The 144,179-nt window shown below is 42.1% G+C and overlaps 2 protein-coding genes across 2 annotated transcripts; one reads left to right on the plus strand and one right to left on the minus strand.

The window, feature by feature from the left end:
* Positions 1-30,969: 30,969 nt before the first annotated feature.
* PTCHD1 (patched domain containing 1) lies at positions 30,970-83,095 on the minus strand. The gene is made up of 3 exons (XM_057718358.1): positions 82,745-83,095; positions 45,097-45,757; positions 30,970-32,868 (listed from the first exon to the last, which is right to left on the minus strand). The coding sequence occupies exons 1-3, from the start codon at positions 83,093-83,095 to the stop codon at positions 31,214-31,216; spliced, it is 2,667 nt and encodes an 888-aa protein (XP_057574341.1). The 3' UTR covers positions 30,970-31,213.
* LOC130841818 (60S ribosomal protein L37a-like) lies at positions 65,420-65,789 on the plus strand. The gene has a single exon (XM_057718359.1). The coding sequence runs from the start codon at positions 65,447-65,449 to the stop codon at positions 65,726-65,728; it is 282 nt and encodes a 93-aa protein (XP_057574342.1). The 5' UTR covers positions 65,420-65,446; the 3' UTR covers positions 65,729-65,789.
* Positions 83,096-144,179: the final 61,084 nt, after the last annotated feature.

The raw sequence follows: 144,179 nt of genomic DNA on the forward strand, positions 1-144,179 counted from the left end.
TGATATCCCACACCTGGTTTTGGTTCACTGGTGGGTGGGGCTGCAACCTAGGGTGGTTGGTTGAGGGTCCCAAGGTGTCCTAGAGCTGGTGTAGGTACACTGATGGGTGGGGCCAGGTCCCTGGGGGTTCCAAGGCTGGTGCTGGGCTGCTGGTCAGTGGGCTGGGTACTGACATAGCAGGCTGTGGGCTACAGTGGTCTTGGAGCTGGTGTCCACACACTGTTGGGTGAAACCAGGTCCTGGGGCTAGTATTGGTCCACTGGTAGGCGGAGCCAGGTCCTGGGATCTCTGGCTGCAGGGCCTTGGTATTCTGGAGCTGATATCAGCCCAATGGTTGTCACAGCCTGGGCCTAGGGGATCCTGGGTCTAGTGCCAGCCTCTGGTGGGTGGAACCAGGTCTTGGGGTCTCTGGTTATAGGGCCATGTGCATCCTGGAGTTGGTGTTGGTCTGCTTTTCAGTGAGGCCAGGTCCTTGGGGAAGCTGGGGGCTCAGGAAGTCCTAAGACAGCTGCTCTTCTAGTGGGTGGGACAGTGTCTCTGCCTGGCTAGCTGCTTGGCATGAGGCATCCTGGTGTTGGTGCCAACAGGCTGGTGGATGTGGCCGGGTCTGCTGGTAATAAGCTAGAGGGAGGATTCCAAAATGAATTCCAGCACCAGTATTCTCCCCAAAATGGCTGCTGCCAGCATCTATATCCACAAGGTGAGCTCCAGTTGCCTTCTGCCTCTGCAAGATCAGTAGGTAGGTCTGACCCAGGATCTTTTCAGATTACTGCTTCTGCCCTGGGTCTTGGAGCATGTGAGATTTTGTGTGTGCCCTTTAAGAGTGAAGTCTCTATTTCCCAGAACCCACTGGGTCTCCCCAAAATAAGCCCCTCTAGCCTTCAAAGCCAAATATTCTGGGTGCACATCTTTCCAGTGCAAGTGCCCCAGGCTGGGAAGCCTGATGTTGGGCTTGGACCACTCACTTCTTAGGGAGAAACCCTGCAATTGTAATTATCCTCCCATTTGTGGGTTGCCCACCTGGGGTTATGGGTCTTGACCACTCCCCATCTCTGCCCCTCCTACCCATTTCTTTATGGTTGCTTATTTATATCTTTAGTTGTAGAAGACCTTTTCTGCTAGACTTCAGGTCTTTCTCATCAGTAGTTGCTCTGTGAATTAATTTTGGTGTGCCTGTGGGAGGAGGTAAGCTCAGAGTTTTCCTACTCTGTCATCTTGGCCACAGCCTATGAAATTTACTATAAAAATGATTCTACATGTAAGTGATACCAAACAGTATTTTCCTTTCTCTGCCTGACCTATTTCAATTAGCATAATGTCCTCCAGATGCATCCTTGTCATGACAAATGGCAAGGTTTTCTTCTTTTGTATGGCTGAATAATATTCCATTGTACTGTTATATGCCACTTTTTCTTAATCCATTCATCTATTGAAGGGCATTTTTGGTTGTTTCCATATCTTGGCTATTGTGAATAATGCTACAATGAACATGGGAGTGCAGATATCTCTTTGAAGTACTGATTTCATTTCTTTTGTATATATACTCAGGAGTGAGATTGCTAAGTCATACAGTAGTTCTATTTTTAATTTTTTAAATTAATTAATTAATTAATTAATTTATTGGCTGTGTTGGGTCTTCATTCCTGCACGCTAGCTTTCTTTAGTTGTGGTGAGCGGGGGGCTACTCTTCATTGTGGTGCACAGGCTTCTCATTTTGGTGGCTTCTCTTGTTACAGAGTACAGGCTCTAGGCATGTGGGCTTTAGTAGTTGTGGCACACAGGCTCAATAGTTGTGGCTCAGAGGCTCTAGAGAGCAGGCTTAGTAGTTGTGGTGCACAGGCTTAGTTACTCTGTGGCATGTGGGATCTTCCTGGACCAGGGCTCAAACCTGTGTCCCCTGCATTGGCAGGTGGATTCTTAACCACTGCACCACCTGGAAAGTTATATTTTAAATTTTTTGAAGACCCTCTGTACTGTTTTCCATAATTACCGTGCCTATTTGCATTCCTACAACAGGGTATAATGGGTCTCCTTTCTCCACATGTTTGCCAACATCAGTTATCTCTTGTCTTTTTGGTAATAACCATTCTAATAGGTGTGAGATAATATTTCATTGTGGTTTTGATATGCATTTCCCAGATGATTAGTGATGTGAGCACATTTTCATGTGCCTTTTAGCCATTTGTATGTCTTCTTTGAAAAAAAATCTATTTGGGTCCTTCACCCATTTAAAAATTGGATTATTTGCTATTTTGCTATTGAGCTGTATGATTTCTTTATGTATTTTAGATGTTAGCCTTTTATCAGATATATGGTTTGCAAATATTTTCTTCCATTTGATAAGTTGCCTTTTCAGTTTATGGATTGTTTCCTTTTCTGTGCAGAAGTTCTTTAGTTTGATGTATTCCCATTTGTTTATTTTAGCTTTTGTTGCTTGTGGTTTTGGTTTCTTATCCAAGAAATCATTGTCAAGACCAACATCAGGGACCTTTTCCCCTAAGTTTTCTTCTAGGAGTTTTATGGTCTCATGTTTTAGACTGCTAAATTTTGGGATAATTTGTTATACAGCAATAGATAACCAAAATAGTGGATTGAAATAGCATGTCCTAGACTTACAAAGGGTGAAACTCATTTTCAAGTGAAATTTATTAACTATTTTAACGTTAAAAAATCTTAATCTGTTAATTAAAAAAACCTTAATCCCCAAAGCTGCTACAGTTTCACAGTTGCTTTAAAATGAATATGTGTTTTATTAACCAAACAGTATCTACACATATCTGAAAAATATCTATGTGTGAGACGAGTGAAAGTGTTCAGATTTTAAAGCTTCATATCTATTCCTCAGAACCTGAGAGATCTACGACCCATTAGTCTTAGAGACCAAACTAATTCTACTTGTCTTAATAGATGTAAAAAAATTGGATATGATTCAGGAGCTAGTGGAAGCAGCCTTTTGAATCCTGCTGATGATTTATCGTTGAAAGAATATATAAATATATATATATATACACATATATATTTATAGCTCACATATACTTATATTTCATGATGTTCAGAAATGAGCACTGTGATTATTTTAATCTTTATATATTTCTAGGAATTATTTTCTGAATACTCTAGTTTACCACTGAATATGCTATATGTAGGTACTGACAAATTCTTGTAATATCATTTTACCTTTGACACTTGTTTTGTTCAAATCTTGCTTTAAAATGTCTCATGCTTGAGAATGGGAAGCCTTATCTAGATAAGGATGTTAAGGAAAATATTAGGTTTTTTCCTTAGAGTGTCTGATTTTAAGCTAATTCAGTGTTGCAGTTGCATCTAGTATCAATGTAATTTCTTTTACATTACTCAGTATTATGTGTCTGGTATATTTTCAGAGCAGTTTGAAAAGCAATTGAGTAGACTATGTAAGTGTTCTTTCTACTGAGCATTACCTGGTACAAATGGGTTATATAATAAGACCATTTACTTTCGTGGAATTCAGTGTGTGATACATAGATCTACTAAATTTACTCCTGGCCTCCCATAACCCAAAGGATGTAAGCTTAAAACTAGAGAAAAAAAAACAATATCTGACACTAAATCTACTGACGTTGAATCCTTACCTGCAAGATGAATGTAGCTAAACATATGAACCTATCTGAAAATGAAAAGAGGATAGCTCATAAAATAGTGTTAGGACGTTTAACTATCCATTGGAAAGAAAAAGTTGATTTCTTCCTGAAACCACGAACAATAGTTAGTTCCAGAAGGATTAAATATTTAAATGTGAAAAATAACATCATATAATTATTAGAGGAAAAATCAAGAAATCATTTTCAATTTTTGGAGGAGGTGAAGGATTTTCTTAGTTTGACCCCAAGCTTTTACCATATTAAAGAAAAATTGGATCACTTTCACCATATAGTAGTAACCATAGTAATAGTAGTAGTAGTAGTAGTAGTAGTAGTAGTAAAAATCATTGACATGACAACACTAAAACAAATTTTAAAAACCTATAACAAACAAAAATATCAGAGGGTTAAGAACATATTCTTATTGTACAAAGATATTTTAGAAATTAATAAAACAAACAGAAAAATGGGCAAAAGATTTAAATAGGCAATTTTCAAAAGAAGAAATTCATATAGAGGCCAATAAACAAGAGAAGATGCTTCTCCAACTTCAGTTTAAGGCAGTTGTGATGACTGCAAGTCTCACCTAAAATATTGATGAGCTGAGGCCTTAAGCAGGTTAGCCTTTGCTGCAGGGAACATCTGTGAATAGCTGCCATTAGAGGAAGGAGGTCACCAAAAGCTTGGCCTTGCCAAGTTCCTCTGTTTCCCTTCACTTCTCCTGTCAGTAAATAATCAGAATGCTGCTTTTTGCTTTGAGGTGTAAGGTCTATGCAGTGGTTCTAAATCAGCAATGCATATCAGAATTTGGGGAAGATTTTTAGAAATAAAATGCCTGGGAAGTACCTCTAAGAGATTTGGCTGAATTGCTGGAATCTGTTTCATTTTAAACATTCCTTAGGTGATTCTCATGGTCAGCCAGCACTGGCAAACATTGGAAACCATAGCTTATTGCATAAATCTGCAAAGCTTTGAAGACCTAGAGGCTCAGTAGGCCCTTAGAGATGTTTTTCAGCACTCAACTTCTTTATAAATCATATAAAAGTTTGCTTTTGGTCTTCTCTCCAATTAGCAGTGAGCTCTCCCTTCTTTGAATGTTTATAATAATTCTTGTATGTACTACAGTACTCAAATGGTACCCTAATCTGACATTATGTCGCTAATTCATATATTTAACATACTTATTTAGCACCTACTAATTCCAGGCTCTATTATAGGGCTCATTTCATATTTACTGTTCCTGATTATGTGTTGCATCCATCCCCGTAGGTACTGTGTTCATCTCAAACCACTGTAATAAGGAATTTACATGTCTGTCTGCCCATCCCGTATTGCTGAGTTCAGGCACTGTGTCTTTTTTATAATTGTGTTTCTAGTGTTTCACGCCTCCCCTGGCATTTAGTGAATGTTCAATGAATATTAGCTTATGTTATTATCCTTGAGGGAGTGGGGAGAACAGATGGTTTGTTCTAGGACTAGCAGGTCAGTGATGACTATTCAGTCATGGCTAGTACATAGCAGGCATGGGAAAAAGTGGTGGGAGTAGGGGTTGAATAGGCAGGTGAGACAAGAGCATGAAGAGTCTTATATGCTTTGTTAAGAAGGTTTGATTTTATATACAGTGGTGAATACTGTGATCTGAATGTTTGTCCCTGCAAAATTCATATGTTGAAAACCTGATACCCAAGGTGGTGGTATTAGGAGGTGGACTGCGGGCGTCAGTTAGGTCATGAGGGCAGAGCCCTCATGAATGAAATTAGTTTCTTTATGAAAGAGATCCCATAGAGATCCCTTGCCCCTTTCCACCACTTGGGGACATGGCGAGAAGTCAGCAGTTTGCTAACTGGAACAGGGCCTTCACCAGAACCTGGCATGCTGGCACTCTGATTTCAGACTCCTAGCTTCCAGGACTGTAAGAAATGAATTTCTATTGTTTATAAGCCACTCAGTCTCTGGTATTCTGTCACAGCAGGTTAAACAGACTAAGACAGCAAGTCACTCAAAGTTTTATGCATAGAAGAGGCATGATGAGAGTGCAGCTGGGAGGAGGTTAGGAGGAGAGCCAGGAGTCAGCTGTGGTTGGTCAGCTAGGGTTTATTGCAGTAATCTAGATGAGGTATGATACAGGCCTAAACACAGGCCATGGTGGAGGGATAAAGGAAGAGAGGATAAAATAATTCATGAGGCATTTCCAGTGGTTTGCTGGAGCTGGCTTGTACTAGTTTGTGATAGCTGATTCTGTACCTCTGTTCCCAACTCCATGATTCGTGACTTCACATTAGTAGCTTAAAATTGGCCATGGTGGGAGTATTTACACTATGGAAATTGGCAAACACTACAAATCAGGGCTTTTGCTTTTTTTCCTGGAAAACCTTTTTACCAAGACATCACTGCATTTACCTTGGTTTAAAGGTCATTTCACCTAGAAAGCCTTACCTTATTGCTGTGCCTGGATAAGGTGCATCCTCTGTGTGCTCTCATAACATCCTACTCCATGTGCATTAGAATACTCAACACTCTGTAGTTTAATAACCTGTTTCCTTATTTGAATATCATGCTGGGGCTTAAGCTTTGTGATGGCAGTAACGTGGGTCATGTTCACAGCTGTACCGCATGCTTGTCATATAAATAAGTGTTCAAAGGTAGTACTGTGTGAATAAATAATGTTTTATCCCAGTAGTTAGTGTGGCAGATATGGTTCTACAGCAATTCCAGAACTGGTGTATGTATGCAGTTCATACTTTTACTTCTTTAGGATAAGTTGAATGAGTCAAAATTACAATGTAATTATCAAAAAAAGCCGTATATGTCCTCGGCTCTTGAAAGAGAATGGAAAGAATAGATCATTTCTCTGATCATAACATAAAAGAAATATTTTAAGAGAGAAATTATTTCTCATTTTGTTTTAATTTTTTCCTCCTTGCAGATATGAAGACTACAGTTTTCTTTGCATTTTTAAGTGTAGCATGGGAAGAAAGAGACTTTTGAAGATCTAAGCCAGCATTTTATAATAGCTAGGAAAGTACTCTTTTAGTATTTTGATTCAGAGAAGAAACAAAAGGTATTAGGAAAAAACCGAGACTTTCTTTTGCTTTTTCATGTTGTTGACATTACACCTGTCAAAATAATAACTTTCTGTCAAAATAGATATGTAGACTTACACGTGCATATAAACAGATATAAACCATAGTTATTAAAATAATGTTTGGAAAAATTTATAACGTAGCTGTGTTCATTATCTACTGTTGCATCACACGTGGCCCTAAAACTTAGTGGCTTAAAACAGTGCACATTATTGGACTCAGTTTCTGTGGGTCAGAAATCTGGCAACAGCATAGCTGTGTGGTTCTTATTTAGGGTCCCTCTCGAGGTTGAAGTCAAGATGTTGATCTGAGCTACAGTCATTTGAAGCCTTGAAGGGAGCTAGATGGAGGATGAACTTCCACTGTAACTCTCATGCATGGCAGGTTAGTACTGGTTTCATCAGGAGACTTCTCCATTGGCTGCTTGAGTGTCCTCATGACATAGCAGCTGACTTCCTCCAGAAAGAGCGAAGTGAAAGAATGATCAGAGGGGAAGCCACAGTGCTTTTTATTGAGCTAGTCTACACCTTTCATTGCCATATTCTATTCCTTGGAAGCAAGTCACTAAATACAGCCTACACTCGAGAGAGATGGGGTGGTTAGGCTCTACTCTTTGAGTGGAAGAGTACGAAAGAATTTGTGGACATATTTTAAAACTACCATGATGGAAAAATGCTTGTGTTGTAATTCTGAGTGAAAAAAGTCAAATTCACAATTACTCATGTAATATGATCAAAACTGGGTTAGAAAAATAGCAGAAAAAGTTAAAGAGATGATAATTATTAATAGACTGATAATCACATGAGGTGTTTGAAAAGAGAATAAAAAATTTATGACTAAGAAGGCAAAATAATTGAAACACAGGACTTTATAAAGGGTTCTTACAAAAAAGTAAATAAAAATTTTTAAACGACTTAGGATAGCAGTCAGGGCATGGGGAATGGATAAGATGCAGAGATGGAGGCAAGATGTGAAGACAGCAGCTCAGACTATGGTAAGGAGATCCTGGAACCAAGACAAATTTTGCCCCAGCCAAAAATCTACCTGTGCTTTCTTAAGGCCTAGGCTTGTTTCTGAGCAAGGCAAATTAGCTTCTCAGGAGAAAACAAGGTGAGTTAATTAACATGGGGGAAGAACTGTAAGTGAGGCTGGAGGTGGGCCTAATTCTGGTTTTAATGGTTTGTCATGAAACAAGCTATTTCCCCTGGGTGTTTGACCTGCCATATGCATCCTTTCTTTATTCCATGTGTATGTGCTGCATAATGTTTTCACGCTTTCTTCTGCCATATTGAGTATTCATTTTCTGTTCCAACCACCTGGAACGATGGTAATGAAGTCTCTGACTTCCCAAAGCTGGACAGTTCAGGTAAGGGGATGTAAATATTGCAGGTGAAGGAAAAAGATAATTGTCCCGTGAGGACTCAAATGAAATTAAAGGCTGCATTCCTGAGGTATAAACTGGGAACTGATGGCAAACAATGGAATAAAATGACTTAGAGAAATTAGAAATCAGTGCTCTCAACAGTCAAAGCACAGGTCCCAAAGATAGACAATGACACTTAATGCTCTTTCTGGCAAATTGCTTTGCAGCTTTGAACATTTAGTGTGAGTCTGCTCTTTTGGAATCATGGCACAGAGCATAGCATATTCTTAACATATGCAGACTCATCTAAGTGGCCTAAGAAGGAAAACTCTAGAAACACAGGTTGAGTGGTGTCTTTCCCAATAAGCTATTGTGTGTATTGAAAAGTAGCTTTGCAGTGTAGAAACTGGCTATGCCTCAGTGGAATGGATGCAGATTGCTTTGTTTCTCAGAAGAGTTGGTAGTCTTAAAATATTTCCTTCTCAGATGCTGCAATGATGTATTCTAGTTCACTTCATACCCTTCTGATGAAGCCAAGATGTTTCCCAGAATTCTCTTCCCTCTATAACCATGGTTCTTATCTTCTCAGTATTCCTCCAAATGTGAATCACTCTTCTCCTCTAACCTTGGGCCTTGCCCCAACCCACTATGTCCTTCAGTTCTCTCAAAATCTGGCCAAAAGCTTACCCCTTCAGAAAGTCTTCTAAGATTAACTCCCTCTCTCTTCCATCACTGCCAAACTTAGAGTGTTAACTCTCAAGTCTTTAGCTGATGGTGTATTATTGATAACTGGTTGTTTTTAGTCATTTTCAAGCTGTGCCTTTTCTATTTATTGTCCACTGTAGTAATATAGTAGTAGCTGATACCACGTGCCTAGATCCTAAACCCCAGGTCTACCACTCGTTACCCGTGTGACTTTGGGCAAGTTACTTAACTTCTCAGCATCTCAATTTTCTCATGTGTAAAATGAGAATAATATTAGTGCCCACCTTACAGGGTTGTTGTGAGTATTGGAAGATAATACATTCAAATGCTCAGAAAGCAGTCAGTAAATATCAGTTATTAATAGTAAGAGAAGCTGCATCAGCAGGACTAGTATGTGTAGAGGAAAAGGCGTGATTTTGTTGAAACCCAGATCTTCAATTTAGTAGCACAATGATGTTGGGCACGTTACTTAAGCCTTCTGAGCCTTAATTTCCTTGTAGTAAATGGGGAAAATAATAAATATACCAACTTCTGGGCTGAACTGCTTATGGAATGAATACAAGGCTGGTACTTAGAGGTGCTAACAAATGTTTGTTTACTTCCTCCCTAACAACAACAACAACAACAACAACAACAACACAACTATTGCTTATTTTAATGAAGCTAAAATCTTATTTCCTCATCACCTTCCCACCCCTGCTAATCAGGTAATTTAGTGGAGCTTTAGTAAAGAAAAAAATAATCAACCTGTGTATTCAGCATCTCAGAGAGTGAACACACAGCTGCTTGAATTTTTCACTCTGCAACCAGCTGGATTCACATTGCTTGCATTATTGTCTTGGTTTGTTTACTTCTTCCTAGGGAACATTCACATTTCCAGGTAATATTCTTGTGTCCACAGAATTTCCTGCTCTAAATGAAAGAATAGGAATTTGTGAATTGGAGGCAGGAAAGTAGGTAGTCAAAACTGACCTGCACCAAATGGTCAATTGTTCCTTGGGGCTATGGTATTAACCTAAATGGCTGATTCTGGAACCTGATTTTAGTTTTGCCATTGTTTCCATATCCTCCGTGGATATGGTCATTGTCTCCAGAAGCATCCCTTATAGCTCTCATGACAGTGACAATGAGAACAAATATTGCAGTTGCTTTTTTTTTGTCCTTATTATACCCCATGAAAAAAGGTAAGGAGTTTGGGGGGGGTTCATCTTAACATATAATGTAGACCTCAGTTTTGTGGAGAATCCTTTAGAGGCTGTGATCCATGGGCTGGCAGCACCGGCATCAACTGGGAGTTTTTAGATATGCAAATTCTTGTGCTACATCCAGACCTACTGAAGAGTCTCTGGAGGTGAGGCACTCCCAACTGTGTTTTGACAAACCCTCCAGGTGATTCTTGTGTCAAAGTTTTAGAAGGCCGATAATCCAGAATCTTGCCACATTTGGGTGACTTGTGACAAAATGCTTTAAAAAAGAGTCAAACTATTTTTAGCCATGAAAACCTAAAGAATGTTGGCCTAGTTTAAACTTGTATTGTTTAATTCTTGAAACTCCAAATCACTGACTCTTCACTTTAGATTTTATTACAATCCTGCAGCATTCAGTGACCTTGAAGGTTGTCATGAATTCTAAAAAACATTAAACCTGAAAACAAAATTAATCTTAGTATAGTTAAATAATCCACTCTGGGGCAGAATATAGAGCCATTGGAAACTAAACAAACAAAAGGATGGCATAACTTTGTAAGTTGGAGAATCACTGTCCTCAGCATTGGCCAGGAATATTTTATGATTCTATCACTAATTGTACATGTAAACATGACGTACTGTTTTTTTCACTTTAAACTCATGCTCAGTTGTAATCTGTAGAATTATAGTTCTTAATGTAAAAATGTTTCCTCACAAACCAGATATGATAAATAAGTCTGAGTGGGACCCCATAAATACACAGCATGCTGGACTTCCGTGGTGCAGATCCCTCTTGAATTAGCTTTCACTTGTTTGGTGCAATACGTAATATCAGCGCAGCCTGCTGTAATGCAGCCAAAACGAAAGCAACCCATCAGCTGCCAAGCACACCTCTGTTGCAGAGGTGAATGATTCAGGCCGACTTCAGCATTTAATGAAGCCTGTTGTTTCCTATACATTGAGTGCTATTAAGTTTTGCTGCTAGAAAACAACTGTTCTGACCATGAGCCCCTCCATTTATCAAGCTTGAAAGACAAACAAGGATCTGGAGTGACACAGACAGGAGAACATAGAGAAAACCCCCCTAAAGGAAGTGATCTTTTATGGCCTTGTAACATGTTGGCCTCCATATAGAGAGAGAGATACTGTCGGTGATCTTGCCACTGCCTTAGGGTAGGTCATTTGAGTAGTTTTTCCAGTGCAAGGGCATAGAGTTACAGGCATAAGTTATGGCTTGGACATTCACTACCAGCTGGCTTAACTCCTTTCAGGGGGGAGTATTTTGGAAGCAAGGCCTCATATGCCCTGTGGGCACTGGAGAAATGTCAGTCTGGAGCAGAAACCACGAGAGAGGCTGGCTTCCCCCTTCTTGCCACTGAAATATTCCTGTGACTGGTTGTATAGCTTCTTGCTCCTCAGTAACTTAATCTGTTGATGAAATGGGACACCTGTAGGTCCTCCAGTTTTTGCTTGAAAAATAAGTATGAGGATTAAAATATCTAAAGTGAGGCCATGCCTGATGAGAGAGCAAAAGAGCAGTGAGGTGATGCCCCCTCTATTGAGGTGGGTGCTCTTGTCCTCCTCGCTGCTGAGAGGTGAAGCCTTCAGAGCAGGAAGGGGTGAGGATGGCAGGGAAGTGGAGAATAGATGATGGCCACAGATGAAAGTGGCAGGTCCCCGGACAAGCAGTGCTCTTTGGGAATTACTCTTCAGGGGTGCCCACCTCCATCCTTTGCTATAGTATAGAACTCTCCTATGTTCTTGAGTCCTTTGACAGCTGTTCTACTGGGAAGCTCCTTTCTGTGTGCTCATGGTCCCCAAATCATTGGTGTATAGTATTGCCTGGTGTTGTGGATGTGTCCATCACAGTCCTGTAGTGGCCATAGCCCCTGCCGACACTCTCCAGCCTGTGACCCACTATTGACTAAAATCATCCAGCTTAAAAAAGTGGCTCATTTTGTTAAACAGGAAAGGAATATTTCTGAACTCAGGCCTGTACGAGGCATGCCCTCACCTGTTTCTTATCTTTCAAAACACAAAACACCCAATTTGGGCTCTCTTGATGCTTATGGTATGAGGAGAGCAATGAAGAAGGATGGAGCGTGGATGGTGGCTTCTCCTCGTAGGGAAAGAGTGCTCCTCTGCAGGCTTCCTTCTTCAGCCTAGTATCCACAAGTGTATTTCTGCGTAGCTTTACCTCAATCATGAGAGTTTTGGTTCCATTCTCCCAACTGCTTTTGGGGAAACTGACCCTACCCTTGGCACTAGGGATAAGATCTGTCACTTAGGCCTGAGCTCCTCAGAGTAATCCCATTCCTTGGTCATAGATATTGATTCACAGATGGAATTGTGACACAGTACTAGGTATTCCTGGGTAAGAAGCTTCCAGGCCCTTTAGAGCTAGATTGACTCTCTCCATATCTTGACGGGGATGTAGCTCTGGGAGTCACTAGAGTTATCTTGAGACTAGAAGGGGAAACAGCCTGAGCGTAAAGTTGACACATGGAAGAAAGAACCTAGGACTTCAATTTCACTGTTGAACTGTTGAACCAAACCTGCCCTGAAACCTGCAAGCCCTAACACTGGATTTTCAAATTACACAAGCCTTGTATTGTTTAACCTATTTTGAGTTGGCTTTTTGGTTATTTGCAACCTAATTCATCCTAATATTACAGTGGGTGGAAATGGGATTTGAGGGATATGATTAAATTAAGACAGATTTCCACCATGCTTCCAAATTAGCAGAGGAGATGTCTTGGGAGTGGAAGAATTCAAGGGGGTGGGGGTGGGGGGGCTGGTAGAAGGCATTGCAGACATGAGTGAGGCTCTTGGATGCTATCACTGACATGCATATCCTCTTTTTCTGTCTAGGTATAGGTTCCCCTATAGGCTGAATTTCTCCCATAGCTACCTATTATTGAGCAGATACTCAGTGACTATCATATACAATTACATGAAACCAAAGCTATGCTACTGAGAAAGCATGTACACCTCCTCCATTCACTTCTTGGTTTATTTAGTAGTGTCACAAAGAGGTCATATTTCCACAGTCCATCAGATTCTGAGTCATTTGAGCTTTTTAGTGAAGAGTAGATCTTTGGGATTATGGGTGATGTCCCTTTGCAGGACACTGAAAACAGATACTGCCACAGAGCAGAGGAAGGGCAGGCAGCACAAATTAAGCCTTCATTCTTGCTGTAGTTGCCTCCAAGATGTTTTGTCACTCCCTTGCCCTCTTTAATTCTTTTCTGAGCTGTATTGACCCCTGCATCTTTCAGTGTCACTTGTACTATATACTCATTATTCCTGAATGAGTGTGTATCAAGGAACTTCCACTTTCTGTAAAACCAGTCAAGAACAAATAACACAGCGTTCACTCTTGTAAGATACTGATAGAACATACTTGCCAGTAAGATGACTGAGATGTGTTTCTCTTGGGTAAGTGGATCCCATGTTACCCTTCATACCCTGTGTACTCACCATGGGTCACATCACAGTTCATGCCCACCACAACATAGGGCCAACGGTTGATCCAAGTAGACTTGCCTTTAAAAATAACCTACTTAGTATCTGTTTCCGACACAAGTGGTACAGTAGGCCTCCAAGTTAATGCTGCAATGAAAGTAATCTATCTTATGGAATCACCAGGTTAGAGGCAAGCAACACTTTTAATATTTTTAATATATAAAGTATCCAAAAATCCATGTTTGGTTTGAATTTTTCATAAATTTACTTTTATATAAAATAAACAATTTACAAAATATAACAGAGAAAGCTTTTACACAAGATTTAAATAAAATTGTTAATGATTCATTTGTTGTAACATTTATTTTGACTTATATTCATAGCTATATACATATGTATCAAAGTGATAGCAGACATGAAAGTTAACATTACTGCTATTAAATGAGCTAAATTTGGAGTTTCCCAGCAGTAGCAAAAATTTATAAATGTCCTTTTCCATGAGATATGAACATTTCTTTGATTTCAGAGAATCGTTTCTCACTTTTCATCATCTGAAGCAACTTATTATATTAATAGTAAATTAGAAGCTAGTGTGGGCAAGAGAAATATTTAAATCCCACTTAATTTCCCACTGCATTTCCCCTCAAGACTCATAGATTCTGAGTATCCTCTGTGTTTTCTTTGGTGGGTGATTTGAGGAAAATTTAGGTGACTTTTGTATAGGAGATTGGAATGTTTCTTGGGTGAGTGGATGCAAGGAGTTTAAGAGGAATTGTTAATTAATAGTAGCAGAAAATTATGATTTGTGTGCAACAGCTAATAATCAAGTTCATTCCTTACAGAGGACTACTTTGCCAGAGGTGCTATTTTTTCCATGGACCAATTAAGATATAAAGCTTGAAATCAGATCAACACAGTGTTTTTTTTTAATCTTCCTGTCAGTTGGGGGAAATAACCTTGCTCCATAGAACCTCTCTTTTATAGTGATAAATGTTGTGATTCCATTTAACCAAAGGGTTCTTTGAAATAGCAGGCTCCCTAGTTCATTAAGGAAATTTGTTTGGCAATCATTAGTCAAAAGACTGATGGGCAGAACAATTTAAACCCAAGAGGAACTTAATTGAAAATTAATTTGAAATTAAGAAAACCTTCTGGAATGATAACATAAATCATTAGGGTTTCAACAGAAAAAAATCCATTAGGTATCTTTTTTTATTGATGTATAGTTGACTTACAGTATTATATTAATTCCAGGTGTAGAACATAGTATTCAGTATTTTTATAGATTATATTCCACACAAAGTTACTGTAAAATATTGACTATATTCCCTGTGCTGTACATTATATCCTTGTAACTTATTTTATACTTAGTAGTTTGTGCCTCTTAATCCCCTTCACCTAAAAAATTAGGTATCTTTTAATAATAATATGTATTTTTTAAAAGGTATTCTTCCACCATTGACAAGTTCTAGGATAGCTAGAAATGATAGCTCCAAACAACCAAACACCTGATGAGAAAATATACCGTAAAAAAATACCGTGTTAAGGAAATAAGGAAGTTTATTTAAATACAGATTAGGCACGCTCTTCCTGTTCCCACCCCAACCCCCCGTCTCATCTCCTTCTTGCCTATGCAGATACTCTAATCCTGTGGTGATTCCTAAGTGACAGCCTGCTGTTTTGAATTCTATCACTGTCCCTCGAGTTTAGTTCAGTTTTGAGGTGAAGCTGAGGGTTTAGAAATGTTGCCTTGGGACTTAAGATGCTGGGAACTGTTAAAGCTGACACATTCTTGCTACCTGGAACCAAGAGTGAGTACTAGGAAAAGATATATCAGGCAGTATTTCTCATTGTTCAAAGGCCAGTTTGTTCTTGTCTGATTGTTTCTTCGACTAATAAGAAGTACTGTCGGGCTGCTGTGGACAGATGGATGGGAAAGACAGATGTAGTAGAAAATGAAATACTTGTAGGTCACAATTTCTCCAAAGGAAAATCTGCCAGGGAATAGTAAAGAAATACTTCTCTTTGAATACATCTTGAGGAAATGTTGGAACTTAACTGAAAATTTCTTGTGATTGACATTGCTATTTCCTGCTACTAGGCTTCTGGTAAGAGCAGAAAATTATACAAAGGAGTTTAAAATCATAGCCTTTATCAGAGCCAAGGGGCAGCTGCTATGAAGGGAAGCCCTAGAAAGATAAAGAATTGTGAACTGCATGGTTCTTTCCTTTCCAGGCCTTCCCTGAGATGCCTTCTGAACGCTAGAAATTGCAAAGCAGCAGTATACAAATCATTGTAACTTGGTACTCTTTTATCATATAATACTCCAGCAGACATAATTTAAAAGTTCTTTGTCATAAAACATGGGAACACAAGAATTCAACTCCAGTTTGCCACCTTAGCAGGGGAGAGGTGTGAGGAGAATTTACTGAGGTGCAAAGAAATCTGAAGAGTATGTGAGAGGTGTCTTAGTAACTTTAAACTTATGTAAGACCAGAGAAAGACAGAGAAAGGGGAATATTTTACTTTGAAAATAGATGTATCTTGCTTTCTGAATAGAGGAGAAACAACCGAGAAATTGAAACACAATTCAGTATGAATCTGGAGCAGAACTGGTGTGGCTCTCAGGGAGTTTATAAAAATGTAGAACTTAATAGTTAAAGAAACACAGGCTTTTAGTGATATAAATCACTTGGAAGGCAATAATTATTTTAAAATATGAAAGCTATGGTGAATGCCAGTTAGTGGCATATAGCTTGTTCAAGCCATTGCTTGAAAAATGGTTGATTTTTTCAAAACCATTTTTAAAATTGGAGTATAGTTAATTTACAATATTGTATTAGCTTCAGGTGTACAGCAAAGTGATTCATATATATATTCTTTTCCAGATTCTTTTTCATTATAGGTTATTATAAGATATTGAATGTTGTTTGCTGTCCTCTACAGTAGGTCCTTGTTGTTTATTTTATATATAGTAGTGTGTATCTGTTAATCTCAAACTCCTAATTTATCTCCACCAACCCCCTCTATCAGCTTTGTTAACCATAAATTTGTTTTCTATATCTGTGAGTCTGTTTCTGTTTTGTAAATAAGTTCATTTGTGTCATTTTTTAGATTCCACTTATAAGTGATATCATATGATACTTGTCTTTGACTTATTTCACTTTAATATGATCATCTCTAGGCCCATCCATGTTGCTGCAAATGGCATTATTTCATTCTTTTTTATGGCTTGGTAATATTCCTTTATTTATATACACACACACACATATATATATATATACACATACACACACACGTGCGTGTGTGCACACACATACACATACATACCACATCTTCTTTATCCATTCATCTGTTGATGGGCATTAAGGTCGCTTCCATGTCTTGGCTATTGTGAATAGTGATGCTGTGAACACTGGGATGCATGTATCTTTTCAAATTAGAGTTTTATCTGGATACATGCCCAGGAGTGGGATTGCTGGATCATATGATAACTCTATTTTTAGTTTTTTAAGGAACCTCCATACTGTTCTCCATAGTGGCTGTATCAATTTACATTCCCACCAACAGTGTAGGAGGGTTCCCTTTTCTCCACACCCTCTCTAGCATTTGTTGTTTGTAGACTTTTTAATGATAGCCATTCTAACCAGTGTGAGGTGGTACCTCATTGTAGTTTTGATTTACATTTCTCTAATAATTAGTGATATTGAGCATCTTTTCATGTACCTGTTGGCCATCTATATGTCTTCTTTGGAGAAATGTCTATTTAGGTCTTCTGCCCATTTTTTGATTGGGTTGTTTGTTTCTTTGACATTAAGCTGTATGAGCTGTTTGTATAGTTTGGAAATTAATCCCTTGTCAGTACCATCATTTGCAAATATTTTCTTCTGGTCCGTAGGTTGTCTTTTCATCTTGTTTATGGTTTCCTTTGCTGTGCAAAAGCTTTTAAGTTGACAGTGACTCTGATGGGGAAGAGACAGGAATCCCTGTCCTCTCGGTGAGGTAGAAGCTAGATGTGTGAACTGAACATGCCTCTCTGTTGAACTGTATGTGCAACATTTTGTTCATGGGTTGTGGCAGACAAAATCTGAATTAACTACAATATCCAGAAGAGGGCTGTGCACAGGGGTGTGGCAGTAAGAGCTCATTAACTTAAGTACTCAGGCCAGTCCCAGGTTCTTCTCCTTTTGGATATGAGTATAGTTTGATTTTCTTATAAATACATGGTACAAATGTTAGGGAATAAGCTATTGGAGTAGACATGGAGTGAAATAGATGCCCATGTGCAGGTGGGAGTAAAGGACTGCTACAGTCTGACCCAGAGGCACTTCTGCCAGCATCTTAATTCCAGACACAAAGGGCTTCAAAGGCTCTAAGGAAGAGAACAATGAGGGGAATCAGAGAGTACCAAGAGTAACCCCAACACCCAAATCAATAATGTCTCCTACCCACAAAGGTACTGAGGTAGTTACAGGATAACCTCCAACATTAGGATCTGGATATGTTCTGGTGGTTAGCCCTTAGCCCTTCAAACCCCAAATAGTGGCTGGATGTTGGGTGGAGAGCAATAGGCAGTGGTGTGCTGGAGCCGGCTCATGCCAGCTTGTGAGACAATTATTAAATTTTTAGGAATTTTTGAGCTAGTTACTAAACTGTGAATAGCTTGAAATTGGCTATGCCTGCCCCCACCCCCCTTCCCCAGAAAGCCAGTTGTTAAAGTTTCTCAGCACACCACTGGATATGAAACTTCTTGTGTATACGAAGATAAAGCTAGAATTGGAGCTCTTCTTGTTCCGAACAGGAAGAGAAGACCTGGTTTTTCTGGAGTCATCCAGTTTCTTAATTTTGTTCATACTTCAGGATGACCTGGCCTCCATGGCACCTGATGGGCCATGATCCTTATCTGCGTTGACCATGCCTTTAGCCTTAGTTCTTCCATATCCTTAACCCTTGGTGGTGTTACTCTGCTGGAGACCTTACCGAGGCCTCAGTTTGCCTGCCTTGAGTCCTGGCTTATGGCCCTAAAGCCTCAACACTCATGATATCTCAGAGAATTAAACAAGATTCTGTTCGTTATCTGTATATATCTTGAAGAATATTCCTCATTGTAGCAGACTTTGCTGGCGCTCTGTCCGTTGACACTATTTTTGCGTATGCCAACAGCCTCTACAGAACACCTGCAGTCTGATGTCTGTTGGCAGTTGTAAGTTAAATACCTCATATACCTCATTCCTCAGGAACAATTCTGATACATTTTCCACAACCATCTCCCAGAAGTCTCCAGTGGGATTGAGCCCTAGTTTCCCAGAGAGGTATAACCAGTTCGTTTACATATCCCCTCTTATCTTCCTTCCCTATATCACTTTCCCTTGCCCTTGCTGGTGCTCCTGGGGTCACCTCCTAAGTAAATGACTTGTACCTGCATCCTTGTCTCTGGGTCTGATTCTGGGGAAGAACCAGCCTAAGACACTCATCCGCCTCATTTTTATGCCAACAGCAGAATGAAAGGCACTTATGAACCACATTCTGAAAACTTCTTGAGTTATAATACCTGAATAAGAAGATTCTTGGTTGGCAGATCACATATTAATAAATGTTCCACTTGGCAAGTGCTTATTTTTAATGCTGTGTGATGGCCAAACATTTTTGCGGTGATACTTGTACTTTCCCTTTGCCATCATCAAAGTAAAGTAAAAGGGACACACACATATTTGTTTTTAGTCCTGTGCTTTATTTTTAATTCTGTATAAATAAATACAAAATGACAAAAAGATATACGTTTACCGAACATTGCATTGATTGTGTGGCATTACACAGTGTGTCACAATATTTCAGCTTATAATTGTGTCCTTTAGCTGTTGATGCATAATTCTATAACTTTTAGGATACAATTCGTCTGGGAGCTTTAGTGGAACCCCTGAGTGCTTACACTTGCAAAAGTTTGTTTGGGGAGTATTTGAGCCACACTGGCTCAAGTCTAGGGATATTTCTGGAACATCTAAAACAGTAAAAGAGTAAGGAATGGAGAGGATTTTCTTTTTGCATTCATGAGAGGCATGCAGGGGTACAAATCTCAGACTACCACACTATAGTTATTTCAAGTTTAAGCATTGGATTCAGTATGTATATTTATAAAAATTATTCAATAGTACTGATTCTTTCTAAAATTTGCATTTTAACCATGGGAGGTCAATTGGCAAGACCTGTTCACAACATTCAGCACTACTTCCAGGGTTTTTTCTTTTTCTTTTTTGTCATTTTTCTACAGTACAAGGTCAACTGAAATGAAAGATTAAGTGGGCCCCTTTGCCAACAACCTCCCATTTCTTAATTCATGTAAATGCACATAAATATAACAGCCTGGGATCTTTTATTTGATGACCTGCAGTTCATGGGACTCAAAATTCTTACGGATTCCACATCTGTATTCCTGTTCAAGCTGTTGTGATAAGTATTTATTACACAGTCTTTCAGGGCTTCCTCTCAATTGATGCTCTTGAGTTTGGTGAGTTAAGTGCTATGACTGAAGAGAAATTTTGTGTTTATATTCTTGTGAATCAGTGATGCTCTCTGCAGAAATGAAGATTTTCATGTAGATGATGAAATGTCATCTCAACGTAATACCCTGGGGAAGGTAACAGTGGATCCCAAGAGGGAGGGGCCTGGCATCTTGAGTCATGCCTCACTGATGGGAAACCTTAGTTTTTCCACCCCTCACTCTTGATAATTTTTTTAATCCTAAGAAACGACTTTTTCATTTTAAAATCATTGCCCACCCCACCCTCCAGGTTTTGATTACCGACTGTCAGCACCCTTATCCCTATATAAGACTACCCATTCAAGTGTAAAGCACAAATGAAAATATGGTGCAGTGAGGTCGAAACAAAAATCTCATGTTTAAGATCTAACATGAGTTTTGTCCTGATGCCTTGTTGATCTTTGCCAGATAGAACATACAGCTTTTCATCCCATTTTGGATTCCAGCAAAAGTTAAATACTTCGTGAGTTGCAAAACTCACCACCTTTACTGAGGGGGGTGGTAAAAGAATCTAATTCGAGATCCAAAATTGTCATCTACGATTCATTTTTAAGTGAAAGTCTTTAAAAAGAAATCCCGCTTTTATCTTTTCCTATGGAAAAAAAAAGACAGAAATGGAAAGTAAAATATTTCCCCTATCAGAAATTGACCATGTATAGAAGGCATCCAGGTTGCCTGCTGACATCATTGCAGAAGTATGGAGAGGGGCAGTATTTATTCTTCTTCCAACCTTACTGAAAGTTTTAGCAGTGCCCTTTTATAGGCAGCAGCTTGAGAGTTGGCCTATTTTCAAGGGAGATTTGGACTAAGATGGAATCATTTACTAAATATCTCCGTAAGTCTGGAATGTGCACATATTATTTTGCCATTAGGATGGAAACTTAACTAAGTATATGTTGAAATATTAAAATGAGCTCATTCATTTTCTCTTTTCCCTTGGTCCTTATTTTCTGGGCTATTTAGGGAAATGTCGATGCTTGAGAGTAAAGCAAAGTGGCAAAAATCCAAGGGATTAAATTTAGTTCTTATGCAAGTCTTCCTACCATAAAATATTTCCAAGTTAGTTAACTAAATTAATTGAACATGCAGTTGTGAAATGAAATTCTTCAAGGATTTGCTGAAGACCTGGTTTTCTGACTTCAGTTTTTTATCTGCATTACAGGTTGGCTTCTGAAAAAGGAAGCCATTCTGGCTTTTCTTCCATTGTTGGAGAGTTATCACTGATGAGAGAGTGTCCACACAGAAATTAGCCTGTGAATGTTTACACACACACACACACACACACACCAAACTCTAGACAGCTTTTTTCCCGTGTGTGTGTGAGGGAGAGAGAGAGAAAGACAGAGAGACACAGAGAGAGACAGAGAGAGACAGAGAGAGAGAGAAAGAAAGGGGGTGGGGGCAGAGAGAAATCTGATTTCAGTTTCCATGGAAATGGGCTAAATAAGGATTTTAACAGACAGGAGTACGAGTGCAACTTCATTGCTATTCCCAGCTCAGAACTATTGAGAGAAAATTTGAAATCATTCCAATCCTTTACATTTTTACGAGATCAATATTGTAATTTGGTACCTGTGACATAAAATTTTGGATTCGAACTTTCTTTGTAACGGGGAAGTCATGCATCCATTCAGATAGCCCTGTGAAGTAAACTAAAATGAACCCCCCCCAACAATTGATTTGACACTGCATATGTATATACTGCTTTGTCACTCCCCTCTCAGGCTTTTCTCCTCCCTCCCCATATAGGTGTTAACCTATAACTAACACACCGAGCATTTCCGCCTCAACTCTGAACGCCTGTGGAAGATCAGAATTCTGTGGAAAAGAGAGGCCAAACTTATATTTTCCTTTGGCCTCTGTTGACTTCCTTTAAGCCCAGGCATGTAAATACATAGGATTCTTCCTGCTACAATTTTACTCCCCTGTTTGTGATCATATGTTAAACTGAGGCCAGGAAATGAGTTTTTCTTTTCTTTCTCCAGAGACAGAGATGTAACATTGTGACCATTAAAGCCAAAGAAGGCACCATATGCAAGGTTTTATAAAACAACATCTGCTGCTAAACAAACAAAAAACAACCCTCTATCTGTAAGATATTAAGTCATATAAACTTTTCTGATTGCTCATCTGGAAAAAACAAAACAACAAATAAGAACACATACTAATTGCTGTTGAAAAGCACTGAAATATCTGAATGTAAAAAAGAAAGGAAAGGGGAAGAAAAGGTAAAACTGAAGACGTTCCCTGGCCCACCACCATTTCACTCTTTGGTGCGTATCTATCAGAGGATTAGAAACCTGTATGAAAAAGTGAAAGCAATAAGTCTGAAATCTTCTTAACCCTTGGAATTTGATGTCAAGATTGAAAACAGGATGCTTTATTGGAAGATTGGCTTCTAATATGAAAGGATAGTCAACTAAGGTCTTGATGTATTTGGCATGAGGCGTTTCCTAGGTTTAGTGTGCTAAGTGGCTCAGGGGCTGCTGCAGCCTATGAAATCCTTGTGTGAGCCTGAAGTATTGCCCTCTGGTGAAAGCTGGTCAGATGGAGAGGAGCTGTGGGATTGCCAATCATCAGTGGGATGGTTTTCCCTGCTGATTTTGTTTTTGTGTAGGTGTGAGATGACGTAAATACATATTTTAGGTGTCAGAGAAACTCAAGTGGTACAGAATATCGGACATCATTTCTTTTTTCCTGAGGTTCTTTAAACATCTTTAACATGTCTTCACTTCAGGTAGAAAGTATAGTTGGTTAATTCTCCTTGATAGACAAGTGTTTTAACCCTTTGTGGGAAATTTTTCTGGGCAAGTTTTCAATTAATTCCACCTGAGCAGGTGTTGCCTGCCATGGATCAAAGTGGTGTGACTCACACTTTGTCAAGCGCAGGGTGCAACTGTGGTATTTTCCCCAGTAGGGTTTGATGCTTATCTGTCTCAAATCTGACCAAGCTGAACTAATTATGTGCTCTAGGATTTGAATATTCCTTTTCAGTTTAAAAATAATTTGTTATTCCCAGAATCACCTACTTTCCTGTTGTGAAGAAACCCAGCTAAAATAGTGGGAAACACAATATAACACTGGGGTCTTTGTTGGAGAAATAGATAAGACTTCTAAATGCTGAATTTAGTGATTAATCTGACTGACAAGATGAATCTCCTGATCAATTGCCATGGACACAACTTTAAAATTCATTGTGAGTTAGCCCAAAACGTTACAGAATAATATGCAATTTCAGGAACTTCTTTCATTAGCGATGATGATAAGAGAGGGACCACATTTTGCTATCTAAACTATTTTATGTCTAGGGTGAGAATCTTTCCAAGCATCACTATATGTTTGGTATAGACTCTCTTCCCTTTTGCCACCCACTGAAATTGGACTGGTAAAGGAACGTTAAGAATCATTGGCAGGAGTTATCTTTGATGTTAAAAATGCATTGGCTATCTAAACACACTTTTTATAGCTTTGAAACATTTGCACGTTTAGAGGAACGAGAGAAATTTGGCCAAGGAATTATTAAACCCAAGCTGAAACTTTCCTTGTTTGGGCCTAGCATTCAACAACTCTGCTCACAGAATCTAAGCTGGAGTGTGAATACGTAACCGTGGGTGGTTGAATTATGGGATCATAGACAATAAAAATCGAACCTGAGTGTGTTCTCATCAAGTTACTAGGGATGAATTATGGGTTGAGAATTCGAAAGGAAATGTGGGGTCCTTTTACTTCATTTAAAAAGTAGAGATTCCGGTTCCATATCTTCTGTCTTCTAGAGATTCCTGAATAGCTCCATTATTCTCAGCTCATGTTTCTATTCACTGCACACAAATTTGATTCATTTCACCTTCCCAATAATTACCTTTTTTCCTGCCACACTCTATCTAAAGCTTAGGACCTGCACTAGGGCTCCTCTCTCCAACTTCTCTTAATGTCCACTGCCTGTGTTTGTGTCTGTATAGGTGGGGGTGGGCATGGGGTATAAGTTTCTGGTCTTGGACAGTTCTTTCTGTTACTTGTGTGACTTTTTTTCCCAAACTGATGTTTCTTATCACTAGACTTCCCTGGGTGGCACCTTCTTTCTTCGAGGTGGATGAAAGGCACTGGCTTTCCCATCAAACTAATGCCGCAGATAAATGGAAAATGCCCACTCCTTCTTAAGACTGGGGGTTGGCAGAACAGAGTGACCACCCCATATGTCCTTCCTCCTTCCTCTCCACTCCTTTTCTCCTTGTCTGGATGGCAAAGCAAAAATTCTCAGTAAATTTCCACAATTCCAGACTTTGAGAGAGATCTCTGTGGGTTGGGGTCCCTGCTGTTCTCACCTGTGACAGGAAAATTCCATCAAATGCAGTTTTCCACTATAAAACTGTTAGCACTTTGTAAACCCCAAGAAACATTCACTTCCTCAGACTTCTTTTTCTTCAAGTGTATTGCTCGGCTGGTCTCAGACATGCTCATGCACAGGAAACATATAAAAGGGGAAGATAATATTTTTTATGGTTCCCTACAGATGACTGAAGGCTTTGGCTTGCCAAACCCCACAGAACCACAGGGCTGGGCCTGCTGGGGCATTTTAATGTGCCTCAGATGTGTCAGGTATGTTATAAAAGGCCATGTGCATGTATGTGTGTATTTGTGTACATGTGTTGTAGATGTGAGTGTATGTGCATTATGTGTGTGTGCTGTGTGCGTGTGTGTGTGCTGTGTGTGTGTGCTGTGTGCTTGCGTGCGTGTGTGTGTGACGCAGCGCTACTGGGTCATGACCAGTGTTGGCCAGTCACCCATGGTCCTGGGAGGCATTATGGAATTTGCCTCAGTGATTCTGAAAGGGGGCAAAGGCAATTTTGGCAGAATGTGAATTTAAAGAATAAAGATATGAAAGTCTGAGCCAGACACCCTGGAAATTAAGTACATTGTTTTGCCAAAGAGAATCATGTGGGTTTTCCCCAGGTTGAGCCTGGAATGTGTAATACGAAGGGGCCGAGTCTTCGCCATTTACTAGGAATTACACAAAGCACTTTACAGAGCTCAGTGAGCAAAGTCTTCAAACTTCATATCACATGCTACAAAGTGGGGCTAATATTCCTCCATCTCAACAGAAGGCTTCCCTTGTCACAGATGGGCCGAGGGTTGTATACGTGGCACTCTTCAGTCCCCATTTGCCTCCTCTGTGCTTCAGGGAGGGCTAAGCAGTGATTCCCCCAGCCTTCCCCTTAAGACATCCCAGGTGCATTCCTTGTGCCTAAAGTTATGCCAGAAGAAGTACAACTAACAGGTACAGAGTCATTTATTCTCTAGCTTTCTCCATCATTATACACTATATCTAGCTTATGGTTGGCAGTCAAGAGAACTGGGCTTCACTTTGCATATCTGTGTCCAAGACACATCTGTCCTTAAATGTAACCATATGTCCGTGGCCATGATTTCCTATTTGCCCACTACAAATATTACTGAGATGAACGAGACACGTCATCTCCCTCTCTTGAATAGGAATCACTTGGAGCACCCCTTCCAAGGGTGTGGCATGCTACTGCCATGAGCAGAGACCTACAAAGCTTGGAAATAGGCTGCTCTGCTCCTTCTTCTTTAACAGGGCCCACGTCCACATGTCGCCTTTGCTGGCTGCCCCCTCTGTGTGTGTCTGTGCATGGGGAGTGGTTACCGAAGTTTTGAGACTATATATCCTTTGTTGCAACAGCGAGGATGTGGTAGGGCCTGGTATTCTTTCTGCCAATAAGAGCATGATGCGGAGGGGTCCTTTCCCCATTCTTGCCCTGGAGAGTATGTTTAAGTGGTGCTACAACATAAATTGCACAATGAAAACCTGTCTGCAGATTAAATAAACAAACAAATGAATAAGGAAAAGAGGAACAGTCGTAGGCACTTGGCTGGGCATGAAGAGACCAGTACCTAGAAGCAGTTTTGGCTCCTTGGAGAAAAGATGGTTGAGAAATTTCTTGATTGCCCGTTAGCCAAAATGAGGACACCAGGATCACACTCCCAGTGAGGCCTTTATTAATTTAGGACAGTGGTTCCTCACCCTTTTGGGGTCACAGACCTCCTTTGAAATCATATGGAACATATACACACATTTTTGCATATAATTTAATTTTAGGGAGTTCAGAGTCCCACCTTCTCACCGGCTCATTCATGGCCCCCAGGTTAAGACCCCGTAATTTAGATATGTAGAATTTGGCAGTAAGGTGGCAGAATGGAGAAAGGACTGAGGCTAGGAACCGGGAGACTTCAGTCACAGTCCTGGATCTGCTTCTAACTAGCTCTGTGCATGTAACTTCACTTCTCCAGGTTTCCATTTTCTTAAGTGATAAACAGAGTTAGCTCAGTTCTATCCAAAGATTCATCTGGTGTCAACATTCTGGAGGGAGAAGAGGCTGGTGCATCCCACAGGAACAGCATTCCTTCCACCAAGGGCCCTCTTTGGGTTGCCTCCTTGGGACACATTGCTTTCTTTGTACTTTGAAAAGAAGCCTTCTTTCCCCAGGTTGGCTCCTCCAAACCTTTGCCATGCTAATTTTAATCTAACCTGAAAATCGACACAGAGGACATAGCTCTCTGCTTACCTCACTTCCTCTTCCTTGTATGGTGCCCTCACAGATATCAAAGAGGACTTCAAACACATCACCTGGGCAGAAGGGGGGCAGGTGAGAGGCGGGTTGGGGAGGACAGCCTGACACTGCCTATTCAGGTGAATGGATTTTAGCTCATTCACTTTCCTCTTTGCTTTCTCCTGGACTGGCATGAAACAGAAATAAACAGTTGTAACCACCACGGGGAGGAACTCTGCAATGTGTTGGCTGAAGCCATTCTCAGTTCTTTGCCAGAGAATCCGGTAGTACTAATTTAATAGTTTCCTTCGTGTTACAGCTTTGCCATGCTTTTAAAACATAGGAACTTTGTCTTCAAATACCTGATGCTTTTTGGCAGACTTAAATGCAAATTACCCCAAAGGGATGTTCAAATATCTTCAGACAAGCTGGGCATAGTAATGAAATAAGTGCCCTCCCCTCCCCACTCCATCCCCCACTGCCTGTATCCCTTTCTTTCAAGGATTACAATCCAACTCCACCACCTAGGGCTTGTGCCCCCTTCATACTCGCCCCACTAGGTGATGATCGAGCCAAATTTTGAATGTCTTAAAATGACCAGGACAACTCATTCCATTTTTACATAGCCCTAATCCTGGGCCCTAATCCGCAAAAAACTGCTTCTCTGTAGCTTTACATCCTGAGCTCTAGTGCTACTGTGTAGGATGGACAAATTACAAATAATAATGTCTTGAGTTCCGTCTTTACACCAGGCCTTGCCACGAATGCTCTCTGAATATCTTCTCATTTAATCCTTACAGTAAATCTGCAACATCACTCAAATGTAGGCTCTCGAGGGCAGATTCTTTTTTAATCTGATTTGTTCACTGCTGTCCCCAGTCTCTAGAACAGTATCTGGGTGATATTAGGCACTCAGTAAGTATTTGCTGAATTGAAAGATAGTTACAATTATTAACACCATTTTACAGATGAGAAAACAGAGATTCACAGAGATCAAACACTACTATAAGCTGCAGGGCTACTTTAATAGGATCCGAAGGAATAAAAAGCCATTATGAGGAGGATATCATTTGTGTCCAAGAGGCTCTGCATCACACCACACCCCCAGGGCGACTGCCTAGCCCACCCGTTCTTGAGATAGACACAGCCACGCTCCATTGCTGGGGCTGGAGGAAAGTGATGTCATGGTCCCAGAATGCCACTTAGAACAACTGGGTGGTGGTTAGTTAAAATAAAAGGGTTATCAGGGGCCTTGTTCAGGGCAGCATATTGCACAAATAACTAGCCATGGAGCATGGCATCTGATTATCTCACTTCTGCCTGAAACTTGAGGGGGTAAAAATGGTAGGAAAGGTAGGAGCAAAACAAGCAAACACAAAAAACCATCACAAACCAAACCAAAGCAAAACAAAACCCCAAATGTAAAATCCCCAAATCCCCCAAACCCAAAACAAAACTTATGAGCTGGAACGATGGAGAAGGAGTTTCATCAGCATTTATATTATTTTTCCTGTGGAGCAAATATACTCTTTTTAGCCCGAGGAGCCCTCATGCTATAGGATTTAATAATAATACCCTATTTCAAGTATCGTTTTCTTTCTTGCAAACCCCAAGTTTCTTGTGAATTTACATCTTCTGCTGAGTTTCACTCAATGAGAGAATATCACCCTTACCCTGACTTTTCTTTTTTTCCTTATGAATGGCCAAGAAAGCCCAAGTATCACAGTTTTTTTTTTTTTTTAGTTGAGCGAGAAAAGTATTTTCGATGAATGAAATATTTTCTTTGGTAAACAAACAAGAAATACCAACTCAAAACCAACCAAATAAATTTCTTTGGTAAAGTGAACATTAATGTTTTGGTTGGAATTAATTGAAAAATAAAACTTTTGCAAGTGTTTGCTAGGATCGTTCCTTCCCTCTTTATAGCAATTGAAAAAGTAAAACTTTATGAAGTAAAGACTTAAATTTTGGAAGGATGTGATTCTGAGCTCTTTCTAAAATGACTTCTCCATGGTGAGGCTAAACCAATGCTATCAGAGCAAGTATTAATAATCAATATTAACAAATAAATAATAATGATCTAACAATAAATAATAACTAGTAAATCCTGGCATGCAGAGTCCCCCAGTAAAAATCATTCATTCATTCCACAGTCAGAATTCCATATGCTTTGATTTCAAGTGCTGAAAAGAGAAGTTGACAAGTTTGAAAATGCCCTTCATTTAAAAATACAATATCCCAAGGTATACAGAGACCCAATCAAGCTGGAAAACTACTATCTGTCATAAAATAAAGTCCCACAGTAAGTCATTCTGGTTGACCAAATTGAATGGTTAAATTCTCAACAAAATCTGCTTAATCAGTATGTGTTGTATCAGTTTTGTGGAGTCACTGTAACCCAAGGTGCTCCACGTGGCCAGACACTAAATCAATGGCTGATTTAGAACACTCTCTTCAGAAAATGATTTAGTAACATATGATTTAAGAATAAAACCAATCCCCTCTTCAGCTGTGTTTTATCAATAATAGCCTAGTTGCAGGCCCCTTGGAGAGAGAATTGATCGCAGATCTATTATGCGAACTTGCCCTTTTTCGAGGATTGCATTTGTCCTTAGATTAAAGCTCATTATCTTCTAGTTGAGTGCATAACACGTTGGTATGATCACTTAGTGTGTTTGCAGGAGAGATTGAACAAGTGTGTAATGCACTAGCTATGATCCCCTGCACATATATTTAGAACTGTGTGAACAACAGTACATGAAATAGAAAGCACAGGTTTGCACTTGGTGTAGTTACATCTGAATCATTTGGGCATTTTTGCTGTCTGGAAAGACAATGGTAAACCTAAATCCCAAACATTACCCAGACATTAAGAAAAAAGTCTGCCTTGTGGCTAATAAGTCCTATGTTTCTTCCTTGGAAATGTACTTTGAAGGGAGTAATAGCCCTCTTATGAGAAGATCTAAAATTGGCCTGCCCTGTCTTAGGCATGCTAAAATGATAGAAAGCCTCCAGTGGTGTGATCCTGGATGAGTTGCTTTATTCTCCTAGGTCTCAGTTTCCTCCTCTGCAGGGGATGGGGAAGTTGCACAGTACATCCGCTAAGGTCCAGAAAGGTAAGGTGCTTTGGGGAAATGCTTACCACTACAGATGTCTAAATAAGCTACGTCTCTATAAAAGGGAAAAATACTGTAGACATTTGCCTCAAGTGTGACCAGGTTTTAGCTTCATTTTTATAGACTTAAAGAAATGCAGGGGTCTGGGGCAACATACACAGCCTCTTCAGATCAAACCATTTCTGTTTAGATCCTGTAGATACTGCGAGTCAACAGTATAAACATCTAGGCTTGATAATGTACAGAAGGGCCGTGCAAGGAAGTAGAGGGGCATCAACGAAGGTGTGGGGGGGACCAGGAAGATGAAAGTGCAGCCAGGTTAGCAGCAAAGCTTGACTGTCATCATTGATAGATTTATATTGGTGATTACATCCTCCAGTCATTTCCATTTATCTCACTTTTAGCCGTTTTATGTCTCTGCCTGAAGTTCTCAGTTTCAGGACTTACAAAGTTTCAGGACTTTCCTCCTGTGTATCTCTGAGCAAGCATGTCTCCTGAGCGAAGGCAGACTGGCACTACAAGTGGGAAGCTGTGGCAGATAACCATGTCAGTGTTCATTTCTCCTTCCTTAGCTCTGCGTGGGCAGATGTTGTTTCTGGGCATCCATGCAAAAAATGCATGTAGAGCCAAACCACAAACAGCTGTACCAGCTGGCCATTTTTGTTGTTGTTGTTAAAATGGAAACACTGTCTCTGGGTTCAAGTAGACACCTGCTTTTCCTCCATCATGCCAGGTATTTGGGTTTGGCTCTGTGGTTTTGGGTACTCAGAGCCTCCTGCCAAGAGCTGTAACTGATAAAGCAGATCCACTTGGTGACAAGCAACAAGATATACCAAAATAGAACCGCCCGGACTCTGCACTGCTGCAGCTGCCATTGGTTTAAAGGTATATTAACCAAACCATACAAATGTTAAAGGGATACTGATGGTGGGTGGGGGGAGGGGTATGATAAATGCATTTTAGACAACAGAACTGCCTCACCTGCGTGAATTTAGAGGCGACTCAATTTCAGTCCATGGCTGATGGCCACTCCACCGTGTGTCTGTTTCTGAGGTTCTGGCTTGCTTTTGCTGGCCATAACTTTCACAGACATCACCTTGGGATGTTGGGGAGCTAGATGAGATGACAAAGACCTTAAACCACAGACCCTGCTTGGAGCTACTGCTCTGCAGAAGTTCTGGAAGCCTTATTGTTTGAGCAATGCTCAAAGCTATTTCTGCCTCAGCAGCTGACCTTTCAATCAGAAGGTTTTTGTCACAATACCAGCAACATCTGCAGTGTGAATAAAAGAGGATTCTGCTTGCTAATAAGCTTTCTCTTATTTGATCTTAGTTTAAGAGACTATGAGCCTCCGTGTGTGTGTGTGTGTACATATTCTCTGATGACAACCTTTTGTTTTAAAGATTGAAAATATGCAATGCCCATTTCCCCACCTTGTCCTTTACCTTCTTTTTGGCAATGCCTATTTCTTATCCTTAAAAACTGAAGAACAACTTTAAATTTGTTTCCATTAACATCATCCCTTTGCTCTTGATAAGACCTAGGGTGAAAATATAACAAGCAGATGCTATCACACTGTTGTAATTTGGTCAACCACTCGGGTACTGTCAATATCCACCATTTCTACACACTCAATTTCCTCCCGATTTTCAGGATTTTTCTTCTCTTTCCTTTTTTTCTTAGAGGGTGGCAGGAAAGTCAGTATCACAGGTAAAATGGCAAAGCAGTGAAAGAAGGTGACAAATGCTATTAAAAACAAGCACCTGAACAGTGTACAGGTCAGATTTGAAGGCACAGCTGCAAGAGGAATCAGACCAACAAGATAGCAGAGGTAACTCTGTAAAATAGCTACCCCATGCACTTCCAGGGCATTTTTTACCCACTTCGTTCTTGTGAAATCCTTGCCCAGAACAAAGGTGGATAAGAGTGGAGCACAGTTGTCAATTGTGTAGTTAATTCCATAAATTAAGCATAGCACAGAAATGCAGTCCAGTTCTACTTTCCATAATGTCATGAAACCTATAACTCCAAACTCCACGGACACAACCGTTAGAGTGAGCCAAACATTAATCAGGGAATCTGCCACCAGGAATGCCGAGAAGAAGAGCAAGAACAAAGCACTGATGCAGGAGTTGTGCAGGGGGGCTCCCAGAGAGGAGGCGTATCGGTCCATGTACACGAAGGACGGATTGAAGACAATGAACTTCACCTTGGAGGTGACAGAAAGTCTCCTCAGGGTCTCCAGGAGATCATAGAGTTCTTCTCTGTTCGTTTCCATGGTCTTGGCCACCAAAAACATTCTGGAGGCCACTACATCAACCTCATCATTGTACTTTTTAGAGAAGATGATGTCCTCTTGAAAATGTGAAAATTGGGGGGCTTTCAGGAAGGAATTTCTCAACATGTCTGTGAAATTTTTCTTAGGCAAGCCAGTGGACACATTGAGTTTCCGAAGGTAATTTAAATAGCTCTCAAACCAGGATATTCGCACAAACCCCTTGGTGTATTCTAGCACGTCTTCTTGGACACTAGTGTTCCAGTATTCTATAGACTCGTATATGTAAAACCCAATCACCGGACTGTAGTTGCTGAAGTACTTTTGCTGGGCAGTAGTGTACTCAATGGTTTGTGTCGCCGTTGCTACGATGTTACTAAGGTCTGACCCTTCACTGACCTGCAGATAGCCCATTAAGGCAAAGGAAATATAAATAAGGTAAAAGAGAACTACAAAAGGCTTGACATAGGTGTTGGTTATCCAGTCACAGTAATAGCGTTTGAGGAAACATACCAATAGGTGACTCTCGTAAGTGTTCGCTTCCTCGCCATCAGTTGTGTCCTCACTGAACCTGGCCGTGAGGAGAAACCTGTACCATGCGGGCTTCTCCTGCAATGCCTCGGGCTTTGGGACTTTCCTACAGAAGATACTATGCTGGTAATTGTTTTCTATGTAGCCAGTGAATACCAGGCTGGAACCATAAAACGAGAGTACATAGAGGTAGTTGAAGAAGATTGCGATACAGGAATTGCAGCAGAAAATCCTGGCTGCCTCAATGTTTGTGAAAGGGCTGGCCCCTATGCCAAAGGTGACCAGGTACATGGCAGTGGTGAGAGAAAAGGAGAGCATGGAGTCTGCATAGACTGCTGCAGTTCTCTCTTTAACGTGTTGGTCTTCTCTAGTTTTCCTCCAGGAGGATAACATTTCAAAAGTCCCATATAATCCATGACCTGAGGGGGCAGAAAAAGACCAGATCAAAAATTTAAAAGGCTAATCTCTCTAAAGAGGGGAACCAACTTGGTCCTGGGGAACTACTGGGTCAAAGGAAATATAACCCGTCCTGGGGGTGACAGGTGACAGGTAAATGTCAATGATTTCTCCTGTGGAGAGAGACTCGTGTTTTGCTGAATCATAAATGTTAAGGGATAGAGGGCAGATAGAGGCGCTAAGATCTCCATGCTTCCTTCTGGCTTAAGAAAGCTGGGCAGACTTGTGCCTATAGAAATCTGAGGAGGCGTGTGCCTGTGTCTCTTGGAATTATGCACATTGATAGTTTAGGGTCGTTGGTGCAGTTTGCAGAATATTTGTTAGCCTGGGTTGGTGGAACACTCCAGAGAGGATGCCTGGCCACTCATCATTTTGCCTGTCATCCCCACAAATCTGGCTGGAGGTCAGCACAGAGGAAGGCAGTGGGCAGAGGGTTCTGAGTTAACATCTCATCCCCTTATTTAAGTTTGGCCAAGTGGAAGGCTTTAGGGAGAAAGAAGCACTGTATTTAATCTGAGCCTTGACAGGAACCTAAATCATAGCCTCTTTTTTTCTTCTTCCCCAAGTATCAATGCAGGAAGCAATAAATCTGAGAAACAGAGGGAAGCAAAATAAGTAGGGACAAGTTTGAGTAAACAGGAAGGGTGGAAGAAGGAAGAAGAGTCACATGAACTCTCCCTGCAGCGGGTAAAAATGAAACTTCAGGTTGAAGGTTTATGGCTTGTCTCTTGTCTTCCGGGATCTGTTTGCCCGTTTTGGTTGTTCATGGATGGTGTCTCAAGCAGGCGGTGACTCTGCTGGCTTCTTTGCACTATTTGGCAGTGGCCTCTGAGGGACAGGGCCAGATCAGTAACCTCTCTCCCGAACTACTTAGTGCCTTTGCCTCCTTGCTTTAGTGTTCCAGTAACCCTGGAACAGCAGAGGTACAGTAAATGCCCATGTTTTGACTTTATTCTACTGCGTGAAATCAGATCTAGTTTAACTTTTCCCATCTCTCCTGGTTGGAGCCAGACATTTCCCGGATGGGTCTCCCTGGGTTTCCAGGCTGCTGTAACATTGAAAAGCCCCCCAGAGTGACCTGTTCAGGCTTTCTATCACCCCTGTCTTGGCACTGGGATCAGCAGATCTCATTTTCTGCTTCTACACCTTGGCATACTCAATCTTATTATTGAGGATAATAAAATCTTTACCCTGTGGTACAATAATCTTGTTTTTAAAAAGGAATTTAAAATCTCTAGCCAAGCGTAATGCTGAGTGAAGTGAGTCACTGTTATCTTGTGTGTACAATAACTGAGTGCTCATCTTCCCTCGTGCCCCGGTTGGTATTTATATACTTATTGTGAAGTCTTGGCCTCAAACCCAAATGCCCATTTCATAGTCATGATATAGGCCTGTTTCCTCAGAGAGATTTGGCATTTATCTTAATTTACTGGGCATCGTTTTACAGCCACTTTTAGAGGTCAGGTCAAGACTGTCAATTTGATAGCTAGCACCATGGCCCCTGTTAAATTGGAGACACCTAAACTCCCCAGACATCCAGTAAAAAGTACACTCGTTGACTGGCATACTGTTGTTAATTATGTTTTAGATAGTTAACGTCTAGTCTTATGTGGGAAAACTATTTATTAAGTTTGTTTCCAGTGTTCTCAGGAAGGACCAGCCGACCTTTCATTAAAATAACTGATCCCTTGAAATGAGGGTAAAAAAGTACCGCCGAGGCATCTGCACCCTGGCGAAACAATATTGACCATCTCATCTGGGGCTGTGTAGAATAAGTTCTGGTGGGCAAAACACATTTTAGAGTTTCACTGAAAGTGGCAAATGGAAATTTTATAAGTGTTTTCTTGCTAGAAACAAACAGTTTTAAAACAGGGCTTTGGTCCACTATGGAGAACAGTATGGAGGTTCCTTGAAAAACTAAAAATGGAGTTACCATATGACCCAGCAATCCCACTGCTGGGCATATACCCAGAGAACACCATAATTCAAAACGACACATGCACTCCAATGTTCATTGCAGCACTATTTACAATATCCAGGTCATGGAAGCAACCTAAATGTCCATCAACAGATGAATGGATAAAAAAGATGTGGTACATACATACAATGGAATACTACTCAGCTATGAAAAGCAATGAGACTGGGACATTTGTGGAGACATGGGTGGACTTAGAGACTGTCATACAAAATGAAGTGAGTCAGAAAGTGTAAAACAAATATCGTATATTAACACATATATGCGGAATATAGAAAAATGGTACAAATCAACCAGTTTGCAAGGCAGAAATAGAGACACAGATGTAGAGAACAAACATATGGACACCAAGTGGGGAAAGCAGGGAGAGTTGGGGGGGAATGAATTGGGAGATTGGGATACCAAATTATACGCTCTAAATATATGCAGTTTATTGTATGTTAACTTTATCTCAATAAAAGTTCTTAAAAAAAATAAAAGATCCCTTTCAACGCCCCCCCCCAAAACAAACAAACAAACAAAAACCAGGGCTTTGGTACTGAGTCATTAAATATGGTGAGAAAATAAAGATGCATAGAGCAGGATTAGAATTAGTCATACAGTAGGATTTGAATTAAATCTGTTTTGCAGTCCTTTGTTTTACAATCAGTGTGATGTTTTATAATGACATTATCTGAGCCTGACTCTTGTTGGAAAACACAATAAGAATTCTTTTCTTACCTTGCTGTTGAAAAATCTTAGAAGCTAATTGGGAAAACGAATTTGAGTTATCAGAGCTATTAGGTGAAAGGAGTAAGGCTTTTGAGCATCCAGAATGAAAATAATCAAACTCAAGGAAAGGTAGAAGTAGGCTGTCAGCGTGTCTTGAGTTCTGTTGCTGTATTTTCAATGCCTTGTCCTTCTATAGTTTGATCATTTTTATTGAGTCCTGACTCTTTTTGCACATGACATGTTCTTGGTTTTGGGTGCAGTTCCGGAGGATTCTGACTTTATTCACGGGGGTTTGTGCTTCTCCTGCATTCCTCTAGCTACAGGTTGTGCATACAGATTCTCACACAGGCCAGAACAGGAAGCCCTGAGAAAGACTGTGTTGTACCTGATCCCTCAGTGTTTATTGCTAGTCATTGTTGGCCTGGCCTGCAAAGGCCCCCACCGTTATCCCTGATAGGCCAGATTCTTAAGTCACACCTCTCTAGCAGATGCCTACACCTTAAACTCCAATTTGCAGTTGTGCAGTGTCTTCAGAGAGCTCTTTGGATTTCAGGGACAACTGCTAACACCATAACTGGCCCCCCTTACTGAAGCTCAGTCAGTCAAGGGAGGGATGAGTGCCAACATAGCTGCAGGCACCTCCCAGGGATGAAGAGCGTGGAATGCCTAGCTGGCACCAGACCTGATTCACAGCTGGGTATTTATGTTGAAGAGGTCGGTCTGTTACCCTAATGGAAAGCTGAACTGTGGGGCCCTTGTTTTCTGGCCTGGACTCAAGGGGAGACATGTTCCAAGAGCCGTAGGACATGAATGCTCTGCCCCCCAAGAATGTCTGCTCTGCCCATCATCACAGCTGAATTCCCTTTGGTTTGGCCTTCAAGGGTATTCTTTTAAACGCAGCCGCCTCTGGAATAGTGTGTCTACTGAAGCAGCTTCCCTTCGGTCTGGGGAATGGGACAGAGAATGGAGATGGGGAGTGATGCAGAGGAAATCATAGGTAAGGAGGATCTCACAGAGACTAACTCCTTCCCAGCATTCCCTCCAACCAGCCCTGGTCTTCGTTTTTATATCCATTTCAGAAACTGGGCCAATGGAAAACAAGGAAAGGCAGGGAAGAAAGATTTTGGTAGATTCTATTCCTCTCCACTTTCCTCTCTCAGCAGCTGCCTCCCTTCTTTAGCGTCACCAAACAGATTTAGCCTTTGATGACCAGAGGCCCTGCACGTAATGGGAGCCTGTGCTCATCATCTGACGGCAGGTCCAAGACCTGGGGCAGCCTGAGACCTGGAAGTCAAAGACTGCGGGCATGCTAGTGAGCCTGCCAGGAACCGAGCAGCATCCCAAGGTGCTCTCTCTCTTACAGTCACAGTAGTTAAGGCTGAAGAGTTTCCAGAGGGACCTGTTAAACAACACATACTGATTCTATCAAATTCTGAAGATAAAGAAGCTTTTCAAGTATTCACTTAGTCTTTGAGAAGCACATCCAAGATGCTTGTTTCTGTTTTGGCCTGTCACATGTCTATATAGTTACATGCATATGGACACATGCATATCAGTGTGTGTCAAGACACACCCCCAGGCCCAAGTTCTAATTATTCACAAGTGAGTGCTTTGTGGCAGCGTGGGCTTTTAGCCAGGCCCTGGGATAAGGACAGTAGAACTCTTCACCAATGTTCAGATAGTTTGTACCAGGAGTGCAATTTAAATTTTATTAGCAGTAGACTTTGGGATTTTCATCCAGTAAAATCAAATACTAAAGGATCTAGGTTAATCATTTTTCTTCTTTTCCAAAGAATTTTCTATCTTTATGTGCAGTTAACTTTCAGGCTTTGGAGGCAATGAAGAGACAAGGCAGCACAGATGATAAATAACACTAATGGTGGAAAATCCTTCAGTCACTTAGGGTGCGTCTCAGGAATACTCACAGATTAAATCTCACTCTCACCGAGACTCTTTTCTGGGACTTGACCAAAGCCTTCAGGATTGTTAACAATCCACCGATGCAGGATTTGACAAATGGATAGTTCAGAGTTAACCTAAGTTTACCCAGTAGATACATTTCCGGAAAGCTGTTCATAAAGTCAATTATATTTTAAATGTATTTAACGGTTTTGCTATCAGAGGCAGTCTGCGTGATTTGTCTATTTTTTTGGTCAATGAATATCACAGGCAAATCGATCTACTTTATAAATTTGGATTTTGTAAGGCAGATTTTTCTTCAGGGCCAGATTCTCCTGCCTCCCCCAGCACAGGAGCCACAGCACCCACCAAGGCTGATGACTTTGGGCACTCCTCACATTTTAATCCTTTAATCCTAGCAGGATTTCCTCATCCTGAGTTCCTAAAAGTAAGGAATAACTGAGAAGAGGAGGAGGTGAAATGGGATGGCTTTCAGTTTCAATGCGAAAACATTTAATATCAGGGGCCAATGAAGCCATTTATAGCATGCTTGGGCAGTGCCAGATTTCATATATGGAAATAAAATTACTACATTCTTCTAGAAAATCCATAGAGTATAATGAATGCATGAGCAAAATCTGCTTAAAACATATTTTATTCTTAGACAAGCTTCACTAAGTAGCTCATGTTTATAAAAAGCTTTTCCTTCCGTGACATCCACATAAACTCATGATTTTTGTTTTTTTGAGAAGAAATTTAAAGCGTATATGTGTCTGCCTTGAGTAACATCTGTTTTCAGGGAGAAGTTCATTAATTGGGTTACATATACACTTTGCCTGTTATAAACATTTACTTTCTATGCTGAATTGTTTGGTTTATCACAGCCTGTTTTGTCTCACAGTTAAGAGTGAGAGTAAAGGTGTACTCTGCTTAAGTTAAGATGGATGCTCACATCAGGGCAAATACACACATCTTATTCTTTCTACCAGAGGCTTGTCACATTTTGGTAATTCTAATCACAGCATTGGGGTTTTTTGTTTTGTGTTGTTTTTTGTTTTTATTTGTTTTTGTTTTTGTTTTTCAGGGACACCAAGTTCAATCATCTGTATTTATACACATATTCCCGTATTCGCTCCCTCCCTCGACTCCCCCCCACCCTCCCTGTCCCAGTCCTCTAAGGCATCATCCATCCTTGAGTTGAACTCCCTTTGTTATACAGCAACTTCCCACTGGCTATCTGTTTTATAGTTGGTAGTATATATATGTCTATGCTACTCTCTCACTTCGTCTCAGCTTCCCCTTCACCCCCCGCCCCCTCCCAAACCTCGAGTTCTCCAGTCCATTCTCTGCACCTGCGTCCTTGTGCTTGTCACTGAGTTCATCAGTACCATTTTTAGATTCCGTATATATGAGTTAGCATACAATATTTGTCTTTCTCTTTCTGACTTACTTCACTCTGTATGACAGACTCTAAGATGTGGCATATATATACAATGGAATATTACAGCATTGGGTTTTAATCTGAGAAATGATTTTCCTTCCATTGAGAGCTGCAAATAAGAGTCCAAGAAATGAATTTGCTAATAGTTCTTCCTTGTTTAAAGATAAAGTGTGTGTGTGCGCACTATATAAAATCAGTGTGTACAACTGTGGCTCATAATATATGCTATGGTCATTATGTGATATCTCTTCATATAGAGGATATATGTAATATATAAATATATGTATATGTGACATATCTTATTCAAACACATTTTATACATTTACATATAAAATGTGTGAATATACACTATATAACATATAGAGAAATGTATTTCTATTCAAACATTTAAACAATATACATACATAATATGTTATAAACATAAAATATATATACAACATGGACTTATTGCATAATATATCATATTACATATGATATATAATATAGGTAATGTGATATATAGTATATATTATGCACCCAGATTACACACACACACACACACACGCACACACACACGCACACACACACACGATAACTAGTAGGTTGATGTGAAACTTATTTTACTGGTGAGGAAGAGAAATGTTAGTGCTGCTATACCAATCAGTGCAGAGCAGGGGCTAGAATCCCTCCCTCCCTTAGGTTCCATCTACATTTTGGCTCTTGGCTGATGAAGTAGCCTAGGTGAAATGCAGGGTTTCCTTGACAATGACTATGAATCTGCTTGCATTGTGAGCCACTGTAGACCCATCTGGTCAATGCTGCCTGGACCCAGCAGTGACTTTCTGAGATGCTGATCCAAATGCAACAACAAACTAGGTGTCTCTCCTCATGGTCTGTGGGTTTTTTTTTTTTTTTTTTTTTAACCAACTCAGTGTCCTGATGTTGCTTCCAGCTGCTGGACCTTCATGGAATTGGCCACGCCCCTATTCCCTAGACTAGTTGGCTAGATCACCCAGAGGATACCCTGGACACCTGGGTCAGAGATGAAGCACCCTTGCATTCCTCTGCCTAACTGAGCTCTGCCTTCCTGGACCTGTGCCCCTAGTCCCGTTCTTGTCTTCCTTTATGGTTGAGGATAGAAATAATAAAACATGTTTGATCCATCCCCTCAAACCTGTTTTCCTCCACTCACCCTTTACTGTAAGGAGTGGTGGAGCATATGAATAAAAAGGTGAGAACAAGCCACAGAACTCGATTACAGAGTATCCTTGTAAATTAGTCCCACAGTGACCACAGGCCATTACAAAAAAAGATATTCAGGAAAAAACTTTGAAAATAGTGTATGGAATTACTCTCATTTCAAATCAGATGCAAACAATGATGGGAACAACAAAACCCCTATAAATCAATTATTTTTTAGAAACTACTGAACCTTTTAGTGATTTCTATCTAAGCAGAGTATTTCCACAACACTCGAACATATTTCTATTCCATCATGTAGATTGTCCTATTGTTGCAAATAATGGACTTCTACAGTAATGGAGTAGGTTGAACCGTAAGAAATTACCACTTCTGTCATTCAAAAACGGTCAGATATTGGTACCAATTTTATAGGTGAAAAACTGTTGAATATTGACAATTTTGTGTGGTTTGAACTTTATTATTATCTGGCTGATAATGTGGGGGGCCACATTTCTCATGACTATAGAAATATATCAGAATACTCATCAGGAAAGCAAAACTTTGCAGGTTTGCTTAAGTTTAGATCCAAGATAATTGAGTTCCAGTTTCTCAGTTAGAAGGAAATTTCTTGCACAGGAACTTTTACCTCTTTGTAAGCCTGAGCTCTGTACTGCATCAGATTCCAGGTGGTAGCAAATAAGAACAAATACTCGGAGAGCTGAACCTGATCTTCTGGTTTCTGCTAAATACAGATAATCCGAGAATATACCTGAACGAAGCCAAACATCCTTGCCATTAGTCTCCTCCTAGCACTTAATCGCATCCTTTCTGCCTTTCCTATCCTTGAATTTGAGTGGCCTGGCTGGATAATTTAGAAGGAAGAGGGAACCCTGGATCTGACATTAGACCTTCTCAAAATCCCAAACACTTGAAAGGACTTGAAGAATATTTTTCTTGAAGAACATTTTTCATCTCATCTGATTTCTGAGGCTCTTGTATCTTGATCAATGCAAAGCAACCATTATAAATTAGATAACCACATATAAACTAATATCCAAAATATCTTTCACTGCAACCTCACTTCTCCCCTTTTAGCTGTACAGAATGTACATGAAGCACTAAACTTGCCAGATGAAGAAGGAAGAAAAACTTCCTTCTGTTCCCTTCTATATTCTCCAACATTCCATTCCTTTCCTGATTTGTGTCTGATCAGCAAAGCTGTGGAAATATTAAGCCTGTAAGGAGAGCTTGCATGTACAAAACCTGTGCCAATTTCTTAAACCATACCCAACTGCAGGGCAACGTTGTAAATCCTCATCCTTTAAAGGAAATTCCATAACGGATTAACATGATGAGTGTCAAATGTTTACAAATGGCAGTTCAAGTACCTCAATACCTGGTGTTAATATAGTTTGGAAAGAAAGGATATTACTTTATGCACAAGGGGTAGGGATGAAATAAACCCCTCTCCAAATTATAATAACTAAAAAATGTCAATGAACATTTATGATACTGTAGACCTTTAAGAATTTCAGCTCTAAATAAACTCATCTGACTCATATGGACAGGGGTTTTGGCAGAAGTGGGGTTGTCTGATATGCATGACACTGATTAAAAACATTCTAAATCCTGTTGTATCCATGCTTACATCATTGCCAAAATGATTCATCTGTGTAGGATATATTCTTATTGCCAGAGATGTCACATATCGTCTTGGCTAGTAACACACAGTCACATCCCATTATGGTGAACTCTCAGAGTTTATCCAAATTCTTTCCTATTCTGGAATTTTGTCAGGTTAATACTGCTTGACACACGTGGTCTTAAAATTTTCCATTCTAAATCTACTGCCATTTTGGCATTTGGCTGGATCTGGCCTTATGTGACCGGCATCACACTGAGACTGTTTAGTTTGTTGAATTTTAAATCTATAATTGTTTATCACATTATAGGCCTATTGTCAGCCAAGGAAATATCTGGAAAGGAAAAAGAGACATTTTCTAAGATACTTTTCCTTCTAAAGGAGGCCATATATTTTTAAAGTTTTATTTGATAGTACATTAATATCACAGAAAATCAAGAAGTTTTGCTTAAATCTGCTTGGCTTAAGCATAGCCTTTTTATGTTATAGACAGGCAAATTTAGAAACTGGACAAGTTTATTGACTCATAGTGCAAAACCCTTAGCACTGCATTTCTTCTTGGTCACTTGAAATATTTATTGGCATTTTAGGACTGGTCATCAAAAAAAACAGAATTAAACATTGGTCCTGAATGCAACATTTATGAACATGGTCTTGCTTATATTTCATTTCACAATCAGATCTGAGAATGAAGAGTTTATCTGAGAAATACAGAAGGGCAACCATCCTCAGTCCAGAGGCTGTTGGCTTTACGAGCATATTAAGCACCCATTACATGGTGCAAAGTATTTATTGCAAATGGGCCTCAGCTACTAAAATGTGTAGCTTCCTTTCATGTTGTGACTAAGTAATTTGAGATCTCTTTGAGCTGAAATGTACAGAAAGGTTGCCTACTGACTGTCAGCAGGGAAAAGTACCATCAAATCAATGCAGGTAACATTCCTCACAAATTACAAACGAGGCTGTATTGGGCAGTGCAGCGCTTGATCTCTTTCGCGACAAATGCCAGATTTTTCTGAATTGAGTGCATGTGAAGTTCACTGATACTGGGTCTCCATGGAGTTGTGGCGCTACTCTTTCTGGATTTGTCTTTTAAAGACGCTCCCTTGCTAACGGCATCTTTCCATCTCTCACATCCCGCCTCACACCGGTACTATCTGGTGTATTCCTTTTTGTGTTGACTTTTACTTACAATATTTAAAACTTTAAAAAGTACAAAAATCAGTTTTAAGAAATGTTAAATAGTATAATTTATTTTACTTAATAAAATTCAAGAAGTTTCAAATATTTAATTTCATTTTACTTATAGTGAAATTGATTTTTTTGTGAAATTAATTTGAAGTGTTGAATATTACTGTTTTGTTTTACTTAAAAATTAATTTTAAGAAGCTCTAAATATTGTAATTTTATTTTTCTGAATGCAGTTCGTTTTCAGAAAGTTTTAAATATTGTATCCTTCTTTGAGCTCATTGGTAACTACTTAAGAGTGTCACAAACCCAGCAATGATAGTCTTTTTCTAGCCCTGACATCCTTTCCTCACCTTAAGAACCTGTCTCCCTTCAGTTTCCCATAAACCCTCATCCCTGTTTATCTTCCTCCCACAAAAACAATCACAGAAAAAACACACTGTATTTTTAAAATGAAAAGCTAAAAAAAACCCCAAAAAAACAAAAAAAAAACCAACCCCAAGCATGTGACTAATCATGAGCAAAACATCTTAATTTAAATCTTGACTCAAGCCTCCGTGGAAGCTCCTCAGAGCCAGTCCTTACTCACGCTTCGAGGAACCGTCCTCTATTCTGCAATCGACCCACATCGTCTTGGGGTTATTTTAAAGAGGCAAGTGATGCTGCCATCTTTACAGACTGAATTCAGAAGGAGGTATAGCAGCCTCCTCCTCTGCTGTGTCCGGCAGTGACGAGTAAACCGATCTGGTAAATTCGCAGTGTGCTCAGTCTCCGCACACTGCCCCACTTTTCCACAAAAGCTACTAGAATGTGCTTATTGCCTGGGTCTCAATTCCCACAGGCCACAGAGCATGGAGGGCAGCACGTAATTCTGTGGCCCCACCAGCCCCACATATTATCATTTAACCATCATGCAGCTGAGATTTCCCAAATAAATTCCTTTCTTTTCTACTACCCCCAAATAGGACATAAAGCATACTAATGAATCTAACCATAGTTATTTCGCAGCCAATGAGAAATGCCACTTCATTTGTCATGTCAGTATCTGATTCCAAATGACATTTGAATTTTGCTAAAGGAATTGATGAGAAGTTGCCAAAGAAGAGGGGGAAGCTAACTGAATCCTTGGCCCAGGAGAACCCTGCCGTCAGGCTTGCTGGGTATGCCATCTTCAGCATCAGATGGACAGAGCAACTGATGTTATATTATGACCACTGTGGCTCTACATTGACAATTATCTCTGTCGGGAAATTCCTGCAGCCTCCAAGAGAGAACATAGTGGGATTCTCACACGATCACTTTAAAATATTCTCCTGAGTTCACAGCAAGGACAGGAAAAAGTTACCTTCTTGTTTATGTCTCACTTGTTGCCTTCAAACTTCTTGTACATTTAACGTATCCTTCTGCGTGATGTTCGCATCCACTCTGTCCATCAGGTAGGGAAGTTGAGGCCCGAGGACACTATCGGTGCCCAACCTGTGTGCCCTCCCATCCCCCATTCTTGAGCTCATGGAAGCCTTCTTACTCTAAATACTGGTAACCTGAGGGATTTCTCTAGCTGCAGGAATGTGCTTGGTCTTCCCTGGGAAGGGCTGGGGAGTTAATAACCCCGGGGGAGAACCCTCAATGACTCATACGTAGGGTTTCTGGGTACACAGTGCTGCTTCTAGCCTCCTCACCCCGCAAGGAGACCTCTGAGGTCTCTCAAACATCCCCAGGGGGACTGAGCCACAGGTGTCCACAGTGGTAACCTGCTGATTAACAGACCCTGAATCGTCTTCCTTCCGTGTCTCATGTCCTCACTCCCATGCTGGGGTCTCCCGGGCTCACCTCCCAAATAAACTACTTGTATCTAAATCCTTGTCTCAGGGTATGCTTCTGGGGAAGCCCAACCTAAGACCCTGGGGCACAGAGATTAATATCTGCTAAACACCATGCAACTACTTAATGGAGAACCAGGGCTAGAACCCAGGACTTTGGACCTCCGGGACATTTACCAGAGAAGGTGGCTTCTTGGGACCCACCCCCACCTTACAGAATTGGTCCCAGGGCTTCTGGGCAAAAGGAAGATACTATAAATGAAATAAAGTTGTTAGACAGCTACGCCTTGCCTTTTAGGAACCCAGTCACCACCACCACAAGGAGGAAACAGAAAAACAAAAGGTAGTAATTACCTAGCATGACGAAAGGGACTCCCAGGAAGGTGGAATTGTATTTCCCACCAGTAAGATTGATGATCCCGGCCGCTGTGAGAGTGGCCAGGCTTATGGTCACCAGCCCGAGCAGGCCCAGCCAGGGTTTGCTGCGGACGCAGTCCTGCATAGAGCAGCAGAGGATGGCCATGGTGACCACCAGGATCAGGCTGGTGACCAGGTAACGTTCTGATACGCGGCTGGTCTTCTGGAAATCTTCTCTCAGTGAGGAGGATGTGTAAGGGTACATTTTGACTTTGCTGTTAGATTTCTGGAACAGTCGAACAGTGTCACAGAAGCTAGACTCCCACCTCTCTGCCACCATGTCGTTGAGACTGTTGATTGACTGCAGGTAGTAGGTGAGCTGGACGGCCTCTGCGGATTTCACCCGGTCCTTGCTGTGCACAGTGACGCCTCCGAGCTGGTGCCCGTTGTAAACTGCTCTCCCGTCCTTTAAGTGAGTGATCGGGTACGTGATAGCAAAATTGGTCCGGTTGGTGGCCCTAGCATTCTTTAGCTCCTCCAGGACATGCACTATGTCGTCCACGATGCAAGTCTTATCGTTATTCAGGATACATATGTGAGCAAATGTGTAATTAAATCCAGGCCTTGGAACCTGGATCCTGGTCACAGCAGCATGCAACTAAGAGGAAAAAATGAAAGTCAGTGTTTATTACCAAAAATAAGACGTTACTAAGTGACAGCTCTGTGGACTCACATTTCTCTATTTTCTGTGGGAGAGGGGAAAGGAGTCACTCATGCCATCTCTGTGCTAAAAGAGCTCAGATTAAATACCATAACCTTACATCAGAAGTGGGTAGTAAGGATGTAAAACACACATTTGACTAGTGGTCCTCACAGTGTAGTCCCTGCACCAGCAGCATCCGCACAACCTGGGAACTTGTCTGAAGGGAAAATTCTCAGGCCCCGCCTCGGACCTGGTGAGTCACACTCTCTGGGGTGGGGCCTAGGAATCTGAGTTTTCACAGGCCCTCCCAGGGGATTCTGATATAGCTAAACTTTGAGAAGCACCAGCATTATTTCTACATGTTGTATTCTTTTTGTGTGATTCGGTTGGTCTATAAATATCTGAAAATCTTATATAGGTCCACCATTCAGTCTCCGCCTTGAAAATGTCATGTAAAAAGTGAACTGAGGTTCAGTTCCAAGTGCCCAGGTCCTCTGTGGGCCTATCCCTTGCTGCCGATTTGTAGGGCAGCTAAACGATTTCCTCATTCAATGCAGTCACTCGGTGACGTGAAAGACAGCTGTTCACCTTGAGGGCCCTCGTATTCTCTGCTTCTATGGGAAGGGAGCTGTAACTGCAGAGCTTGGCTGGGATACAGGGTAGTCATGCTAGGGGAGCACAGTAGGATTTATTCTGCACACCTTGCCCTAAATCAAATCTGCCATGCCCAGATTCTGTACGCCTGCAAGCCAAGTGCACGTGGGAATACAGACACTCATTGAACAGCCCCTACTACATGCCAGGCACAGTTTTAGGCCCTTTATACAGATCAAGCCATTTAATCTTTACAAGAAACTCTGAAGTAGGTACAAGTACTAGCCTCATTTTACAGATGAGGAAACTAAAACACAGAGAAGCCAAGTCATTTGCCCAAGGCCACACAGAGCTGGGCTATCCCAGGCAATCTGGTTCCAGAACCTGTGCTCCCAGCCCCTCACCATACACCTCGAGGTTGGCAATGCCAGAAGCTAGATGCAGGTTCTTGCTGGTAACTAAATCCTGAATTCGTGCTTTCACCGCCCCACTCCTAAAAAATTATAAGTGCTGAAGTTCAGACGTGTAACCTACAGTCTAAGGTGAGAAAGTAAGGCCTTCTCTCTGTGAAATGAGGCCAGTGGTGGACATGTAGCTGAGTGTTAAATAAATGAGCACCTCTAGGACCATGCCTGGCACTGAGTGGGCTTTCCCAAGAGCAGAGCTAACCATTATTACATACCTGATGAACGAAGAACATTTCACACTTAAAGGGAATAAAAGCCTCACGTCCAGAGTTGCTATGCTATTGCTGCGACATTATAATTCATAACCTTCTGAGCGTCGCCATGACCCTGATAGCTTTGCTCTTAAATCTGCTGTAGCTGGATTATTTGCTAAGACATTTTGCTGTGCATGCACGTGCCAGGGTGAGTGGGATATTTATTATGTTTTTTGAAAATGTCTGAGGGGCACCAGCTGTCAAAGTCCTTTAGTTAGCACAGAGCATGCGTTGTTAATCCTAATTCTCAGTACCTCCTCCCTCACATCTCCTCATGGGCCACCACCCTGAGGTTCAAGAAACACTTCATTGTATTACATTTGCCTGAAATATTTTGAGTCCTTACACACACACACACACACACACACACACACACACACACACAGAGTTGACGTCCCAGAGATACCTAGGAGACTGTTTTCACAGAGCTCTAACCACATGCTAAATTTTTGTTTGGATGCTTTGGGATTGATGAGGAGAAAATGTCTCCAGTGGTTTTAAACACCGAGAGTGTGTCTTCATCCCTTCTTCTCTAAGCGTGGCTCAGTGAGTTCTGATGAAAAGAACTGCTAACTATAAAAAAATTCCAAAATATGAAAGGTTACTTTGGAGGAGAGATGAACCAAGGGGAACTTAAAGACAAGAGAGAGTTAAAAGAAAGACTTTGGGGGAAAGATTCAGAATAGGCTAGAAAAGGAGTGGTATTGAAGGCATGCATATGGGTAATATTTAGTGCATTGTTTGTTCTCATGAACAGTCTAATAAATCTCCCTTAGAGTGATTACTAAATATGTCAAGAGAAAAAGATTGCCAAATAAGATGGTGTTAAGCCACAGGGCTGAACCCAATTATAGCAAGGGGATATTTTCCATCCATTCTCTAAGGCGACCATGCCATGCTGGGTGGGGAGTTATAAACTATTTCGTGATCTGCCAACTCTGCAGCCTACTGCTGGGACCCTTGGGGCTACAGACCAAAGTTACCATCCTGTTAAGCCTGTACCACCAGCTCAGAGGAGGAGGGCTTGGAAAATGAGAGCCTTACTGAAGTTTGAGAGGGAAGGTTTCTTAACTCTCAGTACCAGAGCTGCTGTGAGATTCACCTGCTTTGAATTTCCAGAGGGAAGGTGGGTAGAACATGTGTCACTCTTGCTTCTCCCAGAGGGAAGGTGGCAGGGAGATGCTGGGTGACAAAGCAGCCAGAGAGGGAGTGTTGGCTGAAGCCACCCACCTGGCAGGGGGAGTCTGTGGGATTCTACTGTGGGTAAGAGGTGGGAGGATAATGAAAGGCAAGGGAAAGGAGAATGGAGACTTCCGGGACTACTCGGTCCTGATCTTTGGTTCTTATACATCACATGAAGCACACACACAGTCTACTCTTGGCTGTCCACAGAGCCACGGGCAGACACACTGCACATGCTACTTGGACATCCACCTGTATGGTGTTTTAGAATGCCTTGATTTACTTTCCTAAAGGAGCCCCACACAGAACAGCAGAGGCATTAGCAGGTGATCTTAGATTATATCCACAGGGGAAAATGGAAGCTGGAGATCAAAGCTATGCTTTTTTTTTTTTTTTTTTGATTTATACTTAGTTTAAGTTTCTGCACTGAAAAAGAAAAGCAAAATGAGAATGATGACAGGTTAGTTTACAGCGACTTCATCTTTGCCTTTAAATTAATCTTTGCTCTTAGGAGCAGAAAGGGGAAAGAAAGATAGGAAAACATCAAAGCATGATAGTGAAATGGTCACCAAGACCCCTCAGTCCACAAGATGGACAATCTCAATCCCTGCAAGCTTATTATTATTAGAGACCCTTGGAAAAGAAAGGGAGAGGGAAATGACATAAAGTAATAGTCCTGACCCTTCATCTAGTCTGAATCTGTCATATGAATCAGCATATAATCCCATGTTTCTATAACTATGTATAGATTTTGGCTCATTCACTCTACACACATTCAATAAGTACTCATCAAATCTACTGTGTGGTCAATAATAGGATAACTTCCCCGAATTTAGGGTGCTCACATTTACACATGGAAAATCACATAAGAGATCTGACGTCCAAAACAAAGGGACAATCCTAACAGTAGACATTGCCGAGCGCTCTAGTGAAGCCTAATCCAATGTCAGTCTTGATGACAGTATGTTTATTATTATTGTATTTGCTGCCAAAGAGGCCAGACTGAATGTTAAATTGAGACTCATTCTAAGGCTGTGAACATACTGTTTAAATTGTTAGATTCTTTTCTCTCATCACCCTTCCGGCTAAGAATGATGATATTAATAGCAACTAGTCGGCTACGCACTCTTTGTACAGTTTTCAAAACTTACTCAATACAAGACTCTATGGAAATGGTTAAATCATTATTCCCATTTTATAGCTGTAGCAATTAAAGCCCAGAGAATCCAGACCAGGACAACTTTAGAACTTTTGGGAAGAATGAAGAATTGTCAGCCTACCTGGTTCAAATGACCGGCCTTGATGTGACTGAACTGTGGGACAGCCACACTTGGGGATCTGGGGTCCATTAAGAGAGACCAGAAATAATCCAAACAGCCAAGCTTCATCTTTAGGCAGCAACAGAACATGGCAATGTTAAGAGGTAATGAAGGGGATGAGTTTTGAACTCACTGACTTTTCTTATTCTCCATCCAGCCTCTTTAGTTGCCAGATAAAACTTTTAAAATAGGCTTACCAAGAAAAAAAGACCACGGGGCATAATGGAATCTGGTAATAAGAAGTTTTGACTTCAACTCTAGCTTTTTGCTGTTTAGGTAGGACTGTCAGAGACCCTAGGAATGTCACTCTGCTTCTTCAGGTCTCAGATTTTTCGGTAAAAAAGGAAGTTGGTCTAGCTAATCTCTACGGACAGACAGTTTGGTGCTAACATGACATAATTCTAAGATGAGTGACACCCACAAAGTATACAATCAGATCCTCAGTGAGAGAAAGTTAACTTCATAAATATCAATTTGAGATTTATTACAGCTGCTTGAGGTATTCTTTTCCAACACATTGAAGTTCTTTTTAGGTCAGTGACAGATCTGATAGTAGATGAAACCCAGAAAGAAAGCCACAGAGTAGGGAAAATAGGTTTATTGGGAAAAAAAAAAAAAGATTCCCTTCTCTGAGTGATTTCCCAAGCTGGGGAGGCACTGGCTCTTATAATCCCCTTCTGCCAGAGCCTGGGACAAAGCCAGTGTGGGCTGCCGGTCACGACGGGCCAGAGTCTAATTTCCTCTCTGCCTCTCCTTGGCACATTCAGATCTTCCTCAGAAGACAGCAGGGGCACCTTGTAGAGGAAAGTACAGAAGGGATCTGGGAGGAAGGAAGTGTCTGCTCCTGAGTGGTAATTAACATAGGAAAAATACCTGTGGGTTCAGAAGAGCTTTTAGGATACCTTCCAGCTCTTTTCGTATCTGTTTCTTCTTGAAAAGGGGGAGAGAGAAGGCAGGAAGGCCATTCTGCTAGGCAGGGCAATTAACACCTCAAGCTGTCCCCCAGCAAGCTGTCCTCCAGCAAGCTCAGCTGTGCGGGGAGGCTCGGAGGAAGTGGGGGGATCAGTCTGATGACACCACCTTAATCTGCTGCCTTCCTTTCCTTATCTCACCTTCCCGCCCCCTCCTTCTGCCACTCCCAAATAAGCTGCACACATGAAAACGGGCAGGTTGTTGGTTTGCCTTTCTAATCTGTATCATTTGCCCCCAAATATTACCTTCAGAGTGACGCTAAGTCCAAATTGCTTAAAAATGCTTTCAAGGAATATCTGGTTTTCACCCCTAAATGAAGTGTTTTCTTCACTGAATCCCTCCAAATTCCAGGCCTTGATCGGGGTCTGTATTCTGCCACTGTAAGTGGGTAGGAACTGACTGGCAAGGTATCCTCACCCAGGACACAAGAAAACACCTTGAAGTGGATGGATGTGGTCTCTGCAGTTCATCAATTACGCTGGCTCCCTTGGTGTTATGCTCTGTCTCTGCATGATCTCACTCTCACCCACTCTCTTTCCTCTTCTTTTAATAGAAATGCATTACATCAGAACATCAGTCGCAAGTTGGGGATTGTTACTGTGATTCATTTGTAGTGCAGCCAAAAGCAAGTTAGTCATCCCTTAATAAGTGAACAGAAATATCATCCTGCCTTTGAAACATAACATGTTCAGAGGACACCAAATTTAAGCTGTGGATATAGCTAAACAAGTGACTATCTATCCACATGCTTCCTTTACACATATGTGCCAGGTGTCATGCTGACCTGCTTCTGTGACAAAAAAACTGTCAGTACTGCAGTGCCAGTGCAGGTCTGGGAGAGTGGAATGTTTCTGTTTTTCTCCTTCCTTTTTACCAGGGGGTAAACACTATATTGCGGGTGCTGACACTAAAAGCCCCACATTAGAATTCCCCAAACAGGTTGTTTGTCTTTGCAGCCTTGACTGAAAAGACATTGCAGCTTTGGATTGGGAGCAAATAAATCTGAGATTTTCAAAACAAAATGTAGTAATGACAAAGGAAAAAGGCAATTGCAATATCTCATTGCAACTTTTGCCTGATTCTACGTTGGTCTGAATGAGAAAGAATGCAATGAACCACAGGTTCAACACTCTCTTTTTTCCCATAGTCAGGGAGAAAATTTGACTTGTTCTTAATTACAAAAAAAAAAATTCCTTGATATGAAGACTCCTGAAAATCTGTAAAGTTAAACTTGCTGATTAAAGTGGTTATTTTTGAATCCTGCTGTCCTCACTTGACTTTCATGGTCAGGCTTAAACTCTGCTTGAGCAAGTTTGTGGGTCATGAGTTTTGCTAGGTAACTCTAAGGGAACAGGATGCGCTCAGAAATGGGAGAATGTTAAAGCTGATTGGCTAAGAGGCAAAGAGAAGTCCCAAGGAGCCAAATGCCTGGGGATCTGGAAACAACCGTTTTAAGATTTGGTCAGGAGACCACAAATAACTATGCAAGGGACAGGGAAAAAAAGGATACTAAGGACATCTAGGTCTGGAGAACAACTGTGAACCTAAGTGGGAAAAGCACTGGATCAGGAGTCAGAATTCAATTTGAGTTCTGGTTCTGGGTCTTGCTGGCTACGTGAGTTAGAGATAAATAAAAAATGAACTTTTGAAAACATATGCCATGCCACTTCCCTGCCCTGAATTCTCCAATGGTTCCTCATCATGCTGAGGGCAAAACCCCAAGTCCTGACTGTAGCCAATAAGATGCTACACTGCCCTTGGCGATTTCTCGGGATTCGCAGCTCACCATGCCCTAGTCACACTGCCTGTCTTTGTCATGATTCTGCCTAGAACGTCCTTCCTTCAGATAGCCTCACTTCCTTCACTTCCCTGCTCAAATGTAATCATTTTCGCTGACCCCACCCCCAAGGTAAAAAAAATAGCGTCCCTCACCATCACCATCATCTTTGCTTTTAAGTTTTTCATGGCACCAGTCATGATACGGCATTACATTATATGTCTGTTTCTTTAGTCTGCTGTTCCCACTAGAATACGTGTTTTACCATGCTGGAGTGTTTGTCTGTTTGGTCTACTTCTACATCTCTATTACCTAGAATGGCTCCTGAAACATACTCAATAGTTCTGGAGTAAACACATGAGTATAATAATCTTGTGAGTGAATGGATTTTAGTCTGTCTCATGGGCTTGATGAGGGCCAGTGAGGTGATGGATGTGCATGCATTTTGTAAACTCTAGAGGGCTACACAAATGTGGTTATCCTTCAGCAAGGAAGCATGGAGTGGTTAGTATCTTCCAGCTATCCAGACACAACCCTATAACTGATTCCCAGTTCTCCTAGAGCCCGTGATCTTTCCCAGGATTTGACAGTATCTTGTGCTTTAGTGGAAAGGACATGGGTTATGAGGTCAGAATGCCGCTAGTTCAAATCCTGCCTCTTAGTTCTAGCTCTGAGACTGTAGCAGATACACCTGGCCGTGTAGCAGACACAGATAGCTGCCCCTGTCTCCTTACTCCTTCAGTGCACGCCAGCCCTCTTTCCAGCCTGATGTGGAAATAATGAGGCATTAACATACTAGCTCTATCCCAAGAGGCCTGGATAGATGACTAAAAACAGTTTGTATAAAATAATAAATAGCCCAGCTCCCTTGTCCCCAAGGTGGGCTGACTCTGTGGCATGTGTTCCTCACTGGCTCCCGGAGCTCCCCAGTGGGATTAGGCTCCAGTTGCCCACAGAGTAACCGGCTTGACAACGTCCCTATAACTTCTTCCCTTCCCCGTCTCATGCTGCCATTCTCTTTTACCAGTGCTTCCTGGGGTTGTCTTCCAAATATCCTATTCGCATCAATTCCTTGACTCTGTCAACTTTGGGGGGAACACAAACTAGGACAATTACTTCAGGCATTTAATTCAGTTTCATTACCTGTAAAATGGAGGTAAACCTGACCTCATAGGGTCATAATGAAGATCAAGTGTGGTAATATATGAAAGGTCTGGCACTTGACATTGGATTAAACCATATGAAATTGCCACTCCTATAGGTAAAAGAGTGGTTCAGTATCGGCAGTTTTATGTGGATCACCTAATTGACCTTCAGGGAGGGTCTGTGCTTTCCCCTTCTAGCCCCTCCTCCTTTCCAAGAGTCTTGCCAGAATCAGAGCTCCCTGGGGGTTGGGGGGAGAATCACAGACAATTTTATTTGGCTTTCAAGGGTCAGTTTGGTGGTACCAAGACAGGCTTTTAGGAAAAAGACAACAGTGTGCAGCCAGGCTATCCACTCATTCCCTTTTCCATGAGCAAAAGTAAGACTTGCAGATACTATAGCCATGAGTCCCTGCATGCAACTGGAATGCACACTTTTAGCAGTTTCAGCTTAAGGGGGAAAAAATGCCATATAACCCACATCCCTGAAATATTTGAAACTGCAAATATTTAATAACAATATTAAATCTACAAAATTATGAACAAGTGTCTTCATCAGATGGGATCTTTGGCAGTTTTTTTCTTTCAAAGGATTCACTAAGCTTCTAATGGGCACTGAGCAAGGAAAAAGTTGCGCCTAATGACCTGGTGACAGCACTCCTGAATGGTGGACCGTGAGCTTTACAAGAGTACTTGATTTAATTCATAAAAGAGTGTGTTACCTGATAGTGCATTTTTTTTTCTTGGAAATGTTTTTTTTTTTTTTTTTTCTGTTCCCTAAACTACTGACCTTACAAATCACAGGAGTGTCTCAGCTGCTGCCCTCCTTTTCCAGATCTGAAAAGAGGTCTTCTAGAGCAAATGGTCAAGGCCATGATAGTTTGTGATTCAGCTTGCTAGGGCCTTGACCTTTCTGGGAGGTGCTAATGTTGGTGGCCTAGTGTGGCGTGGAGAAGACAGGCTTCCTGGACTCAATTGCCAGCTGTGGCTCTTAGTAGATGTGTGATCTTGAACACTAAGCTGTTACTTAATAGCTCTTTCTGTGCCGCATCAGTAAAATAGGGTCAATCATAGTACCTATCTCCTTAGCATTGTTGGAGGATAAGTGAGAAATTGAAGGTAAACTGCTCAATATAGTCTCTGACACACTAGTGGTACCCAGTAAAGGTTTGTTAGCAAAAGACCAAAATGAACAAACAAAAAACCCCCTTTCTATCCTCTGTTTTGCCTTGTCCCCCTTATTTTTTTTTACCCATGGAACTTCCTCAGTTGTTCTCAAAAAGTATATTCAATGAAATGTAAAGGTGACAGATTTTTGCTCACATCTTTACTGAGAAACTAAAGAGTAAACGGGGTTACTAGCATGCATCAGTACAAATATTTGAAGAGAAGAGCTGGATGGTGTATGTTTACAAGTTGTACTCCCTGATTCCAGGATAAGCTCCCAGCCTGAAACTATTCCACATTTTCCAGGTTAGCTGCCCAGTTAGATTACTGTACGCATCCGACTAGGCAGGGGACTATGGTGTTAATTGCCTACAGAGGGTTGGGCTTTGTGCAGAGAATGCTGCATCTATCATCTCATTCAATCCTCACAGCAATTCAGAGGTCGATGTTACATTGCATTTACAGGTGAGGAAACTCAGCCTCAAAGAACTTAAATAACTTGTCCACAGTCACAAATTTAGTAAGTGGATCGCCCAGATTCAAATCTTGGGCTCATAAGATTGTCTCCCAACGGGTGTTTTTTGGCACAGTAAAGACTTTACCCCCTCTCTCATCTCTTTGCTTGGGCCATTTGGATATTGATAAACTTGTTTTGGGGTATTTGGCTTAAGCATGGTCAAGCCCAGATCGACATGGTTAGCAGCAGTTATAAATTAAAAGTGGTGATGACGTAGCAAAGTCAAGGGGTCAAACACGACAAAGCAGCCTAGGGGAATCAGCAAGACTCTGACCTGTCCTGAACAGCGAGGCCCAGGAAATGCCAGCTACCTATGACAGAGACCTGAGAGGGAAGCTACAGTCTCATTACCAGTGACAAGCACATGCCAAGAGCTGGAGATGCGGAAAACAGATGTATGAAGAGATAAGACTTTCATCAGTCCAGATAGCACCCTTGGACCTTGTTTGTTTTCTGTGTGACTCTTCCCCCCTCCCCATATACACACAAACAGAAGGAAAAAGAAAAAATACATTATAGAACATATTTGTGAAAAGGGCTGGCAATTTGGAGATTATTGCAAAACATCAGATTGAGTTGGGGGTACTACAGGATTTGGGTATCACTCCTCCCCAAAGGCAGTTTAACAGAATATAAATGCTCCTCCATGTGGGCAGGGACTCCGTTTCACTCCATCCTATACCCCTGGCACATAGAGGAAGCCCAACAAAGCCCTGCTGACTGAACCTTCAGTGTTTGTTCCTTCTTGCTGATTTATATTTTCTCTGGTGACATTGAATGATACTTCATTTGTACCCAAAGGCTACTGTGCTACATGCATATCATTTCCATCTTAAATAAACAGATGACATTGAATTTAGTCCTGTCACTTACACACTGCAGACAAATGGCTGACCTCATTAGACAAATGGATATGGTTAGACTATAATCTAAAAAATGTAAGAATAGAGAAACAATTTAGGTAGGAGATTGGGTACTGAAATAATGATGTGTTATGCTTAATTATAGAGTAGTTTGAATTTTTTCTAGTGTTTTTGTTTGTTGGCTTTTTTTGGAGGGGGAAGTTTTGTTTTTGTTTTTTTTTTTAGATACAGAAAAGTTTAGAGACTAATATAAAAACTCTCATGTACCTATGTCCAATGTCATGTCTCTTTGAAGATTCTGGCCCTGCAGTTAATGCTGTCTGTGTAGGGCGACCGTATAATTTATCATGCAAACTGGAACACTTTTGAGAGTGCAAGACACAAGTAATTTCACAGGAACACCAGGGACCATCACAAGCAAAGCAGCATGTTCTCCCTATCTATGGGGGTCTCCGAGGATGTGAGCGCTGATGTGACTTCATCCATTTGTGCCTCACAGTGGGCAGGAGGTGGCAGTCCTTGGGTTTGCAGACCCATCACTGCTGATGGAACCTAGGCTACTGCAGGTGATGCTATCCTGTCATCAGACAGGCCTCTGGGAAAGGAATCTGGAGAAATTCCTCCTGTCTCTAACTGTTTCCAGCCACACCTACCTTCTCACCATTGCAACTTCCTTCCATGTCAAGGCTCTGATGTTTTGCAAGATTCAGTTCTCACGTAGCCTAGTTCTGTTCACTGCTGCAGGGGTGGGGGTGCATCCACAGCACCCTGAGAACATTCCAGCCACCTGCCCTGAGCACACTGGCCTTGCTGGAATTGACAGGTAGCTTCCCCTTGGTTGTCTCACTGATGTGGCTTCGTTCAGCCAGGAGCAGAGGTTGCTTTCATGTCCAAAGGTGTCACTCTGGGTCATTCTATCTTGCTTTAATGCCGACAGTGGCTCACAGACTTGGTTGATGGAAATTTTACAAGGCTTGCAGATATGAAGTCTGTGATGGGTCTCCGGCAGGTAGCAGGTGGGAGGCCAGAGCATTTTGTTGGGAGTTAGAAGGCGTACAGAGAAAGTCTTAGGCATTTCATCACCAATTATAGCAATGAACCATTTACTCAACATGTACTAAGTACCTACACTATGCTGGACATTAATATAAGCCCCTGGGGAGATTGCAACATAGTTTTACCCTCAATAAACTTAGAGTCTAGTGAAGAGACTTTAGGCAGCTTCTCATAATTGGTTAGCACAGGCGAACCACAGAGTGAAGTAAAGTGTTACAGTTCTTTGATAGGAGGAAAGAGGGGTACAGGGAGTCTAGTATATTGGGGGGAGTGTGTGTAGCAGTGGGGGGCTCAATGGAATACAAAGTTAGAGAGGAGACAGGCGAGATGAGGGAGGATCTTCACATTCAGCCATTCAGTGAATATGTGTTAGTAACTGTTAGTAAATCTTACGTCAAGATGTGCGCAAGATAGATATGGCTCTGCCCTCACAGAGCATGCAGACTATGGGAGATACAGACAAGCAATGAGGCAGTTACAAAACCTGCATGGAGTTCTAAGATGGGACAAGTACTGGATATTGAGGGATGGGCACCGACACCAACCTTGCTGGCACCAGGGAAGACTTCTTTAAAAAGTGACTTCTAAATTAGCACGTGAAGAATGAGAAGAAATTAACCACAGGCATAGGCTTGGCATGGGGTGTGGAACTGGTGGGGAGAGTACATCAGGTGGAGGCTACAGCATGGGCAAAGTCGAGGCACAAAACAGATGTCAGGGGAAAAGGAAGTGATTCAGGCTGGTCGGGGAACTGAGAGGAAAGCTAAAGAGGCAAGCAAGGTCCAAATCACACAAAGCCTTGCCTGCTGAACTTGGAAGACAGGCTTTGTCCTGTTGGCACCTCAGAGCCAATGAAGGGTTTCAAACAGAGGATGAGGTGATCAGAACTGTGTCTTAGGAAGATTGCTCTGTCTGCAACGTGGCAGCTGGAATGGGAAGGCTGGAGAGTGGAGGCAGGGAACTGGACTAAAACATTAATGCAATAACTAGTTCATTGGTGAAATGAAGATCTGAACCACAGTGAGTGGTCATACTGGCTTGAAGGAGGCAGAAGGTTGGTGTCTCCACCTTTTTACAGATCTGGATGGCTTAGCCCACGGAATAAGTCTGGTGGTAGAAGCTGAAGGCAACTTTTAAATCTGCGGTACTGATTAAACACTTGAACTGCATTTCCCAGGTTTAGGTCTTAACGTGTCATCTATCAATTGCAGGCTTATAGATGTGCAGGTCTAGCCGATGTGTGGCCTTTCACTTTTCTGTATGTATGATTCTAAAGTGCAGTCATAGACCATACAAGTGCAGAAGTTCTTGGCCAATTGCTTCAAGTTCCTCTGTAGCAGATGTGGTTGGCATCTTGTTCACAGTCTGCAGCCCTTACCTCTTGAGAACATACCTGCCTAACTGAACCCCAGTACCTGCCCCTCTTTGTCAGAGAGCTCGCTTTGCCATCTTCTTGGCAGACCAAAAGTTCTGGGGAATTAATATCCCCTGGGAGCAGACCTCAAGCAATGACAGGTGGGAGTTGGCATAGAAATACCCAGTTCCCTCCCCATAGGTGGAATTACTCATGGATGAGTGTGTTTTAAACTGGTTCCCAGAGCTTCCCCAGTGGGTTGTGATCTAGTTGCCCACAGCTTTGGTCTGCTTGATCACATACCCTCTGAAGCCCCTTCCCCTTTGTCTCACTGCCCTGTGTCCCTTCTAGTTGCCCTTCAACTTCCAAATAAACTACCTTTACTTGATTTCTTATTTTAAGGTCTGCTTCTGGGGGCACCCAAACTAAGATGTCTAATAACACTCAAAGCCTCTGGAATTAGAGTTTCCTAGTATCCTCCAAATACTAAACCATTTTAAAAGCAACCCCCCAGTTTCTTGTGTATTCAAATAATGGTTATGTCAAAACTCAACCCTTAGGGCGTAAATTTATGATCTTTTGAGCTTCTCTTCATATTGTCTTTAGATGGTGGAGGCATTTCTTTGATGTTGCCAACTTGCATGCAGTAGGTTTGCAGCCAGTATTTCTCAAGTGGCTCTGATATGTTCATGAATGTAAATGTCCGGAGGCTACCAACAGCACTTCTCCCTTGTTTGGGGCATAGTCCAGTCTTTTCATTAAGGTTTAAAGCTAATCACATGTTGGGTCCAGGGTATACTGATGACAAGAATGCACTGTAACTCCTCTAGAAAGGATTAGGCCTGCATCCTGCCAGGAATGGAGAACTGTGAGATGACATGCTCTCTCATCTTTCTTCTTGCTGATGATAAAGGAAGAAGGCATTTCTTTGGCTTTTCTTTATTTGAAAAAAAAAAAAAAAACACTCAGAAATACAGTTAGCAGCCTCTTTGCATCCTTCTGGAACATCTCAGCAGGTAAGGTCTCAGGCTTCAGTGTTCTCTGTTGACAGCAAGTGCTGGAATATTGCCCAAGTTGGATGAGAGTCCCTATCTTTACATTTCTGGATTTCTGCTGTTACGGTGGTAGGTGTGTGGGTGAGACAGCTGATGTGTTCACTGGATTCCTTCCCAGGCGGTGATGTGCCTGGGGAGTATGTGCTGGTGGAGGCAAATGCTTCATGCATTGGCAGTGCTGCCAGTACAGGTGTTGAAAGTCTCCATGATGGCAGTGTGTCGGATGTCAGTAAAACTGAGCTGATTTGTCTGCCAAGATTCAGACTGCTTTTCTTCATGTCAGTACTCACCATTGTTGGATGCTCTGCTGGAATGGTGGTCTAACGCTTCTGCCATATTAACAGGGTCACTGAATAGAATGTGTATGTGTGTACATTGTTCATTATTGAGCTATAATGCATATATAGGAAAGTGCACAAACCTTAAGTGTACAGCTCAATGAATTTTATATGTACGTACCTATGTAAACATTGCTTGGATCAAGACACACAGGACATCTACAGCACCCAGAAGGCTCCCTTGTGTCCCTTCTGGTCAATACCCGCACAACCCCCAGAGGAAGGTTATTCTGACTTCTAGCAACATTGATTAGCTTTGCTTATTCTTGAGTTTCTAATAAATGGAATCATGCAGTATGTACAGGTGACCCTTGAACAACATAGGTTTAAACTGTGTGGGTCCACTTATGTGCAGGTTTTTTTCAGTAAGTACATTCTACAGTACCACATGATCCGTGGTTGCTTGAATCTGTGGACGTAGAACCACGAATTTGGGGGCCAAACTGTAAAGTTATATATGGATTTTCAATCGTGCAGAGGGTCGTGTTGTTCAAAGGTCAACTGTACTCTTTTGTGTCTGCCTTCTTTTACTCAGCCCAAGGCCTCTGAGATTCATCCATGTTGTGTTTATCTATAGCTTGTATTTTAATTTGTGCTGCATGGTATCTCATTCCATGAAGATACCACAATGTATTTTTTTCATTCTCTTATTGGTGGACCTTTCGGGTTGTTAGCTATAAAACTGCAATGGGCATTCTTGTACAAGTCCTTTCGTGGACATCTGTACTCATTTCTCTCAGGTATAGACAGTGGTGAGTTGGTAAATGTGTAATAGTAAGTTCTCTAACAAAAACAGCTCTGACTTGTAAGATTTGTAAATACCCCCACCATGGCCAATTTCAAGCTACCAGGGGATGTGGGTTAGGAAGAGATGTGCCCAGTCAGGATTCAGGAGCCAGTGTGAGCCAGCCTCAGCATACCACTGGGTATAGAGACACAGGAGTGGAATTTCAGAATCAGAGAGTAGGCATATATTTAGTTTAAATTTTCCAAAGTGATTGTACAATTTTACCTTCCCACCATCGATGTATGAGGGTTCCAGTTGTCCCATATCCTCAGTAACACTTGGTATTATCAGTCTTTAAAATTTTTACCATTCTGGTGGGTATGTACTGGTACCTCATTTTCGTTTAATGTGCATTTCCACGATGCCTGAAGCTTAGCACCTTTGTATATGCTCATTAGCCATGTTGGCTATCCTCTTTTCCAAAGTGCCTGTCCAAGCTGCTTGCCCCTTTGGTTATTGGATTGTTGTGTCTTTTCTTTATTGATTTGTAAGAGAATATCTAAGTTCAAGACAAGTGGGGCTGGCTTGTAAAGAAAGCCAAATAGAAGAGCTCCAGAGGCAGCCTGGCATGCTAAAAAGAGCCTGATATTGGGGTCACACAGACTTGTGTTCATATCTAACCAAACTGGTGACCACCCTTTGTTGAGCCTCAGTTTCCACATCATCAAAATGGGCTTACTATCTAGAGTGTTGTTGATTTCTGAATGGGACAATGTAGGTAGAGTGCCTGGCAGAGGAACACATCACAGGTTCTTAGTAAATTTTGGAACCTCTCCCCATCTCAATCAGAATGAGCACCTTCAGCCATGAGCTTCTATTCATGAGGCACATGATGGTTTTAATTTAATGCCTAGAAATCCCATATTCTTCCTGGCTATCTATTGGTGTTCTTGTCATAGAGCCACTACCTGTCTCATGACGTGAGGGCTTTATTCTTTGTGAGAAGTAGCATTTCTCTTTTCCGTGGGAGGCACGATGGCAAGGCTTACTAAACGTGATATTCTGCAGTGCCTTATTTGATGTGAGGCAGGAAGGATCTGCAGGGCACTTTTTAGAGCCATGTTCTCTGTTTAGGGGGAGAAGATGCTGCAGAGCAGGAGTAATGAGAAAGTGAGGCTGCTTTGGAAAGGGCTGCAGAGTGAGCAGCCTAGTTGTGGTCCCCAGCCCTCCCTTCTGGGAGTTTGGACTCATGAGGAGTGATGGACTCAGCTCAGGCATCACCTCCTCCACGAAGCCTGCCCTGGAAATGCAGCCGAGGTCCTCCCTGGTCCCCTGCATGTGGACCATCTGTCTCATCAGCTGCCATATTATAAGGACAACTTCTTTCAGCTCTTTGAGTCTTAGGCTTTGTTATCTCCCCACTCCCAGCACGGAGCAGGCACACAGTACTCAAGACAGAAACATTCTGGACAAGCCAACACACTCTTGCCCAATAGCCTTGGCATCAGTAGCATGCAATAAACAGCTTGCGCTTGCATGGCCTGAAACCTAGTTAAATATTGAGACGTGATCAAGCTAAAGAAGGAGCTAGTTCTCAAATACGGAGGGGGAAAACGCAAAATAAACAAAAAGGCAAACAAACAAGCAAGAGGAACCAGAACATGTGGGGAAAGATGGTTGCTACAATGAGTATATGTACTTTTATGTCTAAAAGTAAAGATGCTGTGATAATTTAAACACAACACAAAACAGTACTGTAATGCTTTTCCAGCCCAGCTCTCAACAGGCAGTTATTGATATAGGCTGTTCTAGAAAGAATAGGACATTGGAATTAGGAATAAAGAGATTTTTAAATTCTCAGTCTATCATTTCCTCTCCCCTTTTCCAAGCTGAAGTAGGTTTATCCGAATCAATATAAACCAGCCTACAGATCTCAAACTTAGTTTGGGTTCATTTAAGAAATGGATGAGCTTAGGTGTTACTCTGTTACCTTGTAAATAACATAGCTAGTAGGAAGCTGAGACGTAAACAGATAAGTATCCCTGTAAATGCCACCTTAGTGTTTTCCATCTTACATTAACCATTTAAATCATCGTTACACTCTGCATTGTGCTTATTATATGTTATGAGGTGCTTCTGCATTATTATAATGGATACCAGTGACCTTTGTAACTTCTCAAAAAAGGGGCAAAAATGTCTCTAATGGGGAAAACGGAAATGCTGAAGAACAGACCATTTTGAGATGGCAACATTTTCACGGTGCTTTACACACAACTTTACTAAGAGAGACCCCAATAGGCAGCAAGCGACTCTCAGTGGGGAAACCTCAGACTGTTTTTACGAGGAGGAGACTGGTGGCTTTGGCGGGTCACCCTGAAAAAGATAAACCAGCAGCCATTGGCTGCTTCTGACTTGAAGCTCGGAGGGCATGGTGCGTGCCCCCAGAAGCCCTTCCATGGAATCTGGGGGTTTATTATCAGTGAGTGCTGACTGCTGTCCTGTTGACCCAGGAGTTGGGGGGCGGGGGGTGGTGGCGGGCAGGAGCAAGCGTTGGGATGGATTCCAAAAAAACAGCCTCACTAACCCCAAAGGAAAGACTTGTTCAAAGGAAAGTGGGAGCAGTATCTACATGGATTTGGGAGAAAGGTTGGGAGGAGCTTTCCTGAATATGCAGAGGGGCCAACAGCAATAAAAACAAGGAATTTCACCTTGTTCTCAAAGCATTTAGCCTAGCTTCCTGAAGATTTGTTTGTATAAATCCTTCAAAATTTGGGGTTAACAGAAAGTTGCTATTGTTGGCTTTTTTCTTTAATTGAAGTATAGTTGATTTCCAATGTTGTGTTAATTTCTGCTGTTGTCATTTTTAAATAAGCTGAAGTTCTGTTAGGATGGCACAAAGGAACTAAGGTTTTATTTTCATTTAAAAATATACGTTTAGATAAGCCATGGGAAGAGAGCTAGGTTGCAAGGATAATGGCTTTACACATTTTAACTCAGTTTTACAATTTTACTCAACATAAAACAAATGCAAGAGGAAGGGCTACCTCCCTAATTTATCCTGGCTGTCTCTCTGCTGCCTCCTCCTCATCCTCTGTTGGTTCCAGCACGACTGGATTGAAAACCTGTGAGGTTTACCCTGCACTTCCCGCCTCCTCAGTCGGAGCCAGCTGCTCTCAGCCCTGCCCATTTGAACCACCTGTGGGACTCTACAAACTCAGATGCCTGGGCTCCCCCTCACACCTTTAAATCAGAATCCCTTGGCAAGGGCTCAGGTACCTGTATTTGAAAAAGCTTCCCAGGGGCCCATACACACAGCCAAGGTTGACAATCCTTGAATCATTCATCAAATCCTGTTGATTTTACCTCCAGAATCTCTCAAATCCATCCCCTCGTGCTCCATTTCCATTGCTCCTGATTTGGTTCTAGCCCCTATAATCTATCTGGATGACAGAAACAGGTTCCTAACTCATCATTTTTGCTTTTAGTCAATCCTCCAAACTTCCACCAGATTTATTTTTCTAGAACACAAATCCAAACCTGTCATCCCTCTGCTTTAAATTCTCCAATGGCTCCGCTGCAAATGAATGATGGAGCCTGTTTATTTCTTAGATGATGATGGAGAGCAGCTGTTCTTCATCCTAGGCAGGCTTTCTCTTAGCTTACGTTTTCTTTTTAACTTTTTATTTTAAAGTAATTTAAGACTCACAAGAAGGTGTAGATACAGTTCAGAGTTCCCATGTATCCATCCCTCAGCTTCCCCCTAATGATCACATCTTACATAACCATAGTACATGATAAGAAGCGTGAAACTGACTTGGTACAATCCTATTAACTCAACTATAGGCCCTGTTTAATTTCACCAGTTTTTACATGCACTCTTTGTGTGTGTGGGGTGGGGATACTATGACATTTTATCACATGAGCTTATTTAATACAGTTTCAAAAGGATCTCTTTTTCTATGTAGCAGTGGTTCTCAATTCTGGTTGCACATTAGGGCAGTTTTAAAAAGTACCCATGGTTGGCCCTGCTCTAGACCATGCTTTAGTCCAGCATTTCTCAGAGTTTAATACGTACACAAATCAATTGGGAATCTTGTAACAATACAGATTCAGATCTCATAGGTCTGGGTGGAGCCTGGGTGAAGTCTGCAGTCCTAACAAGGTCCCAGGGGATGCTGCTGTTGCTGCTGCTGCCAGTGTGAAGACCACATTTGGAGTAGGCCACCACCCTGTTTTCAGACCAATGGAATGAGAATCTATGGGTGTGAGACCTAGGCACGGTATATTTAAATTCCTCCAGGGATTCTACCACGTAGCCAGGGTTGAGAACCAGAGATATGTGATGGAATTCTAAGGCCATGTCACCTTTGGAGATCACACCATCCCAACCTCTCTTTGAACCATTCTAGGTCATTTCAGTCTCCTCTGATGAGCCATTCAAATGCCAAACAACTCTTGGAGTTAAGAAATTCTTGCTTCAGGACTTCCTAGGTGGCGCAGTGGTAAAAAATCCGCCTGCCAATGCAGGGGACACAGGTTCGAGCCCTGCCCTGGGAAGATTCCACATGCCACGGAGCAACTAAGCCCGTGCGCCACAACTATTAAGCCTGTGCTCTAGAGCCCGTGAGCCACGACTACTGAGTCCATGTGCTGCAACTATTGAAGCCCATGCGCCTAGGGCCCATGCTCCACAACAAGAGAAGCCACTACAATGAGGAGCCTGTGCACCACAATGAAGAGCAGCCCCCGCTCACAGCAACTAGAGAAAGCCCATGTGCAGCAATGAAGACCCAACGCAGCCAATAAATAAATTTATAAAAAGAAAAAGGCTCTCTGGGCTGGGACCTAGGTTGCAGTAACATGGCTAAACGCACCAAGAAGGTCGGGATCGTGGGTAAATATGGGACCCGCTATGGTGCCTCCCTCAGAAAAATGGTGAAGAAAATTGAAATCAGCCAGCACGCCAAGTACACTTGCTCCTTCTGTGGCAAAACCAAGATGAAGAGACAAGCTGTGGGCATTTGGCACTGTGGTTCCTGCATGGAAACAGTAGTAGCTGGTGGTGCCTGGACCTACAACACCACTTCTGCTGTCACAGTAAAGTCTGCCATCAGAAGACTGAAGGAATTGAAGGACCAGTAGAAGCGCCACCATTTGATATGTTGCTAGCCTATAATAAATGGGTTAATTTATGTTAAAAAAAATAAAAGAAAAAGAAAAAGAAATCCTTGCTTCTATATAATCCATTTTCTTCTGAGGTGTAAATGTATCCAGTGTGAGCACTCTTAACTTGCCTCACACTTCCACTTTAATTTCTTCTCTATACTTTTGCCCATCTTGAGGCAAAAGGGAGGAAGAGACTGTCTCTTCACTTTCATACCCAAATTCCAGACAGATTGCTTCCAGTTTACCACCTAGTCTCTTCATTCCTTGTCATTTGACCTCCAAGTTCATAGATAGTATAATGACAAATGCTCACTTTCTTGAGCAGTTGACAAGACTTTCAGCTACTGACCTTGTTTTCTGTCTTGCAGAGAAAACCCCAAGCCATCAGATGGGAATTACCCTCAACATGCTGCCACCATAGCTCTAAAAATACCCACATCCATTCATTTCTATCCTCCCCTCCTGTGAAAGTCAGGGCCATGACCCTCCCTCTCTCTAAGATCAATTGCTTCCATTGGGTTCTGGCTTTCCTTTCCTTCTTCCTAGTATTGTTTATCCCTTCTTCTCTCACGTCCTCAAACTTTTCCTACTAGTTCCTTCCCATGAGCTTTGAAATATGCTTATGTCTTTCCCATTTAAAAAAGACCTCATTGACCGACCCTGCTTCCCTTCCAACTTCTGCCATTGCTCCCCTTCTTTAAGAGGCTCTTTACATTCTCTGTCTCCAACTACACTTGAAAGAGTGATTCATGCTTGCTAACTTCATTTCTTCACCTCCCACTCACTTCCCAAATCACTCCATTCTGGACTCTATCCCAGCACTCAACCAAAAGTCCACAATGACTTCTGAGCAGGTAAATCTAGTGACTACTTTTCAGTCCTCATTTTCTTAAACTCTCAGCAGATACACACAGTTAAGTCAGTAATGCAGGGTCAAAATAATACTTTAAACTTATCTAAGATGGTGAAGCATTTTTGAGATTTTCATGGGAATCCAATAGGCTCCCTTAAGACATGCACGTGGTTTCTTCACTGCTGCATCCTTGATTATGTGCCTGGCAAACAAAGGTGCTCAATATGTGTGGTTTGACCAAAACCCTCCTTCTCTCCCATGATGAATTCCATGACACAACTTTCTCCTCTCCTCCTACCTCTCAACCTGGCTTTCTAGTGTCTCACTGACTCCTCTATCTTTACCTACCTTGTAAATTTGATATTACTCAAGATTCTATCTCTGGCACTTCTGATCTTGTCACATTCATAAACTCTTCTTGTTTATGAGTTCCATCTCCATGGTTTGGCCTGTCATTTTTATGCTGAGCAATCCCCAGTTCACATTAATGCCTCACTTCCCTTCCAAACTCCAAATATGAATTTCCAACTGCCCCCTGAAGATTTGCAAATACATATTATGGCAGTATTTCAACTGGCATATATCCAGTAGCTGAATCTTTTCCTCCAGATTTGTTTTTCCACCTGTTTCCTGTTATGGTTAACATCCTTCTCCTCTTTCAACTTACCCAAGTGGGAAACTTCTAAGCCGACATCACCCTTTCCTCTTTGTTTACACACAGATCCAATGAACCTCAAGTCCTATTGATTCCATCTCCCTGTTTTGGGGATAGTATTTTCAGTCTATATTCTGAAGCACATTGGTTCCTTGGGATGTTAATAAGGGTCATCAAAAAAGTAAAATGTATCCATGATCAAATAAATTTCAGAAATGCTGAACTGGATAGAGTTAAATAGATTTCTTTACAGGGGAACTTTTAAAAGCCTTTGATATGCTAATGTGCATTCAATATAGGGATCTGATATGGGGCGACTACATTCATTGTTTCCCAAAGTTATTTGGTCACAGAAGCCAATTTTCTTTGCAGCATCACAGGAAATTTTTACTAAAACACATTTTGGGAAATGGTTTAATCTAGCCCCCCTTTTCTCCTTCTGCAGCTGTTGTACTCAAAAGCCTCTTGCTTACAAACTTACATGAGTCTCCTGGGTGGAGGAGGGGATCTCCCCCTCTCCAATAGCTTGCTTCTCTAACTTAACCTCTAAACTTCTATAAGAACTATCATTATAAAATTTGGGTCATGACTCTCCCGAGTATTAGACACCCTGGCCCTTACTTCTGTCCATGTCATCCATATCCTTACTGATTTTCTGCCTGCTTGCTCTATCAATTACTAACAGAGGAATGTTGAAGTCTCTAGCTATAATAGTGGGTTTGTCTATCTCTCCTTTCAGTTCTATCAGTTCTTGCCTCATGTCTTTTAATACTCTCTTTGTAGGTGTATATATATTTAAGATTGTTATGTCTTCTTGGAGAATTAATCCTTTTATCATTATGCAATGCTCTTCTTTATTCCTGATAATTTTCCTTGTTCTGAAGTCATCCATATCTGAAATTAATACAGCTACTCTAGCTTTCTTTTGGTTAGTGTTAGCATGGTACATCTTTCTCTATCCCTTCATTTTTAACCTATATGAGTCCTTATATTTAAAGTGGGTTCCTTGTAGGCAACACAGAGTTGGGCCTTATTTTTTCTTGACCCACTCTGATAGTCACTGCCTTTTAATTGGTATATTTATACCATTTGTATTTAAAGTACTTATTGACATGGTTGGATTAATATCTACCATAGTTGTAACTAGTCTCTATTTGTTGCATTTGTTCTTTGTTTATTTTTTCCCTTCACTTATTGTCTTGTCTGATTTTAATTGAGAATTTATATTCCATTTTATCTCCTCTCTTGATATATCAATTATACATCTTTCTAAAAAAAAATTAGTGGTTGCCCTAGCACCTACAAATTATATCTATACCTAATCTAAGTTCATCTTCAGATAATACTGTAATGTTTCATATGTAGTACAGTTGTAACATAGTAGTTGCAATTCCTCCCTCCTGCCCCTAGTGACATGGCTGACATTCATTCCACTTATTCATATGCTATAATCAATCAATATGTAGTTACTATTATTGCTTTAAAGTTATCTTTTGATCAATTAAGAATAAGAAAACTAAAAGGATTTTACTTTAGCTTCATTTATTCCTTCTCTAACACTCTTCTTTATATAGATCTGAATTTTTGATCTATGTGATTTTCCTTCTGCGCGAGAATTTCTTGCAGAACAGGTCTGTAGGCAATGAATTCTGTCATGGTTTTTGTTTGTTTGTTTGTTTTTTGGTCCGAGAGTTTTTATGTCTCCTTCACTTTGAAGCATAGTTTTGCAGAATTATAAAATTTCAGGTTGGTGGTTTTTTTTCCCTTTCAAGTCTTTAAACATTTCATTCCACTATCCCTGCTTGTGTGGTTTTTGATAAGAAGTCTGATGTAGTTCTTATCCTTGTTTCTATACGTAAGGTGTTCCCCCACCCCAACCCCCTGGCTTCTTTCAAGATTTCCTCTTTGTCTTTGGTTTTCTGTAGTTTGAATATGATATGCTTAAGTGTGCTTTTATGGGTACTTGTCCTCCTTGCTGTTCTCTGAGATACCTGGATCTGCAGTTTGGTATCTACCATTAATTTTAGAAATTTTTGGCCATTATTATTTCAGATATTTCTTCTGCTGAATTCTCTCTTCTCACATTTTAATTATTATGTATGTTATTTTGATATTGTCCCACAATTCTTGGATGTTCTGGGGTGTTTTCACTCTTTTGTCTCTTTGTGTTTCAATTTGTGAAATTTCTTTTATCCCGTATTTAAGCTCACTGATTCTTTCCTGGACTGTGTTGAGTGTACCGATGATGGTCTGTCAAAGCCACTCCATTTCTGCTACAGTTTTGATTTCTAGCATTTCTTTTTGATTTATCTGGAGAGTTTCCATCTCTCTGCTTACATTATCTATCTGTTCTTGATGCTGTCTACTTTTCCCATGAAAGTCCATAACATATTAGTCATAGTTACTTTAAATTTCTTGTCTTATAATGCTAACATTTGTGTCATATCTGAGTATGGTTCTGATGCTTCCTTTGTCTCTTCAGACTATGTATTCTTTTTTGCATGCCTTGTAATTTTTTTTCCAAAGCTAGACATGTCGTATCAGTTAGTAGGAACTGAGGTAAATAGAATTTTATTGTAAGGACTTATGTTAATCTGGGACTTTGGATGTATTTAACGTTTGTTGTGGCTATAGGTGCCAGAAAGCTTCAAATTTCTCTATTGTCGTTCTTTTTGTCTTTCCTCTTAACTTTGGCTTCCCTAAGTACTCCTCCTCAGAGAGAGTCTGTGTCTTGTAGCTCTTCAGCTGTAATCCACTATTATTATACTGGAGCCCTGTTGGTGTGGTGGTAAGGTGACGGGAGAGGAAATGCTATATAATCTTTTGAAGAAATCTCAGTCTTTAAGTGGGCCTGTGCCCTGGGGCTATGACCTTCGCAGATATTTCTCCAATGGTATAGCTTTCTCCCCCTGCCTCCTACTCCCTTTCCTGGCTGCAGCACTCCTAATCAATTTCCTTGAAGCCCTGACACCTGTGAACTCCGCATCCCCAACTTAGCGTGAGACAGAAAAACTAAAGGGGGCTCCAGTGGGAAGGAGGAACCTAGGATAAAGTTTCAGAATTGTGCTCTGGCAGAGTCCTCCTCCTTGGAGAGTAGCCCTTTGTTATGCAGAAGACTGGGTGAATTCAGGAGGGTTACTTTTCTTCCAGTCCCTGCCAGATCTTTACCTTGGGTATCTGATGGGTTTTCTGGAGGGAAAGCTTAAGAAAGTGTGAGCTCCCTCATCCCTCTGCCTACAAAGACAGTGACTACAGCCCCCAGGAGTCTCTCACTCTCCTGTCACTCCACACTAAGCTTCCAGCATTTGGTCAAAATTACCATTTAAGTGTTTCTACCAGAGACATGTGCTCCAGGTTAGCAGATTTTTTCCATGCCTGTACAGATTTGGGGATGACACTTTGCCCTGTGACTTCAGTTCTTGATGTGCTCAAGAAAAATCGTCGATTTTCAGTTCGTCTAGGTTTTTCCTTTTGTAAGGATGGGAGTGACAACTTCCAAGTTCTTTGCATGTCAAAGCTGAAACTGAAAGCTCCTCCTTACTCTGTTACTGATTGAAATACTACTTCAAGGCCATCTGACACCAGGGGGCGTGCCTTACTCATCTATTTCTGTATTTCATGGGGGGCAATGTGGTATAGTTAATTTTTTAATGATGCTTTAGAAGCCAGATCTGTGTTTGCATCTTGATCCCTCTGCTTATTACTTAAGCTATGTGATATATCATTTATTTATTTGTGAAAAGCAGCGCTGTCGAATAGAACTTTCCTGATGATGAAGATGTTATCTATTCTGTCTATTATAGAAACATGTGGCTATTGAGCGCTTGAAAAGTGGCTAGTGCAAGTGAGGAAATGAATTTCTTATTTTAATTAATTTAAATTTAAATCAGACAGCCACATGTGGCTAGTGGCTTCTGAACTAGACAGTGTAGGTCTAAGGCTTTAGAAGTGTAGACGATGGATGATCAGATATGCTATTTTAAAATTCTCCTTAGGTAATTCAAAGTAAAAATATAGACTGATGTAATATTGCATCATCTGGGAGCACGAGGCCATGTCAACAAAGCTTCTGGTTAGTAAAAGGTAGTCACTGACTGTACAGGCACTTTTTGTAAAAGGAGATGGTGATGTGAGATGTGTCAACTGAGTGACTAAGGTGGTTAGTCTTCTCCCCTGGGAATCCCCAGGAGCTTGTTCTCTTGCTCCAGACACACACGTGTGCATTCAGTGCAGATATTGGGAGATTTGTGTGGCTTTAGGCACACTGCACTTTACAGAGTTTGCTTACACACATTACATCTGCTTCTGTCCTCCAACACCATGATGATGGTATTGCTGATCCCATTTTACGGCTGAGGAAATTTAAGACCCCAGAGAGGATAAACGACTTTATCACAGGCATTTTGATTGTTCACAGCCTCAAACACAGAACTTTGGGGCTCTGAAACAGTGCGAGTTCCACTATGTCCAATCAGTACTTACTGAACTTCACTCCAGTTCTACCTCACCTCTCTCTAACAGCACTGACATCAGTCAGTAGCTGAAACTGAACATTAGCTGCCAGGGCCCTCCCCATGGACACCTCACCTCTAGCAACCACAGAGCTGGGTCCTTGTCTCAGAAACACAACATGTAGCTCCTATGTGTACCTGCTGTGCCTTCTGGTCTGATGTAAATTATGTTTCTGCAAAGGCAAATGGCAGGTGACCCTGTGTGGGAAGTCTCTGGAAGGAAGGAAGCTTTGGCAATCACACCGTGGTGGTAGTAACAACATCCACACTATGTGTGTGGAGTGAGGGGCTAGCTCTCCCTCATCTCTAAGTGTCCTTTCTTCTACTCAGTCCCTTTCTCTTAAACTCCAGTTCCTGGAGACAGGAATCGGGGGCAGGGCCCTCTGTCCAATACGCTTGCCTTAAACTGCAATCCTAAAAGTTCAGGCTTCTGTAGTAGATACTACCCTTGGAATGACAGCATCATTCAAAATTAATGGCTGAACAAATACCTTTTTCACCCTGCTGTATCTGTTGTCCAGGTTTCTACAGAGAGAGAGAGAAACTGCATTTTTAGAATTAGTCCTGGCAGCTAATTACTAGGATGCTTTATAGCACTGGTTCTCAAAGTGCGGTCCCTGGGCCAGCAGGAACAGCATCACCTTGGGAACCTGTTTGAAATGCAAATTCTCAGGCCCCACCCCAGACCTACAGAATTGGGAACTCTGGGGTGAGATCTGAAATCCGTGTTTGGACCAGCCCTCCAGGGGATATCCACTCAGGGTGAAGAACCACTGCTTTAGAGTCTGGAGGCAGTTCAATGGCACCAGTTAGTCAGGATGTACAAAATTTCCTCAGGTCCACCAATCCACTGATCTAGTCAGTGTGGTTCTCAGCCCACCAGCAGCAGCAGCTCTGGGAGCTTGTTAGAAATGCAGAAGCTCAGGCCTGCTGTCCCAGACCTGTTGAATCAGAATATGAACATGAATCAAATTCCCAGGGAATTGAAAAGCATATTCAAATTTGAGAAAAACTACTAATCTTCACTTACACCGAGGTTAGTTTTGTTTGAAGAGTTTAGGCATAGAGAACCGGGAAGGTGGAGAACTTTTCTTTGGTGGATTTGATTTTTGATCCTAAATAATTGTAGATTTCTTTTATAACCCTCTGAAAAGAAATTTTAGACAAGGGAAGGGAAGGCACTGACCTAAAACCCCCAGGCAACAAAATTTTACATTTCACAGTTTCAGAGGGCTTTACAATTATCACTTTGCCTGGTTCTCCTGATCTCTGGCATTTCTGACACACTCTTCCCTTTGAAGTGCTTGCAGATTTACCTATGTCGGCAAGATTTCCCAGGGAAACACTGTAGTCATGTAAATTAAGTGAAAGAGGAGAGTTCCCAACTCTCTCGCCTAAATTACTGGAGAGTCCCTTTCTGGCATGCCAGGCTGTGAGGAGTGGTGAAGAGAACCTTGAAACCGGAGCCCACAGACTCCCAGAGATTTTCATTCCAAAGATACTTCTGGACAAAAAGTGAACGCTTCCTTTGTGTGCAAAGCCCTGCCAAGCATGAAGATGAGGTTCTAAGCCCTGAGAAACCACCTTGATGAGCTGGAATGCAATCTGCTCATCTCCACTGACAGCTCTTCCTGCCTAAGAACTTAGGAGCTGTATGCTCAGCATGTGATGAATCCAATCTTGTGTAATGACTCAAATGGAGTCATTAAAGACCAACAGATTGCCAGTCTGAGTATTGAGAATCTAGATGGAGCACCCATTATTGCATACTCTTAGATCAAAGAAAAAAATGCCTACATGTATTTATTCAGTAGGCAATAATGACTCTGAAAGAGCTGGCATATATGAGGAAATAATAGCCATTTTCAAAGCAAATAGCAACAATGGTAACACACTTTATAGAAGGATATGATTGAGCAGTGCCTTCACATATCTTATCTCACTGCACCCTTACCCTGAGTGGGTGTGGGGGATGCTATTACACTCAGTGCAGATAGGAACCTGCTTCTCAGGGAGGTTGGGGGACTTAAATGAAGTCACATACTTAGGAGAAGTGGGATTTGAGCTTGGCTTTCCAGACTCCAAATCCAGTGTTCTGTTCACAACAGCCAAATTTGAGCCTTGCTACTCAAAGTGTGCTCCACTGACCGACAGCATCTGCATCATCTGAGAGCTTGTTAGAAATTCAGAATTGCAGGTCCCACTCCAGGCTGAATCAGAATCTGTATTTTCATGAGATGACCAGGTGAGGTGTGGGCATAAAGAAACTAAGAACAGTCAGTTTACTCAATATGACCACTTGCCTACATGCTATACCAAAACCAGAATAAAAACAAAAGACAGCAATGCAAAACTCAAAAAATGAAGGTACTGAGTATCACAAAGATTTTTTTGAGCACTTGTGCTAGTTGAATAGCAGAGATGCAGTTTTGATCGAGACATTAGAAAGAATTGACAGAGCCATGGTATTTGACAAATTTGTGGAGCCCATGGAAGAATGAGCAAAGGAAATTCACCTTTAATGTTGAGAAATTAACAGTTTTGTTGTTTCTGTTAAATTCGCCAGAGATACACTGATTTTGTACCAGCATCATTTTTAAGTTCACCTCTTAGAACAAGTCTTTCTGTTACCCTGGGCTTCCTCTTGAGAAATGCAAGGCTGAATGACATCAGAATGGTGATCTCTTGAACACTGATGCTATGGCTGAGAAAACCACTTCTCCTTGATTTAAAAAAAATGTTTCATGTTTACATTTGAGTATGGGTTTGGCCAGTGTTTTGAGACTTTACTTCATGTAAGTAAGGACACATGCAGTGGAGAGCTGACTTTGGGGGTGCTTGCTGGGAACAGCATAGTGCTCTGCCCTCCAAAATGGGAATGGACCACTGGAGACTGAGGTCAAGTTTACATCTTTCTGAACTACTGAACCGAAAGAGATGGTCAGGTGTTTGGTTTTGGTTTTTCTTTATATGAGTTTCTCCTCATAGAAAGTAACTGTCAGCAGATCCTGAGGCAGAATGGATGCTTATTGCTTATCATCAAGTTTGAAACCAAAATTTATCACTGATGAGTAATGAAGACAGATCTAAAGAAGTCACAAGGTCATGCTACCCAGCAAAATTATATTCGAGCAAAATAAATGAATGGGGAAGGCAGAGCACGTTTTCTATCCTACGAACTATCAACCAGCAACAATTTAGTAAGCGCCTGCTGCACACTCCACATTATACTAATTTCTAGGAGATTTGGGAGGATAAGACCTTGGGACTACCCTTGAAGAGCTTTATGATCTTGTTTAAGAGAAACTTTTAATAACAATACTGTAAATTATATAACAGTATCTAGTTAAGCATTAAAGAATGTGGATACAACTGAAAGCCAGATAGATTTAAGGGAGGGAGGGAGCCATGAATTTGGGAAGGCCTCATAAGGTAGGAGACATGTGAGTTTGACCTTATAGTAAGGAGTGAATGCATTTCTGGGGGGGCAGTTGGACAACACAAGTAGATGTGTGAAGATGGGGGCTGTGAAAGGGGGGCCTGCAGACTCCTCTTGTATTCCTAAAGGGAAGAGGGGCTGGACACAGGCCACTCAAATGTGGGGGCTTGGCATATAAAACCACAAATCCGGGTGGCGTCCAGGTCCAGCTTGGAATCATCTTTACCACCATCCAGTGGCAAAACTGAAAATGGCAGTTACTTATCAAATTCAAGAATAACTGAACAGCTGTGCTGGATCATTCTTGCCTAGGTCATGGCCATCTTGGTGAGTGAAGGAATGAACATCCCTTAGCAGTATGGGCCCTCAACTCCTAGAGGTATATCTCTAGGTGGGTGTAAGACCCTTAGTGCAGATGCCCTCAGGGTCCCACCCATATTCTCTCCATTCACACTCACCTCTACATGTCAAGGCCACTCACCGTGAACACCTGCAGCTCTTTGCCTGTGGCTTTTATAAAACAACAACAAAAACAATTCTGATTATGGGAACACATAGAGCATCTGGAATTGCTAGTGGTTTATTTACTGTCCTGGGATGCAGCTGGATCAACTAATGATGGCTGGAGACTTGGGAGAAGAATATGCAGGTCCTTCACCCACAGTTGGGATAACTTGGACAGAGGTTACCCAGTGTCTCCCAGAGTTCCCCAATGAGACTGAGCCCAGGGTGCCCGCAGTGGACACTGTCTTGAGAACACTCCCTTGACTGGCTTCCTGCTAGTCCCTATTTCATGTGCTCACTTCCTTACTGATGTTTTTGGATGTCACTTCCCAAGGTAACTGCCTGCACTCAAATCCTCATCTTGACTGTACTTGAAGCCCACAAGTTAAACCTCAAGTAAAAGACCTAACAATGGGGATCTTTCAAAATACCAGAAATAATATTCTCAAGAGGATTTCTTAGAGAGCAAGAAGATAAAAATAGCTTCCCTGTTCCCTCATTGCCTTCTTTTGTTCAAAATATGACTTCTGAAGTTGAAGGCACGACATTATTCAGGGCTTCCCATGTGAAATAACAACTGGTGTTGATTTTCCTTTTATTTTTTTTCTTGTTTTTTTTTTTTTTTTTGTCTTTTAAAGGTTAGAGATTACTCACCTCCCCTGCTGGTCATTAAATCAGTCTGGCAGGATTCCTTGGAAGTTCTGTGGCCTTCCGGGCATGTGGCAGCAGCACAGGCAGTGCTGCAGACAGGCCTGCTTGCTGTGATGTGCTACCAAGCAGGTGACTTCAAAGGTCTGCTTCAAGCCTATCTCAGGTATCACTTGGGGCTCACACTGAGCCCCGGAGTCAGGTACCAGATGGCATATACCGCACAGTCAGAGCTGATCAGATCCCCTAGCTCCTGTGCCAAGGGATGCTGCAACCTCTCAGGCAGGAAACAAATAACTTCTTCTAGCTTACTTCTCCTTCTCTTACTTAGCACAAGAAGTCACCAGTTAAATGCTCAGCTGTTGGATGCGGTTTGTAAGTCTGGTGAATCCTGAGAGGTTCAGTCTTTGTGTTTGTTAAAAAAAAAAAATCCTTCTCTAATATGGCATCTGTCGAGATACTCTGAGTCATTAAAAAGGTGGGCTTCCTCTCACACTACAGCTTTTTATTTAAATTTCAGTTTAAATTAGTAGTTTACCCAAAGTTTGTCCCAGCTGCTTATCTACATGGGGAAGTAAAAGATTGCTCCCCAGATCTAAATGAGACAAACAGAGTGGGCATTGGATGATACTATTCACACAAATGACGTGCTTAGAAGTCGGGCAATCCTGGAATGATATTGAACTTGGATTATTCGGATGCACCTCCTATGAAATGCAAGGAGAATGAAACGAGATATCGCTCTCTCCTTACTTTGCTCCTAGTGCAAAAATAAAGTGCAAGAGGCAACTGGCTGGTCCAGCAGATGCACGAATGCTGCCCTTTCAGGCCTGCCCTCAATCCTTCCTAAGAGTACTTGCCACATGGATAACTCATCGAAGGGAATGGACTGCCCAAGGCATCACAGCACCTGTCACCAGACAAAGCACCCTGAAATGCTAGGAGCACATTCCAGTGTCTGCAGAGATGACCTTTAAGGTGCCTTCTAAACCCAAGGGTCTTTGATCCCCTATCCTTTGGATGCAAGCTCTTCCTTTGTAATTTTATGTTCAGAAAGGCAAAGCAGCTGGACTAGGCAGCAAAGCAGTGTGTCCTGCCTCCTCGGCAGGTCACTGCTCATAGTGGGGTCTTACACACTGTTAGGAGAAGCCTGGCCTAGTGGGTGACTGCTACAGACAGAGGGTCAGGCCTGCCAGTAATGGGCATCCTGACAAGTCTCAAGGCCAGTGGCAGTTCACCAGCTTTATCATTCAAGCAGTTAGACCATATTCAGTTTCCTGGGGTCCTCTACAGTAGGATTTAGACCATAAAGGACAGAGCTCTAGGAGAGCAAGATGACTGCATCGTGGGGAATGTTACACTGGAAAATCTGGTCTTTGCCTAACTGCCCAAATAAGCCTCTCCTCATAGGTTGTAGTATTTGTCCCCAAACTTCTATAAGATTTTTGGATGTGAACTTCTCTTTGGCATTTTTTTGATTGTATATAATTAATGTAGATGAAAAAATCCTAACAAAACAAAAGAAATACACGAATGAACCCTTTCAAGCAGGATTTGGGGCCAGATAATTCTTTGCTGTGGGGAGCTGTCCTGCACACAGAAGATGTTTAACAGCATCCATGACCTCCACCCACTAGATGCCAGTAGCAACTCACCCCCAGCTGTGCTGAGCTAAAATGTCTCCAACCATTCTGAATGTCCCCTTCAGGGCATAATTGCCCCTGGTTGAGAACCACTGCCTTAGAGATTATTTAACAGTATTAAATTCCTGAAATTGCTCTGGTAAGGGTGTTTTGGAATACAGTATAGGAACTTCTTTATGTAAAGGACCAAAGAGTAAATATTTTAGCCTTTGAGAGTCATAGGCCATCTATGTCTCATATTCTTCTTTGTTTTTGTTCTGTTTTATTACAGTCTTTTAAAAATGTAAAAACTCCTAAGCTCCAAAGTAGGCTGGAATTTGCCGATCCTTAGAGTGTAGAGAAGGAAATGGTGGCGATTCCTGTAATGATTAAAAGTGCTGAGACAGTATTTGGAAAAATTGGGATCTTGATCCAGCTACCAGGTCTCTGTGACCCTGAGCCAGCAGTTGTGCTGCCCTTTGTGGAAAGCTTGAATTAAATAATTCCAAGTTAAATTCTATCAGTCTCATTTTGCAACTTAATTCTGCTTAATATAATTAAACATAAAAAGTTTAAATAAAATAGAAACTCAATATTTGAACAAAATGAGATTCCCCAGTAAAAGGAAGAATGTCTCTGTTGTGAGTATGTGTCCTTCCCTTGGCTTGGAATAGAACAGCCTGTGAGGTTCCTCTGAAAAAGAGGACGTTATGCAAAGGAGACGCCCCTACCCAGTTTCAAAACTGAAAGGTGTTTTAATATGACTATAGAGGTGATCTTGGAAAAAGAGAAAGGGAGAATGGTGTCTTGGAAAAAGAGAAGCCATAGAATCTGCCTGTAAAGTCGTCTACATAAAAATGTCATTTTGAAAATACATTTCAGAGTAGTTTCTGTGAAATTTTCTTTACCCATCACGTAAATGTCTGCGCAAACTAGGGCAGGTCCCTTGGACAGATATTTCCTGACGGTCAGCTATGTGCCAGGGACTGTGTGAGTGAGGCACTGGAGTTGAATCCACCTGGACTCGGCCAATGAACAGCACTCAAATAAGAAATCGCTGCAGTCAATCATCCAGAGATTTTTCCAGTAAAATAGTCCATCTTTCTACCTTTGTACTTTGCCAATTATAAATATCTTATGCTTTACTTTGGGCATGTAGAGTTTCTATAAGTGGATTTCCATTGACACTAGGCAGCATCAGTCAGGAGAATGTACTTATGCTCCAATTGCCACTATTAGAATGGGGATGATACGTTGATCCAGTACTTCATTTAGATACCAAAAATGTACATTTTAAATCATTCAAGTAGTTTATCATATGGGAGGCAGTAAATGATAGTGAAAAGAGCCCTGAGCTGGCCGTCAAAACCCTGGAGCTGTTTTCTCATCTTTAAATTGGAATCATACCATTTTTCCTGCTTACCCTTAGGTGTTTGCTGTATTTAAACGTACTATATGTTTATAGCTTACAAGCTGTTGTAAAGGTGATATCATTGTTATAAGGAGTGGGCTAAACTGGTTCTTCACACAGATGACTCTGGAACAAATCAAGTGTTGTTTTGGTCACAGCCAGATCAGTTATCAACTAAGACCAGCTTACACTTCGCTTTAGGTGATCAAGAAGAAATATAGCCATAAAAGCTCGTGAGGCACTACTCTGAAATCTGCTCTGAGATGAACATCATGGATTTTCTGTTAAAATATAATAATGAGCTAAATTTAATATTCTAGTGAAATGAAGACTTTTGAAGATCAACATGTATTTAAAAGGGTTCAGAAATTAATGGTTGATCCCTTACCAGCACCATCAGGCCCCACCTACTTTCACCCAAAATTACATCTTTGCCCTGCAGGCTTCAGAGGAAACCACTGCTAGGGAGAGTCACCCCCTCTCATGGTCTGTGGTCAAATTCTACGCTGCAGAGGTCAGAGTATGGCAGTCGTGTCACTTGCATGAATTTGAGAAAGCTCCTCCAAAGCAGACCAGCTGGGTTTTCAAATGTGGATTATTTTTTCCTGTGATACTCTCAATTATGTTTTTAAAAACATCAACCTGGATTTTCATTTTTTGTCACCATCCCTTCCCAGTCTATTTTTTTTATCAGAAAGTAGCTGGACTAATATCCCAAAAAGGATTGCCTTCATTGAATAGGTACAACCCCAGAGCACTATGAGGAGTAAAGGACACAGCCCTGCAAGTTACTTCCTTCAGTTTTGTCGTGGGGCATAAGAAAGCCTCAAACCCTGGTTATGCTTTGTCCACTCTACTCCGAATGCGATGTTATAAAACAGGCAGGGGCTGGCTGGTGTTGTGTACAATGTTAACGGTCAGTGCTATCCTTGATGCCAGCAACAAGAGTATCAGAATAACAGTAATAAGGGTGGAACCGGTGACTCTTTCACTCATAACACCTTGTGTAAAGGACAAATATTTCATGTCTCTAATAGAAAAAAAAAAGGAAAAAAGTAAGTGCTTGCTCCCACACTTTACATTACCATGACTACCGAGGGTCCATTTTTCTGTCCCCCGGCTCCATACCTACCAAATATAGGGGTTGGATATAAGAAGAAAAAAATGGATATATAAGATTGAAGGCAATTCCCTCAGTTTCATGAATCTGGGTTTTCATAAACTCTGTGAATTCATTTTCACCAGAAAGCCATCAGCTAGAAATGAGTTCTGACCACTATTCCACTTGGTTTTGATCTTCCCTAGAAATCTAGAACACGAAAAAACACTTCGTTTCTTAAAACAATTTACTCACAAGACCTCCGTCCTTTAAAGTTGCCCTTTAGATATGAAGGAAAAGCCAGCCTCCCTGGCTCTCCAATCCCAACTTTCTCTTCTAATACAGTTTTCTGTCCTGAACATATCAAAATTAGTTAGGAGAGAAACAATCCAGTTGAAAAGAGATCTCATGTGCCTGTCGATGTCTCATTAACCTTGAGAGTGAATGTAACTGGTGACTGCCCGTCACAGTGGCATGACAGTTTGTTAGGGGAAAAACAACAACAACAACAAACAGCCAGTGGAAACATCACCTCAAAAAAAAAATACAAAGAGAAACATCATTTAGTAGATCATCTGTCAAAAGATGGGGCAGCCTTCTAACTGTCAGGACTGGCTAAAGAACAGTTTCCTTAAGTCTATGATGAAACTACTATATGTTTTCTTGGGGAAGCATTTGGAGCAGTATTTTTCTGTGTGTCAAAATACGTTAACTAAAGTATTGGGGGGGGGACCCACTTTGATATGGGAAGTATAATCATGAGAAAAGCAAACAACTCAGGATTAATGTCACTAAGGTTCTGTGGTGAGTATGTGTGATAATGTGTGTGCCATTAAAAATATTACGAGCATCCAATGTGGGAAGGTCCTAATTCCACTGAGTCTCTAGTCAGATTTCCCTCATTACTAATTGCTGATTGATAACATGTCAACAAATAGAGAGTGGAAAATTATAGAGGAAAATAAGCTTGTCTCTAGGGAGTTACCTATAGAGGAAAAGAGAAGGAGAGAGTCTCCCAGGTTCAGTGGCTGACTCCTGGTGGGATAAGTAGACTAGAAATCTAACCAGCCTCCAATCCTGGATCTGGACCAGAGACCCACACAAAACTAACATCTTCCATCTCTCCACCCCAGGGCTCCAGCTGGGACTGGTACCTGTCTACCCTCCCCAGAGGAGGACATTAAGTAAACAAGACCCAGAATCCCACCAAGGCTTGGATGGAACATTCCCACCTATTTTTGCTTTTCTCTCCCAAGGTCTCCACTTTTCCATCTCTACTCCTCACTCCTCTGCTTTTCTTGGAAACTTCCTGAAAGTTATCACCATTAACCTCACTTTTTACATCAAATTCCCACCTCAGGCTGACAGCACAACCTGTTTCTTCCAGCGTCACCCTCTAACCAGGTTTCCTGTGCTTTTCTCAGGGCCACACAGCCTGGCTTCTGTCCTCACCCTCCTGGCTCTGCCCCTCACCCTCACGCCCAAATGCAACCAAATAAAAGTGGAACAGGCGAATCCCTCATTTCCCAAAGAACTTTTTGCATTTCAAAGGAGAGGAGCTACTGTGAAAGAGGAAACAACTGCGAATTACAAACATTGTCTCCCACCCTAGAAGACAGAGATGGCTACCTCGCCCGGGGAAGAGGGCAGCAGGGCAGCCCCTGTCCTCTCCTGGACCACACTTCTTTCTGGTGGATGGGAGGGATTTTCTTCACCATCCCACTTCACATTCCTCTGCCCGCTCACAGCCCCTCCGAGCAGCCTTTTGCAAAGCACTCCGGGGCCAGAGAAAGGGGAAAGAAATGAGGACAGGGGAGAGGGGTCTCTGAATCCCCTCAAGACAGTATTTTGTTTTTAAGTAGCAGGACTTTCTAGAATGTCTTCTCTAGTTCGGTTCCTTCTGGTCCAGTTACCCCAAAGCCTCCCCGCCCCCAAGACCACTGCAGCCCAAACAAGCGCACCGGCCACAGCACCGTGGCCACCGCCGCCGCCGCCGCCCCAACTGTTGCAGCCGCTGCCGGGGTGGCGGCGACGGCGGCCAGGGCAGGGCCGGGCCCGAACCCGGACGCTACCCGCCCGGGAGGCTGGGAGGCTCCGGGCGGCCTTCGAGGGGCGCACGGTGCAGCAGAGCCCCTGCGGCAGTCGCCTGGGATGGGAGAGGCGGCGCTCCCAGCCCGGACCCCCGCGCACAGCCAGCCCAACCGCGGCAGCGGCGCCGGCAGAGGCTGCCCGCGCCCGCCCCCCTCTCACCTTTAAGATCAGGTCGGTGTGATGCTGGTCCAGCATGTTGGCTTTCTGGAAGGAGGTGACGATGACCCGGCCGTAGCGCCCAGGGGTCTGCAGGTCCGAGTAGAGCCGGTGCTTGGAGCGGTTGACCGGGAAGAGGCTGTTGACGAGGTTGCGCTCGATCTTGGCGAGGCTGTGCTGGGGCGCCAGCAGGTGCTCCACGCTCTCCTCGACCTGGTAGCGGCTGAAGCTGGCGCCGAGCAGGATGGAGATGAGCACCGGCGCCGAGGCGAAGAAGACAGGGTGACTGGCAATGAAGTGGCCGAGCCGGGAGAAACACGTCCTCAAGCCCCTGTGCAGAACCTGCCGCAGCATCCTAGAGCAGAGCGGGCGCGGGAGGAGGGCGAGGCGCACGCTCGGCGCGGGCTCGGGCGGCGGCGGCGGCGGCGGCGGCGGTGGTGGCGCCCGCGGCGGCGACGGCGGCGGCGGCGGCGGCGGAGGCGAGACCCGGTGCTCTCCCGGAGCCGCGGCACCACCATCGGGGAGTCCCGCGCCGCGCCTCGGGAGGGTCCCCTCGGGCCGGAGACACGCCCTCCTGCCCGCGGCCGCGCCGGCCCGGAGAGCCCCCCAGCTTGGCGGCCTCCGCGCCGCCCCCACCCCGCCCTACCCCGTGCGCCCTCCCCACCCCCCGCCGCCTCCCAGCCCGAGGGGCTCCGCGCGGCGGGGCAGCGTCCCGGCTCAGCGCGGGAGGGGCCCGGGGCAGCCCCCGCGGCGCGTCATGACCCCACTCACCCGACCCCCGAGGCCAACGACGGGGTGGCGCGGGGAGCGGCGGCGGCGCTATCGCGGGGAGGCTCTGCGCGCCAGCCTAGGAACACGAGGACGGACGGAGAATTCCAGGCTACACCCAGTCCCCTCCCCTCCCCGCACTCCCCTCCCCCGGCCCGGCCCGCCGCGCACGCCCTCTTCTCCCCTCCCCTGTCCTCCTCGGTGAGACCCAGAGATGAATAAAGAAATGGCCCCGATTTTCCAAACAAAAAGTAAAGAGTTTTCCCGGGGGGCGTCGGGCGGACCCGCTCAGAGCTGAATCCCCCCAGAGGCGGAAAGGAGGAGGCTGAAGACTGCGTGCGCCCCGGCTCTCGCCAGGCTCAGGTGGTGGCGCGCACTGGCTGGTGCGGAGAGGGGGTGGGGAGCGAAGACGCTCGAACGTGAAAATCACGCCTCCTCTCAAGTAAGAGCCATTTAAAATATCCCCAACACTGCAGCTTCCGCGGGACCACAGAGTCCGGGTGTGCGTCTGGGGCACGTCCACTCCAAAGACGTCTGTGGAGGGTCTTCTCGCTCTCAATTAGGGTCTCTCCAGAGTGGGTTGGACAGCTCTGCTGCGCGCCCCTCAACCTCCCCACCCCGTCCCCCCAGTAGTAAAAGTCCTGATAATGATGGTCAGCCGGTGGAGCCGCCGATCGCCAGGGCTCTGGTGCTCCCGGACTCCCGCCTCTCCGCACTGCCTCCTCCTCTTCTCTCTCTGTCGTCACTGGCGGGTCTGGGGGACCTGGTGCGGCGGGGCTGGAGCGGGCGCCCCTGCGGGCATGGAGTGTTTGTGAACAGCTGGTCAGGGAGTCAGTAGCGTTACTCCCCTTCTCTCCTCCACCCCGCCCTCTCCTCCTCAAATGCGCGAGTGTGGGAGTGGGGGACACCTTATCTCAGACCTGGAGAGATACGGTCTCCGAGAGTGCCGAGCCACAGGGGGCGCGGGGGAACCCGGGGGGCGCCGACGGCTCGGCAAAGTTGGGCGTGTGCTTGTGCGCGCCAGCCGTGAGCTAGCAGGCAGCCACTGTGGTTCCCCTCGCACACCCCCTCCAGAGAATTCCCCGAGGAGGCGGGCGCCGGCTTCGGGCCCGGGATAGACCTGCGGCGGCGGCGGGAACGGCCACGCACAGGTACAATTTAGCGCGGTTTCTTGCGCGCTCCAATCCCCGGGGTCCATCCGTTGCGACGCAGACCGAGCGGGATCTCGGAGTCTGGGTGGCTGAGGCGCTCTGTTCGGCCAGGGGTGTGGGGACCAGGGCGCGGAGGGGGGTCCCCAGGCTTCGCGCTTTGAGCGCTCGGCCTTCCCATCCAACGCCTCCTGCTTAGCTTCTTAGTGCCAAGGGTCAAGCGAGAGGCGGCGGTGACTGGAGGCGCGGTCCCTGGAGTGTGGCCCGCACTACTGAGCATGGACATGCATATTAATCAAAGCTGAAGGAAAACGGGAAAGGAGAGGGAGAGGAGGAGGAGGAGGAGGAGGAAGAAGAGCAGGAAGAGAGGAGGAAGAGAGAAGAGGGAGAGGGAAATGGATGGGAGAACGCGACTGAGGGAGGTATTTCCCTAACGTTCCCAACCCAGATTCCCCAATGCCAAGCCGGCCCTCCACTTCTCAAACTGAACTTGGGAACTTGCACGTTAGAAACAGGAAGTCGTGGGCCGGGAAATCCTCCTTTTTTGGTTCCTCTCCTCCCTTCCCCCACACCAGACCCTCCATCCTATATTCCCTCAGCAACACCTGCAACTGCTGCGCTGCCCACCCCGGGGGCGCACCCGGTCAGCTCTTCCTGCGCTCCCTAGGTCCTTCTACCCAGCCGGACTCTCGTCCACTTTTTCAGTCCCTCCTCGCTATTCCCCACACCGCTCTTTATTTCCAAAGGCTCCCTCTGGTTCACCAGCAGCTTCCAGCCGACGTTCTACCCCCCCGCCCCCCCCCGAATTGCCATTCCCGGGAGGGGCTAGAAATTCCCCTGCAACACTTCACTCATGCCCTTCCCCCATCATCTTAATTTCTGCTCGCGGAAACGCCGCTGCTCTGCAGCGCTTTGCTGATTCACGATGATCGCGGAGGGAAAATCCTCATTGACTTGTGCCCCTGCAAGCGGCGACTCGAGCGCGAGCGGCTGCGAGGGCACACGCTTTGGGAAACCACCCACCACTGCGCAGCCGAGGTGCTAAATGGCAGGGTGGATGCCTCGCGTGGCTCTCAGCCGGGGCAGAAGAAAAGAAGAAAAGGGCCGGGGTGGGGGGTGGGGGGGTTTGATGGCAGTGGGAATTACTGCGAACCCCGTTCTTTGCGGCTGAGCCGGCGGCAGCTGGTGGGTGGGCACCTCTCAGGAGGCCTAAAGTCGGTCTGGGCGCGGGGAGCAAACAAAGATGTTTCATGTGCTCTGATGCCAGCGCAGCGACAGAAGTAAGAGCAGGGAAACCAGCCGACAGGTCTGCTTGGGAGCCTTTAACATTTCGGCAAAGCTCTTTTCATTCTGAAGTCTTTGTCCCTCCAAACGTTTCCTCCTAACCTCCGTTTGCTCCCGTCCTTAGAATTTTCGGCCTTTTAATGTAAGCCCTCACGCAGGGTGAAGAGCTGGCATCCCCGCTCTCAGCGCCTGGGCTGAGTCCTAGAGCGGGACAAACCCAGCAGTGCTCACCTGGCCGGTAGGAGTGTTGTTCTCCCACAAGGAAAGGGCCTTTCCTTTGAGACCGAGTCATTTGCTTCTAGTCCTCCCAACTGGATTCCTAATTGTTCTTCTGTGTATTGGAGGGAACTTCCACCCTACCGGCTTTAATTCAGAGACACCGAAAGGCCTGAGAGTGGGTCTTCTTGCCAGTTTTTAATGTGAGAAATCCAGTTAGTATTGTCTAAATTGAGTTGGAGTAAGAGAGTGAGAAAGGGCGCACACGCAGAGAGGACGTTGCCTCCTCCAGATTTTCCTTCTCTTTTGATTCAGAAGTTTAGGTGAGCATTGACACCACCAAAGACTTGAGTGTGCATTAGGACAATGCCCTTGGCTTGGGTACAGAGCTTCCATAAGTACATTTGTAAATTATTCCTTTTTCTGATTAAAAATTAATACATATCAATTGTAGAAAATTTAGAAAATGAGAACAAGAAAAAGAAGGAAAAGAAAAGACACCTGTATCCCTGTACTTCCACCACCTTTCAAAGGTAACCTCTATTAATAATTTATTGTACACATAGACAATATACTGTAGAGGTTAAGGCTGTTGGTCTATAGCCACTAAGTTGAATCCTTGCTCTACTACTTATGTTGGGTAAGTAACTTAACCTCTTTATGCCACACTTTTCTCTTCTGGAAAATGGGAATGTTGGTTGTACTTTCTACATAGAGTTGCTGTGAAGGTTAAATAGGTTAAAAATGTAAGGCCCTTAAAACAGTGCCTGGAATTTCACAAACACTTAGTAAGTGATATTTGTTACAGTTCTAGTCTTCTCTGACTGAACATGTGTGTGTGCAGAGGAAAGTCAGTCCCTGCCATCCAGAAGCTGGCCTGGTATAATCTGCTGGGACTTGGGATTGCTAGGACCTGCCCTGGTACTCACAACTAAGTTTTGGTGTTCTCCTGTGTAGCAAAAACCATTCCCCAAAACACTAATGGCAGATAAGGTCTTTCTGTAACTGTGATGGATCCAGACAAAATTAGGAACACTCCATAGTCATGTCTGAACACAGACAAAACAGGAACCTTGTCCAAACCACAAAAATGACCAAACATGTTCCTACCCTGGCTAATATGAGCGACTGTTGTGGTGTGTTGAAAAACGAATTACAGCTTTAGCCTCGCTCTAGTCTTCTCTCCCTCCTGATAAAGATTTAGCAAGACACCCAATCATAAAACTATGCTTGCTTTCCAAGAGCATCCAAACCAGAGCAAGCCCCACTGCCTTAAACCTTACCCCAAATCATTAACACGAGCCCAAGTCCTATGATACGTCCTTTCTAACAACCTTCTTGTTGAGACGTCCCTCAGTTCTCCATGGTGCACATTCTCCCTGCCTGCAATGAAAAATAAAGCCAGCTTGTTCAATTACTGGTGTGTTCCTGGTGGTCTTTGGCAGGAGGGCTTTGGCAATGCATATACAATGTTTATACACTGTGTTTTTCTAAACTTGAAGGTTATAATAAATATTCTCTTTGATAAACATTTTTTCCATTATATAGATTATGAGCATTTTCTCACATCAATTAATATTACTATAAAACATTGTAATGGCTGCATAGAATTCTATTATATGGTTGAAACTTTAACTTGTTTCATATTGCTGGACATTTAGGCTTTTAAAATTTTTACTTTTGTAAATAGCACTGAGATGAACAGCCTGTAGATAAATGTCTGACTGCATCTTTATTTTCTTAGGGTCAAATATCCATCACTACATTTTAAGTAGACAGTTCCTAGCCGATACCTTCCTAATTATTGTTAAATTGGAAGGGACAGGGGCATTTCTTCACAGGGATTAAATTTCTTGGTCAAATAAATGAAGTATTCCCACTGGGAGGTGGGGTGGATTTCTATCCTCTGTTACATTTGGAATCAGTCTCTTGGCTCAGTATTGCTCAGAGATGCAAGAGAGATTGATCATGGTATGGAGAGAGTGTGGACCGAAAAGAAAAGCTTATTTGGTTTGAAAATGTTAGAAACAAGGGTCTTCTCTGGTCTAGCAAGTATGTCAAGCATTAGTTTTCAATAATCACACCACCATTTTCTGCCTGAGAAACAACAAAATATTTTCATGCGTATATCTTAAATCTAAACTGTTCTGTGTCAACCATGAAATCATTGTGCATAGCAGGATCATGCAAAGGATATTTGGGTGGCTGCAGTTTGGAGTAGTACTTGGCATAGTGTGTTTATCATCACTTTATGCTATCCTAATTTCAATAACTCTGATATATTTCTTAGTGATGGGTGCTTCTGCCATCCTAAAAGATGCCATCTAGGTAAGATTTCTTGGAGAATGGAAACAGATGCAGGGAAGGAAAAAGTGTAACATGCATTTTCCTTTCAGATTGGGGAAGTTCCCCTGGCAAACATCAGTGTTTTTTGTGGGGATGTCTCCAGAAAATATCTACTGAGACTCAGCCCTGTTTTGACCAAAAAACTGTTTTATGCAGAACAACACTGTATTTGCAGAAAGTTTACGCAAAGGGGGACTTCTAAAGACAATTTAAACTTGCAGTTGAAGAGAGAACACATGTGTGTGGCAAGTCCTAATAGGTTGCTTAAGATAACGAGGCACTCTGCTGTGTGTAGATGATCCCCTCTCAAAAGTGTGCTGATTGGATATCTGAATCTTTCAGGATATTCTGCCAACTCAGTAGGCTCTCAATATCATCATGAGACTTTTAGAAAAATGATCAATCATGACGTAAGGAAAAAAGTCATGCAAAATCATTTTCTTGAATAAACATAGGACTCAGGGTTAAGAGTGGGATATTTCATGCATCGATTCAAGGAGAAACATTTTGGAAGATGCTGTTTGGGTGTCTGGGCTCACTATGCCACCAGTAGATTGAGGTGGCCAGGTCCAAATCTTTGCTTTGCTTTTTTTTCTCCTAAAAAGCAGAGAGCATGGCCTTACCATTTTTCCATCTTTCAAAATCCTTCCATTCTTCAAGGGTGTCTTAAAATCCTAGCTCATATACTTGATAAGCTTTCTCTGGCTGGCAAAACAACATTGATTAACTTAACTTGACTGAACAGTTTTATTTGAATTATTTCAGTGAGGACGTTTCTACTGTGGTTCACAACTAGGAGAAATTGAGCGAGGGATTCCCTGCTCTCAAGAAATTTTTAGTCTAATAGAGTTGAATAAATATACTGAGAGTTAAAACAAACCAGAGTAAGAGAAATGTTCAGAGGAGAGGCAACAAAAAAGGCATAGGTGATATCTGGTTGGTCTCCAGTCTTAGAATACCTTTAGCCTAGAATTAACATCTTGCTGTTTTGAGCTTCTTTGTTATCTAATGTTATACATATCTACACGTTGATGAGATATAAATATCATACATCAGTTTCGGATAGGCTTTTGACCGCTGGGCTGGGCTGATAGAGGTCCCCTTCTCTGTTCCCTTGGGATGGTCCTAAAGTTTTGAGCTTGGTCAAAGAAGATGACCACTCCTCATTCTAGGAATTCCTGAGTAATGCCACTTTTCTTGAAATCTAAGTGCAACTCAGGTTTTTCATTAAATTAAACTAGCTTTCCTTCCACTGCATCTAAATGAAGAGAATTCAGGTACTTTATTCACTTTCAGCACCAGGGACAGATCCATTCAAACCTAGTTACTCCTCCCCTTTTCAGCCTCCATCACTTCTAAATTGGTTTTAGGGAAATTTTAGAGCTAAAGAATTTCTTTAAACTAATGTAATCAGGGAGTTGATCATTTTTTCTAAGCCAGGCCAATTAAAATGGAAATAAATTTAAACTGGTAGACCACTAAATCCAATATGATCATATTTAAAATTGTGCCCAATAATTTTATGCATTCGCGATGTATTTGTATTGGGGAGAAGCATTTAAAGGAAAATGTTAGCACTAATTCTAAAATATAATCTCTTGAATTTTAGGAGTGACTGTGCTGAAAACTCACAGGAATGATAGAAAATAAGGAAAAGAATTTTCATGTGTTTTATGTGCTGTTTAGCCCTAAGCACTTTCCCTTATCTTAGCCTATGTAATTTGCAAAATCACCCTGTGGGCTATAAATATTGTCAAACCCATTTTAAAGAGAGGAAATTGGGCTTCCTAGGTGGTGCAGTGGTTGGGAATCTGCCTGCCAATGCAGAGGACATGAGTTCAATCCCTGCTCCAGGAAGATCCCACATGCCGCGGAGCAGCTAAGCCCGTGCGCCAAAAATAAATAAATAAATAAATAAATAAATAAATAAAGAGAGGAAATTGAGGATTAAGGAGATTAACTGTCTCGTGCAGGGTTACACTGTAATGGAAGTATAAGTAGAATCCAGGCCTATCTGATATCAAAATCCATGTTTTCCTGTTCAGTCATTCTTTTAAGCAGAAAATTACTTGATTCTTTTTCTAAAATGCCTTGACTGGATATCATAAAGTGTCAAAACATCGTAATCAGCTAATGGAATACGGCATGAATATTATAAACAGTTTAATGCTATTTCTGTATTTGCTTCTCATTTAATAGTGCTGTAAAGTAGCAATATCAATGGCCTATCCATTAATCAGTTTTTCAGTGTTTGTATTCATTTCTGATGTTGGTATTCCTCAGAGGAGTTCTGTGGACCAACAAAAATATTGTTATGGAACCCAAAATGTTTGCTGATCTAATCCAACCCACTCTTTTTGCAGATGGCAAAACTTCTGCAGTCCTTGTCTGGATTCTACCAAGAAAAATCCCTCAAAATGTTAAAATGGAAAACTGTCAAGTGGTTCCAAAATACATAGCAGAAAAAGCAACCAAATAGACTCTGACCTTATGCCTGTTGAAATTCTTCCATTTTTTAGTGGTTCACCAGTAGTCATTATACTGCAAAGGGAAAGATTCTTTAATTCTCTTCCTTTACTTTACTGTGTAAAGTGAACAGAGACCATTATAATCACCAGATCCATTGTCTTATGTATGAGCATAGGGGACATAAGAAAGCAGGTGGTTTCATGATACAATTCTTAGCTTCAGGGCAGTCTTTCTTTGATGTTTATATAGTTAATCCCTTTAAAAATTGTACTCCAGAGCATAACCTAAGAACAAAGCACTTCATCCCTTCTCTTATTAGAACTGTGTACTTCTTGCTTTGACTTTTAAAAATGACAGAGCTACAAGGCATTCTGTTCCCCATGGCTGACACTTCCTTCTAGTGAATGGCATTATGTTGGTGAATTAATTAATAGTAAAATCTGATTTACATATTCACAAATATTAGAACTGTAGAAAAGTTACATCAGGAGGCAGCTCCTAGGAGAGTCTGAGAGAAGAAAAAAAATCAAAGAATCTTTCTTCAAACAAAGCACAAGACTTGGCTTTCTAGGGCTGCTTTGCTTCCACCTTCAGGCATCTTCTGAATATTGTAAAGGGGATTATTCTAGTTGTGGAAAAGCCTTTTCCACCATGAGTTGAAAGGTTTAGCCTCAGATGAATGCCATCACCTCCTGTGGTCCACCTAGCAGCAGAAACTAAAGTAGTTTGGCTCCTGGCCTAGCCATCAGCAAATATGGTCCTCCATTTAGCTCTGTATCATCACTGTATTTCAGATTTCATAAAAATCAGAATAATAAAGATGATGATGATATCTTCCGGGTAAGGAGATTTTCAGATATAAAACCTGATAATGAATATAAAGTGCCTTGAAACAACCATGCCCATTATTGGGCTTGATAAGTCCAAGGCATCTTGCTAAAATGTGGAGAATGAAGACGTGTAAAGACCTTGCTTCTGAAGTGTACACAGTGCAATGGACCGAAGCGATCAAGTGAAACAACAAAATTGTGTAGTGTGGCAAGGACATTGGTGCTACGGGACCAGTGAAGAGGTTCCTTTAACCCAATCTGAAAAGCAGAGGTAGGGTTTGGAAAGGCTATGAAGAGTATGTGTAGAGGTGCTATCTGGTGTTCCAATCTTAGCCTCTTTGGCCTGTTCTAGAAGTTCACTCTAGGTAGTTCCTATGTATGCTGATGGCTTCCTGCCTCTCTCTGTCTGAGATATTCTCTAGCCAAAGGGAGCTGGCTGGAAGTGCCAGAGAGCTAATAACCCTAGGAGTGACCCTCAGTTAATGAGGGACAGGAAAAAGAAATAAATACCCAAGTTTCTTTGCCTCTCTGTAGGACAACTTAGAGAGGTGTTTCACACAGTCTCTCAAAGACACCACAGCAGAGTTGACCCCCCAGTTGCCCACAGTAGTAACCCATTCGTGAACACTCCCTTTATTGGCTTTTCTCTCTTCTCTATCTCCCTTTTCCACTCCCTCACTCTGCTTTCTGGAAGTCCCCTCCCAAAGAGACCACTTGTGCCCACATCTTTGTTTCAGTATCTCTCTTTGGGGGAGCCCATCTGAAAACAGGAGATGATATCCAAATGGCTTCACAAAGGTAAGCAGTTAGTCAAGCCTAGTGAATTTAATGGTATGTAAATTATACCTCAGTAAATCTGTTAAAAAAAAAAGGAATTGGTCAACCCACCACAGAGGAAAAGAATATTCCAGACAGAGAGAATTAACGTTTGAAATGATAAAGATGACCATAGAGAGCTTAGCTTGTTGTGGGAACTACAGATAGCTCAAGATGGATAGACAGTAGTTTGGAAAAGTAGGCAGGAACTGCATTAAAAAGGGACTTATAAGCCTAGATAAAGAGCAGGGTGTTTATTCTGAAGGTGACGGGGAGCCATTTCAGGGCTTTAAACAGGGGAGTTTATGGCCAGGTTTATGTTTTGTAAAGTTACTCTAGTGGCTACATTTAAGGTGGACAAAGGGAGGGCAAGACTGGAGGGAAAGAGACCAGTTAGGAGGTCATGATAATAATTAGGACAAGAAGAGTTTAGGGCCTGAAGCAACGTGGAGGCCAGTGGGATGGAGAGAAAGGGAAGGATTGATACATTTTTGGGGGGAGATGGAATTGACAGGGCTCAGATGATTGCAGAATGGAGCTAAGACACCGTATCATGGTTTCCGAAGACAGTTTCATTGCAAAGAGCTATGCTAAACCATTTCCAACCTTAAAGATATTAATTTATTTTTACCAAATTCTACTGGAGAACAGAGCTTCTTGTCAGGGTGAGGAAGAAGGAAAGATGGACTGGGTTAAGCTCAAAGCTATAACAAATGGGGATTGAATGTGATGGTTTGGACATGAGAGTTGGACAAGAGAGGTCAGTAGCCTGGAGGAGTCCATAATGTGGAGGCTAAAGTCAATTAGGTCAAATCTGTAATATGGTGATTCATGTGGATTAATAAATGTCCTTGCTCCCAAGGGAGTTGAGTTATATCTTAAGCCCAATTGCTTAAATGAGATAACTTCACCAGGGGGAGAAAGAAAAGGAGGTAAATAAGGAGGGGAGGGGCGGGGGGAAGAGTGAAATGTACGGCCTTTGTGGGTGTCATTCCCCAGAAACCTCCCTGTTTGGTTCATCTCAATTCTCTTCATCTTTACAATGTACCTCTAAGGATTTCCCCTCTGATAACCTTCTAGAACCCATCTCTGAAGATGACCAAAGACCAAACCCTATACATAAGACCCCCATGGCTTGATGGAAGCTTATATTTTTGTTAGGAAACACACAGACACACACACACGCACGCATGCACGACATGTGGGTGCTTTAATTTACACAATTAGCAATCACACTGAAGAAAATAGGCATTTTATAGTATTAGACAGTCATTCTTTCACTGACACCTGTATGGGAGCACTGTAATATTAGACCATTTGAAAGAATTATTTTTAGTCCTATTATGAGTTATGCTGCTATTAACATTTGTGTACAAGGTTTTGTCTGGATATATGTTTTTATTTCTTTTGACTGTATACTTGGAAATGAAATAGCTGGATCATGCAGTAACTTTATGCTTAGCGTTCTGAAGAACTACTGAACTGTTTTTCAAAGGGCCTGAACCATTTTACATTCACACCAGCAAGGTTTTTTGTTTGTTTGCTTGTTTGTTATAATCATATTTATGCTAGTTTTTTCTCTACTTATTATCAGATGGTAGTTTCACAAAACCTTTGCAATCTTTTTCTGGATTTGCCTATCTTTTATTTATCTTTTTTGGGGGGTGGGTGTAGTTGCTTTACAGTGTTGTGTGAGCTCCTGCTGCACAGCGAAGTGAACCAGCCATATGTGTACACGTATCCCCTCCTTTCTGGATTTTCTTCCCATTTAGGGGTCACCACAGTGCACCGAGTAGAGTTCCCTGTGCTATACAGCAGGTCCTCACTAGTTATCTATTTTATACCTAGTGGTGTATGCATGTCAACCCCAATCTCCTAATTCATCCCCCCCCCCCGATTTGTCTGTCTTTTAAATTCTCCCTTTTTGATGAAAGACTTTTTTTTTTTACATCTCAAAATGTTACATGAAAATCCCCATTATATCCTAATAAACATTCGGATAATGAGATTGTCTAGAAAATATACTAAATTGGACTAGTGTATTACTTAGATACATGTGGAAGCTCATTGTTTGGGGATTTTGAATTTCGGATTGTGATGTCCACATCTTACCAGCGATGCCCAAACCTTCCACAGAATCTCCAAGTTGGAATTCCTGTAAGCCATGGAACAGCAAAGTTGGGGCCACTGTGATGCTCTCTCAGATTACACTCAGAAGGGGAAAGAAAGGAGGCAGAGGCCAAAAGGAGACAAAAGACTCAGAGCTGTGGGAAGGCCACAAAGATATAATGTGCCAGCTATCATTTATAGCTCTGAGGGTAGCTAAAGGGGGGTGGTGCCTGAGGTACAGTAGTGGGTCTGGTTTGGACCCGCTTGGAAGCTTGCTAAATTCACTTCATCACCTTTCTCCAGTTGAAACTACCCACCCCAATTTACTCCTTCCAGTTCCACTCTACATTTATCCATCCAGTCCCCATCTATCTGGCCAGTGGCTTGTGAGGAAAGTTAAGGAATGGGAAAAAGAGAACAATAAGAACATATGTATTCATGACCCTTCCCCCACTTCTGCACCTCCCTATTTATTATCAATCTGGTAGGCATTCTGTTTCATTTGCCTCACCTGAAGTGATAACACTTTGGTCTCCATAAAGCAGTAGTATCACCTAAGTCATGGTAATGAACTCCCCTATAGAACAATAAAGGTGAAATAAAGTGGTGACAGAATCCCACAGGAAGGACTATTAACTAATGTTATTAAGCGATACTTTCTTAGTGAAAATTCCCTCCACTGTAATATTTCATTATTAATAGTCCTTGGGAGTTTAAAGAAAAGAAATACCTTTTTATATCTCTGGCTTAGTCTCCTGATAGTCGTAAAGGAATCCGGGCTATGCTTTATGATGCCAAAACCCACCAGTCAATCCAGTCAATATGGCAATAGAACAACCACCAACCACATGGTTTGGCATTATATAGACAAAACAGCTAATTGTTTGACTGAAATATTCACATGCAGATTGCTTATTTTGACATCATATGGGCACAATCCAAGTCAATATTTAAATGGTAATTTAAAAATCATTAATTGGAACCATATTTGTTGATTATCTCATATATACGGGAATTTTTCTCATTTAACAGATGGCTTTGCATCAAGCCCATCTTAGAAATTAGTAAACACAGATTTTTCTAACTGTGGAAAGAAGTAAATACATAAGAAGGGGCCAGAGGCAGAAGGCAACTTAAAGATAACTCTGAAAAGTGGTAGTTCTTTAGCAGTTGTAAGATAATGTGTGGAGGAGTTGGCACTTGGGAACTCAAATATTGGAGGCTTCAGTGATTAATCTGGTGGGTTAGATTCCTGGGGTTGCCATAACAAAGTATCGAAAACTGGGTGGCTTAAACAACAGAGATTTCCTGTCTCACCATTCTGGAGGCTGGAAGTCTGAGATCAAGGTGTTGGCAGTGTTGGTTCCTTCTGAGAGCTGTGCTGGAGAGTCTGTTCCATGCTCCTTTCCTACCTTCTGGCGATGTGCTGGCAACTTTTGGCATCCCTTCGTGTAGTCTTATCATGTTCACAGGGTGTTCTTCCTGGGTATGTGTGTCTCCCAATTCCTCCTTTTTATAAGGACATCAGTTATATTGAATTAGGGGCCCATTCTTCTCTGTAGGACCTTATCTTAACCAATTACATCTGCAATGACCCTATTTCCAAACAAGGTACTAGGGGTTAGGACTTTAATAAGTGAATTTGGTGGGGAGGTGGACAGTTCAGCCTATCGCATCTGGTATAGATTCTTGTTCTGGTATAGAGATTAATACTACCTCCCAGAAGTCTCTATGAGTTCTGGCAGGAGTCATCTTTTTTTTTCTTTTAATTTTTATTGGAGTATAGTTGCTTTACAATGTTGTGTTAGTTTTTGCTGTACAGCAAAGTGAATCAGCTATATGTATACATATATCCCCTCCTTTTTGGATTTCCTTCCCGTTTAGGTCAGCACAGAGCATTGAGTAGAGTTCCCTGTGCTATGCAGTAGGTTCTCATTAGTTACCTATTTTATACAGCCACTATGGAGAACAGTATGGAGGTTCCTTAAAAAACTAAAAATAGAACTACCTTATGACCCAGCAATCCCACTCCTGGGCATAAACCTGGAGAAAATCATAATTCCAAAATTATACATGTACCCCAATGTTCATTGCAGTACTATTTACAATAGCCAGGTCATGGAAGCAACCTAAATGTCCATCAGTAGAGGAATGGATAAAGAAGATGTGGTACATATACACAAGGGAGTATTACTCAGCCATAAGGAGGAACGAAATTGTGCCATTTGCAGAGACGTGGATGGACCTAGAGACTGTCAAAAAGAATGAAGTAAGTCAGAAAGAGAAAGACAGCTATTGTATATTAACGCATATATGAGGAGTCATCTCTGATTGTATGTTTTGGGGTAAAGATAAGGGCAAAGTAGAAATCTGCTGTCAACTAGACACTGAGAACATAAAATACTAATTTTTCACTTAATGCCCTCTTGATGCCTCCTCTCCACATTTGAGAGGTCTGGGACTAAAAGTTACTTTAAGATATGGGGTTCAAGAGAAACTTGAACTTTGGTGACTGTCCCATGTTTTTCAAGAGTGCGTTAGGTCTCCCCTTGGCTTTAGGATTATAATGCAAGAAAATTCCTACTTTGTATATTCTGTATATTTTGCAGTCCAATTTGAAGTTTTGTGTCAGACAACTCCTGGGTATTTTCTTTTTTTACTTTTTATAAAATTATTCTCTTCCATAAGAGGTATTCCCCCCATGAATTTTCATATTTTTAATCTAACAGTTATGCTTTCAGTGTCTTCCCTTCTACTTTATTTGAAAACATATGGCTTAGTTGCTCAGTTTTCCTGCTAACGTCCCCTTCCTCAGGCAACACTATGGCCATCTCTACCGCATCCTCACCCTTGTGTGGCTTTCCATTTCGATTCGGGAGAATCACTTGGCTACCATTTCCCACCTGGAAGAAAGGAGATAAAGGTCATCCTTTTAAATATCTTAAATGCCTAGGTCAGAACCATCCTGTCTCAGTCGTCAGCCCTTGATGTGAGTGATGGATTATGCTTTGCAAGGTTATCTTTTTCCTGAGAACATCACTAGCAATGCCCTGGTAGACGTTTTCTAAGTAATGTCACAGGATATTTGTATCAATGTTAAACTGGTCTCAGAAGGCATCTTGCTCTTACCTGTGATAAACCCTGTGATAAATCTTGCTCTGCTTCATTTGAGAACTTCTTCAGAAGTGGCTCCTTTCAATTGTTGATGATTTTTGTTGCAAAGCTTTTAGTAAGAAAATAACAGAGGCTATGTATGCATGATCGAGGAACAGTTGGAGGGTTGAGTCAAACCACGAGGCAGTTTGGTGGGAAAAAAGTTGTCAGGCCAAGCTTTCATTTGGCATCTCGTGGCTAAGTGTTGTATATACATATGTCATGATTACATGTTTATATATGTACATACACAGACAAAATCATGTTCCTTAGTTGTCAAGTAGAAGTTATTGAAGTAAAATATGGTTACCTCTCTGTACAAATCAGTGACCAAATATCTATTATAAGCCCACCGTGTGTATCACTAGGGGGATAGAAGGAGGCAAAAAAACAGATTTCTGTTCTCAACAAGCTTGGTATCTTGGTGGGGAGATGCGATTCTTTATTCATTCAGCATAAATTTATTAAGCACCTAATATATACTGTGTCCAATTTGAGAACTGATAAATGTTGTGAGCAGGATATCATCCCTATCTAAAGGTCATAGTTTACTGGAGGATGTCAGAGAAGGTGACAGAAGGTGACAAAAGCCTTGTGAGGACTTTAATAGAGGAATGCATAGAGGGCATTGCAAGAATTGATATTAGGGGTGACTAACTCAGACCAAGAAGGTTGGGGAGGCTTCCTGGACGTGAAAGATAAGACCAATGCATAACAGTGCCATACGTGTTCAGCACTAAACGAGTGGTCAAGTGTAAGTGGCTTTCAAAGGTGGGGAAGTCCCTTCATGCTGGGGTGATGAGGCAGGACTTCATGAAGGAGTGGGGTTTGAGTGACAGTTGATGTCAAGAACTGCACATACCTGGCCTCTCTGCAACTATGCATTGTGGAAATTCTTTATAGGGCGTTGGGTGATAAGACAAGCCCCAGACCTAGTATAGGTTGGAGGTAGATGTAATTAACCAGAAGAGAAGGATTTGACGTTGAATCTGAACCCAGTTAGTAGTGCTATCCTAGGGTTGTCACCTGTGGCATCAGTATTTGGGTAGTCTCGGGGGTTGCTAGGGAGGGGTAGGTCCCACAGCAGATGAGCTTGGGAACGGAGCAGGGTTGTTACTTTGAGTTGATGGATAGATATTAGAAGGAGGAGGCTATTCTCGTGTGTGAGTTAGGAATGCTTTTGTTTATAAGTTACAAAACCCAACTAAAAGTGGCTTTAACAAAAGAGGACTGATTTTTCTTGCATAATCCAAAATCTAGAGGTAGCTGCTGGGCTTTGGTTCAGTGGCTCAAGAGCATGAAAGATGACATCTGCCCTTCTCCTGGCCTTCCCTTCGTGTTTGTTGCCTTATGGTTGAAATATGACTATCACAATTCTAGATATGAGATATGCATTTCAGGCAGGAAAAGGGGTCAAAGTTATGTCTGTTCCTTTAATAATGAAAGTAATATTTTCTCCAGAAGCACCCCAGCAGATTTCCCCTTATGTCTGCATGGCCCATGGCAGCTCCTAAAATCAAGAGAAGTTAGGAAAATTATTAGGGTTTTAAGCCTTTTAGAAAAGGGAGAAGGGGATGGGAAATGTGTGTTGGGAGGACCAGGCAGGAACTAGGGGTGTGTGTGTGTGTGTGGGCCTGGGCAGGGCTACCTGTGCCCTGGCTGGGGTGCAGGACCAGGTGCAGTACCAGGAGTGGCCTCAAGGGGGAACCAAAGAGAAGGACACTTGGCCAGGCCCCACGCAGTGCTCATTGCTTGATGCTTTGGGGTGGTTCCTCTCCACCACTGTTGCTTCTATACTGCTCCCCTGAATCCAGATCCTCGACCTGCCCCTCAAATGTTGGCTTTCTCTTCGATTCTGTCATTGGCCCTCTTCTTTTCTCACTCTGCCCACACCTGGAGAGAAGTCAGGAAGCTGACATTGGCAGCGCCTGACTCCTGCCAGGCCTAGAAGCTGTGCCAACCCTGAGTTCCCTCTGGGTAGAGTTCGGAGTTGCCAAGTCTCACATCCCAGCCAGACAGAGAGGAGGAAAATAACAGGGGCTTGAGTGCCCAATGATCGATGCCAGGCCAGTCAGTGTGAAGCCAGACTGCAGTCACCCTGGGAAAAGAAATCTGTTCTCTGAAGACAAGTTTGATTTTGTACTCTTGTATTTTCTGCATGTTTCTATCTTTCCTTTTAGTGTCTTAGTGAACTTTTCCAGAAACCCTACCCTTGTCATCCCAGAGCAAAAGGAAGAGAGGAGTTGCCCACATCACACCAATGAGACCTTCTCCCTTACGTCCTGGACCAGGAATGGGAGAATCCAACCTGGCCTAGCCTGTGATTCTGGTAGGAGTAGAGTGCTTAGTGAGGTAAATACCTTGGAGAGGGAAGCCAAGGACAAGGGTGATTTCTAGGTCTGTGTCCTCTCACAAGGGCATTCATTTAGAAGGTTGTTGGTGAGATTGGGGAATTAGAATCTCTGGCGAAGTTGACATGTGATGGTTTAAAACAAAGCAACACTTTGCCCCATTGAGTGGATTTTAATCACAGTGTTTAATTTGTTTTGCATTTCAGAGAGCATTAAAGGTGGGCATGAATGTTTATTAAAAGGTGGCATGGGCCACAAAAGCTAAGAAACACTGCTAGGGACAGTGACAAAGGACAGAGTGGGGCGTGGTGTGGAGACAAGTAATACAAACTTATCTATGTTGCAGAGTTGCCTAAGGCAAACACTCCTCTGAAGTATCAGTGGGAGGATTTGGCCACTTTAATGTAGGATCTAAGGTGGGAGCTAGGCTTTGGAAGTCTGGCCAAATGTCTGGCGACATTCCTCTCAGAAAATATTTTTAAATACATAAAATAAAATACATAACATAACAAAGGATATCAATTGTACTGAAATAATGCTGTACGGGAACTCCCGGGTGGTCCATTGGTTAGCACTCAGCGCTCTCGCTCCCTCGTCGGGAAACTAAGATCCCGCAAGCCGCGTGGTGTGGCCAAAAGCAAAACAAAAAAATTAAAAAAAATAAAAAAGAAATAAAAAGAAAGACTGTTGTCAAAATATTAAGAAAAAACCCCAGATTTGTGCTAGAGTACTATGTGTACTTCTTTATTAATGTGGAAAATAACAAGATCTAGTGATAGGTCTAATAACTATTGTAATTTTGGAGTAGTGATGAGTGTTCACAGTGTTTTGAGCTCTGTAACAACCAAAATGTGATATGACAACAACCTTGAATTTTATTGGTGACAAAGTCACAGGCACTGCTAGTACTGCTGAGGTTTCCTGCCTTTGTTGAGTTGAAGGAAATGCCAAACTTCAGTTAGAGATTGAAAACAAAAAGGTAAAAATTTTCCCATTCAAGTCATGGACCCTCTGAGATCTACCCAAAGACCTCATGGGGGTCCACAGGCTTAGAACTTCTGACCATAGAGAGGAGAAAAGCAGGTTAATGTTGCCATTAAGGATGGCAGACTGAAGCCCAGACACTAACCGCAGGGGCAGCTTTGTCATTTGTCCCAGACTCTATCCATCCTTTCGTGAACGGCCTGGTGTAGAAGCGGCACTCCATTTTCTGGGTCTGTTTGGACACTTAGATAACGCCAAGTCCAGGAAATGGTGCTGTTAGTTTTTTATTGGCAGTGGACTTGGTTATCTTGCAGGAGATTAATGGATTTAGAGTCTGGTCCAAGCCTGTGAGGGTTTCTGGGGACGGTTTGCTCCCAGCCTTCCTGCCCTGACTGAATCTGACGTGCGTTCACACAGTGTCAGCCAGTATAATGTTTATTTGCCTCCTCCCCGAATGTGCTAAATGCAAATGAAAAGCCAACATCAGACACAGAGGAAAAGGTGCAAGATAAAGATTTGGCTTTGGGTCCTCCCTCTTTCTGAACACGGCACTGGGAGTCTAATTGCTGACACACATTGAGTCCTCAGTCAGAAGGTTGCCTCAAGATGCAGGTTAATCACTATTCTCATTGTGCGAGCAGAGAACGAGGCCTGGCGATGAGTTCAAGGCCGAAGAGCACATCGAATAGTGTGATGAATAGAATTTCTGACCGAGGAATTACAATCCTTCTGGACATGGATAGACACACTTAGTTACACTTTTAAAAGCATGGCCACCAGTAAGCCAGTGGTTATTGGATGCCTGGCACATGACCAGCAAGGTGAGGATGGGGGCCTCTTTAGCTCTGGTGGCCAGGCCAGGCGAGGCCTCTCTGAAGAGCTGAATGAGGAGAAGCGGGCAGCCCTGCCAAGGTCTGGGTAAAAGCTCTGCAGAGGGAAGAAATGGTGCATAGGGTTGCCCCGAGAGGGCAGCAAACACTGCTGGACAGCTGGAAGGCCGGGGCGAGGGAGAGGGAGCACTGCAGGAGATGGAGCCCGAAAAATAGGTGGGCCCACAGCTTGGGCACCCCGAGGTCACGGTGAAGAGTCAAGATTGTGGTCTGGTTGAAACGGGAAGGCCCTAGAGGATTAGAGGGGAGGCGCCTGCTTGATCGGCATGCTCCGATCTCCATGTACCTCACAAGATCTCCTGGGAGGGAGTTATGCAGACTCCGTCTAGCGTTGTAGCAGTGAGTGAGAGTGAGAAGTGGCCGGATCCGGGAGATATTTTGAAAGCGTAGATAATAGGACTTAACTGATGAATTAGGGACTTCCTTGGAGGTTCAGTGGTTAGGACTCCATGCTTCCACTGCAGGGGGTACGAGTTTGATCCCTGATCAGTGAACTAAGATCCCACATGCCACGGATGTGGCCAAAAATTAAAAAAACAAAAACAAAAACAAAAACTGATGAATTAGATGCAGGGTGTGAGAGAAAGAGCGAATATCAGGGATGACTTCTCAGTAACACGGGGAGAAGTTTCTGAGTGAGGGGAGGCTACCTAGAGGTCTGCTAGTGCTGCAGCACTGTCCGTGGGCAAAAAAGGTGACTCATAGAAAATTTGCCTTGTGTCCTCTGATACGTCCCTCTGTGACCCTTCTCATCGCCTCCACCTTCTCAGATTCTAATTTCCTTTTTGGCTTCTCAAGGGTTACAACCAGCCCCCTCTGTCTTAGAAAGCAGTGTAGGGGTAGCAGACAGATGGTAGGTTTCAAACACAAAGGGACTAGAGCTTGAATCCTGCATCCCTCCCCCCATTTACTTGTTGTGTGACCTGGGTGACTTGCTTCTCTGAGTATCAGTTGTTTTTCATCTAAGAAATGGGATGAAAAGAGTCGTCTCGTCAAGTTGTTTATTTATTGATTTATTTATTTATTTTTGGCCACGCTGCGCGGCTTGCAGGATCTTAGTTCCCTGACTAGGGTTTGAGCCCCGGCCCTCAGCAGTGAAAGTGAGGAGTCCTAACCACTGGACCACCAGGGAATTCCCTTAATTTTTTTTGAATTTTTTTGATACTGAATAACAATAGAAGGAAAACGCCCAGCCCAAAGCAGGCTCTCAGCAAATTCATCCCAACTTCAGTCTACCTCTTCTGTAACCCGTATGGGCTGGGAACAGACTGGCTTGCTATTCAGTAATAAGCTAAATCATATTGAGATGTTGCCCTGGTTCTCAAAGCTGGCCATGTATAAAAGCAACTGGGGAGCTTTAAAAACTACTCAGGCTCACACCCACCTCCTCGTGGTTTTGATTTGATTGGTTGGAGGAGCTCCCCAGGTATTTATAATGAGCAGCTAGGTTTGAGATCCCCTGTTAAATTGGGAGACAGTTTTAATTTAATTAATCACCATCAAGTAGGCAGTAACATTTCTGTAAAAATGTTGGGGTTTGTAAAGATTTACCCCAAGCTGGAGTTACTTGAGGAGCTGAGGGGTTTTCTATTTAAAGAAAAGAGTCCTTCCATAGCTAATACTTATTGTGTACTTACTATGTCAGACACTGTTCTAAATTCCCTTTCTCTCCCTCTCCCTCCCTCCCTGCCTCCCTCTCTCTCTCTCTGTCTCTCTCTGTGTCTCTTCCCTCTCTGTCTGTCCCTCTTCCCCTCTCTCTCATCTACCTGCTTCAATACTGTGGCTTACATTGGCGAGGACCCCTTCCTAGGCTCTGAATTCCTCTATGTGGAGCTCCCATTTAAGACCTCTTCAGGGGCTTCCTATAGGACTTAGGTTGAAGAGCAAAACTTTAATGTTTGCTGGCTCTCTCCCTCTCCCTCCCTCTCTTTCTCTCTCCTCCTGCACCTTAGCTGCATTGGCCTTCTTTCTGTTCCTTAAAAATCCCATCTTCCCTGCTCCCTCAGGACCTTTACACATGCTGTTTCTTCCAGTCTGCTCCCTTTACATCCCCTTTACCCTGAAATTCTGACTTCTGATATTGTTTAGATACACCTTTTGTAGGTATCGCCCTGTTTTCCTGCTTGTCTAATGTGCGTCCTTCCACACTCTACTGTAAGCTCTGCAAGGGCAGGGACATGTCTGTTTTGCTGGCCATTGAATCCCCAGTGCCTCGCCCAGCACGAGAGTATTTGTTTCATCATCGAAGGCTTCATTGGCTTATGGGTCAAAAGTGAGATTATACCGATAATAATATATAATATGATTTTGCTGCCTGCCCATACCTCCTGTGGGGGAATGTGCGGTGTATTTAGAAAACAAAGCTCTAAAGCCATTTTTATTCCCCCATTCCCAAATGTGACACCTTTCATTTTTCAAGTCTGTGGGGCAGAAAGACCCACACATATCACTGAAAACATTTGCTGAGTGGTTTTAGCAGAGGGTCCCACGGAAGCAGACCTTGAGACAAGATATAGGTGCAAGTAATTTCTTTGGGAGCCATCCCAGAAAGCGCTGATAGGAAAGAGGCAGAGTGAGACAGGGAAGGGAAGGAAGCCAAAACAGAGATGAGCTCACGAGAGCCTTAGTGTTGTGGGTGACTGACCGTCAGTTCTTCTGGGGGCCTCAGAGTTGTTCCACCCAAGGGGTGAGGAAGCTGGTCTGTATATCCACCCACTCCCATCCTTCATTGGTTGACAGCCACTGGGGGCAGCGTTAACTCCTGGCCCTTCGGGCCTTCCCCCCGCATGGACAGAGCATGCTCCTGCCATAGAGAGGCTTTTCAGGCTGGGGGCCACGGGGACTTGCCTTGAAAAGCACAGGCGTGTAGGAGAATAATGGATGGTGAGAGGACGCGGGCAGGGTGCCAACAGCGTCTGTCACATCTGCTATACTGAGGGTCTCTGTGTGTGCCTCGTTGCTAGGAGTGGCAGAAATAAAAGTTAAATGTTTTGCTAGAGGCTCATGGGTTCAAACTGATAATTCAGGCAGATATACAGGACATATCGTATATAGTAAATGTTCAGGACATATGCATATCTTCAGCAAGTACTAACAAATAGATCAATTAGGAAGGGATGTTCACTGAGTGCAAACTGGTATGTTTTACCAGGCAGCACTAGCCCCCTTCCCATTCTATAGATAAACTTGCAGGATTTGGGTGGGGGGTAGATTTAAGGAATATCAGAGACAATTGTCAGAAAAATGTGGATCCTTACATTTATATACTTTACATGCAACTTTCCAGCAATTAACAGGGAAAATATGAGTGGATTTAAACTGATAAATTTATCAACAATACTTTTTCTGCCTGTTTGACACAAGTTTAAGAGCTGTGACACTGAATGTAAGCTGTCCTATAAATTACTTGAAAGGCATATAATGAAGAAGAGCTGAGAAGAATAGCGGTAAATAATGGAGAAAATATTGATGTGCTGAGCTCCAGATGTGTGAACATGTGTGTCGTGTGTGGTGGAGGCTAGGTGGGGATAAAGACTAGAATTTAAGATGAGCCAGTGGCTAGCCTAAGAGATGGGTAAATACAATAGAACTGTTGTGAGACATTGGTCTTATCCTCTGTTTCCTTCATATGATTTCATGTGTTTTCCTCCCCACTGAAAGCAGGGGCTGTTAACTCAAAAAATTATTTATCAGGGTAAGGCCTTATCCTGCCACACAAATGTCAGCTGGAAGCATAAGAAAAAAAATATTTACTTTGGCTGGCTTGTATTTTGCTTTGGGTTTGACTGAAAACCATTAGCATTTATTGTCAGCTCCCCCCACTGCCTCTAAATCACTGAGCCAAAGACTGGTTTCATTTTCTTGAGGTTATATTAGATCTGGGCACGAGGGGCTCGGTGATGCTCAGAAAGGGAAGCTAAATTCTGCAGTCAGCATCTGCCTGAGCTCAGTTTGGGGTTTTATTTTATTTTATTTTTTTGGTTGCACTGGGTCTTCATTGCAGCGTGCGGGCTCCTTAGTTGTGGCACGTGAACTCTTAGTTGCAGCATGCATGTGGGATCTAGTTCCCTGACCAGAGATCGAACCTGGGCCCCCTGCATTGGGAGCACAGAGTCTTAACCGCTGCACCACCAGGGAAGTCCCCTGAGCTCAGTTTTAAAGTACTCACCTCGATTCATTGCATTAATAATTTCTAGAAGTGATCTTTTTTAAAACCAAAGTTATTTATTTAAGGAATCATCTTCCTACATTTCTTGAAATATTTGTTGGTTAATATTGAATGAAAATACCACACAAGCAAAACACTAGAGAAATAAAGATACCCTACAGATATAACAACATAATTATGACATTCATGTGTAAAAACCAATACTAAAGAGTTCCCAGTTTTCTAAATGATTTTTTTAGCTTGAATTTGTTTCTGGGCCATGATCTCTGCTGGGGTGGAAGATGTTTAGTCCAGTTTTGAAAGTACACTTACTGGTGAGGCTGTTCAATGTCAAGGGTTGGGAGCCTTTTCCTGCGCCCTGGGCTAAGCTTCTGTTTACTTGGTTCCTTTGTGGGGTTGACTGTGTCCTCATGCCAGAGTATAGGCACAATTACATGTGTGGCCTCTGCTTCTTGTGAAGGTTGGTAGCTCATGTGTACCTCCCATGACTGGCTGGGGAGGGCAGCCTTTGAAAGAAATAGTGATAGAGGTATGGTCAGCGTACATGGTCTAGCATCATTACAAGTCACCACGATTGACACCTTTGCGGTAGTGGATTTACCAGTGGGGTTAATGGATAAAGGAACTCCTTGAAGACTCCCATAGATCTCTTCTATTGCAGCTACCTTTAGATGTACACAGTATGCCCTTGTAAGATGGCCCAGAAACCACATTACAGTTAAAGGAGGAAGAAAGGCAGAAAGAAGAATGGTGGGGAGTGGTGATATTATCAGAATCACCTCTACAGCTTCTAAAAATAACATATTGATCCTTTCCCCAATCCCTCACCAGTGATGGAAAAATCCACTTTCTTTCTTCATTGACAGTCGCTGCCTTGGTGAGAGTATCAATTAGGATCTAGTCAAGAAAAGAGAAACTACACTAGGAATTTAAATGGAAGGGATTTAATACAGGAATTGGTTACCCGGGTGTTGGAAGGCTAGGGAGCACAAGGAGAAGCCTAGGGAGGTCCTAGATGAACAGATGCAGGAGCAGTTCCTACCCTGCACTGCGAGGACAACAGGGAGAAGGGGTGTCTTAGAGCCCAGGGGCTTGCAAAAGGAGCAGGTTGGGACTGGTGCCTGGACCTCTGTGGAGCAGGTACCCTGCTGCTGGTACTGGGGCCAGCAGTGGGGGTGATTCAGTGGGTGCTCTGATGGCCTAGGTAGCATGGCCCAGGGAGTGAGGGAGCACAGATGACTGATCCTCCAGCCGCTCCTGGCACCTCTGAGGGTGCAAGGTGAGGCTGCTGTTGGAGTGATGCTGACAGAGACTGGGAACGAATTAGGAAGTCCCCTTTCTCCTTCTCCTCCACGTTCAGTCTCCCACTGGCAAAACTGGACAGGGAGCCAGCTAGCAAGGGAGCTGGGAAATTATAGCTTGTAGAGTTCCAGCTCCAGGTTCACAGAAGGGTGATCTTAGGGCTGAGAGATAATTGGTAAAGGACAGTCACAGTGACCTTCTATCACCAATAGAAGTGGGCCTTTGTCCTTGACCCTGGTCTCTGCTTTCCATTCCCTGCCTCTATCCTGGCCGGGAAAAACTCCCCAGGCTGGCTTGTGCCTTGCTTGGTCCCCCTGGAAGGATATTGCAGAAAATGAAGGTGCAAGGGGCTTTGGTTTCTACTTCATGTCAGCAATATTTTCTCTACTCCTGCACTTCTGGAGGATCTGCCAAAGCTTTGGATGTTTAACTGAATGGAATAATATAAATTTGATTTGACTTTAAAATATATCATTAATTTGAACAAGATTTAGGAATATTGAGGCTTGAGAGAGGCCAGGAATGAAAAAGAACACATCAGGAAAGTTCAACCCAAGCGATAGATGAATGCATCTCCTTCATAATCCCTTATAAAGTACCTTGCTGTTTACAAATCAAAACATTCTTATTCTGATTAATTTGAGGGATTTAATAAGGTCTCAGAATTGTCCTGGTTCACTTTGAAATGAACCAGCAAGCTGTAAGGTTCCCTTTGATCCATGTATGCAAATTGATCTTTGAGGCTGATGCAGGTGACAATGGAATTTTCCAGCTGCACAGCAATATATGCTTAATTATACATGGTATTGTTAGAGACACCCATTTTTCATGGAATTATGAAGCTTTCATAACTTTGGCAAAGTCATTTAATGAAAGCAGTACTGAGATTGTGGCACTGATATTCTAAGTAACATCTCTAGTCATCAGTGATTGGGCTTTATGGGGGTTTTAAATTTGTGATAAATAACTCCTTTGATGTCTGAGGGTATGTGTTTTATTAAAAACATTTTCTATTTGTCAGTGAAAGTTTTTGATAAGATAAGCTGACTCGGTGGCTGATGTCATCATGTACCTTCCAGCAATTAGCATGCTTTACTTTAGGAAATATTTGAGGACGGAAGGAAAGAAGTAGAGAAAAAGTTTATGGGGAGAAGGATAAGTATTTAGGTTGATTATCTATTTAAACAGTTATGTGAAGTGCTGGAAGAGATAAACTTTTTTGTGAGTCTGGAACTCATAGACATTGATTTCATATCAAGAAATTGGAACCAATGCCTAAATAAGATCATTCCATGCTCTAATTTTTTAGGTTTATGCCCTGAGTTCACCCAATCTATATGATTTTTGGAATGTTTACTCACCTTTTCTTATCCCCTGTCCTGGGCACATGTATTTCTTCCATATTCTCTTGATTCTGCAAAGACTGTCACTTTTCTGCTGGTCTGGCAAGCATCATGCTTTTTTTCCCCTTTTAACTGGATTTTCTCAGAATGATGGAAACAATGGTGGCATATGGTTTGGGATCAGGGTATTCCTCTATTCACTTCAAATTGTCTCAGTACCACAGGTTTCCTTGTATATAAATTAGGCACTTCTGAAAACAGAATGCAGTTTTTGAGAACTACAGCTATGCTTAATTATAATACCTTATATTTCCATAATGTTTTAAAGTGCATTGTCTCCTATAAAGGCTCTTACCTCATTATATTTTAATTGTATTGTTTACAGATCTGTCTCTCTGAAGGCCAGAAATATATGTATTTCTCATGTGGCAGGCTCAGTGCCTGGCATATAATTAGTGCTTTAATAACCATTTGTTGAATATGGGTAACATTTCTACTAGTTTCACCCACAACATTATCATAAGGATTAGAAGAATCATTATATAGAAAAGCCCTGATCACTGAGCCTGGTACTTAGATGGCTCTCAGTAAATGTTTGGAATTAAGTAACAACTTTGTGATGCAAACAGGATACTTGTAAGGGGTGGAGCCCTGGAGTGCAGGTCCTCAGCTTCTTAAAGTGAGACTTTTTCCATCCTCCCCACACATTCTCACATGGACCCATAGCCAGAAGAGTGGAGAAAGGCTATTCCATTGGTTCTGTAAATAAATCCAATGATTTACTTGAATGAATATATCATATGAGACCATATGATACATGCATGACAACAGAAGGGGAGCAATGGTGAAAGGATTTCAAAATAATGGATAATCCCTGAAAGTATTTATTCCTCCTAGAAATGCAAGACAAGATAAGGGTTAACAGAATTACCTTTATTGTTAAATTTTGGTTATAGCTGTAGAAGACTGCAGTGGAGTCTGTGTGGGTGAATGTTTAATCATCAATTTTTGACTGTAAGCTCTAGCAGGCCAGCCTCTATCATGATCAACACTGTTTCCTCAGTGCCTAGCACAGTGCCTGGAATATGGTAGGTACTGTTGTAGACGGTGTTCATGGGCTCAATTCTTCACTCCTCCTGTATCCATATCTTTTGCCATCTGACTTTGCAGTTTGTCCCATTAAAGAGGAAGAATCTATTTTCCTGCCTCTTGGCCTTGAGTTTGGTTATGTGACTTGCTTTGGTCGGTGGAGTATTAGTGGTTCAAAGGCTTGGAGGGAGACCAAAAGCTTGGAAAGCATTTGAAAATGAGGCTTATCTTCCTGTACCTCTACTGTTGCTGTGAGAGGTACATGCCTGGGCTCTCTTTCTGGCCCCAGTAGAAGGATGAGAGACATATGGAGAAGCGCTGTATTACCACAGCCAAGCCCTGGCCAGGTCAGCCAGTCCATAGCTGAGACCAGCAGAATTGCCCAGCAGAATCCATCCTAAATTATCCACCCCTCAATCAACACATAAATTTGTGAGTATAATGACTATTGTTTACAGCCACTTAGTTTGGGGTGTTTTTTGTAGTAATTTTGTGGCAATGGCTAACTGATTTGTTGAAAGAATAAATGTATAAGTGATATTGCATGGCCACCTATTCTTAGGTACTTATTTTTTTCTAGCATCACAGAAGCAGCTTTCAGGCAATGAAACATGGAAGAAAGTGCCCAGAACTGTGAATTAGGAGGTCCAAGTTTTAAAAGTGGCTCTGCTAACCTTAAGTGGCTTCACTGAGTCAAATCTATAAAGTGAGGATAGTTGTACCAAATACTTTTCTTGGCAATTTCATAGGGAGACTCTGAAGATGAAAAGAGATGGTAGACTTTGAGAAACTGAATGTCCTCTACTGCTATTATTACTAGGTTTTATCATAATGACCAATATATCTAACCTCATCAGAGAATGAAATATTTCACAAAAGCACATTTTTCGGAAAATACAAGTTTCCTTGTGTAAATGCCATTACATTTATTTTTACTTTTCATAGTCTTCTTAAACATAGTATTTTGACATGATCATTATTTCTTCTGACCTGGGATTATAATTTTTAGCAGCAATAGTTTTGTCACTTCATCAACTCCATTGTAAAATAAGGAAGCGTCTAAAGTGACTTCCAATAACCTCCAGTGTCCTTTCTTGTTCTAATATTGTAATATCTTTAGGGGCTATTGAAGCATGGAGGACTCAGATGGTCCATTCACTGAATGTCCACCCTCACCCAACTGCTCTGCTTGGACACTTCTGCTTCTTCTGCCTGCTCTGCTGATCTCTTGTTGCTCGCCACTGGTAGACTTTCTTTAGCTCTCAATGTGTTCCATATCTAATCCATTGCTATTTTTCACACATATGGTTATTTGGAGGAGACCAGTGGTATCTATACACATTTCTAATATTATTAGCTTCATAGCTCTGGGGCATCTGTGGTGCACAAGTGTCCTTTAAACTAATTTCGAGGCCCCCTGGGTTATAATTGGCTAAGGCTGCTGCAAGTTGGATCTCTGGGTAGGCAAGGTTTGCTTGAATTGCTGGCCTCCCGTCCGCAGTTGCGTGTTAGTATAGTCTTGAGTGTGTACTCAATTCATCTATCTCCCTTCACTCCATATTGCTTTATATGCTTTGTAGGGGAAACAAAGCCAACTTTTCAGATGCCTAGTTTGCATCCCTTCTGCCTATCTCCTATTCTGCCTTCAGATGGAGGGCAACATTTTACATCCCACCTCCTGGAAATAAATGTGGGCATATTGATCATGGGGAGGCACTTCTGATGTGTGGTCCAACGAAGGTTCTCCCGCATCAGTTATATCACATGGTGTAGTGGAAAGAATACAGATGTAGGTTCAGATAGACATGGACTTATACATTGATTTTGCTACCTGTTAGTTGTTCCATCTTTCCAGGTGTGCAGTGAAAAACCTCTAAGTTGTAGTTTTTCCATCAATAAAATGAGGTTAATCATAGTTCCTAGTTTTTGTCCTGTTTTGAGGTTTAAACAAGGTATGTGTAAAGAAGTGTATCACAGTGATGGGCAGATATAAGAATTTAATGTTATCATCAATCATCTCATTATTAATATATATTCATTGTAGAAATTCGTAAGATATGCAAGAGCATAAAGAAAACTTAAAAATAATGCAATTCTACCACTTAGAGAACTACTGTTAATATATAGACATATAAATTGTGCATGTATGTGTACGTGGGAGGCGTGTGTTTACCTATCCCATTCCATGTTACTCTATAAAATGGGCATTTTCCAAAGCAATTTGGGGTTTCTCAGACCTGATTTTGGAGCAAAGTATTGACACATTTTTTAAGCAAGTACCTTCCCAAAGGACTAGGGAGGAGGGTTCATAGTAAAGTTATACAGAGCAATCAAAAGCCTCATTTCTTCCAAATAATTTAGCTCATTCAATGACATTTTCTAAGCACATGCTACATGGAATACACATAGCCATTTCTACATTTATGCTAGATAAAACATCAAGAGGAGAAACGCTCTACATTTTGCTTTTTGCAGGGCTGTATGTCCAAAGGTCAGTCATTTTCCTGGATGGGATGGTAGAAATTATCTGTTGAGAATAGTTAGATTTTTTGATAAGGGAGTGGTATCTTTCCCTTGGAGATACCCCACAGGTTAGGCAGCCAGAAATCAAGTTAAATGCTCCAAAATGTCAAAGCTTCAGTTGACAAAGAAATCATTTTAGAGTCATGGTGTGAAGTGCAAAGTAGGCTTTCCATGAAATTTTGACTAGAGCCCACATCTGAGAACAAAAGGCACCAAGTCCCCTGCATTTTAAAGCCAGAGAATTGTCAATCTGTAGGAACAGTCACCTCCCTCTGGAGTCTGCCTGTCGAGAGGCCCCGTTTCAGCAGAACAGGCACCAATATTCTTCCCCTATTTGCTTGCTTCCCCCTCCATCAAGTGAAATGTGGCTATAGGATGTGAAGCCATCTTTGCGGGAGGCCTTAGAGATTCGTGGGATGGCAGCCATTACCTCCCCCTCCTCTTCCTGGGGGGCATTTAACTTATCTACTCCTTCCACAAGATTGAAGGCGGCAGAACTGCCACAACTTCCTCACCCCAAATCGGATAATAAGATTATCTCCTGTACCAAGATTGCTGAGCCACCAAGCCAGCAGGGTGCCTCATGCGCTGGGCTGATGTTTCCGGGGCACAGGGTAATTGCAAGGGTAAAAAGTCAGAACTGAGAGGCGGAGTGCCAGGTGCAGCCAGCATTCCCACCCTTTGGCGTGACAAGAGTGTGGGAATTCCCTGTGCCTGAGTGGGTACCATGGAAGATGGCTAGAACATAAACTCTCTTGTTGGTATCCTCCAAGAGGGTTGCCAGCTTAGTGAGGAAGTCCCATCAGCAAGTCACCGTGGGGAAGGGACTGGGAAAGGGTGAGAAAGAGGCCAACTTCAGCGGGATCTTCCCTCCCTGATAATAAAATGAATGTAAACAAAGTAGATGAGAATTTTTAGGTTGGAAAATTGATAGTGTTTTTTTAAATAGGAACTTTAAAACTGAATCAATAAATACTGATGTGTGTGTAGGTACATATATACATATATGTAAAGTTCATACATTTTATCATTGCTTGACCTATTAATTTGAAATTCACCTTGGATGATATTTAACATGAGTCTACATAGAATTTTTCAAGAACTCAAAAATACCTGCTGGGAAAATTTGTACTAGGCTTTTAAAGTATATTTCATGAGAGAAGTCCTCAAGAGGAAATTGCAAAAGAAATTAGAATAACCAAAGTCTTTAAGAGAAAGGAAATGTCATAAACAGAGATATCGCAAAATCTTTTCCTCTGGACTCCCTACTTCCGATTGGCATTTCCCTTTTCTTTACTGCTCTGTCAGTGATTTATTTGAGGCTGAGGGCAGATGCCTGGATGATTTGTGAGGCCTACCTAATGCCACGGTGATAGGGATCAATGATTTGCTCTAAGAAGTAGTAAAATGCATCATCTCTATTGAACAAACGATATTTCTAAAAATATTTTGCTAAGCATAGGAGTAAAACTTTTACTGTCAGGAAAGAAACATTAGAAAGTTAATCCATCTGCCTCATGACACGATTGGCATTTCTCTCAATCAAACTTTATCTGTCATCCCCGTTGAAAGGAAACAGGTGCCTCAAAAAGATGCTCATTTCTAAACAGTCTTCTTTGGAGGAGGAAGAATACTGTTCGATATAGTGCATTTTGCTGTGTCACTCCTTTTCAGTACGAAGTTGAGGACAAGAGACTCCTAAGACCAATATGAAGCAAAACCAATTTTTATATGTAATTGTGGCTAAAAGAAGTATTTTGTGTTTAATTCTTTATTTTTTTTTTACTTTTTTTCTAATTACAAAATGAACTATATGGTCTATGCAAAAAACTTGGAAAACCCAAATGAATGCAAATCTGAAAGCAGTCACACCACCCAAAGACAACCTTCTCATCTGTGTTCATTTAGTATATTTTTCTATAGTTCTACTTCAGTTAAAACATTTACAGGCCATGGATTTCAAACTAGAAGCTGGAAACCTGGAAACTTGATGCTACTGGATGAGAAAATGGGACATAATGAAATGATAAGAGAAACAAAAGATTTAAAGAAATGAATCTATAAAAATGTGATGAGTATATTTAAAAAATATTGCAAGTTAAATTTTGTTAGAGATAATTGATACTTTGGCTCTTCTGATAAAATACACCCATATTTTACAAATAAAATACATTATAACGCATCTAACTGCTGTATATAATTAGTGAGTAGGGCTGTGGTAGTCCAGAGAACGTTAGGAAGTTGGGAAATTGTAATTTTACCATTGCTACGCATGGAATATAGAAAGAAATGGATTATTTAGAGGATTACCAAGTATTATAAATTGATAATGGATGGAAAGCTTTTTGCCAATTATAATGTACACTGCAAATGCCATTATTATTACTATTAATTAGTATTATTCTTACTAAATATATGGAAAGGAAGTCTAGGTAGGAAAAACTGAAATTACACCGAAAAATGTCCCCTGATTCTTAGGAAGATCTAATGGCCTGAATATGCAGTGTTAGCAAGAAATATTTGAAGGGTGGTCATATATGAGTGATTCAGTTTCATCCTGTGAATGCCCAGGAAGTCAGGATAGAGACTTCGGAGAGTTCCCTTAATTTAAAAAAATCACTTTAGAAAAATAAATATTAAATGATAATTAATAGCATCCTACCCTCATGAGAAAATTTCTCTTAAATTTCAGCAATTTTAATTTTCTTTGGATGTCCCTCTATTAAAGCCTCGGTAGGGCTTTGGGACCATAGTGATTTGTTTCCCTTTTTGGAAAACATTTTGGTCTCTTCATGTTGAGCATTTTCCCCAAGTCAGCCTGTTAAGATATTTCTTTCATGTTTTAGTTAGAAACATTTCCAGCACTTGAAAAGCAAATACAGTATGTTTATGTCATCTAAGAAGCCGCTAGCTTTTTTGCTTGTCATCCACTGATGTTAAAACTACATAATTTGTAACAGCCCCAAATGGCTGAGATTGCAGAAAGTTGAATTGTCTGTCTTTGAAAATTTAACATTATTATTATCACAGGGTCTTTGTTTTATTCTCTGTATAAATCAGGGTAGGATAAGTGTCATAACAAACCATTCAGAAAATCTCAGTGGCTCACTACAGCTAGAGTTTATTTCTCACTTATGTCACATTCCAACTCAGGTATGGGTGGGTGTAGGTGACTCTTCTCCACTCAGTCATTCAGGGATCTATCTTGTGGTATAGATCACTTCCACTCACATTTCATTAGCTAGAACTCAATGAAAACGGCCCCTCCTAACTGTAATCCAGCTATATGCCTAGGAGGAAAAGAAATGATGTTTTGTGAATGCAAAGAAGTCTCTGTGTGTTACCTCTAAAAATTGGAATAATATGCAGTGAAAAATCTAAACTCTTCTAGATATTTTCTTAAAATAGGAAGTTACCCGCAAAATCAGGAGAATGGTTATATGGTAAACATTTTGGCTTTGAGGTACCCCCAATATACATCTGTGCATCTCAAGTTGCTTTTAGGGAGACCTGTCAGTTGCTGGGCCATGGGGGGCATTTACTCATGATCATACATCATCACATGGCATGATAGGGGTCAGTGATTTCTGACTTGGCCTCCTCCACCCCTAAAAATTCTGGAAATGGATCCATGAACCCATAGGTTAAAAACTCATTTTGTAAATAAGCCACTAAACCGGCTCAGGGGACATTATATACTGCCCAAGAGTGCCATGCTGTTCTTTGCTAATGATACAATTCTAAGAATTGGGTTGTATTTTTTGGAGCCTGTTTGAGAGGGCTTATAGCCAGCTGAGGGATGTTCAGAGAAGAGTGAGGGCATTTCAAATCACATCATTCATTCAACAGTATCAATGGCTTACCGTGTCCCATTCGCCGTGGTGCTGGAGATTTGGGAGGAACAACAGAAGCAGTGTTTCTGCCTTCATGGAACTTAATAATAGTGTTAATGAACAAGGAAATAAATGTGTGAGCATGTTAAATTTAACTAGTTATAAATGCCTGAAGAAAGTAGAGTGATGTGCTAGGGAGTGTCTAGTAGGGATAGGACTTCATTAGATTGGGTAAGTCAGGGAAGGTCTTTCCAAGGAAGTGGGGTAGAGATCTGAATGATAAGAAGGGTCCAGCCATGTGGGGAAGAGCATTCCAGATAAAAGCCCTAAGGTGAAAAGGATTTTGGTGTGTTCAAGTAACAAAAAGGCCAGTATGACTGAAGCTCCTGAGCAAAGGGGAAGAGTGGCAAAGTAGCAGTGAAAGAGATGGGGTGTGGCCAGATGATGGTATTTGGATTTTACTCTCAGTGTGGTGAGATGCCACCAGAGAGTTTTAAGTAGGAAAGTGACACAGCTGGGTTTACATTATTAAAATGGCATTCTGGCTGCTGTGTGATGAGTGGAATGTAGGAATGCAAGAGTGGAACCAAAAAGACCAGTTCTGGGCTGCTAACCACGAGGAGAAGGATGATGGAACTTGTAGAAACTGGTAGCAGTAAGAAGGCAGAAGTCGATGGATCTTTTTTGGAGGTTGGGCACTGTTAGAGAAAGAGGAATCCAGATTACTCCTAGGTTTTTAGCTTGAACTACTGGCTAGAAATCTTTTTGGAATGGTGAGGGAGGATTCAAGTGTTGGATGGGGAACTTTAGGGTTCCTTAAAACTTAAGGGCCAGTGACTTGATGAAAGACAAAACAGGAGCTGGGTGGGGCATTGACTCAAGTGATGGGGAGATGGTGACCTTGCTCCTGGAGGCTCTGTCCTATAAAATTTTAACCACAGGCTCCCATAGGTGCCATGGGCTCTGCAGCAGTATTGATCCATGGGAGGCTGCACTGTCTGCTGCATTAAAATAGAAAGCAGCATTCTGTAGACTGGAACACTCCTTCCACTGTACCCTCCATCTTTCCTGAGCCATATGGCTAATTGCCAATCTTTCACCTTGCTTTAAAAAAAAAAAGCTTAATCTTTTTTTTTTGTTTGTTTTGTTTTTAAATTTTATTCTGAGTGTCATGTGAAGCCACTGGGATAGTTTTTTTTTGTTTTGTTTTTCGGTGTTTGTTTGTTTGTTTTGGCTGTATTGGGTCTTCGTTGCTGCGTGCGGGCTTTCTCTAGTTGCGGAGAGTGGGGGCTCCTCTTCCTTGAAGTGCTTGGGCTTCTCATTGCGGTGGCTTCTCTTGTTTCAGAGCACGGGCTCTAGGTTCATGAGCTTCAGTAGTTGCAGTGCGTGGGCTCAGTAGTTGTGGCACTCGGGCTTAGTTGCTCCATGGCATGTGGGATCTTCCTGGACCAGGGATCAAACCTGTGTCCCCTGCATTGGCAGGTGGATTCTTAACCACTGTGCCACCAGGAAAGTCCCCCAAAGCTTAATCTTATTATGAGAAGTCACATTCTGGCTAAAATACATTGCCAGGTTTGCTTTTAGCCAGGGGTGGCCAATGAGATGTAGGCAAAGCATGTTGGGCGGGACCTATGAGAAGACTGTAAGAGGGAGAGTTCTGCTTGGAATACAGGAGTGATGGCTGGAGATAAAGCAACTGTCTTGGCCTGAAGCAAGCTTGAAGGTGGAAACCGGGAATTCAGGGACTCAGGAGAGTAGCACAGAAAGGTAAAAGGAGTCCAAGTGCCCGATGATGGCATGGAGGCAGCCTGTATTTCTGAATGGCTTACTCCCATGCTTCTTTTATGCAAATGAAAAAGAAACATCTGTAATGTTTAGACCACTTATATTTTAATTACTAGCGGCCAAATACAATTCCTAATTGAAATATTTCTCCTCTGTAGCTGAAACTACCTTTTAAAACAACCTCTTCTAAGTTCTTTGAGCTCTCTTTGACAGTTTCCTTGGGCTGGTGAGTTTGGTAAATGTGGTGTTTTATGATATATCCCCTCTCAGGTCGGCCTTCCCCACCCTGTTTAACAGTGCACCCCCTCAAACTGTACTCCTCATCCTCACTTCCTGCTTCATTTTTCTTCATGCGACTTATCATTATCTTGCATGTCATATGATTTATGTTTTTTATTTATTGCCTGTCTTTTGCACCTCTCCCCACAATTTAAAAGTAAACTCTATGAGGATTTTTGTCTGTTTCATTCACTGCTATATCCTCTGACCTTCTGATTCCTCCCAAACTGTTCAGTTTGTGATGAACAGGGAGAGCGATGGTAACAGTGACACTTCTACTCCTCTTTTAGCCTATATTCTCTCTCTCTCATTGTCACACATATACACACAAACACACATATTGCATGTGTACATTGTCATAGGTTGGCTTCTGTTCTTTTTGGCCCATGTCTTACTGGATTAAAACACATCTTAGTATTCAAGTTAAAAAACTAATTGGCAAGGAGGAAAAAGGACAAAGTTCCAGATATTCCTCTGCCTCTTGTCGTGGTGGAGCTTCTGTGTGATGTGAGCTTGTTGGGAAATGGTCCCCATGTCCCTGCACTAGTCACTAATGATGACCTGGTGGATTGTCTTGGTAGAGGTCAAATGATGAGGAGAGATAGGCTGTGTCTGGTGTTCGCTCTCTGAAGGGAGCTGGCAGCAAGTGATGCTGAGATTTGGGGCTGAATTGACTGGAGAAACTCACAAGGATCTTGCTGTTCATGCCGCCTGCCCCCGCCCCCATGTTAGTTGGTCTTGATGTGTTTTCACTGCTCACACTCACTCTCTGTTGCTCTTACCTCTGAAGGGGGTGAATTAACAAGAATGAAGGTTTGCTCGATAAGACAAGGGGCATTACAGAGATAACAAATGACCTCAGCCAGAGCACCACATCTCCGCCTCCAGGGGAAGGAAGAGATGCTTTCCTGGTCTGGGCATAGTGTTTTCAAGAGGGTGCAGAGCCCTGTGCAGTCAGGTCACTTCAGAACTGCCCCTGTTTGTTAGTGGGGCAAGATGGTTGGGAGGCAGAGCCTGGATCTAGTCTGGGATGCTGAGGCCTTCGTTCCAGTTCTGAGTCTTCACACCTCCTCAGGGGAAAGCCATTGGCCTACCCTTGCCACTCTCCCTCCCGTTCCGTCTTAGGACTCAATTTGTGTAGTTGTAAAAGGGAGATGAAAAGGGCTGAGATTTGCTTGCTCCATAGCAGCTCGGGGGAATGAATCAAGCAAAAAACTCAAATTAACCTATTTCGATGATATATTGCTTGCTTAACACTATTCTGAGAGGTAGTGGCTTAAAAGAAAGCAACTTATTCTTTCTCATGACTTAATGTGAGTATAAAATGAGTTAATATATGCATAGCCCTGCGCCCAGAGCCAGGCACAGAGTTGGCACTCAGTAAATGTGGAGGGTGACCTTGCCCATGAGAACGTCTTGAGGCTGTGTGCCATTTCCATATTACATAGTTGAGCAGCACAGGAGAACTTTGGGACTGCTTGGCACTAGGACCACCCCTAAAGTATGTGGGGCCCTGACAGATATTTCATGTGGAACCTCTATCTCTGTAAGCGATTCAGTGTAAAACATACTATAAAAATTCATGGACCCATGTGAGGTATACCAGTTGATTGATGAAGATTGAGGATAGTGGGTAGAGATGCAGTAGATACATATTTGTTTATTGTCAGATCAATGTCAGATCAATTGTCAGATCATGAAGAGTCTTTCTCGTGTCCAGCTATCATCTCTACTTGCTCAGGTCTTGGTACCATCTAGTGTTTTTATTGTCAAATGCACCATTCCTGGATAACGTCGGCTCCCTACCCACCTCGTCCCTTCACAAGAAAGAGAGAGTTAGAGTGCCATGGCTCTTTGGAACCTGTTAATACTGGAACAACGTAGATCTTATTGCCCTACAGTTCCCTAGAACCCTTTACTTAATGCTGGCTATTTCCTTACCCATGACACTGCCTCAGCCATCATGCTGCCTAAACACTGGCTTCCAGTGACTCTCTCCGATGTTGTTTACCATGTTTTGTTGATGCTGAACAGACTTATTCAAAGTATGCAGGCAAGTGTGAATGATAAGTCATTTTCTGCTCATGTTAAATTTACCTTTCAGAATTTTATGGCATAAAGGCACAAAGACACATTGTCCAACCACGTGTTCTCTTCAACTCTTAGGCCTTGATCACTGCATTCCTAGAGTGATCTCTGTCAATGCTGATAACATCTTGGGTGTCAGTGGTGGGGCTGGAGAGGGCAAAGTGTGCCTGCTGCTACCCCTGTAGACCAGAGGTAGAACAGGGATTGGGGAGTTGACACAGGTACCTGCACGTGCGGGTCAAGCTTCTTTCTGCTATACCTGTAATTTTCTCTTTCTCCTTGCATAGACTTATTGGCTGGAAAAATGAAGAAGGTTCTGTATCAATAAGTCATAGCATTGACCTGGGATTTTATTAAAATATCGTGAGGGGTTTGGAGAGGGAGTAGTTTCAGAAACTTAAATGAAAGGACGGTGTGTTTTTCTTATTAGCATTTGGCTGTATCAGCTATTTGAGGGGGATACTGGTTTGTCCAGGGACTCTGGTGGTATAGCTTCTTAGAAGTGGTCTCCATTGCTAAACATGCAAGAAAAAGTATTAGAACTCCTGTTTGTATTTACTTTTGCTAAAAAAGAGAGAGAAAAAAAGAAGAAACAAATTAAGCTTATCTAGTATTTAGGGTTGCCAGATAAAATACAGGATGCTCAGTTAAATTTGAATTTCAAATAAACAATAATTCTGGAGTATAAATATGTCCCAATGGGGTAAACTTTTACTAAAATAGTTGTGTTGTTTATCTGAAATTCAAATTTAACTAGGCATCTGATAATCTAATTTTCAAAATATGGCAACTCTACTAGTATTTAATATCCAGATGGGCATACATGCCTACACTCTGCCTACATGTTACTTGCGCACCTATCATATATCCTGAAGGGAAAGAGGAGTTGACAGTGGTACCGTGGCTCATTTATGTGTTTTCAGGAAGTTGCTGCTCACTGACATTTATATGTACCTTGTTAAGGGGCCTAGAGATATTATCTGTTTCCTAAATGTATTACTATTACAGACATTTAGTTATAAAGATATTAGATTTTTTTATAACATATATTATCAAGTTTTACAATTACCCTTACCTCTTCCGTTTGAATCTGTGTACCTCTGTGGGATCTTTCTCTTTCTCTCTTGTTGTTCAGCTGTCATAGCTTTAAAATCCAAGTACCAAAATAAACTGAACTTAGCACAAGACTTTTGAACTAAGCTAAATTAAAAAAAATTTTAAAAGTATGCTTGATCATATTGCTCTCAATATTTTCCCACTAATAGAAAAAGTGACTTTTGTACTTTTAATAAATGGAACAAAATTAAGCATAATTTTAAAATAACATTGCATTTTCATTTTTAATGTTTTTGAGATTTCAATTTTGGGAACATGTTTTGTAATGTGATAATATATTAGTGTAAGTACTTTATAGATAAACATACTTGGGAGTGTGCAAAAAATTTTTGTATGCTTGATCCAAATGGTTTGGAGACCCCTGGCTTAAAGTACTGCTTTAAGAAGGGGTGGTGGTAGTGTGGGTTTGTCTTAGTGGAAGCAACTACCAGCCTTAAGAAAGACTTCTTATTTCTAAATTGCCATCAGTAACACTCTTGTAGTTGGACAAATTGAAAATTTTCACCAGATTTATACTTAGAAGCCCAAAGCAGAGAAATTTGGAAGCCTGTTAATATGTATGTAAAACCTCTGAAAGAGTGGCCATGCTGCTTGGGAGAGTAGCTCAGAACCCTTTGTTGCAAAGATCTGGAGGTTTGCAAGAAGACTTCATTCCTTAGTTCCTGGTTGCCTCAGATTCATATGAAATTTGCCAAGTGCATGGTGCCTCTATACACATAAAGAGTTGGTGAAAGGATACAAATTTCCAGTCATAAGATAAATAAGTTCTGGGGACCTAATGTATAGCATGGTGATTATAGTTAACAATACTGTATTATAGGCTTGAAAGTTGCTAAGAGAATATATCTTACATGTTCTCACCCCCACCCCACCCACCGAAAGATCAACTATGTGAGGTGATGGAGGAGTTAACTAACCTTTTTGTGGTAATCATTTCACAATATGCACATGTATCAAATTATCACATTGCATACCTTAAACTTATGCAATGTTATATGTCAATTCGATCTCAATAAACCTTGGGAAAAATGTGAGTGGGGAAGGGCAAATGTCAATAGGGGGTGAAAACCAAGTACTTTTCCAGAAAATCCCTCATGGGGGCATTAGCATTCTGGGCTCCTTCCTGGATTCTTCTGTGGAGTGGGAGGCTCTGGAGGACACAGCCGAACCGGGCAGCTATGAAAAGAGGTGGTCTCAGTTGCTGTACTCATTGCTCTGGAAATCAGTGGGGGGCATCCATGGGAGGGTGACATGATTGACTCCAGTGCCAGAGTGACAGGCAAACACTCGTCACAGCCAGCTCCCCTACCACACTTCAGTGCTGGAGCAGCATTGTCCTCGCAACTGCAGCAAGAGAGGAAGCTCACAGCACAGTGGGCAGGAGGCTGTGCAGCCTTGCAGGATGTCTGCAGATACCTTTCACTTACGCAGTTTGGCAGTGCAGTGGTGCATGGAGATGGCATCCTGGGTTAGCTTGGGAAATATTGGCCTTGGAAGCAGACTTCTCAGGTTGGAATCTTGAGACCAAGGCTTCAAACAGCGTGGGAAGGGCCATAGCATTTCCAGAAACCCTTCTCTTTTGCTGGCCAACAGATGGTGACTCTAAATCTGCAGTGCAGTCAGGTTAGAAAAGAAGAAAGTATTTAGAGCACTAGTAGAGCCATTATTTGAATAGTATGGAACATAATGGTTTCTTTGGTAACCAAGCCAGAGAGACACCCACACAAAGTTAGAATGCATTGGGCTCGCTTCTGTTCCCCACCCCACCCCCCAATCCAACAAGATTAAAATAGTATGCAGAGAAAAATGAGATGCAGCAGCATTTCATGCAAGAGGGGATTTGTTCCCTATGAGAATATATTAATGACCTATGTTTCATCTTATGGATAACCAGACATAGCAGTTTCTAGCTATGGAAGTCCGTATTCATGGTCACTCAGATTGTTTACTCTCTGCCCAGACTTTAGCACTTTTAAGTCCTGTGAGGACACTGAGAAATATGAGACGGGGACAATGAGAAACAGTTAACCCATTCTACTCTGGTCACAGCCTTAGCGCTAACCAGGCAAAGGCAGCACATAAAAGGCAAAACAAATGAGTTTGAAAGGAAACCATTTGTCTTTCAAGAACAATCTCTCTTCAGCTCTATGCATAATTTCTCTTCTACCTGATAAAGTTCCAAATCACTATTCTGGATGAGGGTTTAAAAAAGTGTCAAATAACAGGAGTCACATGCAAAGAGTTGAAAGGAAAAGAGCCTCCTAGATTCGTGGCTCTGTCCAACAGAATTTTCTTTGATGATGGAAATGTTCTAAATCCGCACTATCCAATGAGGAAGCCACTGCACACAAGGCATGTAAGCATTTTAATAAAATAACAGTGTAATTTAAAATATAGTTCCTTGGTTTAAATTAAATATCTGTATGTGGCTAGTGGCTACTGGATTAGTAGTGCTGTTAGGAGTTCAGAAAGAAAGGGTGATTTTCATTACTGAAAAATCACTACATAGCAATTTTGTCTTTAATGTTTCATTTTACTTTTTTTTTCTTCTGGTGTCAGCCTTGCTTATCTGGTAGTCACCCCATGGGTTACCAGAAGCAATGTTTTACTTAACAGTTCTAATAATAGTGTATCTAAGGGGCTCTGAGCACTCCACAAACATCATCTCATTAATTCCACCAAACTCCCAATGGGACAGGTGAGGAGTACAGATAATTATGTTTAATTTTATAAAAGAGGAAAACAAACACTAGTCTAAAATGTAAATTATTAGCAGCAAAGGCCCTTCTGGAATCCCACTGTTGTCTTCTTTTGCTTTCTTTGTCTTTTATAATAAGAACTTAGTGTTTTCTCATGTCAGGAAAAAGATTCCTCAAACATGCTAGGATTACATGAAAAACACACCACATCCAGTTATATATAGAGTATTGTTTGATTAACATTAGGTTAAAACAACTAAATATTTCTTTCCTTCTTGTTCCCACTGTAAGACTTTGGACTGTACTTCTGAGTAACCAAGATAATTAGAATATGCTCTTTGACTAGAGTAGCAAACCTTCCTCACCTTTTGTTTGCCTTCCTTCATGCCTCTTGCAGGGATATAATATACCATTATTTAAAAAACATATTGGTTTTTACATTGTTCTTATGGGAGTGACCTGGAAGCATAGTGCTATGCTAAGCAAAGAGTCATAGGAACTTACAAGCTCCATGAAACCTCTTTATTCATACCATTGATATTTGTGAAGCCCTTAATGAGTCAATAAAAATGCTTTGGACCATGTATACAAAGTCAGCAAAACCAGATGAGATTTCAGCACTTATGTTTAAGGAGCTGACAGATATTAATCAAATAATCAAGACAATGTATGTACAATTTCATCTATAGCAGGTGCCATGGAGGAGGGGTTACCTGGGCTTGTAATCGGGAGAGTTGAGGCAGTCAGGGAGACCAGGGGTGGTTTGTCTTGAATAGGGGCCGAGAGCTAGAGGATGAATAGGAATTGACTAGGTGAAAGACAGGATGAAGAGAGCATTCTAGTTAGAAGGAGCCGTGTGTGCAAAGTCCCTGAGTTAACACAGAGCAAGGTGAGTAGGAGGGACGGAAAGAAGGCTGTTGTTGGGGAAACACACAGAAAAAGTGAGTTGGGTGTAAGACAGGGTTGGAGAGGTTGGCAGAAGCTAGACCAGGCAGCACCTGCAGGCTAATTTAAGGAGCTATATTTTCATCTTGTGAGCAATGGATGTCATTGAAGGGTGCTTGGTGGGGGTTGCAACCCATGACAGAATTACATTTTCAAAAGATCACATTGGTTGATCGTGGTGAATAGAGAACAGTTTGGAAGGCTGTCATATCAGGAGGTGATATGGAGCTGGTGTATATTTATTTTTTGCACCTGGATTTATTCTGAGGCTATCGGGCAGTCTCAGAACTTGCACTTAACCATATTTTTCATATAGTGCATGAAGTCTTTTGGCCTAATGGACTGCCCTTACTTTTCTGATAGAGCTAACCATAACAATGGTGGGTGGGGAATGAGGGAGTTCTGGCCTACAGTGTTGCAGTAATACTTTCTGTGACTGATGATTTTAGCACCTTAAGGTCTTTTCTTTTTCCTTCTTTGTTGCTAGTTTTCTCCAGAAAAGGTAAACATCATTATTTTCTTTTTCACTTTGATGTCTTGAATCCTTCAACATATGCTGATTTGAAAGTACTATTTCAAATTCCTATCCTGCAGGGTTTTTGTCTTATTGTGTTCCAGGCTTTTGAGAGCAACTCCAAATCTAATACAAGAGTTTCTGGGTTCATGCTTGAAATACGATAATTTCGGGTGATTTATATAATAAAAAAAGGAAAAGGTCCTAAGGTTCTATTGTGCTTTTTTGTATGTCTATTATGGTACTTGTTCATTCTGATTTGCATGACAGTTATTTACACACGCACATTAAGCTCTTTCTACAGCCCTGCTCGCCTTCCCTTTTACCTGCTACTCATCCTTCGGATTTCATGTTATCATCACTTCTTCAGGGAAGGCTACCTTGACCTCTCTAACCAGATGCTTCCCTATTTTATATGCTTTTGTGGCACTGTGATCACTTACACTAACTCCTCTGCTATTTGAATAGTCCGCCTGTTGGATGGGGAGGTTGTTGGGGGCTTGAGTCATGCCCTTAACTGTGCTCACCATTGGGTCCACTACATTAGCACAATGTCTGCCACAAAGGAGGCACTGACTCAGTGTTTGCTAATGAATGAATAGCGACACTTACACGAATGTCCTTGAAGTTAGGGAATTTTCACTTCATGGTTGACCTGCCTGTTTCTTCCAACAGTTGAAGAATTGATGTAAGCTTCCAGCAGGCTCCTGGTAAACCAGGCCCCCATCTCATCTTGGTGCATGTTGGCTATGGCAGCCTCTGGCAGTCACTGCAGCCCCAGGTGGCTCCTGTGGCCCCAGGTAGCATCCTTGACACCAGGCTCCTGGTGGTTACAGGGCTCTTGAAAACTCAGGCCCCCGCATAACCTCTGTGTTACCAGGCTCCCAGTGGATTCCTGCGAACCCAGGCTTCCAGATGGGTGCTGGCACTGGCTGGTTGCCATGGCCCCTGGCATATCCCAGCACTAGTCAGCTCCTGTGGCCCTGAGCAGTTCACCAGGTTCCCAATCAGCCCCTGTGAACCCAGGTTCCTAGGCAGGCCTAACATCAAGCCTCTTCTATGGACTCAGTCATCAGGCTGGTCCCTGAATAGCCATGTAGCAGGCCTGTCCACCTACTGACTCAGGCACCAGACTTGCCTGCTCAAGAACTTCAGCAGCGAGAATGCCCACCAAAATCACCAGATGGCCCACCGAGAATCTCTGGACAGGCTGACTGGTGCAGGGCTTTGCCTGCCAAGCCAGTCTGTAAAGATTGGAAGAGTTATTTACTTCCTCAAATGTGCAGACATCAGTGTAAGGCCACAAGGATCATGAAAAATCAAGGAACCATGACACCACCAAAGGAAATTCTTTATTTTAAGGAAATTAAGAAATGGTCGGCAGCGCCGCAGGAGCCTCGGTTGGCCTCGGATAGCCGGTCCCCCGCCGTCCCCGCCGGCGGGCCATCACCCGCGTCCCTCGGGGCGCGGCGCGGCGCACCCCGCCGTGCGTCGGGACCAGGGTCCGGTGCGGAGAGCCCTTCGTCCTGGAACACGGGGCGCGGCCGGAGAGGCGGCCGCGCCCTCGCCCGTCACGCACCGCACGTTCGTGGGGAACCTGGTGCTAAACCATTCGTAGACGACCTGCTTCTGGGTCGGGGTTTCCTACGTAGCAGAGCAGCTCCCTCGCTGCGATCTATTGAAAGTCAGCCCTCGACACATTAAAAAAAAAAAAAGAAAAAGAAATGGAGATCTACGAACTGTCTGACAAAGAATTCATAATTATCCTCTTAAAGAAATTCAGTGAACTACAAGAAGACACAGATAGACAACCAAATGATGTTAGGAAAACAACACATGAACAAAATGAGAAGTCGAACAAAGAAATAGAAACCATTAAAAATAACCAAACTGAAATTCTAGAGTTGAAGAAAACAGCGGCTGAACTGTAGAATTCAATAGCGTGATTCACGAGCAGACTTGATGAAGGAAGAGAAAGAATTACTGAATTTGAAGACACATCATATGAAATCATCCAGTGGGTAAGCAGAAAGAAAAAAAAGAGTGAAAAAGAGTGAAGGTAGCCAATTTGAATTAAGGGACACTATTAAAAGAAACAGTGTATGTGTTATTGGAGTCCCAGAAGGAGAAGACAGGGATAAAGTGGCAGAAAGCTTATTTAAAAAATAATGGCTAAGAACTTTTCAAATATGGGAAGAGATTCGGTCATTCAATTTCATGAAGCTAATAGGTGACCCCAAAATTTCAACCCAAAATGATCTTCTCCAAGACACATTATAATAAAACTATCTGAACTCAGCCACATAGATCAGTGGAGCAGAATAGAGAGGCAGAAATAAACACACATATGTACAGTTTTTTGACAAGTGTGCCAAGAACACAGTGGAGAAAGGATAGTTTCTTTGTAAGTGGTGTTGGGAAAACTGGATATTCACATACAAAATAGTGAAATTGGACCCTTGTTTTTACACCACTCACAAAAATTAACTAGAAGTAGATTAAAGACAATGCAAGACTACTAGAAGAAAACATAGGGGAAAAGCTCTTTGACATTGGTCTTGGCAATGATTCTTTGAAAATGACACCAGAAGAGCAAGTAATAAATGGAAAAATAAAGTGGGACTGCATAAAGCTAAAAAGCTTCTACATAGCAAAAGAAACAGTCAGCAAAATGAAATGTCAGTCTACAGAATGGGAGAAAATATTTGCAAACCATCTCTCTGATAAAGGGTTAATATCCAAATTATATAAGGAGCTCATACAACTCAAAAGCGAAAAAAACCAAGCAATCTGATTAAAAAATGGGCAAAGGATTTGAATAGGCATTTTTTTTCCAAAGAAGACATACCAACAGGTACATGAAAAATGCTCAACATCATTAATCATCAGGGAGATGCCAATCAAAAGTACAGTGAGATATCACCTCACACGTGTTAGAATGGCTATCATCAAAAATTCAAGACACACAAGTGTTGGTAAGGCTATGGAGAAAAGCAAACCCTTGTGCACTGTTGATGGGATGATAAGTTGGTGCAGCCACTATGAAAACTGTATGAAGGCTTCTCAAAAAATTAAAACTAGAACTACCACACGATCCAGCAATCCCACTTCCAGGTATGTATTTGAAGGAAATGAAATCAGTGTTTTGAAGATTTATCTGCACCCCCATGTTCATTGCAGCATTAGTCACAGTAGTCAAGACATGGAAACAACCTAAGTGTCTGGTAATGGATGAACGGATAAAGAAAATATGGTATATATTTACAGTGGAATGTTATTCAGCCATAAAAAGGAAGGAAATCCTGCCTATTGGGACAATATGGATGGACCTTGAGGGCGTTGTGCTAAGTGAAATAAGTCAGACAGAGAAAGAGAAAGACCAACACTGTATGTTCTCACCTATATATGGAATCTAAAAAAGCTGAATTCATAAAAATGGAGACAAGAGTGGTGATTACCAGGGAGTTGAGGGTTGAGGAAATATTGGCCAAAGGGTACAGATTGCAGCTTTAAGTTGAATAAGTTTGGGGGGGGGGTCTAATATACAGTATATGGTGATTATACTTAATAGTACTGTATTATTTACATTCTTGAAAGTTGTTAGGAGAGTATATCTTAAATGTTATCACCACAATATAATGGTAATTATGTGAGATGATGGAGGTGCTAACTAACCTTACTGGTAATCATTTCACAATATATGTGAATGAGTATCATATCCCCAAATACACCTTCAACTACATGTGTTATATGTAAATAACATCTCAATAAAACTGCAAAAAAAGAATTGATGTAAAACCTGTATTATCGATTTCGGTCATCACACATGTAATTTTCAACAGTGATGCCAATATCCAAGTGGACCTAGTTTGCCACTTATTATAAGTATATTAAATATAGTCTATTTAAAATGGGAACAAGATACTAAACAACAGAAACTATACAGGAATATAGTGAAGTGGTTAAGAGCATGGATTCTGAAGCCAAACTATTAGGATTCACATTACAGTTCTGGGGCTTACTAGCTGCATGGCCACGTGCAAGTTATTTAACCTCTCTGTGCCTCAGTTTCCTCATTTGTAAAATGAGGATCATGGTTCCTGCCTCAAATAATGCTATGAGTTGTAAATAAGTAAATGTGTGTAAATCGTTTACAGCGATGACTTGTATAAGTGTTAGCTGTTATTATGTGACCGTTACTAGGAAAAAGGACAGGCTATGTCATGTTCATTAGGCCCATAGAGCAAAAACATTCAGGTTCCTCCATGGCTCCTTTCTTTTTAAGTTGAAAATGAGCTTTACAGTGTTCTCAGTTTATACTTTTTCTCCATAAATTGATTTGATTTTTTTTCAGTTCCCACAGTTTAATATCATGCAGATAGTAATGGAATTATATTGTTTTCTCACCAAAATTTACTGCAAATGCTGGAAAGTCAGTGAAAACTAAGGATACTGAGATGACATTCATAGTATCAAATTATCTGGTAAGCTTTAAGAAAAGGGTGTGGGTGGGCCCCAAGGCTGCTGAATTAGGTTCCCCAGGGGACGTGAGTGAGTGTGTATGTGTATTTCGGGGATGTGGAAGCTACTGGGCTGGGAGCAATAGGTTTATGTGTATGTATTTTAAACTTCGTACTGGTGGGTAATATATATATATATACAGAAAGGCACATACACATCGTAAATGTACAGGTTGAATTTTCAAGAGTGAACACACCCAAGTAACCAACACCCAGATCAGAAATAGAACATAACCAGCAGCCCAGAAACTCTTTTCAGTCACTAATCCCCTAGCTTGAATCACCATCTTGACTTCTAACACCGTAGATTCGTTTTGCATGTTTTTGTTGTTTATTCAGATAAAGTCATACAGTATATACTCCTTTGTATCTGGCTTTTATCCTCAATATTAGGTATGCGAGATACCTCTGTGTTGTGTGTAGTTGTTCCATAAGATGCTATGGAAAAAACCTGAATGAACTTTTTGGCCAACTCAATATCTCATTCATTCACATGGTGTATATTATTTTTGTGTGTGAAAAGGTATTTTCCCTTCTATTGATAGGCATTTGGGTGGCTTCCAGTTTGGGGCTACTATGTGTAACTACGAGCATCCTAATAAACATTTTAGTGCACATATGTGTGTATTTTTGTTGGGCACATGCCTAAGAGTGGAAGTGCTGGGTCATAAGGTATGCGGATGTTCAGCTTTAGTAGATTTTATGTGCATTTTTTAAACTCTCGAGGTGATTCTGATTCCTGGCCAAGACTGAAAACCACTGATCTATAATATCTACCCAAACGGAAGGTTTAAAGCCACACTATCAAAGCATGGATGAGCTCATTAAACATGTAATAGTAAGAAGATGAACTACAGGGATCATCCAAACCGCCTCACAGATAATGCTAATATCTGTTGCTTCAATAGTTAGCTTGCCATTTCCGTAGGGGGTCAGGGTGGGTGGGTTAATGCTAGATGCTGGCGCTTTCATTTTCTTTTTTCCCTTGGTTCGACCCTGATTTCTCTCAGGTTCAGCAAAGTGGAATGCCGACCGAGAACTGAGACTGAGAGAAAGCGTTGCCAAGTACCGTTAATTATTAATGAAATGAATTTGCATCAAACCAGAGGGGATTAAAGTGGCTTAAAATGAATAGCAAGTTCTTGATAAGGCTCTTCCTATTCTCAGGTGACTGGAATGATGCACTCGTGTTGGAGCACATTAATTTAATAGAAGCATTGCTCCCCCCAAATGCAGCTCAGAGCTGGATATAAGCCCAGCCCGGGGACAGCAGGTTCCGAAGCAATTTCTGCTTATGTGGCTATGGTGAAACAAAGTGACGTGAGCACAGCGCAGCCAGCTGAAAAAAATGCTTTAAACGTACATCAAAGCAAAACGTCCTTTTCCTACCCCACCACATGCCCTGGGGAAGAGAAAAGGACCTTGCTACTGCGTCAAACAGATCTCAGTTCAAGCCCCGGCTCAGCTTTACCAGGCCCTATGATCTTGCAAATTTCCTAACCTCTCAGAGCCTTTGATTTCTTCGTCTGTAAAATGAGATAATTATCCAGACCTCAAGGGACTGCATGTAAAGTGCCTGGCTCCCAGTAGGCACCCAGCAAGTAGCAGTTATTATTGCCTATGGTGCTGTGGGAGACACAGTTGAGAATATACCCATATGGTAGGAAAGAAAGAGCAGTGGAGAGAAGGTGACGCTCTAGAAGGTAGTCTTTGCACAGATGGCAGGCCCATATTTTTTTTTTTTTTTTTGAGTTTAGATATTGCTGAAAGGACTATAACTCTTTTTTAAAAAATTTTTATTGGAGTATAGTTGCTTTACAATGATGTGTTAGTTTCTACTGTACAGCAAAGTGAATCAGCTATATGTATACATATATCCCCTCTTTTTTGGATTTCCTTCCCATTTAGGTCACCACAGAGCATTGAGTAGAGTTCCCTGTGCTATACAGTAGGTTCTCATTAGTTGTCTATTTTATACATAGTATCAGTAGTGTATATATGTCAATCCCAATCTCCCAATTCATCCCACCCCACTCCTTTTCCCCCTTAGTATCCATACATTTGATGGAAATGTTTCTTGCTGCTACAGATCCAAGGAAAGTCTTTAAGTCTGTGTAAAGCATAAAGGGATTGGGTACCAGAATTTTCTATCAGTTCATTACATACACAGGCACACACACGTGCCAAGGACGTGTGGAAAGCTAACTAAGCATGAAGACTGGTAAGAATGTCAGGCTGCCTCAGGAGGTCATTCTGGACAGCTCCAGGGTTATTACTAAGATATCCCTTGAGGGACACTGTCCCCACTCAAAGAAAACTCGCCTAAGTGGCCACGTTCTGCTCTATTTGTCCCCAGTTCTCCTTGGCCACAGCTGACTAGACCATAGTTGAGTGTGAAAGCTGGGGCCCTTTAGTCTATCTTGCTCATCTTTTAAGATCTAGTTCAAGTGTCATCACTAACAGAAGGCTTTCCCTAAGTGTCTAGGCCACTAGAATAGTACTGAGTTAGATAGGGTTGTGACAGGATAGGAAGGAACTAACAGGTAGAGGGATAGACTGATTATTATCCAAGCCCCAGACACCATTTGACATGGAAAGAACAACGGTGACAACAGTGCAACATTTATTGAACACTTATTTTGTGCAAGGCAGCGAGGTCAACACTAATCATGCATGATCTCTTCTGATGACCCATTAAAGAGGCTACAATTACTTCCCCCATTTTAGAGAGGAAGAAATCGAAGCTGCATTTAGTTCAGTGACTTTCCAAGCTTGAAGCAAGCTCAGATGTCGTCATTTCTAATCCCATGCCCCTTAACCACCCCTATACAGCCTCACCATTGGTGGACAACCATGCCAGCATGGCATGAGAGCTGGGAACTGCTCTGTTGTTCAGTGGAAACCATGTTCAGAGTGAGTGTGGTACCATTTTCGTATTCATTCCTTGTATTTGGTTATTTAGACTGGATTATTTCAAGTTGTGAAAAAAAAATCACTCTTGTTCAACTGATGGCAATTTGTTTGTTTCATGATTAAAAGGTCATTCTTTTATATTTAAACAACATATAATTCAATGAAAGAAATTCTCGGAACAGCATTATCAGACCCAGGACCATATAATAAACATTTGAAAAGCACTTGGTATTTTAAAAAGTGGCCAGGTCATTAATTGATTAGTTCAAATACTCCTTATGTGGTGAGTGACTAATAGAATAATCTATGTTCTAGGGAGAAGTTAAGGAAACCCTAGGAGGTTAATATGTACCCAGGTTCCCCACTGAAAGAGATAATGCAGGCTTAGAATTCAGCATCACTAACTAGTTATCCAACCGGTTCCTTGGGACTGAAAGGAAATAACCCCTGGAGTGGCTGCATACATTACAGAACTGTTCAAATTCTTGAATTCTGTGCTCTCTGGAGTTAGGCTTACAGACAATTGAATGCTATCCTCAATACTCCCATTCTATCTTTTTAATGATGCTAGATTTCCATCAATTGATTCATTCGACAGATTTTTTTTTTTTGTAATTATTATGTGAAGGCCTTGGGTTCCATTCTGGAGACACAACCCTCAGCAAGACACAGCTTACATTGAGAGGTGAAGACAAGTAAACTGCAATTATGTGGGGCTGATGAGGGCCATGGTGAATGCACACACCGAGGAGGTGGTGTGTAGCTACGGTGCATGACACTTAAGTCTGCTAAAAGAGCACTTTTACTGTCCCAGACTCTTTTCTACCAGTTACCAGCACCCAGAATCCTGTAGACCAGTGGTTCTCAAACGTTGGATGTAAGAATCACCTGGGAACTTAATCAAACACCAAGGCCCATGCCCTGCCTCACTTGAACAAGAATGGACCTCGGTGTCCTTCATCAGCTATCTACGCGATTTGGACACAAATCTGTGTTTGAGAATCACTGCTGAGGACAACACGACACCGTTTCACTGGATATGGTACAGTTGTCCCTTGGTTTCTGTGGCGGATTGGTTCCATGTACACCCCCTTCCCTGTCCTGCGGGTACCAAAATCCGCAAATGCTCTAGTGCCTTCTATACCTTGGCGGAGCACAGAGCCCTCTGTATCTGCATGTGGAACCCGTGGCTGCAGAGGGCCAACTGTATGACATGTGTGGTACTTCAGTGATTTTCTGTTTTCTTTCTGGAGTGTGGAAGAGGACCTGTTACAGGATATCTGATTTCAAGAGACTGGCTTGTTTGAAGCTGAATGACTCAAAGTGGGAAAATACAATTTCATATCTCCTTTCATGTCAGTTACCTTGCCCCTGACCTATATTTTTGGCTTATTGCACTCATTTTCTTTGAAGTTGTTTTCTGAGCAGAAAACATTTTTTTGAGAAGTGCTCTTAGGAATTCCAAATGTGGGATTAAGTAGGAAATACCAGCACTAGAACAGAGACAAATACTTGATTGAACACAATATGCCTTTGGGAGAGAATCCCCATTTCTTAGCTCTTTGTTGGTTTTGCATTTCTTTTGAGACAGGGTTTAAATTAAAGCTTTCCATTCGTGATCATGTGACTTAGGGGAAGTTGCTTAACCTCTCTGTGTTTTCCATTTCCCTCATCTGTAAAATGGAGATGGCGATAATAATAGTGCCTCCCTCACAAGGCTGCCATGATGATTAACTAAGTTAACACATGAACACGTTTAGAAGTGGAAATCTAGTGAGTGCTAAATAAGTGTTCCAGCTATTATTTTTTTTCCATCATACCTTTTAAATATCCCATTCCTCTTTGTGCGACTGTTGTCGCCTCTCTGGATTATGTTCAGGCTAAAGGGCAATGGGTTCTGTCAAGATTAAATAAAAAAGAATCAGGGCCTCATAAAGGACTAATATAAAATTAAACAAGCCTCATAGTTACGGTCAATACTTCCTATAAACATATAATGTGTAGAAACTGGCGGTTAAAGTTTAGGGACAGAGCCTGCTGTCAGCCAAGGGCAATGTGAAACTGCATGAGAATGGTGGGCCAGACCACCTGTACGGATTCTCCAGAACTACCCTGGAGGAGACTAACAGCCCACCCCTCCTCCCCTTCCTAAGACTTGGCAGAGGGCCTAGGTGGGAACTACCTGGAGACTGTGTATAGAGTTGGGGTACGGGGCTGCTTCTGAGATAGAACTTGAATTTTAATAAGATGTCAGTATTTCCATTTTGGTTTATTGCAGGCTAATATGCAATTTCTCCATCCAAAGGCTTGTTGCCTGTCTCATTCCTTCAAGTCCCCATTGTGGCCCCACAGAAACAGCCCTGAGCATCTGTTCTTGGGCAGGCCTCTAAACACATCTCTCCTTCCCAGATGCTGCCATGGCATCCAGATCTCCATCGCTTCAGCTCGTGTGTCCTCAGCTTCACAATGAAGCCCTCCCCTTCTGCTCTGCCATCCACTTTATTTTGGATTTTTTAGTGAATATGGCTTTTAAATTACCATGTATAGCAAAAGGTAAGTATTAACATTATTCTGTACATATAGTTTAAGGAAATTGCTTTTTTTCAGTGTTAATATCTTTGTTTTGACATATGCTCATGAATATGTACATATATCCTTTGAATTTCTCTGTACTGGGCCATTATGGACATACGCCATAGTGTACATTATCTATCCTCCTATCAGTGGACCTTTACGTTGCTTCCAGGTTTTCACTACTGTGAATAGTGTCGAAGTGAACATCCTTTCACAAGTCTCCTTCTGCCTGGGTGTTACCTTACCTGACTTTTTTAGTCATTTTGGGCTTCTGTTTCTTTTTCAGTATGAGGCACTTAAAAACATGCCATCCATTTGAATTCTTTGTTCTCAAGTTTCCTCTTTAAAAAAAATGTGTATTCATTGTTACCCATCCCCTCCTAGGAAGAGTGATATATATATATATATACACACTTTGTTTCTGTGCACAGAAATAAGACCACAACTATAAGGATTTGATGCATGGACAATGTGGAAAATAGGAAGGATTGGTATACGAGATAATTTTTTAAGAAATATAGTTAGTTTTATTTGTGTTTGGCCATTTCTTCAGTGGGTACGTTTTATATCAGATTCCTGTTTTTCATCTTTGTTCTCACATACTAGTTCTTAAAGGAGCATTTCTTATGCTATAGTATTGATACTAAATTTGGTACAGTGGGTATTTTATGAGAAATTTCCCGTTTGCCAAAGACGAAGGAGAAAATGGGTCTGCGGTATTCATCTACCAATTTAGACATGTTTTAAAAATTTTCTTATCTTGAAATAATTATAGACTCACAGAAAGTTGCAAAAATAGTACGGAATTCCATGTATTCTTCCTTCAGCTTCCCCCACTGGTGACATATTACACAGCTGGGGTATAATATCAAACCCAGAAATTGACATTGATACAACACTGTTAACTAGACTACAGATCTTTAGTTTTCACCATTTTTACACACACTCATTTGTGTGTGTGTGTGCATGCATGCATAGTTCTATTCAATTTTATTCTATGTGTAGGTTCTATGTGAAGTAACCACCATCACAATCAAGATACAGAACTGTTCCATCATCACAAAGTAACTCCCTTGTGCTACCCCTTAAAATGTGCATGCCCGGCAACTGCCAATCGGCTCTGTATCGCTAGAGTTTTATCATGTTGAGAATATCATGTAAATGAAGCATACAGTAATGTAACCTTTTGAGAATGATTTTTTTTTTCATTAAGCATCATGCCCTTTAAATCCATTTAGGGTACTGCATGTGTGGATAGTTTGTACCTTTTTTATTGTGGAGTGATATGCCATTGTATGGATGGACCAGAGTTTAACCATTATTGTTTCATTCTCTCCCATTTTTAACTCACCTTTGTTAGTCTTTGAGGTGCTGATTTTCTGTAATAGCTCCTACACCTAAGGAAGCCAATATAATTCAGTGCTTTCAAATGGAATTCTAGCACTTCAGAATTTACATTCTGGTATAGTCTCAGCTATGCATAGTGATCTTTTTAGTATCATTTGGGTAGGTGTTACATATCTTTGAAACACAGAATGGATAGTATTTTCAATTATGACCAGTTATTCTAAAATCTTTACTTCTGGGGCTTCCTCAGTGGTGCAGTGGTTAAGAATCCACCTGCCAATGCAGGGGACACAGGTTCAATCCCTGCTCCGGGAAGATCCCACATGCTGCAGAGCAACTAAGCCTGTGCACCACAACTGTTGAGCCTGCACTTTAGAGCCCGTGAGCCACAACTATTGAGCCCATGTGCCGCAACTACTGAAGCCTGCACACCTAGAGCCCGTGCTCCGCAACAAGAGAAGCCACAGCAATGAGGAGCCCGCACACCACAACAAAGAGTAGCCCCCAGTCGCCGCAACTAGAGAAAGCCTGCGTGCAGCAACGAAGACCCAACACGGCCAATAAATAAATAAATAAATAAATAAACAAAATAAAATAAAACCTTTACTTCCTATCATAGATTCATCACTTTACATCTTTTTTTCTTATGTACTCATATACCTATCCTATATTTATAGGATGATATCAATTTTTAGCATTGGGTTCTTTGTTCAACACGATAATATTTTAAATAATTTTAATTTCGATTATTACTAATGGAAATCATACTTGTTATAGAAGTTTCCAATGATAGGAGAGAAGAAAATTGAAAAACACCTGAAATCCTGCCACATGAAAAATTGCTGTTTAATATTTTATTGTAAATCCCTCCAGGGCCTTTCGAATACTTGAACTTTCTATTCCTCAATATGAAACTGTGCCTCCTCTAGACGTTGTTTGGTGTTAGTCATACCCCTGGAAGCAGAGTTGGAGTGTCTGCGTCCTGTGCTGGAGGGGCTGAGATATGACCAAAGGACCTTAACCATGTGCTCCCTCCATTGTTATGGTCCAGACTTTTGTGTTGCGCACATGCCCATCTTCTATCCTAACTGATGAGCTGATCCAGAATTTGCAGAAATCGCAATAAATCACTTTGTATTCTCCCCCTACCTTTACTTTTCTCTGAGACTCGGCAGGGCCAGCCCCAAGCTGACATCCCTTCCTAAAAACCCTTCCCCGGCCCCGCTTCGCTTTCCAAGCTAAGGCTACTCCCCTCCCAAGTTGAAGTCACTCATAGTTTCCATCTCTCGATACCAAGGGGAAGGGATCCAGCAGCAGCAGAAAGAAAAAGGTTACCAGTGTCATTCCTTTTATGGAAGCCTTTACTGCCAGAACACTGGTCTGTTGGATCCTAAAGGTTGACCTTCTTCGATGTCTGCCAGAGTTCTTCCCCTTGAGGTCAAGAGGGAAGAGAAGAAGGCTGTAGCTCGCCTGCCTTTCCTTCCCCTCAGCGATGTGCTGGAACACAGGTAAGATGGCCTGCAGATGATGCAAATTCCACTCCTGGCCTGTGAGGTATATAGCCTACCCCCGCTCAGCAGCATCTGGTGAGCCCCAGGGGGGAGGGAACACATTCCCATCCTGTCACTGCTGTGTGCTCAGATGTGTTGCTCAGAGAAGATGTTCACCAGTTATTGTGGGCTCGCTTGAGCCCTTCTTCTCCCTCTCCAGAGAGCAGATTGAAATGTTAAACTGACATTATCGCAGGGTAGCCTGGAATCATCTCTAGTTTATAAAAATAATGAAATTGATCACCAACTTGTTGCTAATATCGGTTACAGATTGCTAAGGCCCATCCCGAAATTGATCCTGCATGTCAGTGTGTCTCAGCTTTGTCGTCTTCTAGGCCTTGTCATCCCTTCTAACTGCATAGTGTCTGCATTTCCGAGCTCTGATGTCCTAGTCCATCACTTGAATTGTGACTGTCTTTTCCTTGCTGATCTTGCCAGCCTCCTTTGTGGCCCTCTCTTGAATCCATTCCCCATATGACTGAGAGAGAGTGGACTTTCTGAAGGGCACATCCCTTCCTGGTCCTCCCTGGCTCGCCGGCATTACCCAGATGGCACTGAGGGTCAGTTCTCTAGCTTCGTGTCCTCTCCTCCAGCCATTCCAAACATCCTGCATTTCCCAGAAGGCATTTCCTGCCTCCAGATCTTCCCACACATCATTGCCTCTGCTACGATGTTCTTTCAATCTGTTGTTCTTCAGGGTCAAACCAGGTGATTCTCCCTTTTGAAAAGAGTTCTTTGACACTTGCTGGAGAAACGTTATCTCCCATAGCTCCTTGGGTAAACCTCTCGTACAGTCCTATCAACTGTTAATCTATTGTTGTCTCCTCCACCCCACCCTTATCACCATACTGCAAGTATTTAGTGGGTTTTTAAATTAATTAATTAATTAATTTTTGCCCGCGCCATGCGACATGTGGGATCTTAGTTCCCTGACCAGGGATTGAACGCGTGCCCTCTGCAGTGGAAGTGCAGTGGACCACCAGTGAGGTCCCCATAGCTGCAGTATTTTGAAAGAGATTGTTTTATTCGGTCTTGCATCCTTAGTGTCTGAATAGAGTAGATGTTCAACACATGTTTTCGGAAACAATCAGTATAATTAAAAACCTCCACATGTTTTTGTTTTTTTGTCTTGCAGCTGTGTCTGTATTTCTTTTTTATAAATTTATTTATTTTATTGGCTGTGTTGGGTCTTTTTTGCTGTGCGCAGGCTTTCTTTTTAGTTGCGGTGAATGGGGGCTACTCTTCATTGTGGTGTACCGGCTCCTCATTGCCGTGGCTTCTCTTGTTGCGGAACATGGGCTCAATAGTTGTGGCTCACGGGCTCTAAAGCGCAGGCTCAATAGTTGTGGCGCACAGGCTTAGTTGCTCCGCAGCACATGGGATCTTCCTGGAGCAGGGCTTGAACCCACGTCTCCTGCATTAGCAGGCAGATTCTCAACCACTGCGCCACCTAGGAAGCCCACTGTGTCCGTATTTAAAACAACATTCTTTCTCAATATTTTTGTCAAACAGATCACATTACACCGTGTTGGTTTTTCTCAAGTCTGTTTTCCCCTGTCTCAGAAGATACCTTCACAAGCATTGGCACCAAATAGCACTTCTTTTAGGTGAGTCTCTTGAAAATACCGCAAGAGCAAATTTTCAAACACGTGTTAAGAGTTGACCCCTCTTGATACTCACAATGTCTCTCATTATCAGAATCAAAATATGGATATTATACACATGGTTGGATGATTCTCCAACACTGATAAAACTCTACCATTGAATTTCATTGCCCAACTTTGTTGCTCTCTGAGCAGGTTTTGTTAATTATTGTTTCACATTCTCTACTGGGTTCCCCCCTGCCCCCCAATAAACTGGCTTTAGTCTTCAACTTTATAAAAGCACCATTATTAGGGCTGCTTGTAATGACTTTCATTTGTCACACCTGGCCTTGTCTTTCCACTCATGCTTTTCATAGACTCTACTATGATGGTTCCCAAAATTGAGCCTGCATCAACATCACCTAGAGGACTTGTGAAAACACAGACTGCTGGGCTCTACCCACAGAGCTTCTTATCCGGTAGGTTTGGAGTGGGGCTGAGAATGTAAGTGTCTTAACAGGTTGCCAGGTGATACTGATGATACTGATAGGGAACCCATACTTTGAGACTCACTGCTCTACTAACAGGCCTAGCACTAGTCGATAGTTTTCACAGCTGTATCCACTTAACTCACACGTTGATTCCGCCCCCACCTCGGGAAGGCGTATAAGGCCTCTGGTTGGCTCAGGACCACGTGTATTCACAGTTGATTTAAGATGGGTGGTAGGCTTGGGCCTTTGCTCAGTGTTCTAGCTCCCTTGCTTTATCCCTTCCTGGATTCCTTGCTGGACACATTTTCCTGTGGGACTAGGGTACTTGGATTTCCCTGGCTCCGTTTCTTTGGGAAGCTGAAGATCAGAAGGTAAGTTTCTTTCCCGCTTACGGGCATCTGTCGGTTTGCTTAGATCTGCGTGTGTGGTCCTATGCTTACCGCAGCATTGTTGGTTTGCCTACGCTGAATTTCTTCCCGTTGTTTAAGACTTTGGGGTTTGCTTGCTCTGTGCCCGTGAGCTGGTGTCCCAGGCCTGGTTAGTTCTTATCTGGCATCCCTCCGTGTTAGCTGGGCCGGACGTCAGCAGGGACCTTATTCTCTGCTTTTTAAACGTTGAATACTTGTGTGAGATTGTTGCTATTTATATGATTGTTGCTTCTTCTTCCCCCCTTTTGATGTCTATATGTGTTTCCAGACCCCTTACCCTCCGTCTCCCTCACGCCCTGAGATGCAATACTGGCTTGGTTTTTTTCCCATGTAAGTGATTACTGTTATGGTAAGGTGATGCAATTTGGCTGTAAGGTTCTAGTGCCATCTACTTACATAACTTAGATCAAAGGAAGTAAAATATTTTCTCTCTTTTTAAACTTGTGTCAGTGAGGTCTGTGTTAGAGCATTAGAGGATCTTGTTAGAAATGCAGAACCTCAGGTGCCACCTCAGACTTACCGAATTAGAATCCACATTTTATTTTTGTATTGAAATATAGTTGGTTTACAATATTGTGTTAGTTTCAGGTGTACAGCAAAGTGATTCAGTTATACATACATATATAATTTTCAGTTTCTTTTTCATTATACGTTATTACAAGATACTGAATATAGTTCTCTGCTATATGGTAAAGCCTTGTTGCTAATCTATCTTATAGTAGTTTGTATCTGTTAATCCCATACTCTTAATTCTCTCCCTCTCCTCCCTCTCCCCTTTGGTAACCATAAGTTTGTTTTATATGTCTGTGAAACTGTTTCTGTTTTGTTTATAGATGAATTTGTATTTTTTAGATTCCGCATACAAGTGATATCATAGTATTTGTCTTTGACTTACTTCACTTAATATGATAATCTCTAGGTCCATCCATGTTGGTGCAAATGGCAGTATTTCATTCTTTATTTTAATGGCTGAGTAATAATCCCTTCTTAAACCAGTTGATGGGCATGTAGGTTGCTTCCATGTCTTGGTTATTATAAATAGTTCTGCTGTGAACATTGGGGTGCATGTATCTTTTGGAATTAGAGATTTCATCTTTTCTGGGTATATGCTCCGGAGTGGAATAGAATCCACATTTTTAACAAGAGCCCCAGGTGATTCCTATGCACGTAGGCAAGAACTGATCTATGGTATACCGCCTATGGGATGAACTGCTACCACCTGAGTAAACGTGCCTCACAATCTTAGCATGTCACTAGTTTCCCAAGTTCTTATCACTACTGATGTAATTACTACAAACGTATGTTGGTTGTTTTCCTCTGACAATATGAACTATGATGAATAACCCAAGATGCTGCAGGAACCCAGAAACTCGCTGTATGTGTTTGAGATATGTTGTTTCTTGGGCTCTTTGGCAAAGCCTTTCCTACTGTGTCAACCTACCAAAGAAATACTTCTTGAGCATACTTTTTCCAGTCTTATTGAGATATAATTCACATACAGCACTGTATAAGTTCAACATGTACAGCATAATTATTTGACTTACATACATTGTGAAATGCTTACCACAAGTTAAATGAACATCTATCATCGTATATAGATACAAAGTTAAAGAAATAGAATAAATTTTTCTCTTGTGATAAGAACTTAGGATTTACTCTCAATTTTCATATATAACATACAACAGTGTTATATTTATGATGTTGTCCATTGCATGCCTAGTACTTATTTATAACTGGAAGTTGTTACCTTTTGACCACCCTCATTCAACCTCCCCTCCCCCAAAGCCCTGCCTCTGGTAATACCAAATCTGATCTCTTTTTTTCAGCATGCTTTTTGTCAGGACCTTATGTGGTTTTGGATGAGAGGCAGGCTAAGAGTCTAGGGTGAATGAGTACTACAGCTTTATGTTTCAGGTGCTTAATGTAGTGCTAGTTCATGGTAGGTAACCGTGGGCAAGGTGTTGAAAGTGGATTAGGTTGGGTGAGCTGACTCTACCCCAGGGCTTGTGTAGTAGACGGGGCCAGCAGCTGTGGTCTGGACAGTGACAAGTGACTGGCCATATGGCCAGACGCCCATCACTCTAGAAGCAGGACTCCAGCCAGTGCCTCGAACTCCAGAAGTCAGGTCCAACCATTGCAGGGAAAGGGCTGTTAAGACTCACATGATATCAGGGCCTCAGTCAAGTCTGCCTAGGTTCAAGATGAGGGCTCCAGCCCGAAAGGGAGGAAACTTGAACATCAACTTGCAGACCCATGTGGAAAGGCCCTTATTCATAAGCAATGCAGTAGAAAGAACATGGGTTCTAGAATCCAACCTGAGTCAGGATCACAGGCCTGCCTCTTCCTAGTTGTGTGACCTTAATTAACTAACCTCAGATGGTTCTCCTAGTCAAATGAGACTGCATGTAAAGGGTCTTATAGAGGGCTTCAAATAATAGGTGCTTAATTAAATGGTAGTTGCTCTTATGCTTATTATAATGAGAGGCACATAGACCTCAGCGCTGTTCAGGTTTTTTGAATTCCCAAAGTTAGAACAACAGGAGTAATTCTGACCTGATTGGTTGGAGGATTTGGTATCTAGTCTACTTACTGGTTGGCCAGGACCTGTGCAGAATGAAGCATGTGTGCTCAAAGTGCAGGTGCTTACAGTTAGATTTATTGGAGAAGGTGATTATAGTTGTTACAGCCAATCGTCTGTGGGCTTTTTTTTTTTTCTGGCAGCACTGAGTGGCTTGTGGGATCTGAATTCCCTGACCAGGGATCAAATCTAGGCTCTCAGCAGTGAGAGCACGGAGTCCTAACCACTGGACCGCCAGGGAACTCCCCCAATTGTCTGCACTAAAAAAAATTATAATCACTGAGAAGTGTGGGGCCACTGGTAGTCAGGAAGGCTAGAGTCTATGCTTGGGCTGCTGTTGAGGTCTGTGTCTTTTGGCAAGTAGGTATATTACTGTGGGCCTCAGTCTTTTCTGTAAATAGAAGAA

The sequence above is a fragment of the Hippopotamus amphibius genome, chromosome X, assembly GCF_030028045.1.
Source record: "Hippopotamus amphibius kiboko isolate mHipAmp2 chromosome X, mHipAmp2.hap2, whole genome shotgun sequence".
NCBI lineage: Eukaryota > Metazoa > Chordata > Mammalia > Artiodactyla > Hippopotamidae > Hippopotamus > Hippopotamus amphibius.

Excerpts from the sequence above, each read along its gene's own strand:
- LOC130841818 (XM_057718359.1), top strand. The coding sequence starts at position 65,447 with ATGGCTAAACGCACCAAGAAGGTCGGGATCGTGGGTAAATATGGGACC.
- PTCHD1 (XM_057718358.1), bottom strand. The coding sequence starts at position 83,095 with ATGCTGCGGCAGGTTCTGCACAGGGGCTTGAGGACGTGTTTCTCCCGG. Across the intron at positions 45,758-82,744 it reads ACACCGACCTGATCTTAAAG|TTGCATGCTGCTGTGACCAG; the intron begins GTGAGAGGGGGG and ends TTTTCCTCTTAG. Across the intron at positions 32,869-45,096 it reads AGTCCCTTTCGTCATGCTAG|GTCATGGATTATATGGGACT; the intron begins GTAATTACTACC and ends CTGCCCCCTCAG.